This window comes from Camellia sinensis, chromosome 1 (assembly GCF_055761805.1).
Source record: "Camellia sinensis isolate YWXY chromosome 1, ASM5576180v1, whole genome shotgun sequence".
Taxonomy (NCBI): Eukaryota; Viridiplantae; Streptophyta; class Magnoliopsida; order Ericales; family Theaceae; genus Camellia; species Camellia sinensis.
In genome coordinates, this window is record NC_138961.1 from 150,732,779 (window position 1) to 150,876,957 (window position 144,179).

Below are 144,179 nucleotides of genomic sequence, written 5' to 3' on the forward strand. Positions count from 1 at the left end.
GTTGCTTGCCAACTCTGGATGGTGTGCTAGTAAGGGATTGGGCAGGCATATTGGTGCCAACCTAGTTAGAATTGGTTTGTCTCGCTATGATAATTTTTGCACCTATCATTTTTCCTTTCTTGGTGTGCTAGCAAGGGATTGGGCAGGCATATTGGTGCCAACCTAGTTAGGATTGGTTTGTCTTACTACGACAATTTTTGCACCTATCATTTTTCCTTTTTTGATGTAATGAGTTCTTTGTTCATCAATAAAGGTTTTTTTGCCGATCGAAAAAAAAAAACTAGCAAGTAACAGCAACAACATCAATCAAGGCCTGTGGGACCTCTTCTATCCACACAAGCTTGTGGTTCAAACCTCTAGCCATCCGAGTTAGGCCATGCACCAACATATTGCCCATTCTCCCTACATGGATAGCTTGAAAATGCCGAAGCAATCTACTAGCACCTATTACTTGTGACGCAATATGACAATATTCTGATAAGAGCTCGACACCCTCCCACAATGCTTTAACAATATTTAAGGAATTCCCTTCTAGAATAATATCAGAAAAACCCAAATCCCTAGCCAGCTCAATTGCCTTGGCTGCTGCAAATGCTTCGGCACAGTTGGCATCCACCCCAAATGGAAGTTGCTCTAACATTGCGGCCATCACTTCACCCATCAAATTTCGAATAACCACACTGTAACATGGGGGGGACCCGCGCGTGTTAAACAGTTCGGACTCCCAAGATCTCTTTGATCTAGTCTCACGAGTGCAATGTGAACGTAGATGAGAGTCCAGATTTGGTAACTTTTATTGAAAATCTATTTTATTGCAATTTTGTCAAAAATGAACTGCGTCATTAGATCTCAGAGTCACCACCTAATATTTTGGGAAATTAGAAAACTCATGACTCGTGCCAAGGCCACTGTTCATCGTAACCAAAGATGCTTGGCTCGGAACCTTAGGTCTAAGAGGGGAAGGTCAATAATGAGCACCCCCGCTCACTCGATCAAAGATCGGCCTCTACTAAACCATGATATGAATTTTATTTTCTTTATATGTTCATGTTCTGATTATTTAGTAAATCTTAAAATTTACTATGTGAAGCATACAAATATAGACTAGTTTGCTCAAATTGGAACAATTCAATTTCATGTTTGTTTGTCGAAAAGGGTTTAACTTTGCCACTTGACCAAGTGGGCTTAAAGTTTGTGAATTTACCACTACAAAGTGGGCGTAAAACGTACATTCATTGAATCATTCCAATTCAAGCAACAAGCCTTCATCCACAGGCATTCAAACAGTTTATCACTTAAACAATTAGCCACATGGTAGGATACTAAACATAATAAGAAAATTATGTACAAGTGGGATGTTAAAGCATAAAAACTCACATATTTACCGACGTCACTCAAACAGCTACAAAACAAAGTTAGAAAAATATGCATGATCTTATATACAAAATCCTAATGCAATTCACTCATGAGATACAACTAAAGATTCGACTTCTAAGATATGGCATGTGAATCATTGCAACACTTGCGATAGTACACAAAATCATATAAGAATTGATGAAATCCACTCACAAAGATGCAAACTTAGCCGAATCAATATGCATGAAAGATGAATGCAAAGCATGGATATGCATGGCATGTCAGATATATACATATAGTTAGGGAAAACAATTAAAGAATGGGATAGATAGAAGTGGGGTGGGGGATTATTACAATACTTGAATTATTACATATCCAAATGAGAGAGAAATAAAATAAAATCCTCACAAACACTCAAAATAAAAATAAAATGAAGCAGGGACACACCCTGTATAACTAAGCACCTGCTGATAAAACCCATATTAAACCCACAAATTGAGCCCACTTGAAGCCCATGTAAAACTAACTCAAGCCTTGACGCCCATACTGATAGTCCACGCGAAACTAACTCAAGTTTGGTAGTCCATACCTGTAATTCCAGTAACCACTAAATCAACTTCGGGAGCTCACGGCATCATCCGGAAATGGACGATGTGAAGTCCCAAGCAGCAAAAACAAACAGCACCTCTTTCTCACTCTCCACGGTTTGGTCTTCACTCTCTATATAGATATTCTCTCAGATCATCATGGATGGAAGGATGGTGTTCTTACATATGTTGGCCTGCATGTGATGGATGGAGAGAGAGATATATTGGTCTCGGCTAGAGAGAGAGATAGTACCCAGATCATCCAAGAGAGAGACCCATGTGAGTCGTCTCCTCTGTGTGTCTGTCTTCAGTGTATCTGTGTGTCGTGGGTGCAGGTGTATGAAGCTGTGTGTGTGTGCTGCGTGTGGGAGAGAAAGCTGTATGTGTGATGCATCTGCTGGGAGTCTCTCTTGGGTGTGTGCTCTTGGGTGTGTGAATGTGTATCAATATGTATGCATGTGTGTGTGCCGTGTGTGCAGCGTGTGTAGCTGTGTGTGTGGTGTGAGTGGTGTGTTGAGTGTGTGTGTTAGCAGATAGAGAGAGAGATGAGTGTTAATGGTGTGTGTAGGTGTGTGGATGTGTTAACCTGTGTAGCAGTCGTGTGTCTGTGTGGAGTGTGTGGGTATGCATGCCGAGAGGGAGGGAGGTGGAGCTTGTGGCAACAATGGCAGAGAGAGAGAGAGATGTAAACCGAAGGGAGAGAGAGATCATCAGTCCCCCCCCCCCCCTGTGTGTGTTGTCTTGAGTGTGTGTTGCGTGTTGTGTAGCTAATGTGTGTGGTGTGTTGTATTGCATGTGTGTGTCTCTTTTTCAAACCCAAAAACCTGCAGAGAGTGAGAGGGAGAGAGAGTTCATGTGTCTGGAATGCGTGGGTTCATGCACGAGAGAGAGAGCTTGGTGATCATTTTTTGGGTTTGTCAATGGAGGTTCTCATCTGAGTGGGAGAGAGGTGCCGAGAGAAAAGAGAGAGAGTCCGTGCATCGATCGAGAGAGAGAGGTTTTATCCATTGTCTCTCTTTTCTTGCCCAGATAAGTGCCTTCATCAGTGTATCCGTCAATCATTGAAGAGAGTGAGGTGCTTGTTGTGTGTGTGTCTCCTCTCCACCCACTCTCACCTGCCCTCCTCTTTTTTTTAATTTCCTCCACCACTTTTCAAACCCACTTCTCCGAATTGAGCCCCACTCCACCCAATTATTTTTCACCTAAATCTTATCATCACAATGTCCATTCAGCAAAAACAAAATCCTTTTCCATCCCAAAACCCATTATCGTCGTCTGACCTTCTCTTTTTTTTTTTCTTTACTTTCTTTTTCATTTTTTTATTTATTTTTTTGTTTTTTATTATTTTATATAAAAACACCTAAAACTGTGTACACATATAAAATTAGATAAAAATTATAAAATATTAGTGATATAAAGTAATTTGACCAAAGGATTAAAGTTTCAATTTGATTTTTCGGCTGAGAAATTCATAAAATGATATATTTCAATTTTTATCAACGGGTGGTCAAAAGAAAATGTCAAAGTCTTAAGGCTGGTCAAAATGAGATGTCTACACATACCAATCCTGATTGTTTGCAATTCTTTGAACCTCGCCCCATCAAAATTAATCTTCAACCAACCCTTCGCCAAAGTGCCATTACAAGAAAAAACACTTTTGGTGACCACCTATTTGTTTTTGTCGCAAATAGTTCACTTTCTGTGACTAAAATCTAACTTTTGGCGACCACAATTTTTTGATCACGAAAAATCACCTTTTGGCAACCAAAAAAAAAGTTAGTCGCGGAAAGTATACCTATTGACGACCAAAGGTTTTTTTGGTCGCGGAAAGTATACCTATTGGCGACCAAGGACTTTTTTGGTCGCGGAAGATTACCCTTTGGCGACCAAAGAAAAAAGTTGGTCGCGGAAAGTATACTATTGGGGACCAAAGGCTTTTTTGGTCGCGGAAGATTACCCTTTGGCGACCAAAGAAAAAGTTGGTCGCGGAAAGTATACTATTGGCGACCAAAGGCTTTTTTGGTCGCGAAAGATTATCCTTTGGCAACCAAAAATAAAAGTTGGTCGCAAAAAGTTATGGCGGGATAATTTTTTTAAAAAATGAATACTACTGTAATTACATGTTATTTTTCTGTTTAGGCATTAAAAGTTTTATAAAATAATATATAACCCAATTTTTATGGGTTATATATTTTCTCTACCAAATATAAACAAAAAGCATGCTATTGGCAGAGTGGATTGGGTGCATGGTGACTTCTTGATCAGGAGTTCAAGTCTTAGGCAGCACAAAAGAATTAATTTTTTTGGGTCAAGGCACTGACTTTTGGCGACCAACTTATCTTTGGTCGCTAAAAGTTCCCTATTGGCTAATATGAATTGGACTTTTCGTGACCAAAAAAGTTGGTCGCCAATGGTCACTTTTTTTGGTCGCTAAAAGTTCCCCTTTTGACTAATATGAATTGGATTTTTCGCGACCAAAAAAGTTGGTCGCGAATGGTCACTTTTAACGACCAAAGGTTTTTTTGGTCGCAGAAAACTATCTGTCACGAGGCTTTAGCGACCAACTCGCGACCAACGTATTTTGGTCGCGAAAAAGTTTTAGCGACTAAATATGATATTTTTCGTGACCAAACATGCTCGTCACGAAAAGTGTTTTTTCTAGAAATGTGCACCAACGAACATCTTTGTCCCTTCGCAATAGATCCTGAATTCTTTGCTCCACTTGACCAAAATCATTTACCAAATTCCAAACCATGGCCCTTGTTGCCTCAGACGAAGCATGGGAATCACAAAAGATTGCTTGGATGTGGAACACCGTTCAACCTTTTGTATTTTTATTTTTATTTTTTGACGAACATCGTTCAACCTTGATATGGGCATTTGTCACATTGATTTCAGCTGCCATAGATTCTATGAAAAATTTTATAATTAAAATGGGGGCATCATATTACGATTTTTTATAATCCTTGATTATGACTAAGTCTTGGTTTGGCATATGGGTTACGGATGGGTTGAGATTAAAACAGTTACAAAAAAATAAAATAGGCTTTTTAGTCCTAAGTTAAAAGTTATCATATCCAAATCATAATCATTTTAATTTTTTTCTCACAAAAGTTAAAAAAATAAAAAAGTCTATCACAAATAAAATAGCTAAAAAATCAATTTACATTCCAAACGAAACCTAATTATGGTATTTGTTATAATTTGATTACAACTCATTATAGTATTGTAACCAACAAGGGTTGGTCTAGTGGTGTAGGTTTGGGACTTAAAAATTTACTCCTCTTTAGGTCTCAGGTTTGACACATGTTAGATGCTATCAATCCTTGTGTTAAGGCAGTTCATACGGAACTCTGCTCTTACTTTAATGGGTAAATTATGCAAATAGTCCATGTACTTTACACAATGTGTCAATTTGATTCATATAGTTTCAATTTTCTCGATTTTGCCCCTTAATTTAACGGATTGTGTCATTTTAGTCAAATAAATAACGGTTGTTAAATAAATTTAACGGAATGTCAAATAATGTGTCAATTTGGTCAATGTACTTTACACGATGTGTCACCCTATAGTTTGTATTTTCTCGATTTTAACAAGGACTATATTGACATATTGTGAAAAATACGGGGACCAAATTGACACATTGCTTGACTTTCCGTTAAATTAGCTTAACAACCGTTATGTATTTGACTAAAATGACACATCGTGTAAAGTACAGAGACTATTTGCATAATTTTCCCTACTTTAATTGAGCCCCCCGCTATCTGGATTGGACACCCTGAGTTATCAAAAAAAAAAAAAAAATTCATTCTAGTGTTGTTTTTTTTTAATCAATATGGTGTTAGTTATAACTTAATTATCATCACCTATTGTGAATGTTATTTTGATTATGGCTTAAGTAGGGTGTGTTTGGTAACGTTTACGTTTTTAATTTATATTTACAAAAATTTTATAAACTGGTTTTTGTTTATTTTTAGAAAAACATAAACTACAAACGCGTTTGGTAATTGACAAAATGTTTTAAAAAAATTAAAAATATAAAAAAGAGTGAGAAATGGCAAGTGGTGGTAAGTGGCGACGGAAGACGATAGTGGAAAGCAGTGATGGTAGGTGGTGGCGGATGGGTGGTGGGTGGGTAGGTGACGGTGGCGGGTGGTAGGTGGCAGCGAGTGGGTGGTGGTGGCAGGTGGGTGGCGGATGGCAGGTGGTGGTGGGTGGTGGCGGGTGGGTGGTGATGGTAGGTGGGTGGGTGACGGTAGCGGGTGGTAGGTGGTAGCGAGTGGGTGGTGGTGGTGGTGGCGGGTGGTGGTGGTGGTGGTTGGTAGGTGGCGGATGGCGGGTGGTGGCAGGTGGTGGTGGTGGTAGGTAGGTGGCAGATGGCGGGTGGTGGCAGATGGTGACGGGTAGGTAGCGGGTGGTGGTGGTGGTGGGTGGGTGGTGGTGACAGTGGCAAGTGGTGGGCGGTAGGTGGTAGCAAGTGGGTGGTGGTGGTGGTGGGGGGGTGGTGGGTGGTGGCGGGTGGGTGGGTGACGGTGGCCGGTAGTGGGTGGTAGCGAGTGGGTGGTGGTGGTGGTGGCGGCGGCGGGTGGTGGGTGGTGGTGGCACGTAGGTGGCGGGTGGTAGGTGGTGACGGGAGGTGGGTGGCGGGTGGTGGTGGTAGGTGGGTGGCAGTGGCGAGTAGGTAGCGGGTGGTAGTGGCGGGTGGTGGGTGATAGTAGCGAGTGGGTGGTGGCGGCGGGTGGGTGGTGGTGGTGGCAGGTGGGTGGGTAGTGGCGGGTGGGTGATGAGTGGTGGCGGGTGGGTGGTGGCAAGTGGTGGTGGGGGTGGGTGGTGGCGGAAGACGATGGTGAAAAATGGTGGCGGGTGTTGGCTAGTGTTGGGTGGTAAAAAAAAAAAAAATTCAAAACTCAAAACTTAAAACGGAAACACATTTTTTGTGTTTTTATTTTTTGGCCAAATTTATAAACTGAGACCACTGATTTATAAATCAAAAATTTTACCAAACAAGTTTTTATTTGAGTTTCTAAAATTTTTGTAAATATAAACAGAAAACAGAAAATGTAAGTATTACCAAACGACACTGTATTGTTTGGTTATGACCCATTTTGGTATTAATTATTACTCATTGTAATGTTTATTATGACTTACTGTGATTATTATTTTAGTTATGATCGAACATGTTTTTAGTTATGTCTCAAGTAAGGTTTAGTTATGATCTATTATTTTTCTTTTAATTATCACTGAGAATAATTTAATCATGACATTTGTGATATCAATATTACAAATTATCATAAATTACATATGGTACACCTCCCAATGTGTATTGTAGAACAACTCATATTCTATTTTATAAATCAAATATTCTCAACCGTTAATCTTTTCAAATTCATAAAACATTTCGCTTACGTTTGGTTGTATTTTGTAATTTTGATTTAAGAGTATGAGTTATATTTTGAATTTGTGTGTTGTAGAATTATGATTTGAGTGTAGAAAATTTGTTTAGTAAAAAGTTTTGAAAATAGTTTTGGAAAAGAGGTTTGATTTGAGTGGGGAATTGTTGATGTGACATTTGATATATGATACAAAAATTTACAACTCATAACTAAACATACAACTCAAAATTATTTTAAAGCATATAAAAAATTTAAAAATTTTCAGAAAATATTTTTCCCGATTATATAAATCAATTGCAAAAAAAAAAAAAAATTTATTGTTTCGGACAGCCGGCCGATCAGCCGGCCGGTCAACCGGCCAGCCGACCGGCCGGACGTCCCGTTCCCCCAAACGCCCCCTCTGCAACAAACAGAATGCTTTGACATATAGACAGAGCTTCCGGGAGAGTTTTTGAAAATTAATTCCAAAACTCTTACCAAACATCATGCTCAAACTCAAGTGTTGAAAACTATTTTCAGAGCACAAACAAACTGAGCCTTCAATTTTTAAATTCTGAACTCAATCATACACTTGACAATTTTATTTCGCTAAAAGAAAATAATCATATGCACGTGTCACACCGCTTACGTATCATATACACTTCATTATAGGATGTTTTAAAAAGTTGGTAAAAATTTGATTTTTTGACTTTTTTAGTTTATTTTGTCTCTTTATAGGTAAGTTATGTGAGAGGTAATATGACATAAAATAGATAAAAAGCTGGAACTGACTTTTTACCAGCTTCCCAAAAGACACATATGTATGCCACGCCGCTTTTAGTATATTTATTTATTAATAATGCTAGGTATCATGAAAAGTCTTTCATGAAAATGATCATGAAAGATTTGTGACATTTGGATTACACCTAAAATAAAACACCACATACTAATCAAAGTAATTTAAGGGTCACAAATCTTTCATGATCATTTTTATAAAAAAAATTTCATGATTCCTACCATTTCTCTTTATTTATACTATGTATATGGACTTAATTCTAATTATATAGAGAGCCCAATGAGATTTGAAACCAAGAACTGAGACCTAATAAAGAAGGTTCTTTTCTATTATATATATATATATATATATTATATATAATATGGAAGAAAGGTTTTTGAAAATGTCCCAAATGTATCAGAGATACATTTGGTTTTAACGGTCAAGATCAATCTTCAATATATATCAACGATTCTGATACATTTACTTCTCGAATTGGGATCCTCCCCTTGAGCCCCTCCTTCATTTCCTCCTTGCAAGGGCCTTCGGGTCCACTTTGAGGCCCAGTTTTGATAATCCGAACCGTTCATATTTTTAGATTTATTCAGTATATTATACCTGTAAAAAATCAAGTTGATCGAATATCATAAAGTATGTGTTCGGAAAACTGTTTATTAAAAAATAGTTTGTAGTCCCAATTTTCTGAACGCATACTTTCTGATATCCGATCAACTTGATTTTTTACAGGTATAATATACTGAATAAATCTAAAAATATGAACGGTTCGGATTATCAAAACTGGGCCTCAAAGTGGACCCGAAGACCCCTGCAAGGAGGGAAGGAAGGAGGGGGCTCAAGGAGGGAATCTGGACTCTTACTTCTCACCCAAACCCTTCTCTTCCTTAAACTTTCCATCTACCCACGTCTCCTCATTCCCTCTTTATCTCTCTCTCCCTCTCTGTCCTCATCCACGTCTCTTCCTCCTTTATCTCTCTCTCCCCTTTGTTTCTTCTTCAACAGAACCCTCTCGACCACCTCTCATCTCCCTCGCCAGACCCTCTCTGTTTCTCCTTCTTCAACAGAACCCTCTTGACCACCGCCATCGCGACAGCCTCTCCCTCATCCCCCTTCATCACTTCAGTCCTTTCCGCCTCGCAACAGATCTCGCCGAAACCCTCTTTGCTACTGACGATTGGCAAGGTACGATTTTTGTTTGTTTGTTTTGATTTCGGTTGTTTTGGCTGGGTTCGGTTGTTATTTGCTAGGTTTGTCTTCGGCTACCATCGGAATCGGCTCACAAGGTAATAAATCGATTTCTGCCTCTCCCATTCTCTCTCTGTTTCGATTTCTGCTCTTGCTTTTTGTTTACATCTGTTCGACGTTTTGGTGCCTCATCTTTTGGGCATCACGCACATTTTTATCTCCCTAGATCGATTTATGCCTCTCACATTTTTATCTCCATGGTGTAGTGATCTGTAGCCCTCGCATTTGCAACCCTTCCTCCTGATGCTCTCGAACTCTCTCTCTGTCGGGCTGTGGCTGTTTTGGTATGTTGTGTCTGTTTTGGTAATTATTTTATGGTTTTGTTTATGGGTCATTTAGGTTGGATATCGTCTCCCAAACCCATAAATTTTAGGTTCTTTAATCAATCTAATACATTCTATTCTCAAACACACATTTTTTTTAATGTTTTTGAGAATCCTGAGGTTTTTTAATCTTTTAACTTATTTTCTGAAATTTTATTCCCAATAGTGGCTTCAAGACCCATCGTTCAACACCAAATCAGAGGTATTTTGCATTGTCTCTTTATTGGTTTTTCTTCAGTTCTTTAGTATTTTACATTGTCTCACACACACTCAATGGTTTATATTTTAGCAACGAATTTGATAAAACAGTAGGTATGGTTTATTTGATCAGAAAACTGGTTTGTCTATATGGTTTGTCTGAGATTCATCATATTGGTTTCCAATTTTGTGTAGAACACTCAATGGTTTATAGTTGGTTTTTGATTTATTGTAAAAAAATCAATTTTTACCAAATAGGTTTTTGTTTTCAAGCTCCTTTTTTTTTCTTCCTTGAAAGTTCAAACATTGAGTGAACTAAAACCTTAATTTCACTTAATTTTGAAGAACCCTTGACTGTTACCAAATGTTTGATTGCTAATGAATAGAGTGAGTGAACTAAAACCTTAATTTCACTCAATTTTGAAGAATCCTTGACTGCTACTAAATGTTTGATTGCTAATCAATAGACTTTGTTGATTCTAATTTCATGAGCTCTCAAATTATATTCTTATATTCTCAATTTTTTTTTAATGTTTTTGAGAATCTTGAGTTTTTTTTAATCTTTAACTTATTTTCTGAAATTTTATTCCCAACAGTGGCTTCAAGACCCCATCGTTCAATACCAAATTAGAGGTATTTTGCATTGTCTCTTTATTGGTTTTTCTTCAGTTCTTCAGTATTTTACATTGTGTCACACACACTCAATGGTTTATATTTTAGCAATGAATTTGATAAAACAATAGGTATGGTTTATTTGATCAGAAAACTGGTTTGTCTATATGGTTTGTCTGACATTCATCATATTGGTTTCCAATTTTGTGTAGAACACTCAATGGTTTATAGTTGGTTTTTGATTTATTGTAAAAAAATTAGTTTTTACCAAATAGGTTTTTGATTTCAAGCTCCTATTTTTTTCTTCCTTGAAAGTTCAAACATTGAGTGAACTAAAAGTGAGTGAATTAAAACTTTAATTTCACTTAATTTTGAAGAACCCTTGACTGCTACTAAATGTTTGATTGCTAATGAATACAGTGAGTGAACTAAAACCTTAATTTCACTCAATTTTGAAGAATCCTTGGTGATGGGTTTGATATGTTCTTTTTGGAAAATGAGTTTTAGAATTTTAGTGTTTCTTTATGAATTATTTTTCATATGGGTTATAGAATTGAGGGTTATAGGGAGGAACATTGATTGGAAGAGAATTGAGGGTTATAGAGAGGAACATTGATAATTATGTATGTTGATGAGTTTTGTGGTGTGAAAGATTGAATCTTGGGGTCCAAAATGAGCACTAAAAAGCCGATTGTGACGGTTCGGGACCTGGCTGAGGAAGCCAAGAAGCGGATTGTTTATCTGATCATATTCGTGGTTGGGTTGTCTTATCTCATGTCCTGTAAGTTCTAGGTTTTTTTGTTTCACTAAATTTTGTTGCAGATTCATCATACTTTTTATTGATTAATGGTGAAGATTTATCTTTTTTAATTGGTTCAATTGAGTTATTTATTCTGGATTTTGAATTTGATTGTTGTGTTCATTTGGTTGATGGTAATTTATTCATCATGCATGATATCTTGGCCATTCTTTCCAATTTTTGTAATTGATTATACATCTTTTTGTCAGTTCCTTGGAATTTAGGTATATTTTGATGCACAGATAGAAATGGAGAATGTCATATATGCAGGTTCAAAGAGAACTTGCATTGGTGGATGTAACTAAAATTTAAAGCACACATTCTTGAGTTTGAAATGGTAAAAACCATTAGGTTCCAGATGTAATAGTCTGTTGAAAATTTGGTATGCATATTTGAGACATTTGCATTGATCATTATGAGATCAACTCATGTCATGTTCAAGTCATGGATCTAGTGATATCTTAGATTGGCAATGAGCTTTTACTTTTTATTTTTCCACAAATTTAATATCCCAATACAACATCAAGGAACCGGTAAGGACTGCTAAATGTGTAGCTGCAGTCTTATTTGGGGTTAGACCCAAATGGTGCTTTGCTGAATGGAACCATTAAGAGCACTACAATACATTTCGTAATTTATATATAGAAAAATTAATGTGGTTTAAATTCATTATGGTTGTAGTCTTCACATTACCTAGAATCAATTTTCATATTGATTTTGTATGCATGTTTTTGTGATTTTTATGCGTACATGGAATTATTGTCGTATTTAATTTAGTTTTGGGATCTTCCCAATTATATAACTCTCCATAAGAAAGTGTTGTTTTACTTTTTATAGATTTAAATTTATTATTAGCAACACATTTAATTATCTATTTCTTGGCAAATTTTAATTGAAAGAACAAGAATTTTGTTTACGAAAAATAGAGGGTAACTCTTCCAGATTAATGTTAAAGACTTGCACATTGGAATTTACAATTCATTTGCAATGACATTGCAATGGAGTTGAGTTACATGATTGAATTTGTAATAAATCAAAAGTTAATATGTAATTTGTCATATCATTAGAAGAGATTTTTTTTATTGGTGTGAATTCTTTTTCCAATTATTATTATTATTATTATTTTTTTTTTGGGGGACGTATACGATTGACCACTTCCCACCATTTCTCCCCTTATTTATTAAGGGTAGCTCTAATTTAATGGATAAATAAAAAAAAAATTGGAAATAGCATATTAGTTGCTTTTTAAGAACAATAATTACGAAATTGAGGTAATTCACCTAGAAAGTGGCTTATCAAGTAATGTTAGCTACTTCATACATAAAAAAACACTAAGAAAAATAATATATAAATCAAGAATTCAAACGCAAAACAAATGTTAATAAAAGTAATGTATGCTTTAAATTCACTTCACATGTGAATTCGACTGTAACAGAGTTAAACCACACACTACTTGATTTTGGTTTTTTTTTTTTTTTTTTTTTGATATACTATTTAGGGCTATAGTTGTTTGGGTATACTACATAATTTCTTTTAAGTAGTTTTACGAAAAATCATCTAGCCTTTGTAGGTCGATTGATTGATCCTAAACATTTTTGGTTGTTTGATCACAACTTTGAGACACTTTTCATAAAACATTTTTATGGTCGTTAACATTTTTGTAACACACAGATTGTAATATAAGAATTTTATTAGATAGTGCCTTCAGGCACAGTCAATCTCTAGGTAATTTATTGATTTTTTGGTTTCAGATTCTAAGAATTTTTTGTCGGGCTGTATTCTAAGAATTTTTGCAAAGTCTGCTCTCCACTCTCAGCTCGCAAGGTAAGATGCTCACTCCCCTTCTCTTTATGTTCCCCTCCTCTCGCTGCTCAATTCTCTCTATCGAGTTGTATTGATTTTTTGTTGGTTTCATATTCTAAGAATTTTCTGTTGGGCTATATTCTAAGAATGTTTTCAAAGTTTAACTTTGGTTCATTATGGTGATTTGCTTGGGAAAAGAAATTGATATGCAATTCTATTTTCCCTTATTAATTTTCTGATCTCTATTTAATAAACTTATATTGAGTTTGTATCTCTCCATCTAAGATTCTAAGAATTTGTTGAGTTAAGATTCTGAGAATTTTTTGAACTTCTAATCGTTGTTGTTTGTTTATTGGGTTGTTTTTTATAACCACTTCCATGCTCTGTTTTTTTTTTTTTTTAAAAAAAAAATTTGTAATGGAATAGTATTTTATTCTAATGAAACTTAGAAACTGTTGGGTTCAAAACATTCCCTAAATCCAAAAATATATTTTCAGCTCCCCAAACTCATCTATCTCCCAAAACTCTCATTATGTTTTGTGTTCCATTGGGTTGTTTTCTTTAACTATTTTCATGCTCTGATTTTTTTTTTTTTTTTTTTTTGTGTGTGTGTGTGTGTGTGTGTGTGTGTGTGTGTGTGTAAATTTTGTATTCAAAGTTAGATATTTTGCAATAGAAAAAAAAAAAAAACATGTATGAATTTTGGGACAAACGGCAACATGGTAAGCCAAATCCCCACAGGCCTTAACGGGTGTTATTTCATCAAACATGTAGGACAGATCTTCTTCATTTTGGCTTACTCCATCCCAGAGGCATGGGGATAGGTTTGCTCACAAGAAAACAAACCCATTCAACATTAAAACTTTATACCCAAATATCTTGCATTACCAGTAAATTGAAAAGCAAAGGCTCACCAAGATTGGTTTCCGTCTGGAGACAGTAATCCTCTCCATGCCAGTCCCACATCTCACTGCTTCCATTTTAGAAGTAGTTTTAAGCATTAATCTCAGTTCTAAATGAATTTCCAAGGTAAACATGTAAATATAAAAATCACAAAGATTGAAGCTTAAGCCAAAGTGAATGTGGAAGGTTTACATAAACTAGAAAAAAAAAAAATTCTAGAAATAATTTTTTCTGCTTTAATGTTTATGAATTTCTGATGTATGGATGATTGTTATGGATTGGTGGAACCAAAACTATGGTTCAGACATATTTTAGAAGCATAACACATATATAGATCTGTAATGTGGTATGGTAATGGGATATTTTATAACACATTCGTTATGTCTCATTTATAATTTTTAATCTACTTTCCAATGTGAGATCATTAGATAATGCTCTTATGTTTTTGGTTGTTTACTTTGCTAGAACAGGTTTCTCTCTGTTAGTTTGAGTTTGATTTGCAAATGAATATTAAATATCACATGTTTTCTGCTATAGTGTTGGATGATTGGGAAGGAATGTATATCATTACTGATTTTCCTCGCTCAATCTTCGAGCTAGCAGTAGGTGTCATAATCTGGGTTTTACATTCCATTTTGCGTTTTTGTGTTCCATTGATAAACTTGCGTGTTTTTCACTGGTTTACCCTAGAAAAACTCTTAATCGGACTGTTAACTTCCGAAATAGTCCCTTATTCCATTTAAAAAAAATTTTAACTGCTAATCAAAAATTTTTTGGCTTGCTAATTGACTGTCAACTGCTAATTTTTTAGAACCTGTTTTTGAGGTTTGAGATCCTCATTGTGATCAGGCCCTCTTTCAACTGGATATGCTCCATGTTAGTAGTCATCTTGGGCATGTAAGAGGCTTGGTGGCGGGTTGTTGATTTTGCTAAGATCAGAGGCTTTCTTTCCATAATTTTAGCTTGCTAGATTTGTATCAAGGTTCTGCCTTACTAGATTCAGTGTTTAGAATATTGATGAACATTATAAATCTTATATGTTTATTTAAACTATTTTGGTTCGAGAATGATTAAGTTGCTAAACTTTGATATAGTTTTTGGTCTTATAGGTGATGAGAACGCTAATGTTTTTGGATAGAAACATTTGAACAATAATAGATTGTGGTGCTGCTGCTGTTTGCGGAACCTGTTAAAGGAACTCATTGTTGTCAATATGTAAGCATTGAAGCCCTATTTTGTTCATAGTCTATTACTTTCATTCGTTGTGTAAGCTAATAGTGGTGTTGCAATAATCATGACTTTAGTCTTGAAGAATAGCAGTATGAATTTTTATGTGTACTATTTTGGGCTACTGAGGCACTAAATGTTGATCTGCGTCTCTTCCCTACAGAAACACTTTCCAATATTTCTTCTTCTATTCAGTAAGGCACTAAATGTTGGCAATGGACCATATTTTCTTATTATTTTATTTTCTTAATCCATTAGAAATTATAGCAGTGTGCTTGTAGCTAGATATTGATAGTGGCATGCAACGAAGGACACCAATTTATGTTATGAATTACAGTACTTTTTATTGATTTTATTATTATTATTATTATTATTTCCATTTTAGTTTTGATGTTATGGTTATATCTTCAGAGATGCTTTATTAAATAGATTTGGGCTGCCATTCTCTCTCTCAATCTGGGTTTATTTCATGTTCTTCAACTGGTTTTCCGCTTGGGGTTTCAATTTGTTTCTGCGTTTTCTCTTCTCTCTTTGTTTTTTTCACCTTTGATGGTTGTGTTTGTTTCCCTAGCATTAAGCAATTGTGCTGCTGCTGCTGTTGGGAAAATTGTGGTGCTGCTGGTATTGGGAAAATTGTGGTGCTGCTGGTGGGAAAATTGTGGTGTTGTTGCTGTTGGGAAAGAGTCGAATTGTTTGAGGGATTTAACCCCTGTTAACCGGGTAATTTGATTTCTCTTTCTCTCCCTTCTCTCTCTATCTCTATTTCTTTTTGGCTTTCATTTCTGGAATAGCTATGCTCACATTTTTTGCAAAAAAAAAAAAGAAGAAGAGTAATTGAGTAATTGAGTAAAAAAAGAAGAGTAATGAAGTAATTGAGTAAAAAAAGAAGAGTAATTGAGCAATTGTATGTGAAGTCTGACTTCTTCTATGATTTTTTTTTAAAGTGTTGGTGTTGTGAAATGTTCTATTTTGGGGTTGGAATTGGATTGCTTTACTATGAAGCTTTTGTGTGGGGCTGTTGGCAAAATTGAGGGTTTAGTTGAAGTGTTGGTAAATTAGTGTTGCTGAATTTGGAGTTTGTTTGGGTTACTAATAAATTGGTGTTTCATTTGAGTTTCATAGAATTCTGCTTCTTCCTGTGAATTCACTCCCTACTCTTTCAAAAGAAAAAAAAAATTTGTGCTGTGTTGTGTGACTCTTTTGGGTGTCTGTGCACTTCAGATTTCTTTTGTTGTGTTTCTTTATATGTTTGTACCAACTGTTTTTTTTTTTTTAATATTATAAAACTTACAGCTTTCTTGCTATTTTGAGGTTATAAAAATATGTAAGCTTTTGGTTGGATTGTAAGGGGTGAGAAAAGAATGGAAATGACACAGCACATCACATTGGTTTACTGCATGTAAAGGCATTACTGTCATGGATATAAACTGTATGCTATGAGATTGAGGCCCTTGATCACCCATTTTGATTTATTTTAATTCATTTTGGACCATAATGCATCTTGCAGGTAGTCTGTAGTTTATGGAAAATTTTATTTTCCTGTATGATCCAAAGGTTTAGTCATGGAATTCTTGGGGTTTGTTTAGAATTTCTTGGGCTGCATTTGTTTGTTTTGCCTCTCCCCTTCTCTCTCTGTTTGATTGCTAACTATTAAACCTATTTTGCTATCAGTTTCTTCATTTTCATTTTGGTTGTTTTAGGATCCGTTTGAGAGTGGAATGAACAAGAGCCTAATTTCCTCATGCTATGAACAATTAATCAAGTTGTCATGTGCTTGAATGTTTTTGTTGTTTTATTTTATTTAAATTTTGTCCTTCACAAACTTCACAAATTTCAATTATATTTTGATCCTAACATTATTTACAATGTTGCTTCAGTTGCCTTAATTATTGCTTATAAAATGTTGTTGTCGGGTGTATTTTATTACTTTAGAATTGCCAATTACATTATTGCTTTACTTGCCTTCCCACCATCTGTCTCTTCCCAGTCCGACAAAGGCAAACGGAACTAAATATATTCTACTTAGCTTCCTTTGCCATTTTTTAAATAGAACTCTGCGGTGATCGTTCTTGAATATGTATGGGTCTATAAGTTGGATCAAATTGAGTTTTCTCAATTGTGTAGTTGTATAAATTAGAATTACAATTTGATCCTAACATTATTTACACCGTGCCTTCAGGCACGGGCATACGCTAGTATATATATATGTGAAAACAAGTTATCACAACTTGTGAGATAGTACAACTAGCTGACAAAAAAAAACATTTGATGGTTAGTTACAGGAATTACTAGTAGGCTTATGTCGCATTATAGTGAAATGAGATCATGATCAAGTTTTATTTTCATATTGGGTAAATTACACCTTGTCCCTTAAAATTTCACTCATTTTTTATTTTGGTCCTTTAAGTTTAATTTTCTCACTTTAACCCTCTATGTTTGCAATTCTTCTTACTTTGACCCTTTAAGTTTAATTTTTTTCAATTTAGCCCTTCATGTTTACAATCCATCCCACTTTGGCCCCTTCATATTTATAATCATTCCTACTTTATTTCTAGACTAACTTACATCCAAAAAACTAACAAAATCTGCCACATCATTAAATATAAGCTCCATGTGTGATATAAAAAATAAAAGGGCAAATGACAAACACCCCCCTCAAGATTTGATAAAAATACAGATTCTCCCCTGAGGTTTGAGAAATTACAAATTGCCCCTTGAAGGTCAAATTTGTATAACAAATTAGGGGGAAATCTGTATGAAAATAAAAACCTCAGGGGTAGGGGTGGGCAGCGGGTTATCCGACCCGCACAACCCGCCCGAACCGATCCGAACCGCACGTTTATGGGCGGTTTCGCAAATACATTAGGGTAGGGTGCGGTTTGGAAAATAAGAGAATTTCGGGTTGCGGGCGGGTTGCGGGTTTTACCCGTACCCGACACAACCCGCCCGCATTATATAATTTTTTTTTTTTTTTTTTTAAAGAAAAAACTGAGCCGTTCATCTAAATTTTTTTTGGCCCAAACAAATCTGGACCGTTTAAACAAACACTAACCTAATCTCTCAAAACATATCTCTCATTTCATTCCATTTCACTCTCTCACCTCACCACCGTTGTTCTTCTCTTCTCTTCCATCTCTGTGTTTGCGAGAAGCGACCACCGATCGGCGATCACACTCATCATCTCAGGCATCTATCTCTCTCAGCAAAGCAACCACTGACCACTCTTATCATCTCAGGTAAGCATCTCTCAAAAACATCTTCATTCTCACAGTTCTCTTCTCATCTCACTCTTGTTCTTCCATCTCTCTCAGCGAAGCGACCGATTCCATCTCTCTCTCTCAGCGAAGCACCGATCGACCTTCGGCAACTCTCAGGTAAGTCTCTGTCTCCGTCTCTCTCTCTCTCTCTCAGCGAAACAACGATTCCATTCCATCTGATTCTGATCTGTGTTGATATTTTTTTTTTTTTTTGATAAATAATGATCTGTCTGTGTTGATATTCAGAGTTGGATAGTTGGATGATCTGTGTTGATTTTTTTGATCTGTCTGTGTTGGATAGTTGGATGATCTGTGTTGATTTTTTTTTTTTGGATAGTTGGATGATCATTATTTATCTGCTTCAGAGTTGGAATGTTGGATAGTTGGATGATCTGTGTCCAACTCTAAATCGATCTGTCTGTGTTGGATGATCTGTGTTGATTTTTTTGATCTGTGTTGAACAGTAGACAATCTGATCTGATCGATTTAGATTTGATTTGTTTGTATCCATCTGATCTGTGTTGATTTTTTTTTTTTTTGATAAATAATTGATCTGTCATGAAGGGTTATTTTCTGTAAATATTTTTTTTGATAAATATTTTTTTCATCATTATTTTTTTTTTTCGATAAATAATGATCTGTCATGATAAATATTTTTTTTGATAAATATTTTTGATAAATATGCGAAATTACTGTAATATTCTCAGGCATTTTCTGTTATTTTCTTCCATCTCTTTCATACACATAATTTATAATTCCTAACATTGTTTCAATTAAATCAGAATTAATTGTAGATCCTTAATTATTTATTGCAATTCCTAACAACTTAATCTAATTTTAATTTAATTATATTTTAGATCAATTTTTAATTATATTTTATATTTTAGATCAATCCTTAATTATAATTTTATTTTAATTAATATCTTAATTTAATTTTAGGTTTGGAGAAGATGAGAATATAATTATATTTTTGTTGTGTTAATTTCACTTTATTTAAAAAAAAAAAAATCTAGCTTACTCTAAAATAAGGTGTGTGGGTGTGTGATACAACTTCCATTAGTTTAGATGGAAAAACAAACAATAACACTTTAATCCAAAATGACATGGGAGATTTTTTTGGCTATATTGAACCATGAGGGGATAAATCGACGAGCGATTGAAAAACGGTTGCCAAAATCTTCATTTTAAATCAAATTTTGATGAATTTTGTATCATTGAAAAACTCTTTGAAAATTATATAGAAAAGTTGGACGATTTTAAAAATCACTAAAAAATTCACATAAAATTCATAAGAAATCAATTAGTATACAAACATGGAAGTTAAATCAATTAGTATCCATCACATTAAGACTAGATTCTCAAATGAATATACAATTTGGAGTTTGTACTATTTGTCATGTGAATTAAATAAACACTTCCAATCTGTTTGTTCTATTTGTTTATTTAATGTCTGTAAAATTGATTCTGTGATTGTATTTTTGTAATCCAGTTTAAATGGAGGATAGTATTCAATCTCCCGCAATCAATCTTGTACCTCCGGAATCCACTAATTCTCAAATGAATCCTCTCTTAGTCGAACCCGAACCTGAACTTGAACCTAAGCCTCCTAGACCCCCAAAGAGAAAGAGTGAGAGTAGTGGAGGGGGGAGAGCACCATCCACAGTTTGGGATCATTTTGACAAAGTTGTAGGGACCGATGGGAAGCGTAGAGCCGTATGTAAATATTGTAAGAAAGAGTATATGGCTGACTCTAGAACTCATGGGACTAGTAATTTGAGGAGTCATACACCCAATTGTAAAGAATATCCAAATAGGGATACAGATGGTCAACAAACACTAAATCTTAAACCGAAGCAAAATGAAGAGGGTGTTGAGGTTGTAGCAACAATTTTTAATTTTGATACTTGTAAAAGGGCTCTTGCGGAGATGGTGGTCATTGATGAGTTGCCATTTAGATTTGTGGAGGGTGTTGGGTTTAGAAGATTTTGTAATGTCATGCAACCCAAATTCACACCAATTCCCTCTCGTCAAACCATATCTAGAGAAGTGCTCAATATATTCAAGAATGAAAGGGATAAGTTAAAGAAGGCCATGAAGGGTCGTAGAATTTGCTTTACTACGGACACTTGGACATCTATTCAGAATTTGTGTTACATGTGTTTGACTGCTCATTTCATTGATGATAACTGGAAACTTCAAAAAAGAATCATAAATTTTCAACAAGTTGAGGATCACAAAGGAGAAACATTGGGTCGAAAAATTGAGTCGTGTTTGATTGAGTGGAACATTGATAGCATATTCACCTTAACAGTTGATAATGCTAGTTCAAATAATCTTACCATTCAATATTTGAAAACGATAAAAGCCTTTAAACTTTTGCAAACAGTAAGTATGGGGCAACCAACCCCAAGTAATTCTCCAAATCCACGTAATAAATCTTGGTTGGCAAATGTAGTAGCAAAAATGAGTGAAGGGGAAAGGCAAAGGAAACCATAATCTTCCACGAATCTAAGGCTGATGTTGGCCAGGGTGAAGCAAATAAAACTCATAGTGTGTTAATCAGCCTACTCTTTGTATATATTTAGGAATGTTAATCAACCCAATCTTCATAATTTGAATACTCATAGCTTTTGAATACTCATTTTACAAATCACCTAAAAAATGGGTTTTAAAATTGGGCATGTTGAGCTAAGCTTGCTGGTTGGCCCGTGAACTCACTCCATTGGCCCATGAGACATGGGATGTCAGGCCTAAGGTTTTGGTCTACGGCCCACCTGATCCAAACTTCTAAAAAGATAAAAAAAAGCCTGTTGGGCTTACGATCAGACTTGTAATTCATATTTTTCTAGAGTGGGCCGGCCTGGCCAGGCCCAACAAACTTCCACATTGACGCTCTGTTATTGCGGGTGAAGAACACTTTCTTTCGTCTGGCTTTCTTTGTGGTGGATCACCATCATCGACCTCTGTGTTTTGTTGCTTCACACACAAAAAAAGCAGATGTAATTCTCAAACCTACCAGAAATTTGGAGGGAGATCCATTTTCATATTCTATTGATTCCTGGTGGGACAAGACAATCGCATTTCGAGAATACCCATTTCAAATATTCGTCAGATCTGTTTGGGAATCGGATCCTATTTTGATTTTTCTAGGGATGTCTCGGATTGGGTTCTGATATGGATTTTGGTTTGGTTTGATTTGATTTGCCCAAGACCCATATGGATGTCTCTTAATTTCATGGAGTTTTTGAGTGTGTTTGATGGAACTTGTTGATTTGATGTGCATATTATAGAGGAGGCTAGTTGGTTGGACATTCATTTGTGATTGTGGTTTTGCTGAGGCGTTGAATTTGGTGGTGTAGTGCTGCTCTTGAAGAAAACATGTTTTGGAGGGAACGCGAGAGGGAGAACAAAGAGCTGAACAGTGGACCGCCTTGCGGCCAGGTTCGAGTTCTTGTTGTTGGAGATTCAGGTATTTGATTCTTATGTGGAGTATGTTCTTCTTTTGCTCTCATGTTTATTGATTTTTTTGCTTTTCAATTTTGATTTGTTTTGATATTTTGTGTTACTGAACTCTATCAAATTTTATGAAATAACAAGTTTGTGAAAAAGGAGGGTTGAAAGTACTTTAATGGGCGAGCATGGCTCAGATTGGTTCGGTCTAAAAGTAAACCAAGGACCAAACCATTACTTAGGCTACTTAGGCTTCTATGAAATTTGAAACCAAATCAATGCACAAAAAACTTGGAATCAAACCAGATCGAACCAATATAACATAGTTGTTAAGTTTGGAACCATGATTTTTAAAAGCTTATCATCATTTACAACATAATCAAAAAGTATTATTGACAACTCAAGAATTGTTTAGATGATTGGTTTAAAAATAAATTCAACAGTATAAGAGGACACTTGCAAGAGTAGAGGGTTGTATATATATTTAATACTAGTAAGATATTTGAGTTTTTTAATATTTTTGGTTGATAATAAATTATGTATATATGTCTATGAAGCATAGGTATCTCACTGGGTAGTGGGTTGTGCATGGTACTTCTACATATATACTGGATACACGGAACAAAACACATTATCGTATTTTTTTCTTCTCAATTTTTGTTGTACTCTAGAGGTACCTATTATAAACCAATGTCGTACCTTAGTCAGAATAGTATTTTCTTCCAGATAAAATTAGTTTTATTGGACCTTTTTTTAATACTTGGGAAGATTTTAAAATTAAGTTTTGATTTGTAAGTTATTTAATATGATGACCTTTAATTTTGATTTTTAGCAATAAATGTGAATTGTTGGTTGGATCTTAACCAACTAAACCATTTAATTATTGCATTACACATTAAAAATAAATATTTTTATTACTTTTTAAAGATTTTATTGTATTGATGTACCCATATCATACCAATACCAATACCAGTGCCAGTACACATACATGTACTTTATAGATATATGTATATATTCTTAACAGTCTAGTTTGGCTCTAAACTGAATCTTTAACAATAAAATCATGGTCTGAATTGTGAAGTACAGTTCACCTGTTTTAAGAACCAAGACCGAATTGTGCATTGAGAAAATCAAACCAAACCTTGTAGTTTGGTTTGGATTAGATTGGTTTGCAGGTTTTTTTATTTATTTATTTATTTTATTTTTTTTGCTCAGCCCTAGTAAACAAAGTAGTGTCCTCCCATTTTTATTTTATTTTTTTTTCCTGGTCAGAGCCTATCAGAGTCTAGGATTTGATGTCAAAACATAACATGCTTAAAAACCTAATGAAAACAGTAAAGGAAAAAAGAAGAAGAAGAAGAAGAAGAAGAAGAAGAAAAATAAGCTATTATCGTTAACTTTATGGAGTTTCCATTTGTGGCTATGGAGGTTCCAAGTCAGTCATCTCTCTCAGTGTTTTAAAAGGCACGCGAGGCGCAATGAGGCACAACATTGTGCTTCAAACAGGGCGAGGCGCGGCGCAGCGCAATACACAAGGTGCAGCTTAGGCGCTGAGGCGAGGCTTTTTTTTGAGGTGCAAGGCGTGGGCTTCATGGGCTTTACCTATTTTTCTACTCTAATTGTTGATTAAGTTCTTTTTTTGTGGGCATACCCACAGGGATTCAAAACTCTTCAATATAAAATGACCAAATGTGGTCAAAAGAGAGCAGAAAGTGATAAAAGATTGAATGTTATGCTTTATATCTTTTGTTGGACATTAAATTTCTAATTTTTAGAAGATTGAATGTTATGTTTAGAGATTATCGAAAATGGTTATGATTTTTTAAATTATACATATATATATATATTTGTTATGTTGAAAATTTTGCCTATTTTATAATCTTGCTTTTCTTCTACTACTTGAGTTTCACTTTGGTGAGGCGCACGCTTCGCCTCGTGCCTCGCGCTTAGGCTATAGGAGACCTTATCGCCTCGGTGCGCTTAGAGTCTTTTAAAACACTGATCTCTCTCACTCTCACATGTTATATAGGAAAATAAGAAAGACCAGCTCATTGGTTCGAAAGAATATGGGAAATTTTTGCCTCCATGTTATGTTACCTTTTTAGTTTTGTAGTTTGCCCACTGAAAGTCCTTTATACGATCACGACATGACCAAGGCGTGTTTGGGTGCTGGACAAGCACGTCCTAGTTGCGTTGCTTATGTTTCCAAGCCTAAACAAAGTAAAAAAATTGTAGATGCAAAGTGGCGTGTCAGATATAAATCTTGGAGGAGCATTACATGGCAAAGGACTTTGGAAAGGTATCCATCAAATGGGATGATTTTTTCAATTTACTAGCTTCAAGGTAAAGACGTATTATAGGGTCAAAATTTGAAGAATAAGTGATTTGGAGATGATGTGATGGAAAGAGCCTTTCCTTCTAGTTTTCTTCTTGCCTCAAATGAAGAAGCTTTGGTGGAGATTATTTTTGGACTTAAGGCAATTGTATTTTTAGGATGTTAGGTTGAGAAGGAATGTGCAAATTGGAAAATGGAGCAATTGATTGATTTGTTCAACATGCTTTATTGGATCAAGGGTGTCGGAGAAGGTCAAGGCTTACCGTGGTGGGTTATTTATTTATTTTTTTCTACGAAAGGGAGGGTTGATGTGATGTCCTTTTATGGAGCTTGATAGGGAGTATGTTACATGGACTCTTCAAAATCAATCACATATTGGTGTTGGACACCTGACAACTTAGACAAGGGTGTGGGATATGTGTCCGATACTTTTCATCGGACACTTCTTACATACTCGTGTTGAACACTATCATTATATGTGTATATTGCTTTATAATTACTATAAAATGAGTAAAATACCTTTTTGACACTGTATGTTACATATAACATCATTTTATCTCACTTAATAAATTAAAAATATTAAAATATGACATTTTTCGGCAGAGTACACACACTCTTAAATTTGAGGTTTAATGGATTCGGCCTCTAGATACACATCCGCGCCCCACTTGTACCCAATTCCATGTAAGATTTGTGGGGATTGATTCTTGCTTTGTTTGGGATGGAGTGGTGTTTTATAGAGATGTGGCTAGAGTCGTGATTGGTGAGGAGGGTGGGTAGGGAAACACGTGCAAAAGCCTTGATGTCTTGCCCATTTGTGTTTGATGTGGCTTTTGTGGATGAAGCAGAATAAAAGGATTTTTTAAGGTGTAAAGGAGCTTTTGTAGGGGATTAAGAGTTTCTCTTGGGCTATTTTCTATAGTTGGATATTGAGAATAGTTTTTCCAAACATTAATTAAATTAGAGATTTTGTTGATTCTGTTCACTTTGTAAAAAAAATCACCCTGAAAAAGGATAAGTTGCGTGGGAAGTTCTGTAAGTTGTCATGGAAGTTAGCTGCATTGTTTTGGTTTGAAACAATTCAATTTCTTCCTTCCCCAAGATCTTCAAAGTCTCAAAAGTCCCCTTTAACTTTCATCAACCATTTAATGAGTCTAAATCATGGAAACCTTAGATGTCTCTAATAAGTGTTTGCAATGCCAACAAGTAAGAGCTCCCAATTCTATTTACATATTGCATTTTATTCACTTTGAAGAAAATGAGAAGGATGGTGCTATTGTGGTCTCGCAAAGTTGAGTTTTCATGTTTGCCAGGGGGTACATATGATCTCAAAGTGGTGAGCATAGAGGAGGAATATTTTACAACTTTCCATCTCTAGAAACATGATTATGGCAACTTCCTTAAAATATTTTTCTAAGTAGGTGCATGATCAACATACCAAACCAAACCAAATCAATCCTTAACTCCCATCAAATGGGGTCAGCTATATGAATCCTTTTTCTCCACGCGACTCTATCAAAGCTATTTCGTTAGTCAAATTAAGTAGATTCATATTTCTATTTATAATGCTAGCCAACGTTAATCTAAACCTATCCGGTCCCCTAACACTTACATCTACCATCACTACATCACATCTCTTCACTGTTGCTTCTATTGGTCTCCGTTGAATATAACCAAACCATCTCAATCAATTCTTTCTCAACTTATCTTCTATCGGTGTTACTCGTACCTATTTCTGAACATAGTCATTCCTAATTCTGTCTTGTTTAGTTTTGCCACACATTCACCTTAGCATCCTCATCGCAGCAACACTCATCTTATCGACATGTTGTTTCTTGATTGCTCAACACTCTGTCCCATACATCGCTGGTCTAATAGCCGTTCTATAGAGCCTACATTTTAGTCTAGTGGGTATTCCTTTATCACACAGTACCCCAAACGCACTTCTCCACTTAAGCCATCCCTCCTTAATCCTCTCCACCCATGAAATACTTTTTGGGGATAGAGAACATGGAAATCAATCCATTCTAGAAAAACCAAAAGGTCACAAAGTATTGTAATTCTTCATGAATATAATCCGGTAGAAAGGGAAGAACTCAAACAAAAAAGAGGTGTCTTTTAGACCATTCACTTATACCTATTAGGCTGAAAAATGATATCATTTCTCACTACTCTGTACATGTGGTGCTCACAAGTTGATGGTTATTTGATGTTAGATAAAAATTTATATTGTTATAAAATTGTATGCGCAATCTAAGCAGAAATTCAATGGTCTATGCTATAGAGTTAGTTAGACAGCTATGCTGAATCAATTCTATGGGATTGGAACTTGTTATCTGCCTTAATTGTGTAGCGTATGTATGTTTTGCACAAGCAAGGTGAAATGTTATAGATATGTCAGTGTGTCAATTTTTCAAAAAATAGGGACAAAAGCATGCAATTGTCTATTTACATAAGTATATATTTATATAAATAGCAACAAAAAATTCATTTTTACATAATAAAGTTATATTTATTGTTTGAAAATAATTACCAAATAACTCCTTTTTGTGTTTAAATGTTTGAAAAGAAATGGGTATAGAAAGGATTTTGTGTTTAAAAAAAACGACGCCCAAATAGTACACATTAATGTGTATGTGTTATGATTTTGTGTTTCAAAAATTGAAAATCATAGAGGGTTGGTAGGTACAAAAGTGTAACTTAATGATAAAATCTTTGGCTCTCCCATTTTTTTTCCTGTTTTAATTTGTATCATGACCCCAAAATCTGTCTTACATGTCCAAGGCCATGCCACATGTTCTCCATGTGTCCAAGGCACATCCGGTTTTAAAATTTTGAAAAATTTATTAAGACATGTAAGGACACATGTTGGGCACAGAGACAACACGATAGATTTGTGCGTCTTAGTGCATGTGGCTTTGCAATCTTTTGCTTTTGGTGCCTAAAAGTTTCTAAATAGGACTTTCTGAGATAGGACATGATGAATCTAAACTGAAGTTGCCTGCATGTGTTCTACCTTTACTATATGGATAGGGAATGGAGGAAGGCATCTGGTCCACCTTTTTTATTTGGATTTTAGTCTTAAAAAAAAAAAAAAAAAAAAAAAAAAAAAAAAAAACACCGAATTAGTATACATTAATGTGTGTTTGGGAGGGGAAAGATTGGATACACCCCTAACCATTGGCATAGTGCACATAGTGGTTGCCCCGTGACTTGAACCCATAGGGCCCGTTTGTTTTCAGAGGTAGAATGGAGGGATTCATAGTGAGGGGATCAATAGTGAGGGGATTGTTAATGAGGAGATTAATAGTGAGGGGATTAATAGTGAAGAATTGTTAAATTATTTTTATATAAAATAATAAAACAAATAAAAAAATATAAAAAATTAAACATTAATATTTAAAAAAGAATTCCCAATATATAAAAAATAAAAAAAATTCTAATCCCCTCACTATTTTTCTAATACCATCTCTACCTCCTCCTTTCCAATCCCCCTTCCAAGGCCTTTACTAATACCAAGGAATTAGGAGTCTCCTCCCCATCTCTCAAAACAAACACCCCATATAGTAGTCTTACCTTACTATCAATCCCAATCCCCTCCCTATAACCCTAAACAAACGGGGCCATAAGCTCAAGGTCATTTGGATTTTAGTCTTGCTAGACCAAAATAAAATTTCTTTTCTTCGGTGGTGTATCGTAACTTTTGTTACATCTCTTATCTTTCTTCACCATGTGATGCCAAACTTAATTTCTATTTTCATCTTCTGGTAGGAGTGGGGAAAACTTCTCTGGTTCATTTGATTGTGAATGGTTCTTCCATTGCTCATCCTCCTCAAACAATTGGCTGTACAGTTGGCGTGAAGGTAAGAATCAAATTTCCTTTTGTGTAAGTTTTTATGGCTGTATATTGAATCGTCCTTGAATGTATCCCTGTTTATTTATGTAGCACACAACTTATGGAAATTCAGGCAGCTCTTCAAATAGCATCAAAGGTGATGGTGAAAGGGATTTCTTTATTGAACTATGGGATGTGTCTGGACATGACCGATACAAAGATTGTAGGTCTCTCTTCTATTCACAAATAAATGGTGAGTGCTAAGCATCCTGGCTTCTTTGAGCATTCTTTGCTTCTAGCTGTGTATGTTGAGCTTAAAACACGGAAGGCCCAAAATTTGGAAACCTCCTATGAACAAACTCTCAGTAAATTAAATATATTTTGGCAAACCACAATCTAATTGGCACTTAACAATGTATGCATTTAAATTACCGACTGTTTGTGTGTGATTTATCAACAGTGTGCTATAATTGGCTTGACAATGAAGCGTACATCATTCAATAGTGTTGATACACACATCTTAATTTTTGTTTTTGATTTTATTTTTGTTTTTCCTTCTGCCAATTGAACTACTGAAGCCTTGTTACCTATTGTGAATTGTAAGCAAGCTATTATAATTTATACTCTTTTTTTTTCTTCCTCTTCTAGTTAACTATTTCTACTGAATGAAATATAAGACTAACTGCCACAATTATTTTTCCGGCCTGGAATTTATATGTAGGTGTTATCTTTGTTCATGATCTATGTCAAAGAAGGACAAAAACAAGCTTGCAGAAGTGGGCAGCAGATATTGCAACAACTGGGACATTCTCTGCTCCTCTAGGATCCGGAGGTCCCGGTGGCCTCCCTGTTCCTTACATTGTGATTGCTAATAAAGCAGATATTGCATCAAAAGAGGGCACGAGGGGAAGCAGTGGCAATCTTGTTGATGCTGCTCGCCAATGGGTTGAGAAGCAGGGTTTGCTTCCATCAAGCGAGGAACTACCATTGACAGAGAGTTTCCCTGGCAGTGGAGGCCTTATAGCGGTGAGAATTTAAAATTAAAATTATATAATAATTATTGGTCTTCCATATTATGTATCCTCAATGCATATGCTGGAAAATATGGATCCTTTGGATTCCCGAGGAAGTTGAATGAGTGCATTGTTTAAATGACATTTGAAAAAGAGCAGTCTATTTATTTTCCTTTTATAATTGGAAGTGACTGTATGTTATGTCGGCACCTTTTTAAAGGAAGGGCATTTGGGAATTTAATGAATGACTTGATTTTGGATTCTCTAGGTAATGGTTTCATATCACCTGACCAATTTTTATGTTTCATTGCCTTGTAAAAAGAGAATATTGTTTTTATGAGTTGTACGGACATCATTTTTTTAAACTATCTTTATGGAGAGTATTGTGATCATGAACCCATATGTTCAAATTCTTAGGAAATGACTTTCTTGTGTGTGTGTGTTTTCTTCTTTCCTTTTGTTGTCTTTATTATTTCTTGTAACCTTGGGTATGGAGGGATGCAAATATACAGTCTTTATTTCAAGTGATACTGCATTACTCATTTTTTGGGGACAATATCATGTTGGACTCCTTATATTTTCCAAGCTGATGGTTAGTGTAAGGACTAGCATTAGGTTGACAATTTCATGACTTGTATGTGCAACCCTAGGTGCCAATAAGGAGAGTGCATTGTTCTGTCTACATCACTTCAGAAGCTTGAAGTGCTATTAGAGATGTTCATCAATACCAAAAGAGTGCTATGAAAGAGCTTCATTGGCATAAAAAAGATTTTGAACAAGGTGAGGACCAAGGACCAAGTTAGGACAAGTGAAGGCTACGTATGCCAAAATTTGTTAGCTTGGTTGACCATGCACAAGAAGGTCCAGAGGGAAGTTCTAGAAGTGTCACAATATGGTCGACATTTGATGGATGTGGTTGACCATAGTGGAAGTCTATACCATGTTTGTTTAGAGGTTTGGAGAGGGGTGATTTGATTAATAATCCGTGGGTCTCACAAAATTCATGTTTCTTTGGGAAAAATGCCATTGGATTAATAGTCCCATCCTTGAGACTGAATAACCTCAATGAGAGGATTAGCAATCCCATGGGGGAGGTGGGATTGATAATCCAATGGGAAATTCAATTTGCACACCACAAGAAATTTTAGTACACACCATTTGTGCAACTTCTGAACAAAAGTCAAATGTTCTGACATAAACTTATGAACAAAAGTAAATTGTTCAAATAGACATTCCATTCAACTGTTTATGTTCGACAACTGCTTTATGTTCATAAGTTTATGTCCCAACATTTGACTTTTGTCTAGAAGTTTATATCTGAACAATATAAATGGTGTGTATTGAGATTTTCAACGGTGTGCAAATAGAATTGCCCGTATCCCATATTGTAGGTGAAAATATTATTTTTCCCCGCACTTTGCAAAAATAACAGTCTCCTTTTTTATATAATGAGGGTCTTTACCTAATTTCATAGATTTAATCACAACCGACTAATATCACTACACTAGTGAAAAACAAAGGCAAATGTTTATAGCATGAGTATCTTGCAAATTGGATTCACTTCCTAGTGAAAAACAAAATGGGCAAATTCCGAAAAATTTCACTAGTCCGCAAGCTTTTGTCATGGCTTTGTTTAACCTTTAATGATTCTGCTGGTCTTAATATTTATCTTGTTACGAGTGTTGGGATCTTTGAGGGGTGTTGAACTGCTGGTCTGATTGTCCACAAGGTGACAACTTGAGACTTTGGGATGCAGAACTGTTATGTATTTACCAATGGCCGAAAGAGTGACTAATAATAATTGCATGCATTCAAGTAAAACATCTCATATCCAGTGACTCATGGAGTAAACTTGTCATTTATTTAATATGCTTGTTCCTTATATGAGAAAAACGCTGGATATTTTTAGCTGTAAGGCATAATCAGTTTGTGCTCTTCTGTTCTTTCAATTGTGTATTATTGTTAGAAGGAAGTATCAATGTATCATGTTGTACACTAACATGTCCCTATCTTTTAGTTAGCATTCTTTTGATATGTTCATGATGTATGAGTGACCAATACCCCTACCCCTACCCCCTATTCCTGAAAAAAAATAAAAAGAATGGTTTTAAAACATTCATTTAAGGGTGTTAGTTTGCTATAAATAATAATAGTTAACTTATTATTGTCATTTCTCTATCAGTTGGAAAACTGTGTAAAGTTGCATTTCTGTTGAACATGTACAGGCTGCGAAAGAGGCAAGATATGACAAAGAAGCTGTGATGAAATTTTTTCGCATGGTCTGTATACTTGCTCTTTAATGCCTCCTTTAAGTTTGAATTTTTGTATGGGACCTATATTTACTTTTACAGACACCCCTTTTCTCAGTTGATCAGGAGGAGATATTTTTCAGATGGCTTACCTGCACCAAACCCATGGTCGTCTACACTTGTTCAAAGACCATTGCAGCGATCAAGTGAAAGTTTGAGTAATGAAGATCAACTATACAAGAGTACAGGGTACGATCTGCTCAAGACTACATTTTCATGAGTGTTGCATGAGAAGTTCCTTCTGCCTCAGATAAAGCTTGATTTTGTTTGATTATTACAAGTCAGGGAGGAACCGTAGTTTCTTCATCCTTGGCCAGATGAAATTACACTTCTATGCTAATTAGACCCCCCTTATTATTTGTTTTGTGGGGCTGGGGTTTTGCTGAGCTGGCCATTGGACTAAATGGCTGTCACATGCATGTCATGCATGCCAAGCATCACTCTTTGACAGCATATAAGTAACCATTTTTCTTATTTTTTAATAAATATATACATATACATAAAGGGCACCAAGGGGGTGTCACCAATATACAATCTAAGGACATCAACACAATAAACCAAAAACCCTTATAGATCTAATCTACTCAAAAGACTTGATAAAATCCAGAAATTGGTTTACAGATGGATCAACAATACCTAAAAACAAACTATACAAAAGGGACAAAAATATACTTTCCGACAAATAATCCACATCAAACACAAAGGCATTAACAACCATGCCTTTTTCTTCTCTTCCCCTGTCTGTGTCCTCTTCAAGATTGAATAAGGTCAACACATTCCTAGTGAACACCCACATCAACCCAAACACCTTAAGGTACCTCACAATGAGTGAGAAGATGAATACGACACCAATGATAGAAAGTTCTTAGTTGCATAACAAGGGGGCCGGAGAGCTGGGGCACATTGAAGACTGTAAGGTTGAGAGTGGCTAGGGGAACAAATATGTATATTATATAGATACTTGCTATTTGTAATACATGTTAAATGTCTACATTATACTACCACTTAACTATTAAACTTAATCATTGTAGATTCTTATTATAATCTTCACTACTCAATCAGAATCCAAACTAAAAGATCTATCAAAAACATCAACATCTTTCAATTTCTAAGGAAAGCCAAAATCTAAGATATTATTTACATATTTTATTTTGCATTGGTAGCTTTTCTTTTAATTATTTGAATTCATATGTTTTAGTAGTCCCATCTCAATTAGAGCCTTGATTCTGTCTCGACAGGAATGAGATTCTAACAAGATTCATGTTCTGAATTGCAGAACTGCAGTTCTAGAGAAGAAACTTCATCCTCGGTATGCGATTCATTCAAACAAGCAAAAAATTGCCACCATCTAATTAACTTATCAATAATAATGTTCTTTTCATGTGCCACCACCCAAGCAAAAGAGGCATCCTTGAATGGTGCCTTTGAAACCTAAATACCTTTCCATAGGAAGGATGAATTTATCTGTTTTATAGTACGATTTCACCTCAAAGTTTCTGGATCTTGACCTCTTCCATCTCAAATCTATGTGGGAAATTGCTTAAAGTCGAGAAGTCCATCAATTCCCACACCTTCGTCCCAATCATTCAACTCTCTTCAAAGGGCAATATTCCAAAAGACTTAACTACCTTGCTTCTCCCTTTCCTAGATTTGTTTCTACCCTTATAATTGGTTGAACATTCCAAATTTGGTAACTCTCCAATTGGTCCTGCCATTGACCCCCACTCTTCTAACCCCTATTATGAGCATTGCTACACCACCTAGTTTTAATAGCTTGAAACAGTTATGTAGCTTCCTTCTCAAAACCCTTGCAAGATACTAATGAAATATTTTAAATCCGTTCACACGCTTCAATACCCAATTTGATACCTCCAATTGGTCAAACACATCTCCCTCAAACTACTAATCCCTTGGCTAACCCCTTCTGGACCTAACATAGCGACAAGCTAAGAAGTATGGACACTCCTAAGAAGGTAGCATGTTCGTGTCAAAGACACTGTTTGACTCATGTCAAACATTTGCCCAATTGTTTCCTATTAATTATTAAATTTTTTAGACCCGGACATTCTTCAAACACTTAGGGGATACACGGGTCTATTGCTTCAACATATATGAAACATATTACAAACAAAATAACTTGAGATCCAATGATAAAAGAAAAACAATGTAGATTTATACTTGTTAATCCCACATCTTTGAAACTTTAGAAATTAGTGCTATGTTGATTTTTTTTTTTTTTATTTAAAAAATAAAAAAAAATATAAAAAATAATCTTTGAATGAAATATTCATATGTATGAGAAATAATAAATACATAAAACTATATATTTTACACGTGTCCTCCACATGTGTCATGCATTTTTTTGAAAATAGTCATGTCGGTGTATCCATGCTGTCTTGTGTGTTTGTGTCCATTCTTTTTAGGCGAGGTTCCAAAATCCCCTTAGATCCCACACTTTCTGCCACCTGCCACCAATTCCACCACAGGCCCTGTGATGTTCGAACCCAAATCATCCATTATTAACTCCAGCCAGAAGCCCCTTCTTGCATATGTGCCTCAACTATAGGTAAAACTGCCAGACAGCTCCCATGGCAGAACATCCCTTCACATTGCAAACGTAATGATGCCTAGCCACTTTACCTCCCTCAGCTTCAGGCCCTGTAGTTCAACTCACTGGAGGTGGGCAACTTTCTAGAAGAACTCCAAAATTTATCTTTTTTTTTATAGAAGAGAGCACCATTTTTTATGGTTGTGTCAACACCTCTGGCCATAATCCTTGATGTTTCCAGCCCAGACTCTGCCATTCCATTTTCATCCAATCCTTCTGATTCAATGCAATCTTGTCTTCTTTCATCGTATGAGCGATTGAGCTACAATACTCTTCTGTCTTTAAGTTTTTTGTTGCTGCTAACATGGCTGTAGGCAGGATTTTATCCCCCCTTCACACTTATCGTGGGCTGTTGAAATCCCATGCACATTACCTTTGGCAGTAGCATTGTTTAAATTTGAGGAGTGAACCCCTAGCCTTTATTGAGAGTCAACTACCAATGATGCCCACCTTCTCCCCTCAGGCCCCTGCATCCTTGTTTCATCACCATGGGAGCTCTTTCCTCTCCTTTGATAAACCTTAGTGGTTGATATCTGGTTGGGACACCGCTACTGCTTAAAGGACCTCAGTTTGGTCAACTTAAATTAGCTGGCCCTCGGGGTGCAAAAGGCCTCATACTGAGTCCACTTGACCCTTCACCACAAAAATAGTTGAATTGGGCTTTAACAAACCTGGGTCCTGAGCTGCCACCAACTCCAAATTTGTATCCGTCTCTGCTATTATAATCAGATCTAGACCCAGCAACCTACTTGCTTTTTCAACCCTATGACTAGCAACTAAACAGGATGTAAGTGCCCTTGGTTTGGGTTGCTCACAAATGATCGGGCATTCAGCTTAATGGTTATGACTTGCTCTGTCATGTTTATAAACCTATTCCTATACCCACAATCTAAAAAATACATTACAACAAAATCACGAAAGAAAATAAACTATTCATAGTCATCAATTATCTTTCTCTTCATAAATAACTATATTCATAAGTTGCAAGCAACAAACCACTGGTTTAATCCAATGGTTAGAGTGAAATCTTATAGATCCAATGATCATATTAGGTCATATTTATTATATGGCTGAGATTTAATTATAAATAAAGGTACAATAGTTAAAAGTTGCAGGTACAGCAACCATACAAAAAATCACTCTAGGATCACTTCAGGAAAAATCACTCTAAAGTATATCCTTGCTCATATATGTGTCCATGACATGGTTCCATACCTATGTCCAACTTTTGGATACCTATCCCTATATCCTAATATTTAGGTTTATGAAAGTCTTGTTAGGGATTTAAAGAGCCACGAACGCATAGAAATCACTAGGACCGCCCAATCGTTAGGGATAAATTCCAGAGTCCACACAATTAACGCTAGGGCCCAACATACATTGTTTGAAACTCATACCTGTTTAAAAACTTGAGCCCATAAGTGAAGAGGCCATCCAATGTATATTAAGATCCTAAGAAGCACGGACACTTCTAAGAAGATGATATATCTGTGTCGTGTTGTGTCGTGTCGTGTCGTGTCGGTGTTGGACATCGACACTCTTTGGACTCTCTTAGGACACGTGTCCGACACTCTTCAAAACGTGTTTTATTTTTTTAATTTTTTAAAGACTAGGACACTTTTTGGACACTTGGAAAACGCATGTGTCAATCGCTTAAACACACGTGTCTATCGATTAGACACAAGTAAAATTAATTATAAGTTTAAACAAACAACTTAAGATACAATAATAAAACAAAACCCATATAAATTTATAAGAATTAGTGTCATATTGTATTTTTTGTTATATTTGAATGATATATTTATATATATAAGATATAATAAATATATAAAATTATATATTTCATGCGTGTCCCCCACGTGTTGTGTTCTGTATTTTTTGACCCGTGCAGTGTCACATGTCGGTGTCCATGCTTCTTAGGTGACGCTTGAACCTTTTCTTTGCATAGAAACTAAGAAACACAGGCACAGACACAGACACATCATGACACAACAATAAAATAAATATTTTAATATAATTTTATTTGTTATGTAGATTAATATTATGTCTACAAACAACTAAAATTAACAAAAACTGACATTAATTCAATATTAAAAATAAAAATAAAAAATACCAATAAATTTAAATAATTAATAGATCATTCATAACAAAAATGATCAACATTGTCTTAATACTAAAAAGTTATTATCCAATGCATCATTAGTTAGTTCATTACAATTTAAGTGAAAAGTAATAAACATTCAACCTCCAACATCCATCATAAGCATCAAAGAAGAGGGGAAAAAACTAATTGTGTGCCCCTGTCATGTCCTCAGCGTGTCCTTCGAAAAAAAAAAAATTTAATTAAATAAAGAGACAGCGTGTCCACTGTGCTGTTGGTGTGTCCGACTCTACCATGACACCTGTCTTGGAGTGTCCATGTTTCATAGTCTTAGAAAATATACAATATAACCCTGATTAAAAGTATTGTTGGATTCAAGTTGGTATATGGCAACTGTGATGGGCATGGACGAAGCCTGCAACCCAGCTGTTGGTTTGCAAAATTTTGGTCTCATGAGAAGTAACTGAAGCTGAAAGAATAGCAAGTTTTGTGATACGGAATGGGCACCCAGCCAATTTTGGCATTACAATTTTATATTGCACGTTTTTAATATTTATGCTTTTTTATTATAATTAGGAGTTTAGTAATTGGCATCTTTTTTTATTAGTGATTAAGTTTCCAAATAATATTAGGATTAAATTTTCTATTTTGATTAGGCTTTTTAATGCAGCACGCTCAGGATTTGAAGCAATCTTATGCAGATTTTAGGGTTAGATTTAGTGAAATAATGTCGAGGGTTGTTTAGGGTTTGGTTGTGAAAGGTTTGGGCTTAAGGAGAAAGGAGATTGGTGGCAAAATAGAGACTGTTTATAGGTTATAAACAGTAATATGTGAACAATAACAGAACATAAAAGAAGAGGAAGAAAATTAAGAATCACTCCTAGAATCTCTTGAGAATCACACCTGGAGTCTGCATCATTATTGAATAAGAGGCAATACAAAGCTTTATATAGAACTAGTGGACTTACTTATCCAACTAGAACAAAAAAATAGAAACTACTAAAAAATTATGACTTCTAAAACTTATCTAATATCAAATAAAACTCATAAACATATTAAACTAATACCAAGACATATGGGCCATGACAACGACCTATTCTTGAGACTTGTTTCGGAAAATTTTCAAATTATAAAAATGCCCTTGACCCTAAAATGAATTAAACTCACATAAAACATAAATATAAACGAGGAACATCTCAAAAGTAATTTATTCTAGTTCCCAAGTGAGCCCGACATCATCCAACACATGCCAAATCAAAACTTGAGCCTTGGAAGCATATTTTCACGCTGTTTATAGATTTTACTATTATGCTGCCATTTGTCTCCATTAGTTTTAGGTTACAAATATTAGGGTTTTTCTTTTTATTATTCATCTTTGATTTAATGAGATATTGAGTAGGTTGTGTTGTGGCCTTTGAGATTAGAGTTGTGGCTTTTGTGCGTTTCCTACTCTTCTATTTCTTTTTCTCTACAATGTTCTACATCAATTTGGTATCAGAACATACCTCAATCCATCTCTATTTCAAAGCCTTTAAGAGCCCCTTGTCGGAACCCTAGCTTGGGAAACAACATCACACCCTTCCTTGCCACTGTGGCCATCGCAAGCCGAGATCCACCGTGATGATCTCAATCATACACAACACGGACATACTTGCTATCCATCTCCGACAACGTTGACTATCTCTCTCTCCCTTGCGATCTGTTCGCAACTTCTCCCTCTTCCTCTTATTAAGGCCAACCACCACCACAACCACCTTTGTCACATTCTTCGTCAACATGCCATTGTTTGGAGATAACCCTTTATTCGTGTCACTTTTTGCTCACCCATCATTGGGAACTTTGTTGACAGCCCATTGTCGTTGCAACCTTGGCATCACACTGTAACTCGGATTGTCAACCATCAATGGAGCTTCACCATCACACCATCTTCTCATTGTTGTTGTGAGAGGCCTCAACTGCAATGGTCATCTATAGGAGACAACTAGACTAGTAGACACTGTGTTGAGATAACCCAAGACCCGACCCAAACTCTAAAACCTTGATTCACCCAATCCTTACAACCCCTACTTGATCCATCAACGATCCATCAACCTCTACTTGAGATCTACCCAAATCACAGAGCTTTAACCCTATCCAAACCAAGCCGTATATACTTGGTCCAACAACTCACGAAATTAGGCTCAACCCACATTCAACCCAACTCCACACAACAACCGGTCCAACTCCACTAATCCAGAGGGGAAAAAAAATTCAAACCATGCTCAGTCCAACCACTAAACTATACCCATTGTATTTCAAGCCCTACCAGCCCACAATCAAAACTAAATTGAAATTGGCCCAGACCTAACCCAACCCAGTAACTAATATCAGTTCAAAAATATGAACATTTACCCAAACTATTTTTACTCTTGATTTGCTTTTGTTATCATCATGTTGACCTAAGAAGCACGGACACTTCTAAGAAGGTGACGTATCCGTGTCGTGTCCGTGTCGGACACCGACACTCTTTGGACGCTCTTAGGACACGTGTCCGACACTCTTCAAAACGTGTCCTATTTTTTAAATATTTTTAAAGACCCGGACACTCTATGGACACTTGGAGGACATACGTGTCAAATGTTTAAACACATGTGTCTATTGATTATAGATATGTAAAACTAATTATAAGTTTGAACAAAACAACTTAAGGTACAATAATAAAACAAAAACCATATAAATTTATAGGAAATAGTGCTATATTGCATTTTTTATTATCTTTGAATGATATATTCATATATATAACATATAATAAATATATAAAATTATATGCTTCATGCGTGTCCTCCACGTGTCGTGTCCTGCATTTTTTTAAAATTAACGTGTCGGCGTGTCCGTGTCGTATTCGTGTCGTGTCACGTGTCCGTGTCCATGCTTCTTAGATGTTGACCAATTTAGAGTTTGAGGTCATTATGTGTGGGTGACAAGTTTCAAGCAATTTATAGATCAAAATGAGCAAATTTTAGGTTGGTATGACCAAATGATAGAGCAGATGCATCAAATATAAACAATTTTGGATAAATTATTGGCTCATATTTTACGAGATACTTAAGAAAATCCTCAAAACATGAGAAAGTTGACTCTAAAGGTATTGAAATTCAAGAAGTTGTACTTAAAGGACAAGAAAATCCTATGTACAAAACAGTGAGAATAATATTAGTATATATATTATGTGAATATTGTTTCCTATTTAGGATTGGTTTAGGTTTATTCTTGTTTTCTATTTAGGATTAGTGTTCTATATCTATTAGAATTCTATATCAGTGATGTATTCGTTTAGGATTAGGATTTAGTGTTCTATATAAGTAATGTATTCTTTGTTCAGTAAAAACAATTAGATATACAGAAATTCTTCAGAATTCTTATATGGTATCAGAGCTGTGTTCGAAACCCTAATCTCTTATTTATGGTTCACGATCGATTGAAGCTCCTTGCTTCGTGGGTCGTATGGGTCTCTCTTGCCGAAGGACTCCCCTCTGACATGGTTCGCCTCTTCTTTCTGGTCAACCCATCTGTTCGACATGGTAGTTGTGCTTCGATTCCTCATCTGTTCGTGACTTCTTCTCTCTGACTCGCGGTTGTCTCTGATCCTGGTTTTTTCTAGTTCGGTGATTCGTCTTCTCTAGTTCGCGACTCGCATCACTCTTTGCTCGTCGCATCTGCTAGTTGCCTCGGTGCTTCTTGTTCTGAATCTGGTGGACCTGGGTGTTTTTCTTTGGCTGACCACTGTTCTCTTTTATTCTTGTTTGGACCAAACAAGTTTCTTGATATTACATAGTTGCCCCATCAACTTTCAATTTATTACGGTTCTTTATTGTTTTTTTGGGTCATTATGATGATGACGGGTTTAACTTTTGTAAAGCCCAAGAATGGGCTCCTTGTTTCAGATGAGTGTGCCTTCTGCCATCAGAGGGGCTATTAGAAGTATTATTGTCCCAAGACGGGATTGAGATGTCTGTCTGGCTCGTATTCTCAACAGTCTCAGATCCAGTTCTGCCCTTCTTCTTCGAGTATTTTTCAGGCTTCCACCTATTCTACTGCATCTGCTCCAACTCCTGATCTTGGCTTGGCTTCTTTGAGTGCTCAGATTAGTCAACTTCAGCATACACTGTCTACCTCCCGGCCATCTTCGTCTGCCTCCATTGTTTCCTCTCTTCATTCAGGTTTGCTTAGGTCTTCTTCAGGTATCTCTTCGTATGTCTGGTTTTTTGACTCTGGTATCTCTCATCATATAACTCTTCATCTCTCCTTACTTTAGAATTGTACTCCCCCTCCCTTTCCTATTACTGTCAATGCTGCTAATGGGTCTGGTATGTTAGTTATATCTGTTGGGTCTGTCTTACTGTCTGCTATGTCTGTAGCCTCTATTCCATCTGTCTTATATGTTTCTTAGTTATCTGTCAGTTTATTATCTATTAGTCAACTTGATGCCTTTGATTTTGATGTTATCTTTTCTTCTTCTATCTGTTCTGTGCAGGATCGGATGTCCAAGCAGCAAATTGGGATTAGTCGTAGAGTTGGAGACTTCTATGTGGTGGAGAGCTTGCATCTGCCTATAACTACCTCTCCAACTGCCTTTTCTTCTTTTCAGTTAGATTCTCTGTCAAATCCTTTTTATTTGTGCCATTCCAAATTAGGGCATTTGTTTGCTGACCGCTTATGGTCTTTAGCTCAGTCAGGTATATTGGGTAAAATTTCTCCTAGTCAACTTACCGAGTGTCAAGGGTGTAAACTTGCCAAAATGACAACCTTACCTTTCCGTAAAAGTACTTCTATATCTGCTACACTGTTTTCTTTAGTTCATACTGATGTCTGGGGCCGTTCTCCTGTTCTCACCAAAGGGAGTTCTGCATGCTATGTGTCATTTGTTGATAACTACACCCGTTACACTTGGATTTATCTTATGACACATAAGTCTGATTTCTATCAGATATACCATACCTTTCAGTCTATGATTACTACTTAGTTTGGGCCTACAATTAAAGTGTTACGGTCTGACTTGGATGGGGAATATTTTTAAAATGAGTTCTGTGAGTATTTGGCTAATTTGGGTACCATTCACCAAACTTCCTACAAAGATACACCTGCCCAAAATGGTCAAGCCGAGCATAAACACCGTCATCTCCTTGAGATAGCTAGGTCTCTTTTTCTCTCTGCCTCAATTCCGGCTCCATTCTGGGGAGAGGCAGTTCTTACTGCTGTTTTTTTTCTCAACTGCATGCCTACTCCCCTTCTTTCTGGTCAGTCTCCTTATGGGGCTTTGTTCTCCCAAATTCCTAACTACTTCCTTCTTCGTGTGTTTGGGTTTGCCTGTTTTGTCCTCCTTCCCTGTAAAAATAGGACCAAACTTAGTGCCCGGTCTGCCCTTTGTGTCTTTTTGGATTATAGTCCTATTCAGAAAGGCTATCGATGTTACGACCCTGTTTCCCATTGTCTTTATGTCTCTCGTCATGTTTCTTTTCTCGAACGTCTACCTTACTTTCAGCTTCCTACTCTCACCGCGCCAGTTTCCAAAGAGAAGTTGGTTTATATTGATCCATTTCCTTCTGAGGTCCCGTCTGACGATTACATCTCCACAGTTCCTCCTGAATTTGTTCCATCTTCTCCTCCTGCTTCACCTCTGGCTACTATTCCTCCTTCGGTGTGTTCTCTTCCTCCGTTGTTAGTTTATTCTCATCGCAAGGCTCCTTCTCCACCGGTTGTCTCTGCCTCTGCTACTGATCCTTTTGCTTCTGATGATTCTGATCCTACTGTACACCGATATCTTACTCGAACACGTTATCCTCCAAATAGGTTGGGTTGGTTTAATACATGTTTTTCTACTTCCTATTATACTTTTTTGTCTGTTATTCACTCTTTTTCAGAACCTTAATCTTACAAGCAAGCCTGTCAGGATCCTCATTGGGTTCAAGCTATGGAAGATGAGTTGTCTGCTCGATAGAAAATTAGTACTTGGGAGTTTGTTCCTTTGCCTGTTGGTAAGAATCTAGTTGGTTGCAAATGAGTTTACAAAGTCAAGACTCATTCTAATGGTTTTCTTGAGCGCTACAAAGCTCGTCTGGTTGCCAAAGGTTTCTCACAGGAGTATGGTATTGATTATGAGGAGACCTTTGCTCCTGTTGCCAAGATGACTACTGTCCGTACTTTGATCTCTGTCGCTGCTGTTCGTGCTTGGCCTTTTTATCAGATGGATGTTAAGAATGCTTTTCTTAACGGTCATATTACTAAGAAGGTTTACATGCGTCCTCCTCCTGGCCCTCACCATTCCTCTGGACAGGTTTGTCGCCTTCGGCGTGCTCTGTATGGTCTAAAGCAGTCTCCTCATGCTTGGTATGATCGCTTTTAGACTGCTGTTACTGAGCTTGGGTTTCATCTTTGTGCCTAGGACTCTGCTTTATTTCTTCTCCATACCTTTGCTGGATTTGTTGCGTTATTACTGCATGTGGATGATATGATCATCACTGGTTCTGACTCTTCTGCTATATCTGAGGTCAAGCAGTATCTTTTTCGCACTTTTGAAATTAAGGATCTGGGCCCATTGCGGTATGTTCTTGGTATTGAGGTAGCTTCTTCTTCCAAGGGCTACTTTCTCTCTCAGGCCAAGTATGCTAATGAGGTTATTCATCGTGCCGGTCTTACTGACACTAAGATTTCTGATACCCCTATTGAGCTTAATGTAAAGCTCAACACTACTAATGGGGTTCTTTTGGATGATCCTACTCTATATCACGAGCTCGTGGGTTGCTTAGTCTATTTGACAGTTACTCGTCTTGATCTTGCTTATGTTGTTCATGCGGTTAGCCAGTTTGTCTCTGCTCCTCGCTCCACACATTGGGCTGCCTTGGTTTAGATTCTTTGCTATCTCTAAGATGCTATCTTTCAGGGTTTACTATTGTCCTCTACTTCTTCTCTGAATTTGGTGGCCTATGCTGATTCTGATTAGGCTGGTGATGTTACTGATCGCAAGTCCACGTCTGGTTTCTGTATATTTCTTGGCAATTCCTTGATCTCTTGGAAAAGCAAGAAACAAACTGTTGTTGCTCGCTCTACTGTCAAAGCTGAATATCGTGCTACGGCTCATGCTACCGTTAAGTTGTCTGGCTTCGTTGTCTTCTTTCTAACGTGGGCGTCTCTCAGTCTTCTCTGACTTCCCTCTATTGTGACAACCGCAGTGCTATTTAGATTGCACATAACACTGTCTTTCATGAGCGGACCAAGCACATTGAGATTGTTTGTCACTTTATTCGCTAGCATCTTCAGTTTGACTCTATCTCACTTTCTTTCGTCTCTTCAGCTCTGTAGCTTGCTGTCTTCTCTACCAAGACTCACACCACTGTTCAGTTTCAATTTCTTCTTGGCAAACTATCAATGTTTTCTGCCCAAACACCTTGAGTTTGAACGGGGGTGTGAAAATAATATTAGTATATATATTATGTGAATATTGTTTCTTATTTAGGATTGATTTAGGTTTATTCTTATTGTTTCCTATTTAGGATTGCTTTAGGTTTATTCTTGTTTCCTATTTAGGATTTGTGTTCTATATCTATTAGAATTCTATATCAGTGATGTATTTGTTTCGAATTAGGATTTAGTGTTCTATATAAGTGATGTATTCTTTGTTCAGTAAAAACAATTGAATATATAGAAATTCTTCAGAATTCTTACAAAAACAAGTTCACCAAAATCAGAGCATTCTATTGACTTGCCACCTACCGATTTACTTGATCAAGTTAGACATGGTTGACTTTATTGATGTTGAAGATTTTATTTGTGTTCAACCGACATTGGGTGGATCTCGTTAAAAGCCTGACCACAGGGAATGGTTGAAACGAGAAGAAAATAAAACAATGGGCCTACTCTAAGTTGATTTGTTAGCATGGACGAGTTTTTAGTATTTAAACAAAAACTCGATGACAAGTTCTTTTTCTCAGAAGGGCGGGCCTAGTGTAGCAATAAAGCTACCCCTTAGTGTCCAAGTGGTCATGGGCTTGAATCGCGGAAATAGCCCCTCCATTTGCAGGGGTAAGGCTGAGTGCATTAACCTTTCCCCAGACCCTGCTTAAGCGGGAGCTTCATGCACTGGGTGCGCCTTTTTTTTTTTAATGGAGAATGGTGTGGAACGAGCATGAACCAATTTTGACATTATAATTTTATTGTTTTATATTTTTTAAAATTTTATTTTATTTATTTTAATTATAATTATGAGTTTAATATTCGATTTCTTATTTGATTAAGGGTTTAGTTTTCAAATAATATTAGGATTTAGTTTCCTATTTTAATTGAGGATTTTAGCGTATAAATATTAATGTTTTGCTTTGTATTATTCAACTTCGATTTAATGAGATATTGAGTAGGCTGTGGGCTTGTGGCCTGTGAGATTAAAGTTGTGGCTCTTACATTTTTCGTCCCCGTCTTCTTCTCTTTCTCTCTTCTGCAGTGTTTTTTATCGTTTTGCATTCTGTCCTTTGATCTCCATATACACACCCATACTTGCACTTGTTCTGTCTGCTACTGAGAAGACAGGAAAATAAATAGAATTTGTGAAATCATAGTGTGTGTAATACTGCTACTATTTGTAAGATTCCAAATTTTCTTTTCTTTGCCTACATTCTCTTGGATTGGGAAGGTTGCTTATTGATGTTACTAATCATTTCATGATGGGCTAGTATGAATATCCCCTCTGATTATTGTCAGGTTATGATTAAGAAATTCCTAAATATAGTGTGACCTACACATTATTCGGGGGAGGGTGGAGGACACAACCATTATGGCTGTGGATTTAGTATTTTCCTAGAGTCACCATGAAGGTAGTTGATTCTCTCTTAATAAACTTAGGTGCAAATTCATTTTCTTTTCCTTTTCCTTTTCCTTTTTTTGCTTGTTGAAGTTGAGTTGTAATATGTGAATTGACTTACTAGTAAAAAAATCATGTTTAAAAGGTGAACGTAAATGTGAGAAAATAGTATGGATGGATATTCTCGGAAGCTTTTAGGCTCTTCAATGATTTTGTGACCGAAGTGTTATCAAAGAAAGCCAAGTACCAAGTGTATGATATGTTCTCATCAAAACAAAAACAAAAAAAGAGCAACAAGAATCTCTAATATTGGGGTTAGTTAGAGTGGTTGTCAGGAATATTGATTCGCGGAAGAGGGTTGGGGTTTTCTCCTTTGTTGAATTGGGAACATATTGGCTTATCTCACTGATACAGGTCTATGTTTCGATGGGCATTTGATGTGGGTGTTTGTCTGCGCATTTGCAGAAACACAAACTACTAACAAGATTTTGAACAATAGTTTGTAAGAACTAGTGCAAACGCAAGTCATTGTATATCTATTGTGTCTCCTTTGTTTGCTAATCTAATGTCATTCTTGTTTCCAACCTCGTCTGTTACTGACTTTTTCTGTTATTTGCAGTTCGATTGGAGACCCATACAAGTACAACATTCTCCCTCCCCTTCCAGCTCAACACAATCTGACGCCACCTCCCACTCTTTATCCTCAGCAGCCAATGTCAACTCCTGACAACAACTATAACACCATTCCAAGATTTGCCTTGTCAAGCTCCCACGATATCAGCAGCAGCAGCAGCGCCAGATCAAAGCGCACTGATATTAATGTCTGAGGCTGAGGCTGAGGCGGATGATTTCAATCTTTGCTTATTGCTGCTAAAAAGAACAAAGAGGGAGCACATTACTGGCCATGTAAAATCCCTATCTTTTTGTTTGCACTTGTGATATTGGTCGATTCATTCTTTGATTCATTGGGAGGCCTCTTTGTTTATGTGCATCTTGTATTTGAAATTTATAATGGTTTGTTGTTCTACATCCAGCTATTCTTTTTCCATGATACTTCACACCATTCTCTTTTTTTCTATGAGATAAAATTGTGAAAATGTAAAAACCATTCCATTGGGAATTAGATGGGTGTATTGAATTGCGGCTTTATCACATCAGTAATGCAATCTTATTTGTATGATTAATTTTTCAAATTATTTGGGTGCCATGGAACGCTTTTGATTCTAGTAGACCTGACTACTTAACATTAAAAAAATTGAAACTACATAACCCTTGAAGAGTACCAACATATTGAGCTGAACCTAGTTGAATCCATTTAGTTATGGTGAAAGATTTAAGGCAATCTTTGTATTTGGTTAGCTGATCGAGTGTTTCGATATCCATGCCAAATCCCATTTTAATTAACGAGTTTTAAAAATGTGTTTACAGAATGAGATAATTTCAAATGAATTATTAATATGTTAAATATGAGTTGAGTTTGATAATTGGTTTCTCATAATGTATATAAGGTTACTCAATTATAGATGAGTAATCTGATATGAACAATCTGTCAACTTGTATTGAAATGATTTTTGTTTTTTTGGGAATGCTACAATCATAAGAGATGCAACAAATTGATAGCACTTGAAACTTGGAAGCCCACACAAATAATAGTTAGATGCTTTGTAGAGCAATCCATCTGTCTCTCCCAATCCAATTCCCTTCCTCTCCTTTGCCCCGTCGGCTCTCCCTCACAATCGACATCCCTTTGTCTTTCGCCATCCCACCCTAGCCACAACCTCCCTGCTGCCACTGCCTCGGTACTCCTCATCTCTATTGGGATTTTTCAAAATAAAAATGGGTTTCTTTTTAAGTAGTTTTCAAAATCGTCCTTGTTCCTAGAAAGCTCCTTTAAACCATATTGCAAATATGAGTGAAATATGAACACTTCATAAAGCTCCACATGAAATATTTCCTTTAATAAATAATTGCAGAGAAGGATGTTAGTGTGTATACACATGTACCGTAAGATAGGATGGGGCACCATCCGCACACATGGCATGGGGTATGTGTGGTGCTTTGAAGGTGCGTTTTGCTTATACGTATTTCCTAGTTCTTTTTCTTTCATTTCTATGAAAGTATTCTGATCTATCTTCATTGGTGCAAACGCAAACTCAAAATGTTTTCATCAAGCTATTTTTATCAAAAGTACAGTGTATCGTGATCCCAAAACATGAGTCCAGTAATAAGTTATTCATACTTGGTTTGATAGTTTAACGAGTTTAAAATTGTGTTCAATCTTGACTTTATTTATATAATGAAGAACTTCTAACCAGCCAAACCCCAGTCAAACTTAAATAGTTTGATTTTTTTATAATGCATATAAGCTTATTGAGCCTAGAAGTAGATTGTTCAGCATGACTGAAAAACTTAATGAGTTTAAAATTATGTTCAAACTTGACTTATTTACCTAATGAGTCTATCTCAAATGAGCTTTTTTAATGAGTTAAATATGAGTCGAATTTGAGTAGTTTGATTCATTTAACAATACTACTGCCACTGCTACATCACCGACACCCTTTCACAACAAATGCTCTCAACAACTTTCACTGCACAATAAATCATTTTTTTTTTCAATTTCTGATCAATGGTGCTTACTTGCCATATTGTAAGAGAGTGTATGATATCTTTCATTTTTGTTTTAAACTGCGTTATATTATAAAGAGTCTATGCATGCATGTGAGTTTGTGTGTTACACAGTCTTCTTTTATTTTTTTAATCAATTTGTGTTCCTAAAAATTTAATTTGTGTTTGTTTATGATTATTGTTTGATTTTAAAGAAAGTAGGAAAAATTTAACATAATCACTTGATTAAATTATATTTGAAGGGGGGAGGGGGGAATTTTTTTGTTCCAAAATCTCTTTATATCTTTATCCCAACTATTAAACCATGTAAGAATGTCAAGACACATTAATATCAAGACATGTTACCACTGGTGGAGCAGAGGTTTTAATAACTAGGCTAGCCAATATATGGATAAAGATACTTTGGCTTGGCTATATTTCCACTGAACATCCCATCCCACAAAGTGCTTTTCTATGACTGAACAAAATCCTTAAAATTAGTGTGTAATTATAAACCAAGAGAATCCTCCATCCCCAAATCCCTAGAGATATTAAAGCTGAGTATAAACCATGTCTAGAAACCATAAGATACTATCAGAAGCGGCCTAATCATTAGGCCACTCAAGTTGCCGCATGAGGTTTACAAGAAAATTTCAAAAAAAAAAGTTATACGGAAAACCCTAACTTTTCAAAGACTTAGTTAGATAAGGTCTCATTTTGACCTCTAAGAATCTTGAGCCGCTATTGGAGACTACAATTCCTTTCTGAGTGAAGAAACATAATATAAACTCACGACACGTTTCACGATTAACTGAAAAACCAAAAATACTAGTATGAAATTATGAAACTTTTTCTACCACCTCCTACTCATTTTTGTCACCTACATATATAAATCTATTTATGAGGACATGTACTATATATCTTTTCAAAAACTGGCAATCTGTGCATTTTCCTTGGACCGTAAAGGGCATCATTTATGTGTTCATCGACAAAATTCTTCAACTTTTCTTGCATTGCATTAGACCAATTGGCCTCTGCAGCCAAAGAGGGTGGAAGGGGTATTATCCCATCCATGACTGGCGACCAAGTTTCGTGGCTGCTGTTTTTTGGCTGAGTATCGGTTGTTGTTAGTTTCGTTGGAACGAAGACCGAGCTAGTTTTACTCAGGCTATTGCAGTTATTGGTGTTGCAATTGCTGTTCCTGCCTTTGCTTTGCTGCTTTTCTGTTGCCATTGTTGTCATGCCCTTCTGTGGTGTGAACATACATCCCTTGACCAAGCAAATCTATTCATCCCAAAAAAAAAAACAAAGAGAATGAAACATAACACTTCATAGAAATGCATGATTTTCCAGTTGAAACAAACAACATAAGTGGGAGAAGTTATTCATTAATAATGAATAATTATTGGTCTATGTAGTGGTAGTCATTAATTTTTTGTTGGTGTTTCAGTTCTTTCTATTTATTTTATAAGGTTACAATAAAATATTAAAGAAATTTAAAATGAATGATTTATAATTATTAATTGATGTGTCAATTTAAAAATTTTCTTCAATTATATTTTAATTAAAAATAAAGATTTGTTTGTAATGATTTTTTACATTCATTATGTTTAAAATGAAGATCTCTAAAATATATATGTAAAGTGTCAATAATTAGTAATAAATGTGCGTTGGAGCCTTGAATGGGAAGTCTTTAACAAATTTCTTATACGAATACAAAAATTGATTATAAAATCGCATATAATCAGTTTTGTATTCCTCAAAAATTGTAATTAAAATTTCAGTCATAATTCATCATTTTTATTATTTAGTGTCATAACAAAAACACCACAAATTCATTAGTCACGATTGATAATTTCATTCATAACATGTCACAAATTAGATCTTGTTTAGGTGGAAGGAACTAGAGGGTCTGTTATTGTGGTTGGAATCTCTCTAACTCCTTTTGGGGTCTTGGGATTGCACATGATTAGTCTTGCTTTGGGTGCCAAGCTAGTTGGGATGCTTAGCTAAGATAATGATGTACTTTCCTCCCAAACTTTTGTATCTTTTTCTCTCTTTTATCTAATATAATATTTCTTGCTTGCCACTCAAAAAAAACAAAAACAAAAACAAAGCACCACAAAAATTTATAATCAAAGCCACTTCAATTTAGAACAAAATACTAAAGATTTCAACTTAGGTCACTTCTGATACATAATCAAACACTAGAAAGTTTTGAAAACCTAATAAAAGAAAAAAGTGTTCATAATCAATCACCACAAAACATCATAACTAAACACTAACATGAATCATATAACATTTATATGATGGTCTAATTTAATAATTATTGATCTAAACAGTAAATTTGCATGCATGCATAAATTGGAGACCCATAAAAAAGAAAGAAAATAACAAAGAGAGAAGAGAACCTGGTTTAGTGGTAGGGTAGAAGAGCAGTCATTTACAGGACGTTTTGGTTTTTTACCTCAGAAAAAAAAAACAACACCACTAGGGAGGGAGAGAGAGGGATTATGGAGGGTTTCTATTCTATATAGAGAAAAAAAAACAAAACAAAACAAAACAAATCAAATCAAATCAAAGATTTGCATCTTAAAACTTGCCTTTCCAAGTTCAATCAAGACTTTCTATACATAGATATAGGAATATAAATAGTATTATTTATATAGCAGAGATAGGATAGAGAGAAACCATAATTAAGGGAACTATTATGGAAACTTTTAAGACTCTGATTTCGACTTTTTGGGTATAGAAATGAAAATATATATTTTCCTCACTTTAATGGAATGAAGAGAGATATCATATTTTTTAATAACAGTGATATTAATAAATAAAAAATAATTACAAATACATGGTAAATATTATAAATATATAATTAAAATTATAAAAAAAAAAATTGTAATAATTTTTAGAAATTACCACTGAATGGTAATATTCCCTATTTTTTATTATACTCTAGGAATTTTTAATCATAAATCCCATTTGAATCTCAAAAAAAAAAAAAGAAACCCTAACCAGGGTGGAAAGACCAAAAAATAATATCACATAAAACACCCTTCACTTCAGCAATTCATTCTGGAGGATCTCAACGCTATTATCAAACTTTGCTCGATTTTTAAATCATTGTCGACTTTATATTCTCTACTCTTGTTTATTTAGTGAAGTTTTGTGTTGAACACTACGAACATGCTCGCTTACTAATTATGATACAAAAAATTTCAGTGTGAAATTTTGCACTTTCAATTAATAAAATAGTATGAATTAATTACTGACTGAATTTTTGAAAAGTAGGAAAACTATATATATGAATATTCACATAATTGCAAAACTGGTATGCTTACCTCCGCTGTACCTAAAATTTTTAAGAAAATAAAACCTTACAATTCTCTTTTCTTAATCCAGGTTTTGTATGAAGTATGGAACCGCTATCGCTTTCAAGTATAGCTTGAGTGTTAAGCACAGATTTATGGTCCCCAAGCTTTCGCTCTCACGAAATTTTGATGCTAACATCATCTTCCTAATGTCTCCCCTTCAATTCTTTAGGACAACCAATGCATTATTGTCTCCAAGCTTGCGTACACACAATGAAGATGCAATCTTCGAGTTTGTAACCATCATCCTAGTTTCGATAAGACGATGTTGGTACACACAATGAAGATGCAATCTTCGAGTTTGTAACCATCATCCTAGTTTCGATAAGACGATGTTGGAGGTTCATTGGTCACTTACATCGTTGCGATAACCTTGAAAAGAAAATCTCCTTTCAGGCCTTTTCAACTTATAACAAGAATAGCAGTCAGTTTGGGGGCGGAAATAAAGACACTGTAAATTGTGTGAACTTACTTAAACATTGTGATAGCTTTTTAAAATCATTCAATAAAATATGTGAACACTTTTTTATTATTATTAAAATTACAAAAATCATTCAATAAAATGTGTGACCAAAACAATAAACCCGAAGCTTAACACCGCAATCCACATGTAATGACGCAGATAACATTCATTATACATTTAATGATTTTTATGAGCTTTATTTGTATTTAACTACGTACATGTCAACTGAATTTTATATATTTTTTTTCTAATGAAACACAATTAAAATAGACAAAATCCACATGTAGGTGGTACACAACACAGGTAGCTGCTGAAGATGGTGAGGAATAGATTGATGAACAAGAGGAGGGAATCAAGTGAGCAAGAGCAGAGAGGAATAGTAAAGGAGATTTTATTTTTAATTTTTTTGAATATTTTATTTTAGTATTTTTGCTTTGAAAAATAGTCATCTCAATATGAGCACATGTAATACATTTCATGTTAATTTGTATTTGAAACAATGATGGTGTGATTATTTTCGTATGACAAGATATATGAAGAGAGAGGATAAAGAGAGTCATATATATTTTAATTTTTTTTTTCTCCACTAATTTAAGATCCAAAAATAACATCAAGAAATATTTAATGGAACATAACTCGAAATAAACATTAATTTAATTTCCATGTATCAGAAAACAAAATAAGAGGAAGTTAACATGGCAATTCTATTTTCACAAGAAATGTACAACTGATCTCAGAAGTGCATTTGTATTCGTCAGACATATAAACACACTACTACTCGCATGCACAGACAATCACAAAGGCCCTCTACCAGTACAATGGCGGCCACGGCCGCAGCGCCTACCGCAATCACAACTGCCTTGGCCACTGCCGCCACCTAATAGGATTGTCAAGCAACCACCCACTCACTGGCAACGGAACTTGGGCCTCACTGTGATTAGCCCTGGCCTCGCCTCATCATAATGGTATCTGCAGAAATAATATCGAAAGCAAACATTTTATATATATATATATATATATATTTAAAAAAATAATTGAGGGAAGAAGAAGATGCGTACCCATTCTCATTGAGAAAACTTCTGACAAAAGTTGGAATTACAGGTTGCCCCTTGCTATGATTACCTCTGCCTGTCAGACAACAGAACAAATCAGTGTAAGGATTTAGTCCTTAGCAAATCCACAATTTTCAGCAAGAATAATCCTCACAAAGAAGCTCCACATTCCTGGATGCCACCCCAAGACCCCATGTCCCAAGTTACTCCATGCACAGTAGTAGTTGCATCATTGCACCAAGCTTGTCACGACGAGGCATTCGCCCAACTGAGGTTCACGTCATCAAGGCACCAAGCCACACAACCTAGCACAATCGTATCTATCAAGAGTGTTGATCCCAACCAAGTAACTCATGCAAGCCATAGCACCCCAGAGAAGCATGCAAGTGCCACAACCACATACACCATCCAATCTTGGGCTAGTTGACAAGGTAGAGAGTGCCTCGATAGTCCAATTGGCCCGAGGACACAATCCTAACAGGATAGGAAGCGGGGCATAACAGATGCGTGTCCCAAGCCTCCATGGCAAGAAGTTCACATAGTGCTGACACTCATGCCCTTGATGGCAGCATCCATGGGGCTCCTAATCCCCAATGGAACCGTAGACACCTGTTGATCACCTAAAACCCACCCCCAAGTTGCCTTGGGGTAGCTCACTCATGCATAAGTGGCACAAGGGAGGCTAGTAGCACATACCACTGCCCCCTAATTTAGCATTCTGAGCCATATATACAAAGTGACATGAGCAAACATGTCCTATGTCTGCGGAGTACCAATGAATTTTCAAAAAATACATAAAACTTGAAAAATCACAGTATTCAAGAACCAGAATCCTCATCCCTTAGCATACCATGAAAGGAATGTTCTGTAGCCTTCTTGGTTTGACCTTATATGATTCCTCAATCAAGTGTGTCCTCTCTTGTCCTCATCCTCTCAAGACTAAGGCACGCTCACTCCGCGGCCTCACTTGCCCTCTCCGTAACATTTGCTCAGGTCCCACCTTGGTTGGTCAACTAGCTTCTAGTGATCTTCATCAAGCATCTTATTTTGTGCAATCTCGTCCATGTACTTTAGCCTGCAAAAGGCACACAATGTTACCAATGCCTACCTAGGTCAGAAGTAGGGCCATGGTCATATGGGGCACTCAAGCAACCCCATTACCCCCCTCAGGATCACTATAGGATTTGCGGCTTGGAGGCCAGTACCCTTCGAATTTTCTTTATTTTTTTCATGTCTAGCAAGAAATTGTTATATTTGGCTATTTCCTAAGGGTATTGGGTTTGTCAATTGCACGCCTTGGGGCTCTTCAGTTGATGAATAACACAGAATTTCTTTAAGGTTATTCTCAACTCATATTCCTTTTTTCTTGGCACTCTTAGGAATCAACAGAATTATAGAAGAGTCATAGTGATCTTGTTGCTATAGATTCTGATCCTACACACTTCTGCTACATCAAACTCCTTGCAAATGAAATTTATCTAAGAATCACAAACAGCTTGCCAAGTAGTTGGGGCAAGTTAAATGCTAATGAAAAAAAGAAAAAAAACAGAGCTTCCAAACAATAAATAAGTAAAACTCAATCATCCACCATGAAGTCACTCCTAAGCAGGAACCATAACCCTAAATGACTCTGCAAGATCACTTTAAAATCGCAGCAAACGAAGCTTACTCGATTCTAGGAATGCATTCGATAAATGATCCATTCCTTCAGAACAGCCCATTATAGTAGATAGACAGATACATGCATATTCATATGTAGTTATTTAGGTATGCAAGTGAAACAAGCAAAAGCAACTACAATGGTGGCATAGGTAGAGGATCACATACGTATGTATATAGGGATATGTGCAAGATGAAGCATGATACCTGTTATGACATGCAATGATGTTGGTCTCTGCTGAGATGATGCTCGTTGTTCATCCAACTTCTCCATCTCCATACAACCTAATGATTCGAGAGATGCACAACGCACAATGCCTGATCCTTTTCTGTTTCTATCTGGAGATACTGATTGCTCCAATAGAACCAGGGATTCAAGACTGTGCAAGCGCTCCTGCAAGGCTTGAACTGCTTCCACTGCATGAAGACCATGTAAATCCAATTCCCATAGACTGTTTTTTCTATTCCTGATACTTAAAATTTCCTTTGCTGCCTTAGCATTAAGACCTTCAGCAGCCATCCATTCCTCCCTAGCTTTCACTGAGAGCTGTTGGGCAGATAAGTGATCGCCCCTTGAATAGGCATCAGTGGCTGCCCGTGAATGCTGAGACGCTAACCTGTTCAATGTATGGAATCAGATATTCACATACCAATTATAAGGTGAACTTCAGTTCAAAGCAATTGAAACCATACATTGCACATATGTCATTTTGAGGGCATATATACAAGTAAAAGTTAAAAGTTTATACACATAATTTCCGGCAACAACAGACATAAGGTTGTCAAATGCTATCTATCTTGAGTGAGCAAAGAAATCCATACCAAATCCATGCTTTTATCCACTCCATATAGGTTAGAGCTGGCTCATTGATTATAATATATATGTGTGTGTATATGTACCTTTCTAATTAATAGGTCTAAAGATAGGGTACTCTTTGTCAGCTTTAATGCCTAGCCCCATCCAACGTTAACCATTTTCTAGCAGCCTAGCACTAATATCTGGTTACCATGATTCTAATTTTCCTCATCAAGCCAATTACTTCGCTCAACAAATGTTTTAATACCCAGTCCTATCCAAATGCAGCCAATTTGTAGCAGCCTAGCACTAACATGTCGTACCATCCATGATTATAGTCTTCCACCATCTAGCCAGTTGCTTTGTTCAATAATATAAACCAAACCAAGCCTTAAGTCCCATTAAATGGGGTCGACTACATGAATCCTTCTTCTCCACACGGCCCTATCAAAGGCCATTTCGTTAGTCAAATTAAGTAGATCCATATCTCTATTTACAACGTTAGCCAATGTTAATCTAGCCCTACCCCGTCTCCTAACACTCCCCTCTACCATTACAGCATCGCATCTCTTCACTACTGCCTCTATTGGTCTCCGTAGAATGTGACCAAACCATCTCAATCGATTCTCTCACAACTTATCTTTTATCGGTGCTACTCCTACTCATTCCCGAATACACTCATTCCTAATTCTGTCTTATCTAGTCTTGCCACACATCCACCTTAGCATCCTCATCTCAGCCACACTCATCTTATCTACATGTTGTTTCTTTGTTGCCCAACACTCCGTCCCATACAACATCGCTGATCTAATAGTTATTCTATAAAACTTACTTTTTAGTCTAGTGGGTATTCGTTTATCGCACAGTACCCTAAACGCACTTCTCAACTTACACTATCCCGCCTTAATCCTATGGGCCACATCCGTATCAATCTCCACCGCTGTTGTGATAATCGACTCTAAATAACGAAAATGTTCACTCTTAGAAAATTCTTGATTCTCAATCTTCACTTCTCCTCTGCTTTCATTGTTACTGTTACTAAATTTACACTCCATGTATTATGTCTTATTTCTACTTATCCGAAAATCTTTAGATTCAAGAACTTTTCTCCAAATCTCCAACTTTGTATTAACTCCTTCTCTAGTCCCATCTACTAGCACGATATCGTCTGCAAAAAACATACACCATGGCACGTCATCCTGAATATTTCTCATCAACTCATCCATAACTAAAGCAAAAAGATAAGGGTTTAAGGTAAATCCGTGGTGTAACCCAACAGTGATAGGAAATTCATTTGTCTCTCCAACAGGCGATCTAATAGTGGTCACCACCCCTTCATACATGTCCCTAATCACATCAATGTAACCTTTTGTCACCCCTTTCTTCTCTTATTCCTACCATATTGTATCTCAGGACATTCTAGCATATGCTTTCTCAAGATCGATAAACACCATATGAATGTCTCTTCTATGTTCTCTATACTTTTCTATTACTCTATTCAAAAGATAAATCGCTTCCATTGTTGACCTGCCGGGCATAAACCCAAATTGATTCTCTGACACCTCTATTATATCTCGCAATCGGCGTTCCATCACCCTCTCCCACACCTTCATTATATGGCACATTAGCTTGATTCCTCTATAGTAGTTGCAATTCTGGACATCTCCTTTATTCTTATATATTGACACTAAAATACTCTTCCTCCACTCATCTGGCATGTTCCTAGTCAACAAAATTTTGCTAAACAACCTAGTCAACTAAGCAACTCCATTTTTACCCAAGCACTTCCAAGCTTCAATAGGGATATCATCAGGTTCTAAAACCTTATTTGATTTCATCTTCTTAAGTGCAATCTCCACTTCAAAGTTCCTAATCCTGCGATAAAACCTATAGTCTTGGTTTATCGTATTACTAGCCATTTCTTCCCCTATTGCCGTACCTCCATGTTCTTCATTTAATAGTTCCTCAAAATAGTTCTTCCATCTTTTCTTAATCTCTTCATCCTTCACCAACACCTTAGAATTCTCACTTTTGATGTACTTAATTTGATTAAAATCTCTTATTTTCCTCTCTCGTATCTTAGCAAGTTTGTAAACCCTCTTCTCTCCTTCTTTACTATCTAGTCTAGTTTATAGGCCATCATAAACTTTCAACTTAGCCTCTCTCACTACTTTTTTGACCTCCTTATTAGTCAATCTATAACTCTTAAGGTTTTCCTCAGTTCTATCATTCTGCCACTTTTTAAAGCACTCTTTCTTTGCCTTAACTACCACTTGAACCTCTTCCCTCCACCACCAAGTTTCCCTAGCGCAGGGTCTCATCCCTTTCGACTCTCCAAGCACTTCCCTTGAGATTCTCCTCATACAATTGGCCATCGAGTTCCACATAATGTTAGCATCATCTTCCAAATCCCAAGTACCTTCCTTATCCATTTTATTCTTAAATATTTCTAATTTATCCCCTTTTAGGTCCCACCATCTCATCCTACGATGCCCACCATCCTTCCTACCTTGGTATTGCCCTCTAAAACATAAATTTAGTACCAAAATCCTATGTTGAGAGGTCAAGCTCTCTCCACGAATCACCTTACAATCATTGCATTTTAGGCGGTCCACTTTTCTCACTAAAATGTAATCTATTTGGCTCTTAACTGACTCACTCTTAAAACTTATCAAATGTTCCTCCCTCTTCTTATACATAGTATTGGCCACCACCAGGTCAGAAGCTAATGCAAAATCTAAGATACTCTCTCCAGCCTCATTTCTGTCACCAAAACCGTATCCACCATGCACCCTATCATAGCCTAGTTTATCTATGCCTACATGGCCATTAAAATCTCCACCTATAACCAGGTTCTCTCCTACAAGCATCTCCTATAAGATCTCATCCATTTGCTCTCAAAAATCCCTGTTAGTCTGATCATCTAATCCTACTTGAAGGACATATGCACTAATAACGTTCACTATATTCCCTCCAATAACTACTTTAACTAACATAATCCTATCCCCTTTCCTAATAACCGCCACTACATTCTCCACCAGACCCTTGGCAATTATGATTCCTACCACATTCCTGCATCTGTCCTTACCACTATAATACAGTTTAAAACCGGTATCCTCAATTTCCCTAGCTTTCTCACCCGTCCACTTAATTTCTTGTATGCAAGCTATACTAACTCTCCTCCTAATCATAACATCTACCAATTCCATCATCTTACCAATTAAGGTTCCTATATTCTAAGGATCAACATAAATTCTAAGGATCTTTACCTTATGAAATTAAGTCTATCAATAAGAAGAAAAAATCCCACTTGCGTACTAACACCATGGTTGAGACAGGATATTAAAATGAGTTCTATATAAAAGCATGAAAAGACAATGCTTAGCACAAACAAAGCAAGATGTAATGTCTGATGTTAGGAACCTCATGATTACAGATGAGATATGGAAGAAAACAGATAAATTTTCTATGATAAAAAGAATGATATAACTTATTATAGAAGAAAAAGGCAAGGCAAGTGCATAAATGCAATTGATGCTGCGAATGATCATCTCGGTATGCAAAGTAGGTGGATATAATTGTGGCATCTTAGGAACTTACATGGACTACATCTCACAACTTTGCTTTCTTCTTATGGGCTAGATAACTTGTTCACATAAGTTCTTTATTAATCAAGGCCCATCTAAAGCTAGAAGGGAATTATAACTGCCCAAACTTGATAAAATTCAATTACTTATCCATCCAGTACCACTCTTATTTGGGCAGACTATAAGAATCCCCATTTTTCTGGACAAATTAAATTACAACTGGTATAAAACCCAAGCGTGTCAAAGATACAACTCAAGACCCACCTCCATGACGAGTAAATGTTGTGTATAACAGTAATACAACATGCAGTATCACCAACGTGAAATCTCACATTGTTGTAGTAGGGACTACATGATTGGATTAGTGTGAAGATAAAGGGTATCTATCTAATCTCATTTGCAGTTTTCTATTTGTTGGTGACACTGTTGCACTTAATATTTGTTCCTCCATGACCACCATGACTTTAGTAGAGAGTAGAGACCCTTAAGAATGAAAGAAAAAACAAAACAAAAACAAGACAAAACAAAAATACGTTCACTCCAGAATTGTATTCAAAGAATCGATCAAACATCATAAATCAAAAATCACTTAAAAAGGCCGACATTGGTACGTCCAAATCCACATGTTACTCTAATTCCCTAGGGTGGTTCACACTCATCATCATGACATGACTACATAACAATGATAGTCATGTTGATAGGTCCATAGTTATTTGTATATTTTTATGGGGGCAAAGTTCTGCTGAAATTCACTTTTAGAATGTCCATGCTATACACGTTGTGAGGTCTATGGAGAATTAGTTTTTTAACCTAGGATTAACATAGCATAGAAATTTTAAATTCATTATATACACAAGCATTTCTTATGTTCTTCAAAAGGACAGCTTCATTTAACTAAAATTTATTTTGCTTGTATTAATCTTCAGTTCATTAGATGTTGCAATTCAGAATTAAATTGCATAATGCAGTATGATTGTAGTTTTCTATGCAAAATTGCGGTGTCAAATTTCTTAATAGATACATAGAGTAAACAACCTAACCATGGTGGTAAGATTGTTATAATAATTATTATTACTATTATTTTGCTCTTGTAGTATACGACCATTATCACTGCTGGTTTTTAGCACATAATAGGCAAACAATAGTGTATCAGTGTTGTCTATTTGAATACCCCTGCAAAATATCTGACCATAAATGTAGAAGAGCTATAAAGTGCAGTCTTAGAAAGCATTAGGAATAGTCAAATACATGCCTAATCATCCTTATTGCGTCCTTTCGATGGATTAAATAGATATCGTCCTCTTCCCACTCAGGCTCAATGGGTACAGGCCTCAAGTTCCCCAAAATCAGCTTCATATGTGCAGCAGCAGCATCAGACTTGTTATTTTCACCAGAAACATTGTCATTGGTCAGTTCTTCATTCTTGCAATTAAGACTATCCTCAAGAACATAGCTCAATTCTGAAAAGTCTATGGCCTCTCCAAAAAAATCACTTTTCCTTGCTAATGATTTTTTATGGTCCAAGCGAAAATGCTCAGAATTAGATTTTGATTGTCCGACATTTTTATCCTTGTTCTGCTTGAAGCTGTCAGCGGAAACCATCGGTATCAATAAAGTTGAGGCCTTGTTAACATCATTATCTGCAGCTGTCATAATATCCTCAATCAAGCTTTCGTCAACCCAGGAATGAAGCTCTTTGAACTTTGCATAGGCTTCTACAATATCAGTTTCATCAGTGAACTTGTTGCTCTGGGTTGCAATAGATATGTGAAAATGCTCGGAATTAGACTTTGATTGTCCGATATTTTTATCCTTATTCTGCTTAAAGTTCTCAGGGGAAACCATTGATATCAATACAGCTGAGGCCTTGTTAACATCGTTATCAACGGCTGCCATAATATCCTCAATCAACCTTTCATCAGCCCAGGAGTGAAGCTCTTTAAGCTTCGCAAAGGCCTGTACAATATCAGTTTCATCAGTGAACTTGTTGCTCCAGATTGCACTAGAATTGCCGACTACTAGTGGTTTTTCATCATCTTCATCCTCTGTCAAAGTTGGAAATTTCACATCAGGTAAGAGCACTGATGAGATAGACCTCACTGGAAGATTATTCTTCTGCCGAGTGTTCTGGCAGGGAGGCAGAGAGGTGATGGCACTTGACATGGGTGGGTAAGGCTCATTGTCAACCATCGATATCAATACAGCTGAGGCCTTGTTAACATCGTTATCAACGGCTGCCATAATATCCTCAATCAACCTTTCATCAGCCCAGGAGTGAAGCTCTTTGAGCTTCGCAAAGGCCTGTACAATATCAGTTTCATCAGTGAACTTGTTGCTCCAGATTGCACTAGAATTGCCGACTACTAGTGGTTTTTCATCATCTTCATCCTCTGTCAAAGTTGGAAATTTCACATCAGGTAAGAGCACTGATGAGATAGACCTCACTGGAAGATTATTCTTCTGCTGAGTGTTCTGGCAGGGAGGCAGAGAGGTGATGGCACTTGAAATGGGTGGGTAAGGCTCATTGTCAACCATCGATATCAATACAGCTGAGGCCTTGTTAACATCGTTATCAACGGCTGCCATAATATCCTCAATCAACCTTTCATCAGCCCAGGAGTGAAGCTCTTTAAGCTTCGCAAAGGCCTGTACAATATCAGTTTCATCAGTGAACTTGTTGCTCCAGATTGCACTAGAATTGCCGACTACTAGTGGTTTTTCATCATCTTCATCCTCTGTCAAAGTTGGAAATTTCACATCAGGTAAGAGCACTGATGAGATAGACCTCACTGGAAGATTATTCTTCTGCCGAGTGTTCTGGCAGGGAGGCAGAGAGGTGATGGCACTTGACATGGGTGGGTAAGGCTCATTGTCAACCATCGATATCAATACAGCTGAGGCCTTGTTAACATCGTTATCAACGGCTGCCATAATATCCTCAATCAACCTTTCATCAGCCCAGGAGTGAAGCTCTTTGAGCTTCGCAAAGGCCTGTACAATATCAGTTTCATCAGTGAACTTGTTGCTCCAGATTGCACTAGAATTGCCGACTACTAGTGGTTTTTCATCATCTTCATCCTCTGTCAAAGTTGGAAATTTCACATCAGGTAAGAGCACTGATGAGATAGACCTCACTGGAAGATTATTCTTCTGCTGAGTGTTCTGGCAGGGAGGCAGAGAGGTGATGGCACTTGAAATGGGTGGGTAAGGCTCATTGTCAACCATCGATATCAATACAGCTGAGGCCTTGTTAACATCGTTATCAACGGCTGCCATAATATCCTCAATCAACCTTTCATCAGCCCAGGAGTGAAGCTCTTTAAGCTTCGCAAAGGCCTGTACAATATCAGTTTCATCAGTGAACTTGTTGCTCCAGATTGCACTAGAATTGCCGACTACTAGTGGTTTTTCATCATCTTCATCCTCTGTCAAAGTTGGAAATTTCACATCAGGTAAGAGCACTGATGAGATAGACCTCACTGGAAGATTATTCTTCTGCCGAGTGTTCTGGCAGGGAGGCAGAGAGGTGATGGCACTTGACATGGGTGGGTAAGGCTCATTGTCAACCATCGATATCAATACAGCTGAGGCCTTGTTAACATCGTTATCAACGGCTGCCATAATATCCTCAATCAACCTTTCATCAGCCCAGGAGTGAAGCTCTTTGAGCTTCGCAAAGGCCTGTACAATATCAGTTTCATCAGTGAACTTGTTGCTCCAGATTGCACTAGAATTGCCGACTACTAGTGGTTTTTCATCATCTTCATCCTCTGTCAAAGTTGGAAATTTCACATCAGGTAAGAGCACTGATGAGATAGACCTCACTGGAAGATTATTCTTCTGCCGAGTGTTCTGGCAGGGAGGCAGAGAGGTGATGGCACTTGACATGGGTGGGTAAGGCTCATTGTCAACTTCAAGTTCAAAACATTCTTTCTGACCCTGCTTGAGGTCAAATGCAGCCCAACCAGGTGATTTAGCCCTCTTCAATGACATCTTCACATTTGAAGAACTAGCAGAAGTCATATTTTTAATGTCACGTGCAAGACTAGAACACAAGATTCACCAAGCTTCTGTCCCCCTGCTGTGTATTTACTTGATAAATATATAACTCCTTAACTTACCACAAATCAAGAAATTGACAGACCTGACAAATGATATTATCAAGACAAACTATATAAGTAAGACATCATACAAACTAATTTGTAAATGAAAAAAAATGATATTAAGAATACAAGGATAGAAAACTACTGCATTCCCAGTATAGAACACTAAGGTGTGTGCAACTCCACATATTTTTATTCATAAACTATGTTATATGGACTCTTCTAAATACATCAAAGACCTTGAACACTTCACTAGTTGGATAAGGGTTTGGGATGTGTGCGACATGTATAATAGCACATTCACCTAACAAACATATTTAGTAATTCAAGTTTACCATAAACATATGCATAAAACTCTCATTATATTGACCTGCAATTGGTTTAGTTTTGAAATCAGTTTTGGAAAATAAGTTTTTTAAAAGAGTTTTGAAAATTGAAAACTTGTTTGGCTATGAGTTTTCAAACTAGTTTTTGCATTGTATATTTTGAAAATAGTTTTTAAAAATTTGAAAATTCAAAAATTGTTTGGTTATGAGTTTTCAAAACTAGTTTTCCCAAAGAGTTTTTTTAGGTCTTGTGTTTTTTTTGTCTTGTAGTTAAAACTTTTTTACAATATTATAATCAATGTTGTTTACTTCTTTTACATACCTAATCTAAATATACTTTCTAGATGCATCTAAGCTAATGTATAAGGCAGAGTTTCACTCCGTATATATTACTTATGAATGTTTTTAAAATTCTAACACTACTTTTTCTGATTTATATCCACTCAATCTACATACATTTAAAACATTTCACATTTATGAAAAAAATGTATAAAATTATTGAATAATGAGAAATAAGAAAAAAATTTAAAAAACAATGTTTGACCTGGTTTAAAAGACAATACATTGTTAATGTTGTATGTATTTATTAAATTTGTTTTTCATTTCTTCACCTTTTGTTTACTGTTTGAGTATATGTAGATCATATATATCTAAAACACAACAAGTTATTTGGCCAATACTTACAAAACCAAACTAAAATTCCACAATGGTCTATCGAATTCAAATGTAGCTGATTTAGCCCACTAATTTGAAAATTAATTTTCTATTAATTCAAAATAACAATTGATGTTGTTTCAATTTTTTATATGAATTGGCAAAAACATACATTACAAAGTTTCATCAAAAAAAAAACATCAGAAATAATTGTTAAATAAAATTTTATAACATCAAGTAGTACAAAATGGGTAGATTTCGTCAACATAAACATCGGCGACAGGTTTTGGGTTTTTGGCTTTGAAATCAAATGGATTTTGAAATGTATTTTTGAAAACCCAAAACCAAACTGGTTTTGGGCTTTCAAATTTGAATTCAAAAAGTAAACCAAACGATACTATAATTTCCCATCTCCCGCATTCTTTTCCTCCTCGTTGGCAACCACTACCATCTACAGCGACCAAACCACCTCTTCCTTCTCTCTTACAATACAATTCGTCCATAAATTTTCCTTCTCCCACATTTTTTTACCTTGAAACTAGTAGTATGTGATAAACATAAACTCGAAAAATCTTCTCACCTCAAGGGTTTTACCATCTAGAGAAATATACCCATCATTGAGGCAACCAAAAAGTATACTCCAAGCTTGTCTATGAACTCAAAATTCGCACTCATTATATCATCAACAATAAGAAAGGACTTAGTTCCAGATAAATAACATTTGGTAATTAATTAATGAAGAATCTCCACCTAAGTATTATACTTAATGCAGGTGGATTCTCACACACTCCCACAACCTCCATCAACACCCATACCCATCATCTTCCACTGCTGGTGGTATCGACATGTAGTTATCACCTCGACCAGCAACAACCACATCATCCCCGTCATAGCCCATACCATTCTTCAAACCTTCACCCACATATATGTATATCTATACAACAAAGATAGAGAAGGAAACTTCTACACGCACACCACCAAAATTCTCATATCACACCATGTTACCTTTCAGATATCAACTTCCGAACAAAAATCAATTGTTTGGAATCAACTTCTGAACAAAACCTTGTTCGATAGTTGATATCCAAACAATTGATTTTGTTCAAAGGTTAATATCCTAAGTGTCGGGCGTAGCTAGAAGCGAGAGAGAGAGAGAGAGAGAGAGAGAGAGAGAGAGAGAGAGATTGTCTACAGAGAATGGATAGTTCCCATTGATATATGTTATATATTTATAGTTCTATACTAGTATACAAGGCAAACACCTCAGTTTGGTGTGAACAAAGATTTGAAACTCTTGTCACATCCATCCATCTAACTAATGAACCTCTAATGGTGGGGGTAAATTGTTATGTAGCTTTACAATTCATGGGAGCGTGATGTTATTTCATCAAACTAATGGTGTCGGTTGTAATAAACTTATTTGTCAAGGGAGTCTGTGTAATTTATCAAAAAATATATATTATGAAATATGAATATTTTGTCATCTCCTTGTGTCTTTGGATATGGAAATTAGATGAATCAAACACATAGACATATACTGGCACCCAAACACCCATACCTGAGTCCATGTAACATAGGTGTGGTTCACAAGAGATACAAAGCTACAACCTAGATATTCTACATTAAGCAAATTTGACTCATACAGCAACGGAGATTGCACATGGGTTTCTGAACTATTAGATAGTCATATTGAAATACAATTGCAAATAAGCAAGGCAGTATGGAAACTCTTTATTGTACTGGTGAATAATATAAGTCTACAAAATACAAATAATACAACCTAAGTTTGCCCCCACAAGTCCAAATAATATATATGTGCAATGTAGGAGATTAGGGATGGTCATTTTCTCCTACCTGCTCCAGCCACGCATCCCTTGCCCTATTGAGGAAGTGGGGCGGAGAAGGGTTTTGCTTCCCTAGCTCCGTTCTACCCGACCCCCACCCCGACTGTATTTACTAAATATATTTATATGTATATAATATATAATTAAATTTTTTTCACCATAATAAAATTAAAACACTAAAATATTATACTTAGGCCAAGTTTGGCAACTCTTAAAAAATTCAAAAAGTCAAAAAGCCACTATCCTATTTAAATCACATCATCTTATTTAAGTCACATCACCTTTCTAACACATCACTTCAAACCCAACCCAAACCCAACCCATATTTCATAAAAAGTCAAAAAGTGCACTTATTTAGTCTTCCCAAACTTGGCCTATATTAATTTTTACTCATTTATTTTTTATCTTATATCTTATAATTCTCATTAAGTATAAATCATTATCCATAACATAATATATTATCTATAATTTTTATTAATATTTTCATTATTCAACTTACAAAATTAACCTGTCTCCCACCTTGCCACTGCCACCCCTGATTTTCCCCACCTCTAATACAATACGGGGCGGGGGGGCGGATTACTACAAACCCGCCCCAAACCCGACCTGCGACCATCCCTATAGGAGATTGTTCAATAATATAAATCCATACAAATAGTGCAACCCGAATTACGCTCCCGATGGCCCTTTTAGGCTGCATCAATTGTACCCTCTTGCAACAAAAACACACACCCCTAAATGATGCGGATTTAGTAATCTCCTACGTGTGAATAAAACTGTGAGAGAGCCAGCATATCTTGTCATGTCAACAAATATTACGAGTCATATGCATTAGCTGGTCCAGCAGAAAATAGATAAATTTTGAAACCTTTCGAATTATCAATCAAAAACTCTAATGGAAATAAGGACAATAAGAAGTTTGGCACAACCCAAATCTCATAAAATTAAATTTTTTCACAAGTGAATACCCATTGGAGAGGATGTGTGCTTTAGTCCTACTCTCATATTGAAATTAAACAAAAGTAGCACTTAGGGATGGCTCTAGGTCGGGTTTGTAATCCCCTGCCTCCTGCCCCCCGCCCCATATCGTATTGGAAAGGGGTAAATCAAGTTGGTGGTGGGGACAGCACAGGATGGGGTGGGGCAGGGACAGGATAATTTTATAACTTAAAAAAGGCAAATACTAAAAAAAATATAGATAATTTAGAATATTGTGGACAGTGATTTATAATTAATAAAAGTTAAAAGTTGTAACATGAGAAATAAATGAGCAAAAATAAGTACTAAGAGTAATATATTGGGTTTTAATTTTACAATATTGAAAATATCAAATGATATATGTATTATATATATATATATATTTAGTAAATATAAAGGGGGATGGAAGAAGCAAAACTCATCCCCGCCCACTTCCTCATCGAGGGTGGGAAAATCCATGCAGAGCGGCTTCCCTACTAGCACTGCTTTAATGTACTTGTGTTTTTTTATTTATTTATTCCATTTCAGTAGTTAAGAGAGTAATTACACATACAAGAGTCTTACACAACAATTGAAGTCCAACAATAACTAGAAAGCCAAACCCAACAACCATACCCCCAACTTTGGGAAAAAATAAACAACTACATAAAACCATTATGTGGGAGGAAAATAATCCACAGGGAATATCAAACTACTCTCCATAGAAGTTGAACCCGCAAAGGCCTCGTGTTTACTAATAATCCAAATTACTTTACTTACAAGTTCAACAACATTTCATGTTTCATTCATATAAAGCATAATCAAACTGCAAAAATACATTAAAAAAATAATAATAACTAATCTTGAATTCAACCAAAATGATTGTTTAGCAAATAATAAAGAAACAAATGGGTAAAGTTGAATACCTTTTTATTTTTGAAAATGATATATAAATATTATTTGGGAAAACTAAAGCGGAGGTCTGGAAACCATGGCGTGAATCGAATGGAGCGGTGGGGGGGCTGAGCAATAGAGAGAGTTGCAACAACAACGATGATGGAGAATTCGTAATTGTGAAGAGAATAATTCGAAGAAGAAGAAGAAGAAGAAGAATACGAAGAACAAGGTCTGCATCTGAAATCCATATACACGTCCTGTCTGTGTTAGATTGAGATTGAGACTGAGATACAGAAACAAAAGAAAAACGAGGGTTTCTCTAGATGAAGGAGAGGCTCTTTGACATGAGATAGCGAAACAAAACAAAAAGGGCAAATTACATATACACCCCTCGAGGTTTGGCTAAATTACAGATACTCTTGAGGTTTCAGAAATTACATCCCGCCCCCTGAGGTTTGTATTTTCATAACAATTTACCCCCTGAGGTTTATATTTCATAACAAATTACCCCCTAATTTCTTATGCAAATATAGCATTCAGTGGGAAAATTCGTAATTTCTGAAACCTCAGGGATATCTGTAATTTAGCCAAACCTCGAGAGGTGTATATGTAATTTGCCCAAACAAAAATAAGGGTTTCCCTAAATGAAAGAGAGGCTCTTTGACTTGGGGCTCGTTTGGCAAATCCTCTTTTAATACTGCAAATTTAATATATATATATATATATATATATAATAAAATAAAAAGATATGTTTAATAAATATTTTTAAAAGGTATTTGTATTTTCTGTTATTGGGAAAGTTGGAAGATGCCTTCTTTTTTTTTTTTTCTTTTTCTTTTTAAGTTTTTTGTTAACTTCTTATATTGAACTTTTAAAAATTCAAGAAACTTTTCAATTTTAGATCTTACTAAACTAGAAATTTTAAAAAAATTAAAAAAAAAATTAAAAATCAGAAAAAAGGCAGACTAAAGATTAAAAAAAAATATCCTTTTTTGTTTTTACTAAACTCTTTTATATATTTTTTTAAATATATTTTTAGATCCTTCTAAATTAAAAAGTTATGAAAATAAATATTAAAAAAAAAATTGATCTGAACTTCTTTTAAAAAAATTACTACGTAAAAAAAATTTAGCATTTGCCAAACATGATTGATCCTACTTTCTCTTTTGTAACCTAAATTAGTAACAGTCAAACAAACAACATTTTTTAACTTACATAGTTAAAAAGTAGTTATTTAAGCCATTTCCAAACAATCCTTTAAATTATTTTTTTTTAAAAATAGTACAATATAATTTTTAAAATCACATATTGAAAATTTGTTTTCACAGAAGATCACAACTCTAAGATGCAATTTCATGTTGAGGTGGCATGCTTCCATATTGACTTATATGCTAGCTCTATCACCCTACCTACTTGGACAACATAGTATTTTAATTTTTAAAGAAAATTCATAATATTGGTGATTTTTAGAATAAATTCATACATTTTCTATCAATTTCAAATTTGTGACGGTAGATTAATTTTTTTACTAATGTGTCTTAATGTGGTAAAACCACAACAAAATCATTGTAGTTCTAATTCAATGCGTTACAAAATGCCTTGTAGAAACACACTTGAACATGTACTCCTCTAAAGAACAAACTTTCAAAGGAGGAAATTGAACATGTGTGTCTCTAAAGCGGTCAGCTGCTTGCACATGTGTGAATGGTGCTCCATAGTTGGGGACATATAGATACACACTAGCATGGCCTTTAATTCTCTTTGAATTTAGAGAAATTTTTATGACTTCATTTATTAAGGCGTCATTTTTATTTTTTCTTTTCTACGTAGGATAAGATTTCATAAAGGCAAGTAAAGAAACAATAAAAAAATTTATAAAAAAACTCGAAACAACTTTTAAATATTTTGAAAATATTTTAGCACTTCTTTCCTTAGCATTATACTCTTTTTCACCACGCCTCGTTGCTTCGGCGATGAAACCAAGATTGCAACTTTACAAGGCCAAAAAATGATTAATGGTTTTTTTTTATCAATTGATATGAACTACCAAATTCCAATTCAAGAATAAAAATAATTAAGATTAAATACTAATTTATACATAAAAATAAAATGATTTATACATGAAAGTAAAGACAAATTAGTAAATTTACACAATCAAAAGCTACACCTGCATCCAACAAAGTACAATCAATCAATAATAACGTGAGTGGCGTGAGTGGTGGGCTAGCAGTGGCCCATATCCATTCAATTGGAAGGTTTATACTACTGTAGCATACACACACAAATATTGCACCATCTTTCACACGGATTAGGGGCCATGCCCCTAGATGGTCTGAACATGGTTCCATCTCTTGTTGCTCCTCTCTCCACCCAACAACCGCATCCCTCCAAACCCTAGCCGCCCTTGTTTGGTACAAGTGCACTTGTAATTGGTGAAAGTCCAATATTTGCACGATGCAAGTGCAATATGTTTACAATGCAAATTAAATCAGTGTAAGGTTACACTTGTCACTTGCATCGAATACAAATTAAACTCAAATCTAGAATAAGTAGAATTTACACTAAGAATGAGGTAGATTCCACCTCTTTTTAATTATTTTCTTTCTTTCCACTCTATTTTGATTAAAATCAATTTCCTACTTAAATGTAATTGTGCGGGGAGCAAATATTCAGGCAAGCCCGCACTCCTTTCTTCCAAACTCCGTTTCTATCCGATCACCTGCGTGCACAACAGCAGTGAGCTACCCGGCGGTGTGTGGCCGGAAAACCCCTCCGACGATCAAGTTAGTACACACCTAAGAATAGAGAGAGCAAGGAGAGAGTCGAGTGTAATTATTTCTCTTAGCAAATGTTCGTGTATCAAGCATGGGGGGCGCAGACTTGCTTATATACCTTCTGCGCTCCAAATCTACTCCCAGTGATCTCTCGACACGTGGTTTTGCTACCCCATCTGTCAGCACAAATCTTGCTGAACATCACCTAACCCGACTGCCAGCCCACTCTTCTGGGAGCTCGGCAGTCGGGCTGCAGTATCTCGGTTGTCAACGGCCATGCTGCAATTCATGCCCAGGTGCCGCCCACAACCGAGCTCCTTTCCAGCCATGCTCTACTGCGTTCCGGCGAAGCCAAGCTTGAGATTAGTCATACCGGTCAACCAAAGTCCTTCCTGCCGAGCTTCAGGCATGAGCCTTCACGCCGAGCTATGGACACGTGCTCTCCAACCGCGCAACGAATAAACCGTGGAACCCTCACTTGACCGGCCTCCGCGTCGACAAGGTGAAGTAGCTCGGTTCCACATGCCCTTGCCATTGCCAAGCAAAAATCACTTCTGGGTGGACCTGGGATACCACGGCCCAAATGTGTTCAGCCCACAATTTGCCTGGTATTACCATGGCCTAATCCAGACCATATTTTTCCCTCTCAATTGTCCCTTAATTTCGTCCACGCCAGCGTGACCGGGATTACCTGTTCTGACCGGGATAAACTCTTCCTCGGTCGATAATTAGCAAGAGGCAAACCGGGCTAATTCCCGTACTCGGTTCCTTGTCTTGCTCAGTCGACGCTTCATCTGACCTTCCTGTCTCTTCAACTCTGACGCTACCATTAATGGGGTCACGTGTCAATCTCCTATTGGTCCTCGAGCAGCCAACCCAGCCGTCCCCTGAAATTCGAATTTGGGCGATTTTTCTTCCTCAATAAACATGCCCCCTCCCTCTTTGATTCATTCTCGCTGACATTCCTCTGTTTCAAGCGTCTCTGAGCTCTTGCCCTTTCTCTCCCGCCATCCCTGAACTCTGGTTCGAAGAAGGAGCCTCTGCCTTTCACTGGTAAGTTCCCCAGCCCTTGTTATTACTACTTTCATTTCATATTTTTCTTCTTTATAGCACCAAATCCGTAGGTGTTAGGGCCTCCCCCACCCAAAACCTTCAATGCCCCTTAGTTTCTTCACTGTTCTTCAATTTCCCTGATGAACAATGAAGATCTGGGGCGGACCGGGCTCCAGATCTTCATCCGATCCAAAAAATCACTCAGACCGAGCAAATCTTTAGTTTGTCTCAACCTTAGGAGAAACCGGGGTAGCAAAAAGGACTTGGCCACTCAACTGGGCTAATCTCTGGTTCTCTTGGGCGACCGAGCTCCTTGGCTAACCTTTACGACCGAGGTGGTTTGGCACAATCCACGACCGAGCTCAAGTCTAGCTCGTTTTGCGCGACCACACTCCCATTTATAATTACCCTCCATTTTCCTGCAGAGTCCAAGGGGACCAAAGACCAATTCTGAGGCTCTCAAGGACCGAGTAGCCATTAATTCCCAGCCTGTGCCAAACCACCTTAGCCGAGCTAAATTAGTCGGTCACACATGGGGAAATTCCGCTTCCTTGTGGACACACCTGCTGCCTTGGCCGCCTTCAGGGAAGAATACGGTATCCCGGTAGATGTCCATTTAGAGCTCGCTGAGATGGAAACAACCCCTTGGGGCAGGCTTAACCAATTCCCCTTCACCGTGCTGTCAGTAATTGAAGGAGGCCTCCACTTCCCGGTCAACCCTTTGATGACCGAATTCCTGCGCCACACCAGGCTAGCACCCACCCAAGTTTCGACCAACACTTATCGAATAATCAATGGCGTGCACGAGCTAAACAACCGGCTAGGAACAAACTTAGGTTTAGCCGAGATACTACGAAAATACACCCTTGGGCACACTAGCGACGGCCTGGCCTATTATTTAAAAATAAGACCGGGCAAAGAGAAAATAGTGACCGGCACCCCGGACAAGGACTTACATGATGACGACTTCTTCTGGGTGTCTGGCAATTATGAAACAGCCAATATACCGAGCTGGTTCATCAGTGTACGGGGAGCAAATATTTCAGCAAGCCCGTACTCCTTTCTTCCAAGCTCTGTTTCTGTCCGATCACCTGAAAGCACAATGAGGGTGAGCTACCCGGCGGTGTGTGGCCAGAAAATCCCTCCGACGATCTAATTAGCACACATCTTAGGGAGAGGAGAGAGAGAGTTTGGGTGTAGGAGTTCCTTACAAAGTGTTCGTCCCCTCTCGTATGGGGGGCGCAGACATGCTTATATACCCTTCTGCGTCCCAAACCTGCTCCCAATGGTCCCTCGACACGTGGTTCTGCTATCCCATCTGTCAGCATAAATCCTGCTGAGCGTCACCTAATCTCAACTGCTCGCTCACTCTATTGGGAGCTCGGCAGCCGAGCTGCACCATCTTGTCCGCCAACAGTCGTGCTGTGCTTCATATCCAAGCACTCCATTAGCTAAGCTTAATAAGGACCGGGCTAGGCAACATCTCGACAAAGCCGAGCAAACAGGTACCTCGGCTGACCACGCCTTTCCGGGCACCGGTCACTTAACTTGACTGGCTTCGCCTCCGTCAAACATGTAGCTCGGTCCAACCAAGCGTTGCCTTAACCGAGCAACTTCTTTCCAAACTGGGCCACACATCCTCGGCCCAGCACTTGCCCGATCCAAATCTGTCCGGCATAACTCTATCCGGTCCAAATCTGTCCGGCTCAACTCTATATCATTAATCTCCTTCTCAATCAGCAAGAACTTTGGTTCCACATGTAAGCCGCGCTAATTTGCTCAGTTAATTTCCTGCCTTCAACATTCTGTACTTAACAATTTTTCCTGTTTCTTTTGCAGCAATTCAAGTCTTGCAATCCAACTACCAATATCCCAACGTAGAAGCCATCCGGACTGTGCTCCGTTACAGCCACCGGGATTATAACGAGTTGCTCGGCTACACTCCAACCTACAGATACTCAGCTCCACGCCGGAGCAAAGTTACAGACTTTCTCTGTGCTCCAACACCTCCTCCGGACCTAACTCTACCGGACGTGCCGCTAATCCGGCTGACCGAAGAACAAGAGATGGAAAAACGAAGCCACATCAAGAACCTCCTCACAGCAACCTCAGTCGAGATATCGAGCATCACCACCCACTCTCAAGCAACTGGCCAATCCAGCAGCCTCGTGGTCACCTTGGCATCTCCAAGTGTCGGACAACCCAGACAAGAAGCTCGCCGGGCTGGCAAAAGGCCTTGCGCAGACCCATCCGTCGAGCTGGTTGCCGAGCTAACCACCGAGCAACCCACTGTCACTGTCGACCCAACACCACCGTGGCAACCGCAGCTAAAGCTCCGGGGAAAGGACATACCGGCTACCGCTTCCATCAAGGGCGACAAAGAGCACCTGCTCGCCTTTGACCTTTCTAAAGCCCTTCTCCTACCAAGCGACGTGGTAGGCAGCGACCACGTTCCTGACACCCGGTTGGTGAAATCGTCTGTTAAGTCCATGGCCAGGGTAAGTCTCAATCTTTCAATGAAATTTTTTACCAAGTGTTTGCACGGTTTCCTCTTTGATCAAACTTTCTTCTTGCAAGCCATCTAGAAGCAACATTTGGTCATGGAGCGAATCCATCGACTGCGGCAGAAGGCGAATGACACTGCCGGCCAAGTCTAGAGTCTTCAAACCGAGCTCGGCTGAGCAAAATCTTCATTGTAAATTGCCAATGCTGACAACAACAGGTTGCTCAGCCAGCTTGACGAAGCCGAGAAGAAGAGGGATGAGCTCCAGGCCGAGCTAGATGCAATAAAGAAGTCAAGGGAAAAAGAACTTGAGGATGCCAATAACGCCGGCTTTAAGGAGGCCGAAGACAGCTACAAAAAGCAAGTCTTTGCCACCCAAGACATCTACTTTAAAGCTGGTTGGAAGTCTGCCTGTGCTCAGCTCGGTCAAGGCCCCGAGACCAACGTATTTACCTCTCCGCCGACTGCCTTCCTGCCGGTGTACCTTGTGCCCTATGCCAACAACGTCTTCAGCGCGTTACAAGCTAGGGCCGAGGAAGAGCTCGCCAAAGAAACCGAGGCCAATGCCGCGGAGGGAAGCAGCCAAGAGCAGCACGGAGAAACTGAGACCGGTGTCCAAGAGCAAACAACGGTCAACCTGGAGGCAGCTGATGACGAATTCACTAATCTTTCCCCCCTTGTGTAGTTTTCAGTTTTCTTTCATTTTTTGCTTTGCACATGTAACCGGGCTCTCTACCCCTCCTTTTATACTTTTTTTTTTCATTAATGAAAAAGATCTAGTTTCACCAAGTGTTTACGCGGTCCTAGAGTTGAGTAACTTCAACCGGACAAAATATCTCGGCAAGACAAATTTCATTAATTAACTCATATAACCGGAATAAATCATCTCGGTAGTACACCCAGAGTTGAGCAAACCATCAAGTCTTTCAACCGGAATAAACATCTCGGTTGAAAATACCTAAGTTGAACAAAACATCAACTCCTTCAACCGGAGTAGACATCTCGATTGAGAATACCTAAGTTGAACAAAACATCAACTCCTTCAACCGGAATAAACATCTCGGTCGAGAGTACCTAAGTTAAACAAAACATTAACTCCTTCAACCGGAATAAACATCTCGATCGAGAATACCTTAGTTGAATAAAACATCAACTCCTTCAACCGGAATAAACATCTCGGTTGAAAGTACCTAAGTTGAACAAAACATCAACTCATTCAACCGGAATAAACATCTCAGTTGAGAGTGCCTAAGTTGAACAAAACATCAACTCTTTCAACCGGAATAAACATCTCGGTTTTGTGTACGCAAAACTCAAAGCAACAAAAAATGCTAAGGCAAAGATAAGCCACTTCTATATATTGACAAAAATGAATATTATATGAAGTGTAAGGCAAAAAATTTCTTTGCACAAAAAAGAGAGCAAAAACTAGAAATAATACAACTTGAGGTTGGCTGCATTCCATGGCCAGGGTATTCCTCTACCATCCAAGTCCTCCAAGTGATATGCCCCCTTGCCCGCCAGACCGGTTATCTTGTAGGGTCCTTCCCAATTTTCCCATAGTTTGCCTTCGCCTGGCACCAAGGTATTACCCATGACCTTCCGCAAGACCCAATCACCCACTTTGAACGGTTTGGGGTGCACGGTTTTGTTGTATTTCCTTGAAAGCTCTTGTTGGTAGGCGGCCACATGGATAAGAGCCTTTTCCCGGCGTTCTTCCACTAGGTCCAATTCCAAGGCAATGGCTTCGGCGTTCAGCTCGGGCTCAAAACTTTCACTTCTGAGGGTGGGCATACCAACTTCCAACGGGATGACTGCCTCCATGCCATATGCCAAAGCAAAAGCAGTTTCCCCGGTAGAACGCCGCGGGGTTGTTCGGTATGCCCAAAGGACACTGGGGAGTTCCTCAGCCCACTTTCCTTTGGCTTTCTCAAGCCTCTTCTTCAGTCCATCAAGAATGGTCTTGTTCAAAGCCTTGGCTTGACCGTTGGACTGCGGGTAAGCCGGAGTAGAGTTGTAGAATTCGATCTTCAAATCTTCACAGAACCCCCTAAACAGGCGGCCGTCAAATTGGGTGCCGTTATCAGAGATCAAAATTTTGGGGACGCCAAACCGCGTGACCACATTCTGCCAGACAAACCGCTTCACGTCTTTCTCCTTGATTGATGCCAAAGGCTCCGCTTCAACCCATTTGGTGAAGTAGTCTGTGGCCGTGATGAAGAACTTCCGGTTGCCTGGTGCGGTTGGTAGCGGCCCCACTATATCTAACCCCCACATCGCGAAGGGCCAAGGGCTGGTGAGGAGAAGAAGTTCCCTGGCCGGCTGGTGAATTTGGTGGGCAAACTTCTGGCATTTCTCACATTTGCGAACATATTTCTGGGCGTCGGCTTGCATGCACGGCCACCAATAGCCTTGCGAAATAGCTCGGTAGGCCAAGGACCTACCCCCTATATGACTGCCGCAGATGCCTTCGTGAATTTCGTAAAGGAAGGTTTCCACACTGCTCGGGTGCACACACTTCAGGTAGGGACCGGTGAAAGACTTCTTGTATAAAGCGCCTGATGGAAAGAGCCAAAACCGCTCGGACTTCACCCGCACTTTATGTGCTTCCTTCTTGTCAGCTGAATGGGTCCATTCTCAGAGAAAGAGAATTATGGGGTCCATCCAAGAAGGACCTAGCTCGGCGCAGAGTACTTCTGTCTGCCCGACTTCCTCAATGCTGGGCCGTGAAAGGAATTCAATCAAAAGAGGGTTGGGAGATGTGCTATCGACCATAGAAGCTAGGTCGGCCAACTCATCTGCTCGGCCGTTTTCATCTCGGCCAATCTGTTAGACTCTGATCACCTGAAATCGCTTGATGTGGTCTTTGACCAGAGCTTGGTACTTCATCATTCTTTCATCATTTGCCTCGTAAACCCCAGAAACTTGGTTAACCACAAGCTGGGAATCACTGTAAACCATTAGCTCGGATACTTGCATCTGAAGCGCGCTCTTGAGACCGGCCAATAGCGCCTCGTACTCGGCCTCATTATTGGATACTGGTAAGCCAAGGGTGATAGAATGTTCAATAGTCAGTTCGTCTGGCGAAATCAGAACTATACCCAGCCTGGCACCATGACAGTTCGAGGCTCCATCAACAAAAAGTTTCCACATTTCGCCGACAAAGAGCTTCCAACACTCTAAGGGGTCTTGAGAAGCTTGAAGGTTGATGGGATCACAGTTGCTCGGCTGTTTGGCTTCCAGTCCCGTGCTGAGCGGTTCCACTTCAGCCCCCCATGGTGATTCGGCGCCGGATTCAGCAAGTTGATCCATAATGCTTAAGTCCGTAGGCGAATCACCAGGTTGCAGTATTACGCCGGCCGCAGGCTCTGTGCTAAGCGGTTCCATTTCTTCCCTCCTCGGTGATGTGGCATCGGACAAAGCAGGTTGGTCAGTGATAGCCAACTCCGTCATCGCATCACCGAGCTGTAGTACCATATGAACTGAAGGGGATTCGGCGAGGCACGCAAGTTCCACGTCGCCAATGCCGCCAAGCTGTGGTATTTCGGTCGAGCTTGCATTCATCTCTTCATCTACCACGACAACATCGACTGGGCACACCGGATGTGTTCCAGGTAAGAATTCATCAACGAAGTCGGCCAGAGTCTGGGCTTTTATGGTTGTGCGCGACTGGAACTTCACATCAAACTGTCCCAATTCAACCGCCCACTTAAGAATCCGACTGGAGAAGTCTGCCCGTTCAAACAAAGCTTTGAAAGGGAACTCGGTCAAGACGATAATGGTATGGGCATGGAAATAGTGTGCCAACTTCCTTGAAGCCATCATCAAAGCTAACGCAAGTTTTTCCAGCGGCAAGTACCTCGACTCTGCCGGTAGCAAGGTTTTGCTGACATAGAAGACGGGTAGATGTTTGATTCTTTCTGACTGGACAAGCACTGCACTGATTGCATGTTGCGATACGACCAAATAAAGGTGAAGTTCTTCTCCCGGCTCCAGTGTGACCAACAACGGCACTGAAGACAAATACTCCTTGAGCTCGGCCAAAGCCCGGTCACACTCTTCATCTCAGGAGAACTTTGATTTCAAGGCTTGAAAAAAAGGGCGGCAGCGATCTGATGACCGACATATAAATCGGTTAAGCGCGGCAGCCATTCCGGCCAGATGCTGTGCATCCTTAGCCGAGCTAGGCTGTTTTAACTCTTGCACGGCTCGAATTTGCGTAGGGTCTGCTTCGATACCTCGGTTCGTGACTAGGAAACCCAAAAAAATTTCGGATCCCACGCCGAAGGCACACTTAGACGCATTCAGGGGTAGCTTGTGCTTTTTGAGAATGGCGAATATCTCGGCCAAATCGGATAAATGGTCTGCTTGATGCCGGCTCTTAACCACCATATCATCAATATAAGCCTCCATTGTCCGGCCTAACAGATGAGCGAACATCTTGGTCACCATCCTTTGAAAAGTTGCCCCGGCGTTCTTCAAACCAAAAGGCATGACTCGGTAGCAGAAGAGTCCCCTTGGTGTAGTAAACGAGGTAATCTCTCGGTCGGGCCCATGCATGGCAATCTGATGGTAGCCGCGGTAGGCGTCCAAGAAACTGAGCCTGCTATGTCCAGCCGTTAAGTCCACAAGCTAGTCTATTCTAGGCAGAGGGAAGCTGTCTTTCGGACAAGCTCGGTTGACGGTCTTGTAGTCAACGCAAACTCGCCACTTCTCATTCTTCTTGGGCACCACGACCGTGTTGGAAATCCACCGAGGGTAGTGCACTTCCTGAATTACTCGCGCCTCAATCAAGTTCTTCACTTCCTCCGCAACTACCTCGGCATGATGCAACGCCGATCTCCTTGTGCGCTGAATGACCGCCTTTGCTCTGGAGAAGACATTGAGATAATGGCATATAAAACTCGGATCGAGACCGGGCATGTCGTAAGGTGACCATGCGAAGACTTCAATTTTGGCCATAAAAAATTCAACCATGTCGGTCCTTTCTTGGGCTGTAAGGCTTGAGCTGAGCAAGAAGAACTTGTCCGGATGCTTTGTATCAATGCGCACTTCCACCAATTCCTTAACAGCTTTGTCCTCGGCCTTGGTGCCCACATCGTCAAGGACTCCCTGGTCTTCCGGTCCCTCAATCATTTGGATGAAGCCTTTGGCAGCTCGGCTCCCGTTGACCACCATGAAGCATTGCTTCGACATGACTAGATCGCCCCAAATCTCCTTGATTGCCCCCATAACCGAGGGGAATCTCATGACCTGATGATAGATGGATGCTACGGCTTGCATAGCGTGAAGCCATCCCCTTCCAAGGATCAAATTATAAGTAGATGGCACCTGTAGCACCCAGAACTCCACTTGTTTGACCACGGATCCCGCTTTGACCAGCAGGATAATCTTTCCCAAAGGCCACTCCGGCTGTGAGTTGAAACCAACCAGTGGCGAAGCTGCCGGGGCCAAATCTCTATCCCGGAGCTTGAGCTGTTTGAAAGCGTCGTAGTACATGATCTTGACCGAGCTTCCCTGATCGATCAAGATCCGTTTGACATCAAATTCTTTGACGCGGAGTGTTACCACTAGGGCATCGTTGTGCGGCGTCTGAATGCGCTCTAGGTCTCTTGAGGAGAAACTGATCACGTCTTTCTCTTCGGTCTTCCCCCTTTTGATCGCAAACTGAACCAACAAATCTTCTCTCATGTGCTCTGCCTTCTTGATCATTCCTCGGAGCTCACATACACGCGCCGGTTCCACTATGCCGTGGATGACATTAATAACCCCTTGGGGAGGCGCATCTCGGTCATCCGATCCCCGCGGGTCAACCGAAGCTTGATTGGCCTTCACACCGCCATCAATGTAAATGTCCAAGTGTCCGGCTGCAACTAGCTCTTCCAAGTGTTGCCTTAAAGGCAAACAATCCTCTGTCTGACGGCCTCGCTCTCGGTGAAACGTACAACGGTACCGCGGATTGAAGCCCTTCTGTCCATCGCCTAACTTAGCAGGAAACCGGACATACTCCTCGTCACGGATTTCACTAAGTATGCGATATATTGGAATCTTAAAGACCGTGGAGATGCTTGTCCTTGCTTTCAACCTTCTGTTTGCATCGGCTACGTCATCCCGGTCATTCCGACGTCCCCTACTCCGATTTTTGCAATTAGTGCCACGGTCCGATTCCTCAGCGCGGTCGCTGGATCGGCCGGACTCCTGCCTGACCGCGTGCACTTTGCTAGTGGACCGCTTGTCTGTTGCTACCGGAGTTGCCTTCGCGGTAGATGCTGACGCATCATCCTCCACTCGGATGTGCTCATTGATGCGCTGCATTAGCTGGCCCATGGATGTCGGCTGGTGCATGGTAAGCGAGTCCCGCAATCTATGTCCGACCGGGAGACCTCGCTTGTATTAAGTGATTGCAAGGTTGACTGGGCAATCCAAAATCTCGTTGAAGGTCTCCCAATATCTGGAGTTGTATGCCTTCAATGTGTCGCACGGCTCCAATTTGACACTCAGTAGGTGGTTAACTTCCTTTGGTGTTTTCGTGTTGGTTTTGAAGCGTGTCAGAAAGGCCTCGGCCAACTGATGCCACCTTTCTATGCTCACCTCCGGTAACCTCTCGAACCATTTCAAGCCCAGTTCGCCTAAACTTGACGGGAAGATGAGGCACATAAGTGCGTCATTCCGCCTATGCCCGGCCATGACCTGTCGGAAGTGACTCACGTGCATGTAGGGATCGGTCTTCCTGTCGTAGAGTGTGAATTTAGGCTGGTGGAAGCCTGCCGGAAGCGGTGTCGTTTCTATCTCCAAGAAGAAAGGGGTGGCGCTCAGCCTTGCCAAGTCTGTATCTAGAAAGAGTGGCGCTGCTTGGCGGGATGGAGGCATTCCGACCCCCTCGCTGGCGTGAACCCTATAGGATAGCCGCTGGAACGCCGACACCCTCTGAGCCTCCCGCCGGCAGGCTCGTTCCTTTAAGACTGCCCGCAAATCCTCTGAATGAGCGAAATAAGAATACCTCGACGTCGTCGCCGGACGTGAGGGTCGATAGGTGCTGTCTTGGGCGCTGGACTTCTCTTCGTGCAGGTCGGAATCTCCAACTTTGTAACTTCTGGTGGTGGAAATGGACGCAGTGTGTCGCTGACTCTGACTGCCTGAACGGCGAGGTTGGGTGTGCTCACTGTGGTCTCCCACTCCAGCTACACCCTTCCCTTTAACATGCCGCTTTAGCTTCCTCCATCTCCACTGCCATTCGCCGGATAACGGCGTCCTGGTCCCTTAACTTGTGTTCCAGACGTCTGGCATGTGATTCTCTCCACCACCGATGACCGTCTGGACTCCGTGAATGACTATAACTTCTTCCTCGCTTATCCCGCGCATCTCGTAAATGTCCTCCTGGAGAAGCCAGGTCCACCATCGGGGGAGCGATGGTGGGATGCCCTTCTCTCCGTCTGCCTGACTCTGGGATAACTCCGTCGATGGCGGACAGCGGAATCTCTTCGTTGTGTGCCATGGACGGCGATCAGACGAGCCTAGAAGACAAGGTTTTGTCTGCAAAGATTCCCACAGATGGCGCCAATTGTGCGGGAAACAAATATTCAGGCAAGCCCGCACTTTTTTCTTCCAAACTCCGTTTCTATCCGATCACCTGCGTGCACAACAGTAGTGAGCTACCCAGCGGTGTGTGGCCAGAAAACCCCTCCGACGATCAAGTTAGCACACACCTGAGGATAGAGAGAGTGAGGAGAGAGTCGAGTGTAAGTATTTCTCTTAGCAAATGTTCATGTGTCAAGCATGGGGGGCGCAGACTTGCTTATATACCTTCTGCGCCCCAAATCTACTCCCAGTGATCTCTCGATACGTGGTTCTGCTACCCTATCTGTCAGCACAAATCTTGCTGAACATCACCTAACCCGACTGCCAGCCCACTTTTCTGGAAGCTCGGCAGCCGGACTGCAGCATCTCGGCTGTCAACGGCCATGCTGCGATTCATGCCCAGGTGCCGCCCACAACCGAGCTCCTTTCCAACCAACCAAAGTCCTTCCTGCCGAGCTTCAGGCATGAGCCTTCACGCCGAGCTATGGACGCGTGCTCTCCAACTGCGCAACGAATAAACCGTGGAACCCTCACTTGACCGGCCTCCGCGCCGACAAGGTGAAGTAGCTCGGTTCCACATGCCCTTGCCATTGCCGCGCAAAAATCACTTCTGGGTGGACCTAGGATACCACGGCCCAAATGTGTTCGGCCCACAATTTACCTGGTATTACCATGGCCCAATCCAGACCATATTTTCCCTCTCAGTAATTATTTTTTAATTTTCCATTGTTTTGTAATTCACCATCATAGAAACGCTAACAACAATTTATTTTGTTGTTATATATTTGTAATCATTGGCTTCGTAAAGTGAATGTAATAGTAACAAATACAGTACAATAAAAGTTCAAATCTTGCATATCTATGCATAGAACGAACCCAATGCATCTTTGTATGAGGAGGCTTTTTCTAAATTAAGCCAAATTAGCAACTTAATTCCCAAACTAGGCCTAATTTTGACGGAATTCCCAAACTAGACTAAAACGTGGTTATGAACCACGTTTTCACCGTTTTTGTACCTATCGCGCGGAAATTTTGTGAAATCATAAAAGCGTGTTTCCAAACCATACTTTTAATTAAGAAAGCATGGTTACAAACCACGCTTTTAATTAAAAAAAAAATTCCTGAAAAACGTGGTTGTGAACCATGCTTTTAATTGATTTTTTTTTTCCTGAAAACGTGGTTGTGAACCACGCTTTTAACTAAAAAAAAATTTCTTCTGAAAATGTGGTTGTGAACCACGCTTTTACTGTTCACCAAAGAAAGCGTGGTTATCATCCACGCTTTTAACCAAAATCCATTTTTAAGTGAAAGCGTGGTTCGTAACCACGTTTTTAAAACTTATATAAAAACTCCCCCAGCCCCATCATTTGCAAACACATTTTTTACACTTAGGTTTTTCGACTTCAGGCTCTCTCTCACTCTCTGCTCTCGCTCTCGGTCTCTCTCTGTTGTCGCTCTCTCTGCTCTCGCTTCCTCTGCTCTCAGTCTCTCTCTCTGCTCTCTCTCCGTCCGTGGGTTGCTCTCTCTCGCTGGTATGGCGTCTGTCTCTCTCTATCTCATTTGAATTTTATGTGTTTATTGTGTTTGTGAAAATGTGAATGTGGGTACAATGTGGGTAGAATAGGGTTCATGAATGTGAAAATGTTGTGAATTGATGAAAATGTTTGTAGAATAGGGTTTGTGAATGTGAAAATGTTGTGAATTGAAATTGATATCAATATGGGTAGAATAGGTTTTGTGAATTGAAATTATGGTTTTGAATTTGTAAAATGTTGTGGTTTTGAATTGTGAAAATTTTCTAGAGTTTTCAATTGAATGTGAAATCATAAATTAGGGTTAGGGTTTTGAATTGTGAAATCAGAAATTAGGGTTATGGTTTTAGAAATTAGGGTTTTAAATTGTGAATCCTGTCTATATTTTTTGCATTGTGAATTGTGAATCATGTCTATATTTTTAAAAATTAGGGTTTTGAATTTTGAATTGTAAATCCTGTCTATATTTTTTGAATTGAAAATCTTATTTTTTGCTTGTTAATCCTGTCTATATGGTTAAATCTTCTTATTCTTTCGCTTATCTCTTAAGCTACATCATTAGGCCACTATAACTAGTACAAACAATTTTTTTGGGTTGTTTTAGGAAATATGTTAAAAGCTAATTTTTCATTTTTTTAAAATTTTTTTTTTGGAAAAACGTGTAAAAAAAGTAGAGAAATGATATGACCAAAAAAAAAATTAGAAGTCAAAAAATGACTTTTAACCTCTTTGCCAAAAAAGGCCTTTGAAGTCATCCTGAAAAATGCTATCACCAAAACATTTTATATAAATAAAAAAATTTTGTTTAAAAATTATGTTTGAAAAAATTAAAATTTTTGATTTATAAAATGACTCATTCTCGATAATTTTTACCCACTTGAACTATCCAATTGACTTATTCCCTATGCGTTTGGATTATGTTTATTCAATTAAGTTTTATATTTTTATGATAATCGGATGTCTGAATCAGTTTACGTATTTCTCGATTAATCATAGAATCCACACCAAACGTCCATTCCACGTAGATTGGACAAATCTCAAATAATACCTATAAACATGACCTCAAGAAATTGATAACACATACTGAGAGTTCAACTTGAGACCTGAAATGAGCATACCTAATTTTTAACACATAATGAAAGCTCATTAATATTAATGAAACTCAAGTTTGACACGGTTCAGCTCGATAATTTTTTTTAATGTTATTTATATTGTTAAAATAAAAATAAAAGAATCGAGCTTGACGAACCGAGCCGAGCCCTTGACAAGCTTAGTCGAGCTTGTTTATGAAAAGTTCGGCTCATTTGCAGCCCTATTTGAAACGCCTCATGATTGGAAATTTGGGAGAAGTATTTCAAATATCACCATACTTTACTAGAAATAATATAAAATTACAACTCATAATTATTAACTTTCAAATTTTTTATTTTTATCTTTTATAACTGAGTATCTAAGTCAATTTATACACACCTCGACTAAATTTAAAATTATAATATATGCATCAAAAGAGAGTCTTAAAACATTCTAATTAATAGTCCATAGAAATTTCCCAGGTAAGAAGAAAAGAAAAAAAAAATGACACTTTGATGGCTAAGCCTGTGTTTCATAATACCAAATAATTGCTACGGATGGCCCAAAAGATTGACATGGATTAGTATCCAAAATTTACTACATAGATTTAACCACCAACATAAGCCCATAAGCCAAGGCACAAGCCTCTTTTGAGAACACAAAAAAAATTAATTTGTTGGTTTATTTTGATTATATTATCTCTCTATTTTTTTTTGTATGTTTAAAAAAAAAGAGTAAATAAATTAATTTTTTTTCTTACTTTTCAAAACAAGCCAAAATGAGTTTTTTGTTTGAATTTCATAACAAAGCCTCTATGGCCCCTAAAAAGTGGACGAGGGTTACCATTTCACATAGGAAATGACTTTGTCATTAAGGTTCCTAATGACACAAGTTTGAGCAAATAAAAGAAACTTCTCTTTAATTGTCCATAAATCTCAAGAATTGGATCACCAGTTTTAAAAAATTAAGAACAATGTTTGAAATAAAAATTAAGAACAAGTCATACAAAATCAGTCGAGTTATTTCAGCTCAATGAAAAAAATAATAATTTCATACAAAATTTACACTATGATTTAAGATTTTTGTATGACTTGTCCAATTTTGTCCAATCTCACTAAATAAATACAATACTTGATATAAATTATACTATAAAATTATATGAAGAGAAAAATAAAACAAGAATCTTCATAATGTCTTGAGATTCAAAATCAGTGATATATCTGTCTACTTTATCGAAATACTAAAAAAAGAGATCAAGATTTATCAAAATAAAACAAAATAAGTGTTTTTTAAATTGCCCCCATTTACATGCGTACGATTAAATCATTGCCCAAATTAAGGGTTGTGTAGAGTTATTATTATTTATTTATTTATTTGGAGCCAATGCCTTTTAGAAATTGATCATATTGAGGGAGGGAGGCCCTTGCCGCAATGGTAAGGTTTTTTATTATGCTGATAAAAATATAAAATAAAATAATTCTATTATAATTCGAGTGTTATGGATTCAAAATTTTATAGAGTTTGCTAGTATTTTGAAAAATTTTATCCATCTATATACATTTTGTATACAGTTCTATAACCATTTTTGTGTTCTTAGACTTATTCAAAATATGAGGTTATTTCCTCTATGTGATTCAAAATTTCTTTTTGTTTCAAATTCAATAAACATTTTTGTATTGGACATCTATACATGTGTATGAATTCAAAAAGGATCATTGCAACAAAGCATATCCAACCTCAAAAAGAAATGTTTTAATCATATACAAAAGTTACCATATTATAAAATTAATTAGGGATTTTTTAAAATAAAAAAAAATTAAATTAATGGTAGTGCTTGGATGGTTCCACTCGTTTGATGCATCTTACGCATTTTAATAAATTTATATTATTACAAGGATGCTTAATCCAATGGGAAAGGTTATTACCCATGAAATTGACTATCTTATTGAAGATAATTGATGATTATTCCCAAGTTTTCATGTGAAGAGAAATACACTATCTAGATGAGCAGTCTTACATGAAAGAAACTTTCCCAAAGTTATTTTTTGAGTGAAGTATTTTTACCAAAAGAAATGGAACCAGGTTTTCAAAATGTAACAGTGCATTTAGAGGGTGGTGATGGGTTACGGGGCAAGGGGGAGGGGAGGATGATTGTAGAGGCAGCGTGGGTTTTGATGGCGTTAGGCTGTAGCAGGAAACAAGGCCTTTTTCCAAATTAAGGCAAAATAGCAACTTATGTCCCAAACTAGGCCTAGTTTGGACAGAATTCCCTAACTAGGCTAAAACGTGGTTGTGAACCACGCTTTCACCGTTTATCTGACCCTCCCGCGGAAAATTTGTAAAATTATAAAAGCGTGGTTACAAACCACGCTTTTAATTAAGAAGACATGTTTACAAACCACTCTTTTAAGTTTTTTTTTTTTTCTTCATAAAATGTGGTTTCAAACCACGCTTTTAAATAATTTTTTTTTTGTTGAGAAAACGTGGTTTTGAACCACGCTTTCAATATCATCACGCACTCACTCCACGTGCTCACTCTTCTCTCTCTCTCTCTCTCTGACACACAAACACTCATCGCTCACACACACATCAAACCAATATAATTTTTAATATATATAAATTTTATTTTATAAAATTGAGACCAATATTAAATATATATAATAATAATTTATAATAGCAAATAATAATCAACTATATAAAATGATTACTTTTTTTATTTTAATTCTTAAATTTTTTTTATTTTTTTATTTTAAGGTTTAATTCTTAATTTTTTTTTTTAGTTTATGTTTTTAAATTTTTTTAAACATTTTTTTCAAACCAAACGCATTTGTAATTTATGTTTTTCTAAAAATAAACAAAAATCAGTTTATAAAAATTTTGTAAACATAAACAAAAAACGTAAACGTTACCAAACGCTACCTTAGTGTTTAGGGATAAAATTTATTTTTTTTTATTTTAGGGTTTAGGGTTTAATTCTTAAAATTTATTTATTTTTATTTTAGGGTTTAGGATTAATTGAAAAAAAATAATTGAAAAAAAAATTATTTGAAAAAAAATTGAAAACTGAAAACGTAAACTCATTTTTTGAGTTTACTTTTTTTCATCAAATTTATAAACTGAGACAACCGTTTATAAACCAAAAAAATTATCAAATAAATTTTTATGACAGTTTTTAAAATTTTTGTAAATATGAACTGAAAACTGAAAACGGTATGGTTACCAAACAGGAAATAAAAAAAAAATTAAGAATTAAACCCTAAATCTTAAACCTTAAAATAAAAAAAATAAAAAAATTTTAAGAATTAAAATAAAAAAGTAATCATTTTATATAGTTGATTATTATTTGCTATTATAAATTATTATTATATATATTTAATATTGGTCGCAATTTTATAAAATAAAATTTATATATATTAAAAATTATATTGGTTTGATGTGTGTGTATGTGAGTGATGAGTGTTTGTGTGTCAGATAGATAGATAGATAGAGAGAGAGAGAGAGAGAGAGAGAGAGAAAAGAGTAACTGTGTGGAGTGAGTGCGTGATGATATTGAAAGCGTGGTTCGAAACCACGTCTTCTCAAAACAAAATTTTACTTAAAAGCGTGGTTTGAAACCACGTTTTATAAAGAAAAAAAAAACTTAAAAGCGTGGTTTGTAAACACGTCTTCTTAATTAAAAGCGTAGTTTGTAACCACGCTTTTACAATTTTACAAATTTTTCGCGGGAGGTTCAAATAAATGGTGAAAGTATGGTTCACAGCCACGTTTTAGCCTAATTTGGGAAATAGGTTGCTATTTTGCCTTAATTTGGGAAAAGGCCCCAGGAAACAGGTAGGTTTCAATGGCGAAAGAGATGGGGAAGGAAAGGGAGTTTATCCACTGTGTGAGGTGCATGATAATATTTAAATGGATGGTTAGGATAGTTTGTGATCTAGTATGGTCAAGTTTAAAAGTGGTTTTAGAAGAAGTTAAAAGAGTAAATAATTTATTGCCACATGTATTTTAAAAAAAAAATAAAGTTGTTAAACATAGTAACTGAGATGGACATGAGTGTAGGTTGTGACACAGAATGAAGTTCAAAATTTAAATTGATGAAATTAAAACTTTTGAGTTTAAATTAAAAAATACGTAAAACTCTGGAGTTTTTTTTGTAATTTGTCCAATATTTTAAACATGTTTGTGTTCATTTGTCGGCAAAAATCAAAATAAAAATATATTTAGTATGCAACTTTGTGCAACAATGCAGTGATGCATGTGACTTTTTTCCTCAGATGCAGTGATGCATATGATGCATGTGACTTTGTGCAGTAATACAGTGATGCATGTGACTTTGTGTAGTGATGCAGTGATGCATGTGACTTTCTGACTTTGTCAGTTATATACGTTGTGACTTTTTTTGTCACATGCAGTGATGCATATGACTTTGTGCAGCGTGAGTTAGATGCTTTGTTTTTTCCTCACATTTCAGAATCCATCTTAAGTCACATTAATACGACCACATGGCAATAGTGTTGACAAACAACTATATAAATGACTGAAGGAGTGATGGTAAACATACAACCTTTCCACTCAGTTCGCCCTAGGAAACTATCGTTCTTCTATTGAGAAAAAGTCAAATGGAGTATAGATTCACGGCAGGGGGTAGGAATCGCAGGGGTGAGAGTTCACAACGAGAAAGAGGAACGGGAAGGGGACTCGCAGGGGATAGGAACTTCGAAAGAGGTGAGAGTTCATGCCGAGGAACAAGAACGAGAAGGGGAAATGGCGATGCTGAAGATGAAACACCATTTACTTTGTTAGATGCCTCTTGTGCTTATCATGATAGGTTTGAGAAACGACATTTTGTCATGCCGAAGTACTATCGAGATCCATGTGGTTTCGTGGAGGATCCATCTGATAATCAAACAGGATATGGTTTAGCAAACGCTAGACTTCTGAAGTGACCCGCACTATTTATAGAGCGAGTGCAAATAGAAAGATTATTTCGGGAAAATCGATTGAAGGTGCCGAAAGCACGTTTAGTTCAAATCCAAAAGGAAGATCCAGATAATGTTGATCGACTATGTGAAAGACTTCGACGTGAGATTTCTCAAATGCGCCGTAGGTTAGCCCGCGATATGGAACTATCTATACTTAAGTCGGATGCCAAGAAGCACGGAACAACACCAAATGTTGCGGCTATCAAGGACGATCTTGCACTTCTCTCTGACCCTGAGCTCTCTGATTGTTCGGACTCTGAGATTGCCGATTTGAGTGAGGATTAGGCGTTTATTCGTCTGCTAAATTATATTAGCTTATCCATAATTATATGCTGTGTATGTTAAAATAACTCTTTTGACATGAGTTTGTGAAATGTTTGTCTAATATTTGTCTATGTAATTGTTAAGTATCGTCGCTTTATTTTATGTTCTGTGTTATGTTGAATGTTTTCACAAATTATTTTTGTGGGATACTTATGTTTGAACTAGCTAAGGTGTTCTAAAATGTTATAAGTGTTATAGTCATACCTTTATTTTGTTTTCCTATTCGTAGTAGTAATTAGCAAATTAGATACTTTATATATGCTATGTGAAGTTTTATGTAAATATTTCGTGGCAACAAATATTTAGATTCGAAAAATCTGCAAAAGTAGGCTTAGTTTGGGAAATAAATTCGTATAGGGGCTTAGTTTGGGAAAACCCCCGTGTAGACACCCCATTTTTGACCGACCTTAAGACTCAGGTGTCACCAATTGAGCGCTCGGTGATGATGCATATTGTGCTCGTTCTGAGGTTTCAGAGTCTCGGCTGCGAGCCTTGCCTCCGGACTTCAGGGCTCTTTTGTGCTTTGCCTCGGTTTGCGAATCAAGTCCTATTTTCTTTATTTTCTCTTGCCGAAGGGAGGGAGAGGTCTCGTAGAACATCTTTCCGAGGCCGTAGGCTACGCTTCGTGGTCGTAGGCCATTTTTCCCGTTTGGAGCCCAGTTTCTGGTTTTCGGAGCCGTCGGCCGTTTGTCTTGGTTCGGGACCGCTTAACTACCTCCGTTTGCTCCAATTTTTGGCACACACCTTGTTTCCTCCCTTTAGAGGGACACTGTGGCCCGGGAGACCACCTTCTTGGTCATACGCCGCTTCCGGTGCCTAACAGACTATTTTCGGGGCCCCGGACTGCGCGTTTTGGCCCCCGAACCTTCGTTTTGCATCCGTCTTGGTCCATTTTTGGTAGGGACCCTATTTTCATTGTTAGGGAGGTGGTAGTACGGTAGAAGGCCACCTTTTCCCCTTGGAAACTAGTTTTCTCTTTTTCTCTCTCCGAATGTCGATTTTTCTGATAGAAAGCTGGTTTTTCTCACTTTTGAGCCACAATTTCTGGCTTTTCATACCACCATTGTGTTGTGCTCATCTGGGAGGCCACCAATATGGGTAGGCCGACCAGTAATTCATCTCGACCCTTTTGAACCTTGCTAAAAAGCTGGTTTTTCTCTCTCCTAGGTCACATTTTCTGGTTTTTCACTATACAGCTGTGTTGCACTCATCTGGGAGGCCATCTTTTTGGGGTGGCCGGCCAGAAATTCTTCTTGAACCTTTTGACCCCTGGTCGGTCGACCAGGGGGAGTGGCCGGCCGGCCACTTGAACTGGCCGGCCTGCTTCTTGCTTTTTGCCCTCTCTAAATGCATCACAGCTGTGCCAGCTGTGTGGCAATTAGACCATCCTCCACACACGTGTATGGAGGATATGTGAAGCCCTTTTGGGATATTTTAGAGCCTCTCCTCTATAAAGGGGAGGCTGATCTTCTTTGGCAAGGGTTGAACCTTTTGGTTAGAGCTTATACACCTCTCTCTCTATATCTCTACACTTGAGCCTCCAAACCCTAATTTTCTTGCATCATTTGCACTACTACCCTTAGCACCACACCTCCTCCATCCATTCCAGCACTTTGGGATTGATTTGCAAGGGTTGAAGGTTCACCAACTTGGTCCAAAAGCTCCAACTTTGCTGCTCTTCAAGGGTAAGCACCTATTTCCCTTAAACTTGCATTTTTTTGCTCCATTGATTAACCTTATTTGAAAGTATTTTTGGGCTTTTTCATAAACTAAAAAGTGTCATATTTTGAGCTCCTCTTGAATATTGATTAAGGACACTTTTATTTTTGAGGTCCCCTACACCCTTGTATGCTTTATCCCTCTTTGTAGGCTTATTTTGCATCATATCTTAGCCCTACTTGTGAACATTTTCGAGATTTATCATAAACTGAAAAAGATCTTTTTTTAATCTCCTCTTCAAATTTGGTTAAGGTTTCTTTTCTGTTTGGGGTCATCTTCCTCCTATGCATGCTTCATCTCTTCATGATTAGGGCTATGCATTAGAGCACTTGCATTGGCCTTGGTTTGGCCTCTTAGCCACTGAAATCCAGTGAATTTTCAGTGGCTTAGATGCATTTTTGAGGGCCAAAATCAGAGGGGAGTGACCCCCTCTCTCCTTGTCTTGTTTGGTGGTCTTGTTGGCCTTCCAAAGGGACCCCTTTTGGCATGCTTTGAAGTCATGTTCCAGGCCTCATTCTGAGGGTTTTGAGGTCTGCCTTAGCTCTACCCAAGCCCCATTTGGCCATATTTTATGTCCCTCATGCATGTGTGGAACTACCCTCCTCAAGGCCTTTTAAGAGGATCTTTCATTGTATGCTTTATTGATCAATTTCAGGCCCCTTTTTGGTGAGTTTTAGGGCTGTCATATTTGATTTCCAGAGTTGGTTTTGCTATGCTAAGTGTCCATCATATATATGTTGAGTAACCCCTTGCATGCCCTTTCAAAGGAGCATATCATTTTCGCATATGTTGGCTGCATTTCAGTGGTTATTTTGGCATATTTTGTCATGTTTTATTCACTGTTTTTGGCTGGTTTGATGAGTTCTCATACGCTTCATATACATGCCATGTAAACCATGCTTGCTAGCCAAATTTGCATGCTATTTTAGTTCATCATGTTAGCACTTTTTGGCCATGCTTTAAACTAGAAATGTGCATGTTTTGGGACTGCCTTGGCTCTGTCTTTGTACTTCATGGCCAAATAATGCTTGCTTTGCATAGTTATAATTCAATACATGTGCCTAGCTTTGAGTTTCGGGGCTTATTTCATGCATCGGGTGCCATATTTCCACGTTTCGGGACCATTTAGCATCATGTTTCAGTGTTGGAAATTACATGTTTGTATGCCATCTTTCATCCCTTGCCATGCTTTGGTAGAGTGACATTTTATGCCTTAGGTTCGGTCCTCGATATGCGTGCACGTGTGCACGCATTTCGGTTATCTCTTTTCCATCTCATGGCCACTGATGTGAGTGTGGCTAAGGTCCACTCATGTTGGTGTAAGTCCATCGTGCATTGTGTATGCCATTTCGTTCCATAGCATTGCGTATGCTAGGTCGCATGTTAGAGCATTGTGTATGCCATTTTATAGCATTGCGTATGCTAGGTTGTATGTTAGTCACATTGTGTATGCCATCTCATTTGCATTGTGTTTGGGATAGGAGTTAGCCTAAGCACGGGAAACGAGGGACATTTCGTACTCCGAGTGACGAAACGTGTCTCAATTTCCGGTCGCCGACACTCCGGATTACCCATAATGGAGTTTAGGTCTTGTTGTGTTTATATGTGCATTCATTTCACATCAAGTCGTGCAATTCGACTCCGCAGCCATCATGCATTGAGATGCGTGATTGGTGGCACGAGGATCGAGGACTACACTCCCTGAAGAGTAGTCATGCATACATATGTGAAAATACTTTGCTGTGCCCCTTTCTTACTCTCTGTTGCAGCAAATCAGAAATCAGCAGCTTTCTAAAGCCTTGCACAGCATTCCAGCATTAATTGCAAACAGAGGCAAATCGGGGCATCGCAATAGATTTCCGCGCAAGGCAACTCGAACATGCATCATTCATCATTCGGAACAGAGCTGAGGCGGTCCATAGCTTGCATGCTAATTTATCCGCTTTCCTAGTTAAGTTGTTAATTAATTAAGATTTTGTACTTATTCGGACTGTAATTATTTATTTGGACTGTAATTTTTCATTCGGACTGTATTATTTATTCGGACCCTCCGAGCGAGGGCACAATTGTAATAAGTGTGCGTGCGTGTGATGCATGTCTTCCAACCCCACGTCTTTCTCCCTTTTATTTACCAGCTTATGATGGTTAGATTAGGGCATGTTTTAATTAGCATACTTATGCTCGCATGTTTGCATCCATTTATCTGTCTTGCATGCACCAGGCTCGGCGCATTATACTAACTGCATTTGTATTTCAATTCTGAATTGAATACTTGTTAGCTGTAGCATTTCACATGTCATTTTAGAATAGTCGAGCCTATTGTAGTTGCATTTTTGCATGTGTTGCATTAGGCACTTCTGTATAGTTAGGATCATGCATTGATTTCTAACTAGTTTCTGTTTTGGCTTAGAATACTTGGTAAGTGTTTATGCTTTAGCATCCCCACATGTGTGTGAGTAACTGCCATGATAGCATGCTTACCATGAGGCTAATTGCTTATGTGCTATACCTGCCTGAATGCCTGTGGGTGAAAGTTGGGTTATTTGGATTAGAACAATTCATCAATTGTGAGTTTTAAGTCCACTTGAGAGTGGCAAATCATCTTGCTTTTCTAAGCCCACCTGAGGGTGGCAAAATCTGTATTTTAAGCCTACTTGCGAGTAGCAAACCATTTTCAAAACAAACACGAGATGTGTTGTTCCAATTTAGGCGATCCGGTCTATACTTGTATGCTGTGCGCATCACATAGTAAATCTAGGCTAATAACCGGAATAAGAACGCATAATGTTTTCAAAACTAGATATCATGGTTAGTAGAGGCCGATCTTTGATCGGGCGAGTGAGGGTGCTTACGAAGTGACCTTCCTCAATCGTACCCAAGTTCTCGTGCCGAGGCAACTTTGGTGATGACGGACACGTGGCCTTAGGCAACGAGTCAAGGTTTCCTAAATTTCCCCCGAAATAAAATATTTAGGTGGCGACTCTGTATCTGGCAAAGCAGTCCATGTTTGGCATTTCTTTCAAAAAAATCTATTTTTAAAAACGATTTGCCAGATTTGGACTCTTTGATGATTCATCGGTCTTGCATTGCACTCTGCGAGATTAGATACAGGACCGTGACTTTTGAGTCCGAACTGTAGTGAGCCGATATGAACAAAACGGGAGATTTCCTCCCGGGACGGTGGGGACGTCTACAGTTTCTGGCGACTCTGCTGGAGAGTTAGAGAACTTGGCTCGAACTCATGATTTTTTGTTTTGATTACACTTACGTGTTTCTTTGCATTGCATGTGCATTGGTGCGCTTAGGACACCGTGTTTGCTGTATGCTATTCCTGAACGGTTTGCCGGAGGCTCGCTTCGAGAAACGTGCCATAAGGCTGACCGGTTGCGGGCTCTGCCACGATGGGAACACAAACCCCGGTTTTACCAGGGCACCCTTTTTGACCATTCGACCTAGTGCATATTCGGAATCCATAGTGACCATTCCAAACTAGGACAGGTTGCTTACCCGATCATAGGTTGTTTGAAACCGCTGCGTGCGTAGTGAAACCCTAGCTCCTGACAAAATAGGACAGGGAAACCCTACAGCAACGTAGGGGTGTTTTGGCTCTCACTTGCTTGTTATGTGGTTTTAGAGTGCGTCTCTACAGGAATGCATGTATCAGTTTGCAAGTCTGGATATCAGGCCTGAGGGCATTAGTATTTGGGAAATCAGTTTTACTTGAGGGTAGCAGTTTATAGGCAGAATTTTGGGACAGAATTCAGTAGAGGGCACAGTCATCCTGTTATGCTCATATCTGTTTTGGCGAAATTGGGCTGAGATACTGCATGTTTTCTCTTTTGCTAGGGTAGTCAGGGAACCATAACTTCAGAGGGCTCCAATATCCCCCAAGGTTCATCGGACTTGTGCTGATAGACTTTGTCAGGTCAGAGATTCAGTTCAAGGGCAATCTGTATTCCTTTGCTAGAGGCAGGGTAAAAGGCCAATCAGGCACAGATCACCAGTTCAACAGTCCTCAGATCAGCAGTCATTATCCATCTCACCTGTGCGCAGTTGGGTTGAGATATCTGTTTTTATAGAGACAAATATACCGATAGATCAGTTAGATCGGGGCGGTATGGCAGGAATGGAGGAGATGATGCGTCAAATCCAAGAAAGTATAAAAATCATGCAGCAGGACGCTGTTCGTCAAGCCGAATTTGCCAAACAACAGGTCGAGGTCATGGCTCAACAAGCAGAGTTGATCGCCAGGTTACAGCAGCAAACTGGAGCATCTGCCTCGCACCAAGCCCCTCCTCCACTAGGAGTTCCAGCACCCGAGGAGGCACTAAATATCCAAGGAGATACAGACATTCCGACAGGATCGGCTCCGCCCCTAATCCTACCCCAATTATCCAAAACACCCACCAACCTGCCAGATTCTCCTTTTGAGTCCGAGGTGGACCCCACAGCATTGAAGGTGAGCAAGCTTGAAAAGCTGTTCAAGAAATCTCAGGGCGTCAAGTCCATCTCGGACATTGAGGATGGATATACCGATGCGGCCGTGACGCTGCCAGACCGCCTTAAAATGCCACATATCGACCGCTTTGACGGGTCCGGGGATCCCATGGTGCACTTACGGCTGTTTTCAGACATATTAAGGCCGATGGGCCTCACCAGACTACAAAAGCTTTCTTTATTCGGCCGGACCCTGTCGGGTGTGGCGGCCATCTGGTACGCAAAACTGGAAGACGATGTTAAGAGGAATTGGGATGAGATGGCCGAGCCTTTCGTCGCTCAGTACTCCTATAATACGCAGATCGAGATCACAACCCGTGATCTTGAGACAAAAAGGCAGGAGCCTAAGGAGAGCTTTTCGGATTTTGTGGCCCGGTGGAGGGCGAAGGCCTCAATGATGACCCTAAGGCCTACAGATAAAGATCAGATTCGGATGGTTGTGCGCAACCTCCAACCCAAACTGATGCAGAAGATGATCGTTCTCCCATTCCCTACCTTTTTATATTTACATGAGATGGGGGTACAAATTGAGGATGCTATGAAGCAGGGCCTCATTGACCAGGAGAAAGAGCAGCCCAGGAGGGCATTTTCCCGCAGCTCGAATGCGACCACCAATGGTGATGCAGCTGCAAGATCTTCTGAAGTGGGCATGGTCACCACCACCGCATCAAAAATAGCTTCCCCGTTCACCGGTGCGTCTGGAAGTAGCTCACAAAAAACCAAATATCCACCTCGAGTCAAGAGGGTTTTTACCCCACTTTATATGCCTTTGTCAAAGGCTCTAGAGGTCTTACTTCGGAAAGGATATCTAAAACCGTTGGAACAACAGCCTCTACCCGATCCTATCCCCCAAAGCATGACCAGACTAAATACTGTGCCTACCATCAACAAACCGGCCATGACACTGACAGTTGCTTTCGTCTGCGCCATGATGTACAGGATCTGTTTGACAACAAGGTCATCGCCGTACTAGCTCAGCAAAGTCTATCGCCACTGGATCAGTGAACTTGGGGGATAGTGCGACTATGTGAGCAGGGGATGAACCACCTGCGGGCGGCACTCAGTTTACTCCAGATGTGGCGTGTGGCACGCACTGTTTTGAGCATTTGCGAATGCTGGTTTTTGTAGGTTCTGACTTGGGTGTTGAGTCAGTTCTGTGGTTTTGTTTTGAGTCTGTCTCTTTGTTTTGAGTCAGTTTTTTTGATTAAGGGTCTGTCTTGCTGTATCGAGTCAGTCCTGTTGTACAGAAGTCGGGTGATTCCGGGGGTGTTACTTCGGATATCACTATTTTATTTTGTGTTTGTCCTTTTGTTTTCTTTTGAGTCTGTTTCTGCCGGGGAGCCAATTGTGCCAACAGATCTGAATGAAACAACAGTGATTTTCACACCCTCGTGTTTGCTTCTGCCGGGGAGCCAGTTGTGCCAAAAAATTTGAATGAAACGGCAGTACTTTTTGCCTGCTTTTCTGTGCCTTGAAATCATTGTATTGACCTAAGTTTTTTAAAACTTTTTTAACACTGTGGTGATGAAAATGAAGAGGAAGGAATTCCTCGGGATTTGTAAAACTTTGACCAATTGAGAGAAAGAGAGGCGTGCTAAGCCTTTAATGATTGAGATCATGCTTGTTAATGTGAGTACTGAGAAGGATCCTGGCTTGATCCAGATTGGTCCCACATTGTCTTCAGCGCGAGCGACTAGTCGCTTTCTTAAAATTTTCAAAAAAATATTTTACGCGGTCCTGTGAAGACTTGTGCGGAATCGCTTTTGAGATTGTGCAGCCTAGGATCTCTCTCAGCCTCAAGATTCAACCCCTTTGCTCTCAAAACCTTGAACTTGGGATCAGAATGATCAATGGTCAACCATCAATGTAAGGCCTGTGTGGCTAGATTTAAAGCAGCCCTCGAACAAGAGGCACCAATGTCAGATCAAGAAGATCAGTTGTGATCAAAGGAAGCTTGCAAAGCTCAATCAAAAGCACCCCTCGAACTAGGGGCAAAAGAATTTCAAATGTGCTCGAAGAGTCAAAGATGAAGAACGTCGAGAATGCCAAATCCCAGAAGGGAGGAAAGAAGAAAGCATTGCTGAAGAACAACTGAGTTCCTATCCATAACACTAGGGGTAAATTCACCCCCCAGATGGACGTCTACATCATCAGCGAACAGCGGCCACTCTCCTAGATTCAGATGATTTCGAGATCTCAAAACCATTTGACATGGACAAAGCTACACTTTTACCCTTGAGAGGCTCGCTGGGCCGAAAACTCGGAAAGGCGACCCAGGCAAAAGTTAGAGCGAGAAAAAAAAAATAAGAAAAAAAGAAAAGAAAAATGCAAAAAATGAAGAAAAAGAAATAAAAATCTTGAAAAGATTGAAGAAAAGAAAATGAAAAGAATTGAAAAGAAAAAAAGAACATAGCTCGCAAGGTTGAAAACCCGGAAGGGCGGCCTTGGCAAAAGTTAGAGCGCAAAAGGAGAGATTAATACCCGAGTGTACCTTAACCCCGAACTACGTAAGGCTTGATTCCCATCTTTGGGATACGTAGGCAACTTTACTCTGAAGTCCAGCCGTAAAACATTCCAAATCTGACTGTGTCCATGTGATGATTCTGGTCATCTTTGTCTTCTCTGTATCCGAGAATTTGGTTGTAATTGTCACTGTGAGGACTGGTTGCCATGTGCTGCAGCGCTATTCAGACTAGGGGCAACTTTCCGTTGCCATACAATGTGCAGCGGTGCTATTCAAACAAGAGGCAACTTTCCGTTGCCATGCAGTGTCCTTCAAGCAAGGGGCAATTTTCTTTCGGATCTGAGCTTGTGCATCTCGAGGGTAGGTTCCGTGCTCGTTGAGCAGTGGCCGTTTGCAAAAACAGTTTTTGAGAATTTTTACTAAGGTTGATTAATTTTCTCGAAAAGTATTCCATTTTTCAAAACTGGACCATTTCTTGGACCCAAAAAGAAAAATTTTCCGTGCTTATAACCTAACTTGCATGATTTTAAATCAGAAAATCGAACAAGCATGTTAATCTAACTCTCATGTTGGCCAAAATTGTTTTAGCAGAACGTCAAAAATAAAAAATGGTCAAAAGAATGAACTAGGGGCACAGTTGAGTAAGGCTTCCTGTCTTTCCCCCGTTGTCAGTGCGTTTGCCAGAAAGGGCACCATACTTGCTAGGAAGGGCACTCTCCCTGCCAAAAAAGGGCACAACTGAAACTATCAACAAAAGAGCTGAAAGCTCTCTCATCCTCCAAGTAGCGAAGTATCATATCAAGTGCGAAGCACGAACTGGAATGGATCAAGATATTCCACTCCCTCATCCAGACAGATCTGACACGTCCAAACTCCCCAACGGAGCATCGTCAACCGATGTCAATTGCAGATCTACTGCGCGTCTGGTCGCATTGCAACCCCTCTGTGGGAGAAACTCACTGTTGTGAACAAGAAAGAGAATCTAGCATAATGCTAGGGGCAAGAGCCCGCAACTTCTTGTTTATCCATCAACCACCCAGGGGAGGGATAAAAAAATGAGAGATTGAAGAATAGAGAGATGTGCGCTGAGAGAAAAAGTGAGAAAAATGGCTTTTTCAGAGAAAAAAAAAGAGAGAGCCTGAGGGCCGAGTGATGGGAGAATCACAAATGAGAGAGGGTGGGAAACAATACCCAGAGAAACAGGCTCCCTGTGTACGTCTGAGTGTCGTGTCTTTTTGTTTTATCTCGATTCTTGTCTTGAGTCGTTTTTTGAGTGTTTATGTTTGTGTTTAGGTTGTTTTGCCTTTGTTGTCCGTTATTGAGTCCTTTTTCACTGTGTTCAATTGTAGGCTCAATACCTAGTTGAAAACCCTCTCCTCAAATCGTTTTATGCTCAGGGTGCTGTGCCATTCTCCACGTTTGTGCAAAACAGAATTTGTTCTTTCATAAAACCGCAGGGTTCAACCTAGGTCATGTCAGAACAGTAAAACCAGGACCTATCTGAAGCTATGAAAGTTCTAGACTACAAAGCAAAAGAAAAGAGGAAAAATGTCGGGTATCTGAGTTTGTTTCAACTTCAGTAAGTTCCGAGACTGCATTCCGTGTGTACCTCTTCAGGTCTTGCCAATGCTCCAAAGTATGAGTGTGCCTCTACCTCAAGCTCAAGATCAAGTCTGTTTCAAGTCAGAATGGCGATCAGAAGTGCTCTCTTCGAGTACCGTTTCGTGCCAGAGGCATCTTGGCTGTGTTCGCGATGAGTTCCTAGGAGACCAACTGCGACGGTGGAAACTAGAGTTCGAATGGCTTATGCCTAGAACGCAAAGGTTCAGGATTTCCGAGACTAAAGTCTGGTTTAAATACCCAGAGACGTGTCCTCAGCTTGAAATCTGTATGGAAGCCCCATAGGTTGAGATAGCGTGTATGCACCTCAATTCTGGATACCGAACCAACCTAGTCTGTCACCTTGTTGGAGAATAGGGAAAGTTATGAATATGATCAGAAAGAAAGGCAGCATCCAAAGTGTTCTACGTGAAGAACCCTTGTCAGTATTTCAGAGCCTTTGTACTGTGAGTTGAAGGTAAGTATTCGAAGAGCACAAGGGAAGATCCCCGTCAGAGTAGAGCGGTTCATCGCCACTTACCCCATCAGGTGCTTTCTAAAGCGCCGCTAGGTTTGTTTATTGCATTCCTTAAACATTATGCATTGTATTGCATTGTACCTATCAAGTTTCTTTCTCATTCATGCACGATATTATATGTACGGTTCATTCAAAGAAGTTCTATTTGAGATCATTTATTTAGTGTATCAATCACACTTCATTTATTTAGTGTATCGATCACACCTCATTCACCCTTAGTGTATCTATCACACTTTCTTCAATCACACTTCATTTATTTAGCGTATCAATCACACTCTCTTCACTTAGTGTGTCAACCACACTTCTTTCATTTTGTGTATCTATCACACACATTCTCATTTTCTGTATCTATCACACACATTCTCATTTTCTGTATCTATCACACATATTCTCATTTCCTGTATCTATCACACACACCCACCTTTATTGTATCCATCACATTTGTTCACATAGTGCATCTATCACACTTTGTGTTTACTTTAGTGTATCCATCACACTTGTTTACTAAGTGCATCTATCACACTTTGTGTTCACCTTTAGTGTATCCATCACACTTGTTTACTAAGTGCATCTATCACACTTTGTGTCCACCGTTTGTGTATCTATCACACTTGTTCACTTAGTGCATCTATCACACTTCGTGTTCACCTTTTGTGTATCCATCACACTTGTTCACTTAGTGCATCTATCACACTTCGCGTTCACCCTTTGTGTATCTAGCACAAGCTCGCTTTGTGTATCCATCACATGTTTACTTTGTGTATCCATCACACGCTCACTTTGTGTATCCATCACACGTTTACTTTGTGTATCCATCACACGCACGCTTTGTGTATCCATCACATGTTCACTTTAGTATATCTATCACCACACTCACTTTGAGTACCTATCGCACATACTTACTCACTCTGTATATCTATCACACCTCGTCCACTTTTGTGTGTCTATCGCACATGCTCGTTAAGATTGCATAATCTTTTTATATCTTTTCTGCATGTAATGCAGTTTGGTTTTTATTCTTGCTTAAAATTGTTGCATTTATTGTGAATATTTGCTTCATTACAGCTCGCTGCTTTGCATTGTCATGAGTTGCGTTCAGCTTTGTGCATATCATTTTTGCATTTTGCCCCTTGCCTGCGGGCACATCTTTGTTTATCTCGCCTGTTTGTCTAAGTCTTCGGCTTTGTCAAAAATGGGTCGTCTCTGGGCTTTAACATTCACTCCCGTCACTTATGACTTCCGAGTTCTGTCAAAGAGGGGCAACTGTAGACACCCCATTTTTGATCGACCTTAAGACTTAGACGTCACCAATTGAGCGCTCGGTGATGATGCATATTGTGTTCATTCTGAGGTTTCGGAGTCTCGGCTGCGAGCCTTGCCTCCGGACTTCGGGGCTCTTTTGTGCTTTGCCTCGGTTTGCGAACCAAGTCCTGTTTTCTTTGTTTTCTCTTCCCGAAGGAAGGGAGAGGTCTCGTAGACCATCTCTCAGTGGCCGTAGGCTACGCTTCGTGGTCATAGGCCATTTTTCCCGTTTGGAGCCCAGTTTTCGATTTTCGGAGCCGTCGGTAGTTTGTCTCGGTTCGGGACCGCTTAACTACCTCCGTTTGCTCCAGTTTTTGGCACACACCTTGTTTCCTCCCTTTAGAGGGACACTGTGGCCCGAGAGACCACCTTCGTGGTCATACGCTACTTCCGATGCCTAACAGCCTGTTTTCGGGGGCCCGGACTGCGCGTTTTGGCCCCCGAACCTTCGTTTTGCATCCGTCTTGGTCCATTTTTGGTAGGGACCCTATTTTCATTGTTAGGGAGGTGGTAGTATGGTGGGAGACCACCTTTTCCCCTTGGAAATCAGTTTCCTCTTTTCTCTCTTCGAAAGCCGATTTTTCTGACAGAAAGTTGGTTTTTCTCACTTTTGAGCCACAATTTCTGGCTTTTCATACCACCATTGTGTTGTGCTTATCTAGGAGGCCACCAATACGGGTAGGCCGACCAGTAATTCATCTTGACCCTTTTGAACTTTGCTAAAAAACTGGTTTGTCTTTCTCCGAGGTCACATTTTCTGATTTTTCACTATACAGTTGTGTTGCACTCATCTGGGAGGCCACCTTTTTGGGGTGGCCGGCCAGAAATTCTTCTTGAACCTTTTGACCCCTGGTCGGCCTACCAGGGGGAGTGGCCGGCCGGCCGGCCACTCCCCTTGAACTGGCCGGCCTACTTCTTGCTTTTTGCCCTCTCTGAATGCATCACAGCTGTGCCAGCTGTGAGGCAATTGGACCATCCTCCATACACGTGTATGAAGGATATGTGAAGCCCTTTTGGGATATTTTAGAGCCTCTCCTCTATAAAGGGGAGGCTGATCTTCTTTGGCAAGCGTTGAACCTTTTGGTCAGAGCTTATACACCTCTTTCTCTATATCTCTACACTTGAGCCTCCAAACCCTAATTTTCTTGCATCATTTGCACTACAACCCTTGGCACCACACCTCCTCCATCCATTCCAGCACTTTGGGACTGATTTGCAAGGGTTGAAGGTTCACCAACTTGGTCCAAAAGCTCTAGCTTTGCTGCTCTTCAAGGGTAAGCACCTATTTCTCTTAAACTTGCATTTTTTTGCTCCATTGATTAGCCTAATTTGCAAACATTTCTGGGCTTTGTCATAAACTAAAAAGTGTCATATTTTGAGCTCCTCTTGAATATTGATTAAGGACACTTTTCTGTTTGAGGTCCCCTACACCCTTGTATGCTTTATCCCTCTTTGTAGGCTTATTTTGCATCATATCTTAGCCCTACTTGTGAACATTTTCGAGATTTGTCATAAACTGAAAAAGATCTTGTTTTAATCTCCTCTTCAAGTTTGGTTAAGGTCTCTTTTCTTTTTGGGGTCATCTTCCCCCTATGTATGCTTTATCTCTTCATGATTAGGGCTATGCATTAGAGCACTTGCGTTGGCCTTGGTTTGGACTCTTAGAGCCAAAATCAGAGGGGAGTGACCCCCTCTCTCCTTGTCTTGTTTGGTGGTCTTGTTGGCCTTCCAAAGGGACCCCTTTTGGCATGCTTTGAAGTCATGTTTCAGGCCTCATTCTGAGGGTTTTGAGGTCTGCCTTAGCTCTGCCCAAGCCCCTTTTGGCCATATTTTATGTCCCTCATGCATGTGTGGAACAACCCTCCTCAAGGCTTTTCAAGAGGATCTTTCATTGTATGCTTTATTGATCAATTTCAGGCCCTTTTTGGTGAGTTTTAGGGCCGTCATATTTGATTTCCAAAGTTGGTTTTGCTATGCTAAGTGTCCATCATATATGTGTTGAGTAACCCCTTGCATGCCCTTTCAAAGGAGCTCATCATTTTCGCACATGTTGGCTGCATTTCAGTGGTTATTTGGGCATATTTTGTCATGTTTTATTCACTGTTTTTGGCTGGTTTGATGAGTTCTCATACGCTTCATATACATGCCATGTAAACCATGCTTGCTAGTCAAATTTGCATGCTATTTTAGTCCATCATGTTAGCACTTTTTGGCCATGCTTTAAACTAGAAATGTGCATGTTTTGGGACTGCCTTAGCTCTGTCTTTGTACTTCATGGCCAAATAATGCTTGCTTTGCATAGTTATAATTCAATACATGTGCCTAGCTTTGAGTTTTGGGGCATATTTCATGCATCGGGTGCCATATTTCCACGTTTCGAGACCATTTAGCATCATGTTTCAGTGTTGGAAATTACATGTTTGTATGCCACCTTTCATCCCTTGCCATGCTTTGGTAGAGTGACATTTTATGCCTTAGGTTCGGTCCTCGGTCTGCGTGCACGTGTGCACGCATTTCGGTTGTCTCTTTTCCATCTCATGGCCACTGATGTGAGTGTGGCTGAGGTCCACTCATGTTGGTGTAAGTCCATCGTGCATTGTGTATGCCATTTCGTTCCATAGCATTGCGTATGCTAGGTTGCATGTTAGAGCATCGTGTATGCCATTTCATAGCATTGCGTATGCTAGGTTGTATGTTAGTCGCATTGTGTATGCCATCTCATTTGCATTGTGTTTGGGATAGGAGTTAGTCCAAGCACGGGAAACGAGGGACGTTTCGTACTCCGAGTGACGGAACGTGTCTCAATTCCCGGTCGCCGACACTCCGGATTATCCATGATGGAGTTTAGGTCTTGTTGTGTTTATATGTGCATTCATTTCACATCGAGTCGTGCAATTCGACTCCTCGGCCATCATGCATTGAGATGCGTGATTGGTGGCACGAGGATCGAGGACTACACTCCCTGAAGAGTAGTCATGCATACATATGTGAAAATACTTTGCTGTGCCCCTTTCTTGCTCTCTGTTGCAGCAAATCAGAAATCAACAGCTTTCTAAAGCCTTGCACAGCATTCCGACATTAATTGCAAACAGAGGCGAATCGGGGCATCGCAATGTATTTCCGCGCAAGGCAACTCGAACATGCATCATTCATCATTCGGACCAGAGCTGAGGCGGTCCATAGCTTGCATGCTAATTTATCCGCTTTCTTAGTTAAGTTGTTAATTAATTAAGATTTTGTACTTATTCGGACTGTAATTATTTATTCGGACTGTAATTATTCATTCGAACTGTATTATTTATTCGGACCCTCCGAGCGAGGGCACAATTGTAATAAGTGTGCGTACGTGTAATGTATGTCTTCTAACCCCACGTCTTTCTCCTTTTTATTTACCAGCTTATGATGGTTAGATTAGGACATGTTTCAATTAGCATACTTATGCTCACATGTTTGCATCCATTCATCTGTCTTGCATGCACCGGACTCGGCGCATCATACTAACTGCATTTGTATTTCAATTCCGAGTTGAATACTTGTTAGCTGTAGCATTTCACATGTCATTTTAGAATAGTCGAGTCTATTGTAGTTGCATTTTTGCATGTGTTGCATTAGGCACTTCTGTATAGTTAGGATCATGCATTGATTTCTAACTAGTTTCTGTTTTGGCTTAGAATACTTGGTAAGTGTTTATGCTTTAGCATCCCCACATGTGTGTGAGTAACTACCATGATAGCATGCTTATCATGAGGCTAATTGCTTATGTGCTATACCTGCCTGAATGCCTGTGGGTGAAGGTTGGGTTATTTGAATTGGAACAATTCATCAATTGTGAGTTTTAAGTCCACTTGAGAGTGACAAATCATCTTGCTTTTCTAAGCCCACCTGAGGGTGGCAAAATCTGCATTTTAAGCCTACTTGCGAGTAGCAAACCATTTTCAAAACAAACACGAGATGTGTTGTTCCAATTTAGGCGATCCGGTCTATACTTGTATGCTGTGCGCATCATATAGTAAATCTAGGCTAATAACCGGAATAAGAACGCATAATTTTTTCAAAACTAGATATCATAGTTAGTAGAGGCCGATCTTTGATCGGGCGAGCAGGGGTGCTCACGAAGTGACCTTCTCCAATCGTACTCAAGTTCCCAAGCCGTGGCAACTTTGGTGATGACGGACACGTGGCCTTAGGCAACGAGTCAGGGTTTCCTAAATTTTTCCAAAAATAAAATATTTAGGTGGCGATTCTGTATCTGGCAAAGCATTCCATGTTTGGCACTTCTTTCAAAAAAATCTGTTTTTAAAAACGATTTACCAGATTTGGACTCTTTGATGATTCATCGGTCTTGCATTGCACTCTGCGATATTAGATACAGGACCGTGACTTTTGAGTCTGAACCGTAGTGAGCCCATATGAACAAAACGGGGGATTTCCTCCCGGGACGTTTGGGGACGTTTGGGGACGTCTACACCCCGACAAAATTTCTCCGAAACTACGCAAAATGTTCTCTGAGAGGGTGCGTGTCTCGAGACTATTATTTTCTTCTTCTTTTTTAATTTTTAATTTTTAATTTGTTGTTTTTACTTTTGTCCATCATCGATCTTTTTAAATCATATTTGAATTATATAACAAAATAAAAATTTATTTAAAATCTTATATTTAAATAACAATTTAAAAAATATCAAGTAAATTAAGCAAATATTTAATGTACATTTTTTACACAATTCACTACTCTTTAGACAATGCATGCTGTTTATTTTTTAAAAATTTAATGTACAAATTATTTATGTAAATATCAAATTGATCTGATAATCGTACATATAATTTTATCATTTAAAAAAAAAATAATGGATGTGAAACATAATTTCCAAATTATATAATTGATTTTTAAATATTAAAATAATAAAATTTGGTAGTTAAGATTACAAATTTAATACGATATTTTATATAAATAATTTATATATAGAGATCTACAAGATGATTGAGCGAATTATAAAATATGGATTGAATAATAATAATAATAATAATAATAATAATAATAATAATAATAATAATAATCAACAGAGAGTGGTCACGCTTTCCTTAAAAATTGTATTTCGGTAGTAAAAGCGTGATTGTGAACAAGATGATATTTTATATGAATAATTTAAAAACTGTATTGAACTAGATTTTCTGAAGAAAAAAAAAATTTATTTAAAAGCACAGTAAAAGCGTGGTTGTAAACCACGTTTTATGAAAAAAAAAATTTACACAGTAAAAGCATGGTTCACAACCACATTTTCAGAAGAAATTTTTTTTTAGTTAAAAGCGTGGTCCACAACTACGTTTTCAGGAAAAAAAAAATTTCACTTAAAAGCATGGTTCACAACTACGTTTTCAAGAAAAAAAAAATTTAATTAAAAACGTGATTTGTAACCTCGCTTTCTTAATTAAAAGCGTGATTTGAAAACACGCTTTTACGATTTCACAAAATTTCCGCGCGATAAGTACAAAAACGGTGAAAGCGTGGTTTACAACCACGTTTTAGCCTAATTTAGGAATTCCGTCCAAACTAGGCCTAGTTTGAAAAATAAGTTGCTAATTTGGCTTAATTTGGGAAAAGGCCCTTGTATGAGAGCTTCTAAGTAGACTCAATTTCTTTACACTCCATTACATAATCATAAATATTGTACCTGTTGAAAAAAGTGATTTTATAGGCTTATTTTGGATCAACTTGGAACGTAAATTCAAGTGGGACTCACACATCTTTGAGGTAGGTCTGAATGGTGACGTGTTACCACATGGTAAGTCACAAATTGAAGTCAATTTGTCAAAATCATTTATAGATGAATGATAAATTGATGTCATTTTCAACTTCGAGAAGTTGAAAGTTGAAGAAACAAATGTAAATTGTTATATTTTGAATTGTTCCATATTGAAACAAAGAGAGAGTTTATATATAAACTCTAAGTTGACACATTTGGGATGGGTCTCAAAAGGCACCCAAGTTTTGTGGAGGAGAGAGTTATGGACCAAGCGCATGACGTGGGTTGGGTCCTACCTTTACTTTTTTCAAATTCTTGAGGGAAATTTAATTTTCTAAAATGAAATAATTCAAAATTTTGTGAGAAATTTTTAACTCAAATTTGGAAATTCAAACCCAACAATGTCCCTTTGGTTACCTCTATTCTTCCTCTTCGACAATTCAAACTTGCATTCATTTAGAGGGTTTTTCTACCTTTCCGAACAGGCACCACTATGTTTATAAATACAAGCCTTTCCAGCAAATTCATTCATTCAATTGATACCCATTTTTCTTCTGCCTTGCATTTATTCTTCATATTGGTTTTAGAGAGATTTAAGAGTTGCAGAACATAAGTTTTGATTCGCAGACAAATTTTGATTGCACTGCTTGCTTCAATCTTGCATTTGATCATTGTATTTTGAGAGATAGACATCATTCGTCTGTAAACACCTGTGCGGCGGCGAATCTGTCTCAAGAACAGAGTGCCACACACTTGACTTGATCTTTAGAGTTCCTATTGTTCTCCGATAAATAAATTTTGTAAGTTAATTTATTTATTTGTTTGATTTGTTTCATGTATTCTACATTACAAAGATTGTTCCAACAATACCTTAGGAAGAAACACTCTTACATGTGAGTCTAAGGTCTCGTTTGGGAAGCAACCGGTTTAGCCAAAAAACTAGAAAGTTACTAAAAAACCTAAAAAACCAACAACCCATACCAAAAAGTCAAAGATTATTTTTTCTCTCTACTTTTTGCAAATCTTTTCATAAAAAGTCAAAAAGTCATCCCAAACATACTAGTTTTTTTTATATCACATTTTAGTTAAAAAATCAAAAAGTTACTAAAAAAGCCTGTTCCCAAACGAGGCCTAAGCGTAGAAGAAAATTTTGGAGGAATGTCTTTAGCAGCAGCCAAAGATGACAGCTTTACAAAATTCAAGGAGACTAAAAAAAGGACCAACTTATATATTCAAATAACAACTTTGACCTGAAATAAAAAGAGAGAGATCGTGAAATAAGGAGATAAGCAAGACAACTACATTTTTAACACAGAAGCATTTCAAGGTATAGTGAAGACACCAACCTGCAATTACGAAACAAAAATGAGAATGATACCAAATAATATATACCAAACATTAATTTACTTGATATTCTGCATATGAAATAGTGAAAAGACAAAAAATTGGGATCATACATCTGTAACTATAAATTTGTCCAATATACTTAGTGATGGCAACAACCACTCTGACCAATATATTGGGTAATTTTGATGCTTGCTGCTGTCATCTGCAACACATTAAAAACAACATAAATCCACATTCAGTGAAGAAAAGAGTCCGAAACCAGTTTTTTTTTATATCATTATTTTTTTTGTGTGTGCGCTTGCGTGTGTGTGAGAGAGAGAGAGAACAATTGGGAGCATGACGTAAGCCACAGTTGCCTGCTGCCAAACCTGAAGGTCGTACAAGTACTCGATGCGTGACAAAAGACTGCAGCAATCAAAACACATACAATTGTGAGGATATAATTATCAAATTTTCAGCAGTTGGCGGTAAATACAATTCAGACAAATGGGAAACCCTGATTCAATATCAATGCAATCAGTAGAAGTGGCTAATGAGTATTTATAATTGAGCCTAATTTCCCTTCATGCTGAAAAGTAGATCAGTTGCAAACAATAATTTAACAAGCCTAGCCACTTCTCTCTGTTTTTTACTTTTTTATTTTTTTCCTTTCAATAAACATCAGTAGTAACCAAGCAGGCTGACATTAATTACTAAATTTCTTCACGAGGTTCATAAAATACAGATGGATCAAAAAATTTAATTGCATGTTGAATAACAAACAGCATGAGATCCAAAATTGACTAACATATTTATTTCAGACATACTAAAATTGCTTTGTTTTCTGTCATCAGTAAAATATGGAAAAGTAAAATGATATCTAGTCATCTAAGTTATCAAGATATAAGCTTATAACTTGCTGAAACAAAGGTAGGCAATCGACAGTCTAACAGAATAATACCTGCCAGATTGAAGGCATATATTCACGACATAAAAGATTTTGAGGACCACTATCTGAAGCATTTGCTGAACACCATTTTCTTGAATTCCTGTTACAAAGATTTGATGGGCAATAAATCCACAACTTCAATTGAAATACAGATCCACATATTGCCACATTAGACCACAAATAGAAATTACTTTATGATGTCAAGTGAAATGGCATGCTTTTGAGGAATGATATTGAAGATTGATGGTGTTAGGATTTCCAAACTGATAGTGAACACACAATTAAAAAAGCCATGTACCAAAATTTCCAATATGTAAAAGCATCAATCCATAAAACATGTAAATTGGGGAGACAGCCCAATCAAGTAAAATATACTCGGTTCATACCAGGCACCAAATTACTGACCAAAGAGATATGGTTGCCTCCAATGTACTCTCGCATCAAGATCTTAAACTATCAACCTCAAAAGAACTTCCCTTAGAAAAAGGAAACTACCCAACAGAATCACAGACACAAACCAGGAAAAAAGGCAAAACCAAAAATAGTGGAAGCAAACTTGTGTGTGTTGAAAAAGTGATCTATTGCTAGAGAGAACAACAAAAGGGTTGCAGACAACCACTGCAAGTCCTCCTGTCCAAAATGCACCCATCGATTTCTACTTCAACCCCTCTCTCAGGGAGAAGAGTTCTTCTTCATCATCCTCTTTTGACAACTTGATCATCAACCACCCCACGTAGACAGTTCTCTCTCTCTCTCTCTCTCTCTCACACACACACACACATTGTTACTTGTGCCAGTATACTTACTTTCCGTGCATGCTTCCCACAAAATGTTCTATACTTTTAGCCATTTAAATTTATGCAAATATCTTGCATGCTTTGCACAAATCTTTTTAAGAAGAGAAAAGAAAAAAATCCCACATATGTGGCATTAGAGAATGGTCAATTGTAGGTTAGTTGTGAAAGAAAGTAAACGGAAATTACCAACCCATCAAATCTTTCAGGAATTACCTTTTTGCTTCACTTGTTGAATATTTATCCCCTAAACTTGCTGCTTTTGTAGCTAAAACAAGCATGGGATACACCTGCAAAAGTTTTCTGATCTCCAGAACTACAGTTTCTGACACAGTTTGAAGGGAGTGGCTTTTCCTACGCACCAAACAATTAATTCTTGATTATGAGATTGCTATAGATGATGGCGGAAGAACATGCAATTCTTGATGATTAATTATATGCATCAGCATAAAAGGACCAAAATGGTGCGTATGCTAGACCGTAGGAAGAATGAAATTGAACGACAATGAATGTGTGATATAAATCAAACAGTAGGGATAAACATGTCAATTCACGGCTGCAAACGGAGCAAATCTGGACTGGATCAGTGTATAATACAATTTAATCCATTACAAATCCATTAGATTTTAAAGGATCCAAACTGAGGGAGAAATTTTAATAAACATTGAAGTCTGAAAGTGCTATTCAATCCAAGAATCTAACTCCATCAATGTAAAGTGTTTTAAAAGGCTCTAGGCGCACCGAGGCGATAAGGTCTCCTATAGCCTAAGAGCGAGGCGCGAGGCGAAGCGCGTGCCTCACCAAAGCAAAACTCAAGTAGTAGAAGAAAAGCAAAATTATAAAATAGGCAAAATTTTCAACATAACAAATATATATATATATATATATAATTTAACAAATAATAACCATTTTTGATAGCAACAATGCTAGAGGGCCACAATTTTTGTAGCCACAATAGCTCAAAACTGTCAAAACGATGTGGCCCCAATGGCTCAAAACTGTCAAAACGACGTCAGACGTCGTTTTGACAGTTTTGAGCCATTGTAGCCACAAAAATTGTGGCCCTCAAACATTTTCCTTTCGATAGTCTCTAAGTGCGGGCCTCACCAAAGCGAAGCTCAAGTAGTAGAAGAAAAGCAAAATTATAAAATACGCAAAATTTTCAACATAACAAATATATATGTATATATATAATTAAAAAAACTTAACCATTTTTGATAATCTCTAAACATAACATTCAATCTTCTAAAAATTAGAAATATAATATCCAACAAAAGATATAAAGCATACCATTCAATCTTTTATCACTTTCTGCTCTCTTTTAACCACATTTGGTCATTTTATATTGAAGAGTTTTGAATCCTGTGGGTATGCCCACAAAAAAAGCACTTAATCAACAATTGAAGTAGAAAAATAGGTAAAGCACATGAAGCCCACGCCTTGCGCCTCGAAAAAAAGCCCTCGCCTCAGCGCCTAAGCTGTGCCTTGCATATTGTGCCTCGCCTCGACCTGTTCGAAGCGCAAGGCTGCGCCTCACGCTTAGGCGTGCGCCTAAGCGCACCTTTTAAAACACTACGTAACCAAAATAATATAAAATCACAGGTTCATCTTTTGAGGTTAATTAATTGTTAGGACCTTTAGGGAACACAAAAAAAAATGGATTAGACAAATTCTATAGGTTTATGTGATTCAGATCACATCCAGTCTACTAGCAGCAGTTTATGCACTGACCAATGGCAGCAGCAACAAGAAATGCAGTGAGTAAAAAGTTCAATGTCTTGCAAAGTAATTGAAAAGTGACAGAATGTAAGGGTGATAAAAGTGAGATGCATAATTCAGAGATCCTGATGAAGAATGTACTTTTGTTTTACCATCTTTTGAATGCTGCAATGTACAGTGATTGCCAAGAGCCTCCCTCCCCACAAAAAAAAGAATATATATATTAATAATTGTGGGCTTTTGTGTTTTTGTGTGTGTGTCTGTGTGAGTAAGCTAACCAAAAAAAGGCAGGTTTCAGTTAATCAGTAAGCTTTTCAGAAAAACATGTGCGTTCTTGTAATTTTAACAAATCAAATATTCTACAATAGGTAACAATATTTCAGAGAGAAGCCTAATTGCTCTCTCCTCGCATCAAGCATTCAAACTCCTCTCTCCACCTTAATATTTGATTTTTCTTGTTATTTGTTCCCTTCTTTCTAAGCAGACAAACATATTTTCAGTTAAAGGTGACACTTGACAAAGATTAGAAGATGGGAAATTGTCAATGATGGTTGGACCAGTTCAAAGTCAGAAAACACTTATAAATTATCAATTTAAGTTTTGGTATGTACGTTCCAAAACATGGTACACTTAGATTCTAAAACAGTGAATTTAGCAATTCAAAACGATCAAAAAAATTTCAATAATTTCCCTTAAGGTTTCTTTAAGAGGAAAGAAATTAAATATAATGAAAGTCTAAGGAGAGTGTAGTTTTGGCATAACAAAATGTAAAAAAATGGGCCATAATAATCACAGAAATGTCCTTTTCAATAATAATCTGAAAAAATAAATAAATAAACAACATTTTATTGAATGTCTAAGTGGTAAAAGAAAATTTTTCTAGGAGTAGCTTAAATTCTAATAGTATAATCTAGACAAGTCTATCCTCATCGTATCACATTATAGAGCATGTGCATACCACGCTTCCGTTCTGGTTCCATATAACGGAACGACCCACCAAGGAGTGAATTCATTCAAGTTGGAGAAGCCAAACTGGAGAGGAGCTAAAAGGATTATAAGTGATGAAATGCAAAAGACAAGATATCAATGAATTTGAGACTGACAGTGCACATAGCTCTCGATGTAGTTATGTTAGCGGACCAGAGATGACAGATCTCATCTAATCCACCACAAACACGGACACACCTCCTGGAGTACCATGTCCATGTCTAACACTTGAAATACCAACACTCCACGAGCTTCTTTATTGAACAAATGTTTTTAAAAAACTCAATTATTTCATCTGGGTTGGCTTTAACTTATTTGCGAAACCCAAGTACAATGTGATTGTCAAGCACGCTATGTAAAGGCATGATTGCTAACCACACTTGGAAGCCTACTAATGTTAGAAGTCTTCTAAATTTTTGAAGTATTAAAGAAAAAAAATTATTATTAATCATTTTTTCTTCAAACTTCAAATATTTTTAGACTTCTAACATTAGTTGACTACAGCCAAGAAGCTATTAAAATTACGCTTTCAAAAAATGTGTTTGTCAATCACGTTTTACCCTGGTTAGGAAATAAGTTAAAATTGGCTTTGGTTATTTAAATAGGTTTTTTAAACATGTGTAAAGTTAAGAAACCCACTCCACAGACACACGTGTCAAACATATTTCAACTCGGAGAAAGACATCATAGTAGGAAACTAAGACATTTTTGCGCTGTAGCAGATCTAGACCCAAGACAAACACATGAATAGAAAAGACCAATCCATAGACACATACATGACAAAAATATATTAGCGTCTCCTATGATTTTTTACGAGGAAAAAAACTGTTTTGAAACCAAATAGACTTTGCTTACATGCACAAGACACCTATCCATGGCTAGACATTTGCGGGAGACATTCTTGAAAAATTTGCAAAAATAAAATGGGAATCAAGGTTTAAAATAAAATATATCAATTATATATAGGGATGGCAATGGATAATCTACCCTGTCGATATCCATGGAGACCCAACCCAAATACATGACTTTTTTCCTTTTTTTCTTATCCATTGGGTAGGGTAAGTGATATTTTTTAAATATCCACAGGGGATGGGTACCCACTAAATATCCACAAGGATTCACAACCAAAACTAAATATACATTCAATCTTTTTTCTTTTATTTATTTATTCAGGTTCACAACCAACTTTTTTTTTTTTTTTTTTTAAAATCCACAACCAAAGCTAAATATACATCCAATCTTTTTTTTTATTATTTTTTTTATTTTTAAGGTTCACAACCATTTTTTTTTTTTTAATTTTTAAGATTCACAACCAAAGCTAAATATACATTCAATCTTTTTTCTTTTGATTTTTTTTTTTTTTAATTTTTTTAATTTTTTTTTTTAAGGTTCACAACCATTTTTTTTTTTTTTTTTTTTTTGTTTAAGGATTCACAACCAAAGCTAAATATACATTCAATCTTATTTTATTTTATTTGGCTCAACAATAAAATCAAATACACATTAATTAACATTGTCACATTATTCTTGTCAAATTTTAGACATATCTAGAATTTTTTAAATTTATTTAAAAAAATTAAGGACACTGTCTAGTGCAAGTTTCGATTTGCTTTTCTATGTTATTTTATTTTGTTATGTATTGTAATTTTCAGAATGGTTTGCTTGTTCTGAAATTTCAAGTAACGAGTATGAATCTATTTGTTTTATATTATCACACAATTTATACAACATATATATATATATATATATATATGTATATATATGAATGTATTTGAAAATAAGAAAATTGTAGAGAATCGAAACAAGCATGAGTCGTGATTGGTTAGAAAGCATGGGTACAAAAGATTTATTTGCTGGAAAAACAAAAAGGGAATACAAAGTCTTACTAAATAATTTTTTTAAAAATAAAAGAATTGTTCTTAGTTATGAACAGATTTAACTGAAATCAGCTTGTTTCCCAATGTTATGCTTCATTTATTTAGATAGAAAATATTTTTTAATGAAAAATATTTTTTATAAAAAAATTAAAAATATATTTTTTTATATTTGGTGGTGGTGGTGATGGAACGAAAGTGAAAGTAGAGATTGTGATATGGGGTGATGGCGGCAGTGATGATGGTAGTCGCTATGGTGATGGTAGTGTGATAGTGAAGGTGAGAATAGTGGTGATGCTGTTGTGAAATTAGTAAAAATTTAATTGAAAAAAACATTTTTTGTTTTTTAAAAGTAACAAACAACAAAATTCGTGGGGGACTAAAGGAAGAAGATGGAGGATGGATTGGGTGTGGTAAGGCATAGATATCTTAAAATGAGTGGTTTAGATTGTTAAAAGGTATAATTAGATTTTGGATAAATTAAAATGAATGGTTCAAATTTGCTAAGAAAAAGATGGTTTAATGTCTAAAATGTTCGTGGCTAAGAGATCAACAAGCAATTCCTAGTTTATGCCCTGATGCAATTTAATATGGGTCTTATAACACTTTCTTCTGACAGGTTCTTTCACATTTTATTTCTTCAAATAGGCTCTTATAACATTGTAAATAGGTTCTTATAACATGTAAGGGAGAGAGTGAGAGTGAGAGTGAGAGAGAGAGAGATGGTTGTAATTTTTTTTTTAATCTTCCACGTTCTTTCACATTTTTTTTTCAATTACTAAAACTTATTTGATTGTCTCAAAATTATATATTTGATTATTATAAAACAAACTTTTTAATTAATTAATTAATGTTTATTTGATTTTGTTGTTGAACCAAATAAAATAAAATAAAATAAGATTGAACGTATATTGCTTTTGTTGTGAACCTTAAAAAAAATAAAAATAAAATAAAATAAAATAAATAAGTTGTTAACATTAAATATATTAAAAAAGAAAGAAAAAAGATTGAAGGTATATTTAGCTAAAACCTTAAAAAAAAGAAAAAAAGAAAAAAAAATTGTTAACATTAAATATATTAAAAAAGAAAGAAAAAAGATTGAAGGTATATTTAACTTTTGTTGTGAACCTTAAAAAAAAAAAAAAAAAAAAAAAAAAGTTGTTAACATTAAATATACTAGTGGGTGGCACACACGATATGTGTGCAATTTAAATAAGTAGGAATAAAAAAAAATAATAATGAAATTAATATTATAATGTGTACTTAGCTTAAGTGGTGTGAGTCCTCGTACTTAAACCCATGGTCATGGGTTCAAGCCTTTCCCATCTCTTTGTTTAACTTTTTTTAAAAAAATAAAAAATACTGCCACATGGCATGAGGAGAGTAAAGCTTCAAGACACCAAAGTTCCTGCTCACTTTATAATAGTATAGATTAAAAAAGAAAGAAAAATTATTAAAGGTATATTTAGCTTTTGTTGTGAACCTTGAAAAAAAAAAAAAAAAAAAAAGTGGTTGTTAACATTAAATATAAAAAATAAAAATAAAATAAAAATGGGGATTAAAGTGGGTTGGGGAAAATCCAAACTCATTAAGAAATGGGGAGGGTGGTACCCATGGGAATGGAGAAAATTTATTATAAGGGAATGGGGATGGGGAATTAATATCCACCTCATTAACCTCCATTGCCATCCCTAATTATATATGTAAATCTAATGTTAGACAGCATTAAGTACTAAAGATATGGCTATCCACATATGGTTTTATGGTGGAAAAAAGGTTTCCAAAAGTTCAAAAACTTGGGGATTTAATTGATAAGAAGGAACAGTGTAGAGATTTGTAAATGAAGAACAATTAAAAAAACAAGTCCGACAGTTTATGAACTTGGATTTCTAAATGATGGAGAGAAAAATGTCGGGTTTGTAAACGAACAACTAAGCAAGGCTTGGTTTTTAAAAAGAGCCACAACATACAAACTTGGAATAAATGTAGTTGAGAAAATAACAAACCATCAAATGTAAGGATAACTTTAGCAAACTTGGATCAGTGCTGCTAATATTAGCTGTGTGGCGGGTCTAGGTCAACAGAAGCTTGTGCATTTGACATTCTAGAAGGCAAAAGAAAGGTAGTATAACCAATGAATCAAAAGAGGCTACAATTGGCTTGGTCTTCAAAAGGTAGGCAGCTGGATTTTAAAATTCCTAATCCAAGAAGCACTGGATAGCCACTAACCTAAAGACGATAAATTGAAAGTGATGATCAAAAGGCAGAGGAAGGGGTTAAGGTTTATTAAGAATTGATAGGCTAGGGTTTGGAGGCTGCCAGCAGGAACGTTAACTTGATTGCTTTGTGAAAAGAAGAAGACAATACAAAGAAAACAAAACGAAGAAAAAGAGTTCAACCTTGCAAGGATTAAGCAAACTTACAAAAATATACCATCTCATAACTCAAAACTCCATTGAATAGAAAAATTATATATGTATTTTTTTTGTACTTCTCCCAGTTCTACAAAGACTAGGTCCTCAAAAGGGGAACTTTAAATTTTTTAACTCTTTAGAATAACTGGACCCAATAATAAACCCATGAATAGAAAACTCACCCTAACATTTGAACCATGTACCCAGGCCCATGTGCAGCAAATTAATTATGGGGACTATTACCTGTTGTTGCCCATTACCGCTAAAGATGTTGAAGCACGATCAATCCAGTAAAAAGCCCCAATGCTGGTACAAAATGAAATTGTAGATTCAGACCCACTGGTTCATCAAATTAGTTTCCCAATTCAAGAACAATAAAACTTCCACAAGTTCACAATGCAAAATTTGTAGGTTGAGAGACATAAAATAATGTCATTTCTTATCATGGTGAACAGTAATTTTCTTATAAATGAGGTAAAAGGAAGAAACCCAAATAACATAACACCTAAAGAAAGATATTTAAACATATATTATCCTGTCATGTTATTACTTGAAATTAAACAAATATCATATTACTCCATAATGGGTGTCAATCATGCAAGCAACATGAAACAAAAATAGGAAAGAAAGATAGCAGGGAAGAATCAAGGAGCTGAAAATTATCACTAATAATCCATTTTATAATTATAAGTACAGGGATTTTATGATAATAAAAATTTATTGGAGTTTACATGCTTTAATGTATATACCAAACATATGAAATATTCTAAATAACATGCACAATCAATAGCCATCTGCGTGTCTAGTTCTATCACTACACAAAATAAGTTCCACAAAAACTTCACATTATCAGGGTGAGTAACAGCAAACTCTTTTTAACTTACGGAATTCATTGCTGCTCTCATCTTACATTCAAATTAGTGTTGGTTTAAATGATTTACAGAATAGATATTAACATCAAGCCAGACAAACTAACATATAATCAAATTATACGCATACCTATCAATCATAAGGAAATGAACATCAACTCCATGTTTTTCTCTTTCCTTTCGAAGCTGATAATGCAATGTCTGTAATTCAATAAGATGAAAGAAGATAAAAGAACCAAACAAAATCAATAACATTCAATAGATTCTAAAGCTTAAACAACAAAAAAGTACCAAAGAAAGTATGCAAGGGAAAAAATTCAAGAAGCCTGCTTCAGCAAGGCATTCTTTTTAATAAGTTTGCTTTTGATGATTTTGTTACAAATTAATTTTGTGGCAAATAACACCTAATTCTGTAGACTTCATGAAGTTAAATTGACCACTCCTCTGGTGAACCAACACCATCACAACCTCCCATAAATTGACCATCTAGTTACTATGTATAGTAGGAGGTGACATGGCTGGATGGGACCTTCTAGGAAGATGACGGCCATTGAGATGCTTTGGAGGTCACTACAAGAATAGGAAGAAAGCACTAAAGAAATATCAGGAGAACGAGAGGTAATGAAGTAAAATCTTCATGTCTTGCTGGAAATGTAGAAGATGATGGAGAAGATGAATCACTCTTTACATATGCATCAAGCCCTGATATAGGAGGATCAAGCTACAGGGGGCAGCTCAACCTTGGACAGGTGGCTCAACCCCATTGGTTTGACATTTTAAAGGTTTCTCCACTACCTTTCGTACCACAATCAAACCTCAGGGGTCATATGACAGGATCTTAGATGGTAGATATGTTAAACCTCAGGGACTATATAAGAAGCGTTAGTATGAGACAACTTCTAAGGTGTGGACCTTGGTCAATAGTTTATCTTCTTGTGGTTGTCCCTCTCACCAAGACTGATCAAGGTTGGGATACCCCAAGGGGGCAAGCTAAGCAATCCTAATGATCCCTTAATTCTAGTCTCCAAGCCACAAGTCCTCTAGTGATCCCGAGCAAGTTACCTAGGCCCTGCTCCCACACTAGGAAGTTGATATTAGGGTAGCCTTTCTAGGAATTTACTATGGAGAAGATCATGTTGCCACTCGGCAGGGTTGTCTAAGTAAGCCAAGCAAACCGAGTGAGCATCATGGATAGAGGAGCTCGGCTAAGGGACAAGTGCACACTTCTGGCATTGGGTACACGTTGGGTTAGGCTACTCTGTTAGACCGATGGGACTTTGACCATGTCAACCATGAAGGAGAGATAATGTGCTCATGCGATGAACCCTCAACCGAGTGAGGCGTGTTGGAAGCAATCTGAGGCATCTCTCTTCTCGAGCCTAGAGATAAGGCACTGTGTGCTAGCCTTTGTTGATGTGACTCGACCGCGGAGGGAAGCATGTGGAGGTGTTTCCTCATTAGCATGTGTCCCACCTCATGAGGCTGCCACATAACACCATATTTGCAAAAGATATTGATGAGATGTCTTGGCAATGTGTCACACACCGGCTGTGCGGAAGCTTTGTTAAGAGATATGCAAGTGTGTGTGGCACTAGTTGACTCTCCTCACTAGCCCACCAATAAAGCTCAAAGGGTTTGCAAAGACAAGCAAACACGATATTAGTTAGTTTAAGAGCCACCAGGTTGGAAACAAGCCACAAATTAGCAAGCAACAAGCTATAATTAAAGCAAGCAACACTAGAAAAGCTTTGTACAATGTAAAGGCGAAATGAGCTTTTGCATTGATCAAAAGTAGGCATTACATGAGTTGAACAATGCACCAAAAGTGCTACAAAAGTTGCCTTACCATTGGCTAGGTTGGGGTACTTTAAAGGCACAAGTGGTCTGGTTCAACACTTGGGTGCCCCCTCCTTAATATAGCTTGTTAAGCCTTTTCCTAGCTAGCAAGAGGAAACATCCTCTATGTTTGAGGAGTCCTAATGAATTTCTAAAAATTCTACAAAAAGAGAAAAATTACAAAACTTGGTCCCAAAACACCTTTAATACTAAGGTATTTGAGCCTCTAAAATGTGGCCTAAAGTTGCTGCTGCACAGGCAAGGCTGCGGCCTGTTGTGGCTGGGGCCGCGGCCTGCTACGGCCGGGGCCACAGCCTGCTGTGGCCTGGCGTTGCCGTTAGGCTGCTGGCAAAGCTGCGGCCTGGGCTGCTGTTGGTTGTTGCTGGCCACGGCCTGGACTGCTACTGGCTACAACCTAGGCTACTGCTGGCTGTTGCTGGCTGCGACCTGGGCTGCTGCTGGCTGCAGCCTAACATGTGCTGTCTCATTGCATGCCATAAGCTGTCTTGCACTATGCCTTGGGCTTTTACTTGCACTTGCACCAACAACTTCTTGGGCATGTCTTTAGCTCTCCAAAGGGCACAAATGTGTGGCATCAAGGTGTTGACCCTTGGAGGGGCGCACCCTAACACAATGCCACATTGTGTCAAACTCATGTATCTACATTAAAGCCCTTGAGAGTACACTTTCATGCCCAAAAGAGCAATCGTGCATATCACTGATAAGTGGAGAACTTTGTAGCCATTGCCTGTCAGGTGAGTGACATCCACCAACACACAGTTGGTTAGCAGGTGACGTCATTATGTTTATGCCTTAATCATTTGGTGTTTTTTACATTTGAAACCTCCAATTGGTACAAACTTTTGACAATGTTAACACCATGTTATTGCTTCTTAAATAAAACAGTGGCTATTTATGTATTTTTATGGATGATAAAGTTATTATAGAACTTAAATGATTTTGACGTTTGTGATGACTGTTTATGATTGATGAAATAGTACTTATTATGTTGAACTGTGTTTAAATTATAGATTTTTTTTTAGATAATATGTTTACATTATAGATTGAGTAGTCTTTTCATGTGAATTAGTATTAGTTTGTCTGCTATTGTTTTGGTTGTTTGTGGATAAATATTAGCCAAAAAAAATATGGGTTATAAATTTATAATAATTACACCAGACCCCCTTAACTATTAGCAAATGCTATCTTACCCCCCCTCCCTTCATCTATGAACAAACACATATTGACTCCATCAACTATAAAGACCATACATACAAATGTCGCCCACCCCCTTTCTCCGGAGGAGGCCTAGAGGGGGAGAAAGTGATACAATTTTATAATTGAAGTCAAAATGTCCAAGTTCATAGATGAAGGAGGTAATGTGATAATCGATAATAGGTGAGAGGGTCTTGGTGTAATTTACCTTAAAAATGCATACTTTTGTTGTATCCACACTGTGTTCGTATCGTAATCTTTTGAAAATTGTCGTGTCCCATTCCGTGCTTCTTAGGATGACACTAACTCTTCTTGAAATTTTGGTTTGCTAATCTAGCTACCCCCAGGTTGGCTGCAGAGCAAAAGGCCATTGTTGACACTCTGCAAGCTTCCATCACTAACACCAACAAGCGACTAAGCAAATGGAACAACACCAGGGAGATCTAACAAGCTTGGCGCGCCAATCAAAGAACACTTTCAAGGGATGGATCCAGAATTTGTACTGCGATCTCTATGGAGTTCAAGTAGACAACCATCGTCATGGATTCAAGAGGCTAGGCCTTCACAACTTTACCAATTGTGCACATTTATTGTGTGCTGGATATCTGGGTATATCTTCAAAGGTCACCTCAGTTAGCCTTGGTGTCTTCCCTATCACCACCATCCTAGCCTTGAGAGACTGGCTTTACTTGCCCCCTAATCCTCAACACACCCTATCATCGTTTCAACTATCAATAGAGCCAACTTGATCCTCTTCCCAACCCTAGGAGAATAGCATACTCCAACTACTGTCCATGTACGATCCATACTAGATCTTACCAATTACCCATCCAACCTCCTCTACGTTCAATGGCAAGTTTGCAACAACCCAATAGCAAGAGCAAAGTTGTACCAACTGAGCTTGCTTAGGCAGGCAAGCAAGTGAGCGAGCGATACTTGGGACACTGTGACATGCCAGCTATATTTGCAAGTTGTTCTTGCATATGTTCTTTTACCAGTGGTTCCTAGGCACAACAAGAAGACCAGGGGAAAAAGATTGGTCCATATATATTATTTTACAGAAATCATTGACATAGATAACCAAGTATACACATTTACCCCACATCAAATATACAAAACTAGCTTTGTTTACACAATAAGTTGGATGCAAATCAAGACTAAGTTCCTTCAAACTCTATGAATATGAAATAGCACTACTTAAGTTGGTCCATAATGCAGTCAAAGACTCAAAAGGCCAATAACACAAATCTCCAAACATACATATTTGAATATTTGCACCAAATAGCATACAGAAAACTTGATTACATCAGACAAAAAGTATCAACTATGTCTCAAGGGGAACTTGCACATGACATGGTTAACACCACCATGAATGACGGTTTGATCAGGTAAAACTCTTATTCAGTGAAGCAATAACCAATTATAATTAGAGGAGCTTCTAACCTTAAGAGTTGCAAGAAATTCTGAACTATCATAACAACGAACATATAAGAATCGTCTCATGCATGCATCAAACAATTCTTTGTCGTATTCAATACAGGGACCCTCCTTTGAGTTATTAAAAAAATCAGCATCCTTTTGCTCCCACATAGCACCAACCCTTGATCCTAAACATGATTGAATTGAAATTTAACACAGTAGACATATATACATACCAGGTATGTAGTTTACTAGCAAACTAACAAATCATGCATTGGCCAGCACATTATGGTTAAAATTGCAAAGCAGACAAGATATATGAGGCTCAAGTCAATGTAGTAGGATTTCATGACAAAATTTTGAAGAACAATCTTAGCCCAATGCCCCAAAAACAAAAGGGAAGCCAGACAAGACAGGTGGTACCAATGTTAATTACTTCAATGCAATATGATTGCATGACGTAACAAAGAAAGATTTATTGCAATAAACCAAGGGACCTTAGATAAAATTATATTTTCATTAGCTTAAGTTATGGCCCAGCTAGAGAGAAGAAAAGAAAAGTAAGCGATTCAATTAGCATGGACCTGAGTCTACATACTAGTGAAACATTAAAAAGAATGAAAAACACAATGCTATAATATCAGATAATACACATCTTGCATAGCTACAATGAAACATTTAACTATTATTGACAAAAATAAGTGGACGCACCCGAAGGTTGCAAAAGGCATGGAAGAGATGCTTGCTTGGCCTAGGCCTTAATTTAACAGAAGTTATAGGTCCTAGTTGGGAACTTAAAAAATTATGTTTTGAGTCAATAAGAACTTTTGCTTTATGGTGTACCTAAGTCTGATTACAGTTGTTTTTATATGGTTTTCCTATTTTTAGGACCGAGGGACATTTTGACAATTTCAAGATTTTGCAAGAAATGGACTGTAGTGGAAACCCATGGGTCAAAGTTTTGGTCAAGTATGATCTAGGTCAATTCTGAATAACTTCTAGAACGATTATATGGACTTCACTTGCCAAAATCTTTGGTTTTTGTTTTAAAATAATGGTCCTAGTTAGCATTGGAGTTGTCCTAAGAGCCATATGTAGACGTGATTATTCCAATTCAATAGAGAACAAGTTTGACAGAATTTTCCATCCAGACAGGCTCTTTGAAGATAGGGCCACACAAGTCTAACCAACCACAAACTTGATACCTTAGGGATTCTAGGAGTAATTCCTAGAATTGTCTTCTTCACAGACACTTGCATATATATTCACTTTAAGAAGCTCAGGAAAAGATATCTTTCACCCTTTCCAAATATCAAAAATTATATTTGGCAATCCCACACATTCCCTCTTCTACCAATCAACCCTTCACACAAAGGTCACAAAAGAGATGTTAACATGGTTCATGAACATTTTCAAAGAGGAAGTCACAGACCCCAAAAACTCTATGCGTTCCTCATTTAGTAAAAACCTCCACATCCTGAACATTTTGTAACAACTTTTAAAAACCCTAAAACCCAAAAGTTTCAGCAACTTTTAGCCACAAAATAACGAATCAAACCAGCCCTGAAATTTATTCTCCATGCTTAAAGTAGTCTTGCTTGTAAAACAGTTGACTAAGGTATAATCCAAATGACGAGTGCTGCCTTTGTGATTCTACTCAGCTATGACCACAGTAATACCACCAAAATGAAATATTTGGTTGCATTGGTGGGTATAAAATAAGATCTGAACATACTCAGAGGAGGAAATTCTCTTATTGTAATTGACTGAACACATGCAACACCTCATGACTCCTTGAGACAGTCCCGCTAATAGGAATCATGCAAAACTCTAGTTGCTTCTTTAAACTTTTTATATTTCAATATTTCTAATTTCTCACCTTTAGATTCTACCATCTAATTTGTGGGTTTCAATATATTTCTGGTTTAACTTTACCCGTTAATAAATATATCTAGTATTGTTAGCCTATACTGTGACAATAAACTCTTTCCAAGGACAACCTTGCAATCTTTACATACAAAGCAGTCCGTATTTTCTTCTATTTATTTGACGCACTCTTAAAAGTTATTCAGTGTCATGTCTGGCCTCATTTCGGTCCAAAAAATCATATCCACCATGTACCCTCTTGTATCCTTGCTTTCCTTTTCCTTCATGGTTGTTGACATCTTCACTTGTAATTATCTTCTCTCCTACAAGTATGTTGCATAAACTCATCCAATTGATCCCAAAATTATCTTTTAATATATTCTACCAATCCTACTGTGGTGCATGGACGCTAATTACATTAATTATACTTTCTCCAATTACAAGTTTAATTAGCATTATTTTGTCTCCTATTCTCGTATCATAACTGCTACTGCCTTATCTTTAAGATATTTAGCTATAATTATTCCTACACCATTTCTGTCTCTATCTTTTCCAGTATAATAAATTTTAGGGAAATTTGGCTATAAACCCCTTTTACCTTCCTTTCATTGTTAAAAGGACTAAGAAAAAAATTATACTATCTAAACCCGTTCATAATTATAAAGTCTTGCATAAAGGACAAAATTTGTTATTTAAATATTTTATCAGACTATTATACCCTCAATTAAATCTTCCCACCTTCTCCACCCACTCTCTCTCTGGTCCCGTCGCTGCTCTGCTCTTCCTCTGTCGTTGATGGCGCTGAACAATCGTCGCACAAGATAAATACGTACATACACAGACATACAGATCTGGCTCTCTTTCTCTATTCTCTCTTCTTTCTCATCTTCATCTTCTTCTCCAATCTGTCATCGACCACTGCTCAGTTAGTTGTCGATCCCAACACCACTGCTACTGTAGATAAAGAGGCCGAAGATCGCAAATGCCATGCTCGCAACCTCAAAGTTGGTCCCGACGGTCAAAGATCTGGTCAAGGTTAGGTTCGCCAAGGATCGAGGCTTGAGGTTCAAGGAATTGACATATATATATATATTCACATATCAATCTCTTACCTGATTGATTATGCACATAAATATATAGAAATCTAAATAGATTTTGAACCAGAGGTGGTGTTGTTGGATCGTTGGTCTCTCTATCTGTACAGGCTTTGTACAAGCTTTTATTGAAAGTAATAGAAGAAACAAACGCAAAACGCCTCGAATATTCACCATTGAAATTATCTATGTTTTGTGAAAATGTATTTTGAGATTAAATTTTTATTATTATTATTATTATTATTATACTGAGAAATGGGTTGTGTTGATTTGAACATTGAATCATAGTAATTTTTTTTTCTTTTTTCAGAGTAAAATTTATTTAAAATCATAGTGAATTTTACTTTGATTCAGAGTGAAATTGTACTTTCAGAGTAAAATTTCAGAGTAAAATTTTACTCTGACTCAAAGTAAAATTATACTTTCAGAGTAAAGTTTTACTCTGATTCAGAGTAAACATATTGATTTGCTTAACAATAAAAAATTTTACTTTGAATCATAGTAAATTTTACTCTGATTTAGAGTAAAGTTTACTATGATTCAAAGTAAAATTTTACTCTGAAATATACTGTGAAGATGGCTTAATATGAAAGCTGATAGATATGAGGATAATATAGTAAACGAAATAAGTTTTAAAATATTAGGAGGTTTTGAAAGTACCTATATAATTCTTATCCTTTTGAAAGACAAATTAGACAGTGAGGGGTTTATCACCAAATCTCCCTAAATTTTATACATAATATTTTCTACTTTCTATTTTTGTTTCTCGTAAGCATGTTATATTGACGTCCTTCTACTAATTTCATAATGTAAATTACACTTTGCCCCCTTTATGTTTGGCCATTTTCCCACTTTAGCCCTTGAAGTTCCCCCTCTCCCCGCCCCCCAAAAATTTGGGCCTTCCATGTTCCAAGTTTTTCTCAATTTACTCCTAGAGCTAACTTCTGTTAAAAATTAGACAGAAAATGCCATGTTAGTTGCCACATGACATAGAAAATATATTATTATATTAGGGTTTAGGTTTGTGTAAAATGATGAAAGGAATGATTTGGCTTACCAATGAATGAGGTAGAGGCCACGTATATATAATAGATTCATGATACAATTTAGGAAACGATATAAATAAGGAAACAATATAAATAAAACACTAAATCGGTGATTGACACAATCACAGATTATATACATAATACTAAAAATAAAAAAATTCTATGTACTTTAATTTCTATATTTAACACTCTCCCTCAAGCTAGTGTGAAGATATTCAACAATCACAGCTTGCCAATGGATGGCTGGAGTAATGTTGGTCCTATAAACTTTAGGAACATATCTGCTAATTGCTGAGAGAAAGAGACAAAGAAAGGACTCACAATACCAGTCCAAACCTTTTTTCGAATGAAATGAATATCAACCTCTATATGCTTAGTACGTTCATGAAAGACAAAACCAGAGGATAGCATAATAGCAGACTTGTTGTCACAAAATAAGGAGGCAGGACCAATCTCCTCAACACCCAACTTTGCTAGGATGGAACAAAGCCATAGAAACTCACATGTTCCCTGTGCCATAACTCGATACTTAGCTTCTGCAGAAGACCTAGAAACAACTACCCACTTCTTACTCTTCCATGATATAAGATGATCACCATAGAAAATACAAAAGCCAGAAGTAGAATGCCAATCAGTTTTAGATCCTGCATAGTCAGCATCAGTAAAACAAGAGAACCTAGATTGAGGAGCAACTATAAAAAATAATCCCAAGCCAGGAGAAGTCTTCAAATATCTCAAAATGTGATGAACCGCATCAAGATGTTATGTATGAGGTGCATGCATGAATTGACTAACAACACTGATTGCAAATATCAAGTCAGGTCTAGTGTTGGTCAAATAAATTAGATGTCCAACAAGACATTGATACATGCTTGGGTTCTCTAACAACTCGCTAAACTCTGATGTGAGCTTGACATTGGGATCCATAGGAGTAGAAGCAAGTTTATACCCTAACATGCCAGTATCCTGAAGTAAGTCAAGAGTGTACTTTCTCTGAGATAAGGAAATTTCCTGCCATGAGCGAGCCACCTCAATCCTAAGAAAATATTTGAGACTCCCCAAATCCTTAATATCAAAGGTGTGCCCCAAATCCCTTTTTACTTGATCAATGCGTACAGAATCATCACCTATGAGAATAATATCATCTACATAAACCAACAAGACTATACACTAACCGGTTGAATTACGACAGATGAAGCAAGCACTGTCAGAACACTGAACAAACCCCATGGAGATGATGACAGAACTAAAACAACCAGACCAAGCTCATGGAGACTATTTCAAGCCATACAAAGACTTGCGCAATCGACACACTTTTCCTGAATACTCTCCCTCAGTCTGAAAAGCAGGAGGATGTGCCATATAAATCGTCTCAAAAAGATCCCCATAAAGAAAGGCATTCTTGACATCAAGCATACTCATTTGCAACCCACAGCAATCACGCCAGAAGGTAAAGGAACCAGATCCCAAGTATGATTTTGTTCTAAAGCTATCATCTCAACCTGCATAGCCTCCACTCATTTTGGATTTTGAAGGGCCTTTGACACAGAGTGAGGAATGGCCTCGAATTGAAGCTTGCCACGAAAAGAGCGATAGGTAAGGGAGACCCTATCATATGAAAGATACTAGGAAATAGGATGATTAGTACTACTCAAATAACTCCAATGGTTTGGAGGATGTCGATCTCGAGGGGGATTACGACGAGGAAGTGGAGGGGATGTATGTAAAGGAGAAGTGTGGGATGAGCTTTTTAATTTGGTATTAGAACCAATAGAACCCTGGGAACCAGAGTTTATGGCAAGGGCCATCTGGTCAAATAAGGCAGGAGTCACTGGAGTAGTGGTGTGCGGAACCAGACACCGACGACGCTCATCACTATCAATGGTGACAAAGGCCTCATAAAGGCATGGGCGATGTGTTTAAAATCTGAGTTCGAAGAGATGCAAATTCAAATTTTAAACCCATCAAAAACTGGTAAGTGTGCTGGCAGGCAAGACGGTTGGACACAAGAGCAACGGCATCTGTTGGTAACTCAGTCAAGGGCTCATATTGAGTCAATTCCTCCCAACGAGCCCGAAGGTATCCAAAGAACTCTAACACAGAGAGACCCAAAGCAAACTGGGAGGCACGAGCAATGTCTTGATTAAGCTCAAAGATGGGAGCATCATTATGAACATAGGCATACATCTAAGACAAGGCACGCCAAAGACTCGAAACCGTGTTGCAATAAAGAAACATGTGGTAAATATGGTCCTCCATGCAGTTGAACATCCATTCTAAAATAGTGCAATTATCTATATCCCACTGGGCATGTGTAGGATCAATCGTTGTAGGCCGAATAGAAGATGAGAGCCAATGAGCCTTTCCCTTTCCCCCTAAATAGAGTTTAAGGGAGCGGCCCCAAGCAGCAAAATTTTTCCTATTCAACACCATACTCGTAATGCTATGAACAGGAGTGTGATGAGAAAGAGAAAAATCAAAACTCACTAGCATGGTTGTCAAATCGCGAAACGAATCGTGGATCGCATTTCTAAAAAATTGAATCGTGAATCGAATCGAATCGTGAATCGAATCGAATCGTGAATCGTAAGATTCACAACACTATATATATATATATATATATTTTTAAAAATATATATATATATACATATAAAATCACAAATATAGTGCTTAAAATGAAAAAAATAACAATCTAATATAAATTTCATGCATCATTGTTTCATTGATTTAAGAGGAAGCTCCAAAAGTTTATAAAAAAGTAACAATAATTGTTCTGTAACTTTTGTACAGTGTTCCCATGTTAGGTCAGCCACTTTTTTTGACTTTTTCATCACTGTTGATTCACAAGAATATCTACAAAATTTAAAATAAAAAATAAATTCACACAAGAAAATAATAAACAACTAGAAAATAATAACAAGTGAGAACCATTAATAGTGAATAAAGAATCAAACCAAACCAAAACAAGCCTTAAGTCCTATCAAATGGGATCGGCTACATGAATCCTTCTTCTCCACACGGCCCTATCAAAGGCCACTGCGTTAGTCAAATTAAGTAGATCCAAATCTCTATTTACAACACTAGCCAATGTTAATCTAGGCCTAACCCGTCCCCTAACACTCCCATCTACCGTTATAGCATCGCATCTCTTCACTTTTGCCTCTATTGGTCTCCGTTGAATGTGACCAAACCATCTCAATTGATTCTCTCTTAACTTATCTTCTATCGGTGCTACTCCTACCTATTCCTGAATACACTCATTTCTAATTTTGTCTTGTCTAGTCTTGCCACACATCCACCTGAGCATCCTCATCTCAGCCACACTCATCTTATCTACATGTTGTTTCTTGGTTGCCCAACACTCCATCTCATACAACATCGCTGGTCTAATAACCGTTCTATAGAACTTACCTTTTAGCCTAGTGGGTATTCGTTTATCGCGCAGTACCTCAGATGCACTTCTCCACTTACACCATCCCGCCTTAATCCTATAGGCCACATCTACATCAATGTCCCACGCTGTTGTGATAATCGACCATAAATAACAAAAATGTTCACTCTTAGACAGTTCTTGGTTCTCAATCTTCACTTCTCCTCTGCTTTTATTGTTACTATTACTAAATTTACATGCCATGTACTCTGTCTTAGTGCTGCTTATCCGGAATCCTTTAGATTCAAAAGCTTTCTCCAAATCTCCAACTTTGTGTTAACTCCTTCTCTAATCTCATCCACTAGCACAATATCATCTGCAAAAAGCATACACCATGACACGTCATCCTGAATATTTCTTGTCAACTCATCTATAACTAAAGCAACAAGATAAGGACTTAAGGTAGATCTTTGGTGTAACCCTACAGTGATAGGGAATTCATTTGTCTCTCCAGTAGGCGATCTAATAGTGGTCACCACCTCTTCATACATATCCCTAATCACATCAATGTAATCTTTTGTCACCCATTTCTTCTCTAACATTCACCATATTATATCTCGGGGCACTCTATCATATACTTTCTCAAGGTCGATGAACACCATATGAATGTCTCTTTTCTTTTTTCTATACTTTTCTATTACTCTCCTCAAAAGATAAATTGCTTCCATTGTTGACTTGCCAGGCATAAACCCAAATTGATTCTTTGACATCTCTGTTATATCTCACAATCGGCGTTTCATCACCCTCTCCCACACTTTCATTATATGACACATTAGCTTGATTCCTCTATAGCTGACGCAATTCTAGACATCTCCTTTATTCTTATAGATTGGTACTAAAATACTCTTCCTCCACTCATCTGGCATGTTCCTAGTCAACAAAATTTTGCTAAACAACCTAATCAACCAAGCAACCCCATTTTTACCCAAACACTTCAACGCTTCAACAGGGATATCATCGGGTCCTAAAGCCTTATTTGATTTCATTTTTTTAAGTGCAATCTCCACTTCAAAGTTCCTAATCCTGCGATAAAACATATAGTCTTGGTTTATCGTATTATTAACTATTTCTTCCCTTATTGCCGTACCGCCATGTTCCTCATTTAATAGTTTCTCAAAATAGTTCTTCCATCTTTTCTTAATCTCTTCATCCTTCACCAATACCTTAGAATCCTCACTTTTAATGCACTTAACTTGATTAAAATCTCTCGTTTTCCTCTCCCGCATCTTAGCAAGTTTATATACTCTCTTCTCTCCTTCCTTACTATCTATTCTAGTGCAGTCTATAGGTCATCTAAATAAAGAATCAAATAAGGACAAATATGTAACTTATATAAAATATTATATATTAAAGGAGGATAATGGTGTGGAGCCTTACAGCAACATTAAACAAATACCTATTACTTTAATGTTTTCTCACCCACAAGAAAACCCCACAAGGAGACTTTATGGTAAAGAAAAGCTAACCCACAGATTAATTTTTTGAGTACCGAGAGAGAGAAGACTGAGCAGTGAGACCGACAATAGGTAGAAGAAGACAATTCCTGGTTATTTCTTTACATACCTTCAGATTTCTCACTGGCAGATTCGAAAATCCTCTTCTTCGAACAGTTTTGTCTCCTTTCTTTGATTCATTTCTCTCTCAATCAAATCATAGCTTGAGTTTTTCATCTGTTCTTCAAATGATTTCTTCTATTTATCATTCTTTTTTTCTTTTTTTTTTTTTGAATTAAAGAGATCAGACGACGTCGTTTAACAAATCTGGGCAGGAGAAAAAAAAATGAAATTTGAATTGTGAGTATCGTACGTATCGGCGATTCACATCGATTCCTACGATTCTTACTTCAAATCACACGATTCCTTTAAATTTACGATTTAAGTACTCCATTCAAATCGTTCTATGAAAAAATCATACCCAATCATATCGCGAATCGTACGATTCAAACAACCATGGTCACTAGTATAGGTTTGGTGCGCATATTGAAATCAACATGGGACGGGTCAGTCATGGTGGATTAATAAGGGCTAGAAAGCACAAAATCAAAGCAACACAATCTAGAAAAATACAATAAGTCGAAAAAAAAAAGAACCCAAAAAAAAAAAAAAAAACTCAACAGCTAGTCCAAATAAATGCTACTTAACAAATTTGGTAGCCCACTAAATAAAAAAAAAAAGGCCAAAAAGTGCTTAATACATCAGTACCACACCCTAAAAAGAGAAAAAAATAAGGACTGAACTGCCCTAGAAGAGCTGCGGAAGCATCTGTGGCCAGGAAACACCTAGTCAGCAGCCAACAAGACCCTTGGCAACACTAGGGCAGCCTGCCAAGGGGTGTAGAGGGTTGGGTAGGTGGTTTCGGGGGGTCTAGGCTGGCTGGGTGGGGCTATCAGGTGAAATAAAGGGCTAGAAGGGGACTGTCGGCACTCAAGGAGGAAGCAAGAAGATGAAACAGTGGCTGGGCAGTGGAATAGAGGTGCCAACAGTGGCTACACAAAGAACTAGGGTCACTGTGCTCTGGCTCTAATACCAAAAAGGATGAAAAGAATGATTTAGCTTACCCATGAATGAGGTAGAGGCCATGTATATACAATATATATATGATACAATTTAGGAAATGATATAAACAAGGAAACAATATGAATAAGGTACTAAATCAATAATTAACACAATCACAGATTATATACATAATACTAACAATAAAAAGATTCTATGTACTCTAATTTCTATATTCAACGTGTGTTAGAGGTGTAATTTATATATAAAAAAATATTTTTGTCACATGACTATCAATGTGTCATTTTCTATCTAATTTTGGACATAAGTTAGCTTCTAGAGTAAATTAGGAAAAACTTAAAACATGAAAGGCCAAAGTAGAAAAATGGCCAAACATAAAGCGGGCAAAGTGTAATTTATCCTAGTTTTACGTATTAGTATTCCTATATTCCAAGTTCTTAATCTAAACCTGCAGCCCTGGTCTAACTTCTTTACTCACTCGCCTAGGAAAGGGCAAAGACCATTGCCTATTTTGCACCGTGCCTAGGCACTTTCAAATGCCCAAAGGCAGACGCAACATGCTGCTTACAAGTAACACCCTAGTCTCACTCGCATATTCATATTACAATTCATGTTCATAAGGAATCTGACAATAATTTTAACAATTTTAACGCATTGGTTGTCAAGCTCATTGTTGTCAAATCATGAATCGAATCGTGAATCATTTTGCTAAAATAGTAAATTTTGAATCATAAGATTTGCTTTATTTATCATAATATATAATTTATTATATGTATATACAAATAAACATACACACATAGTGTTTAAAATGAAATAAATATCAATATAACTAAATTACATATGTACATGCATAGAAAACCACAAATATCAATATAATTAATGATCTCTTTTTATTTTGTGAAAACGATGCCATTTCATGCATTATGGAAGAGAAGAAAAAAAAATCACAGTGAATCGTAGTGAGAAAAGGAAAATGCAGGAAGAAATAACCACTGGCAACATCCAGGTAGCAACAGCTTGACCGCCAGCGAACTTGTCAGCAGTCTATCCTTCTACCTTTCCCTGTAGCTGCGAACATTCTCTCATTCCCTTCTCATTCAAGTTAAGCATTTCTCTAATCATATTCACCCACAAAACTTAAAACCCACCAACCCACCCCAACCACACAAAAAAAGGTGTTATTTTATCCACTAGAAAGAAAATATTAAACCCACATCGGATTCTTTACTCCAATCCTTCAGCACACCCCAGCACTGGATAAACAGCAGACAAGAATCCTATGCCCGAGCTGGCTGTCTCCTTAGGGTTTAAAAGGGATAAACAAGAATAACCAAAGATAGAATTAAGAGTTTAAGCAGCAAGAACTAGAGTGCAGCTTCAAAAACCAGTTCTTCTCTAAAATTTGTACATAAAGCAGGAATATCTTCTAGAAATTCAAGGGAGTTTAGTGCCAAAATATCTTGAATTTAGGAGTAACAACCAGAGGAACATCCTTCTAATGAGTACCCTACAAAATCACTTCAAACAATTTTAAATATGCTTAAAACAAAATACACCTGAAGAAGGCTTGATCCAAACAATTATCGGCTTATATACTTATCTAAGATTTGGGGAAGGGGAAAAAAAAGAAAAAAGAACCAAAAAACAAAAAAAAGAAAAAGAAGCATAATAGATGTATATTTTATAACAAAGTGAAGGTATACTGCTTACCATTAGCTTCCATTATTCGATGCCTAAGAGATTGTGAAAGGCGTAAAACGTCAAAGCGACAATCCAAGTCAATGAACATTACTAAATGCTCCAAGCCTCCATAGGTCACACCGTTCCACTCCTTAGGAAGAATGCAGCTGACAGCAGCCTAATATTACAGCACAAGCTATGTGTTTGTATCTTAAAAAATGATTATCAAAAACATCAATAGAGATCCTTGTGGGAGCCTCCATACAACTGTACATATTTTATAATGAAAGTAGTATAAATCTTCCAACAAAATACAATTTTCTTAGCATGACAACTAATGCTTTAGAAAAATATGTACAATGAATCTAGGCACAAGTATCAGGCAATCCACGTACACATAGTAGCAAAACTGAGCAACATCAAAGCATTCTAGACAAAATATCACAGGAGTTTCAGGCACATCCAAACCGATACGTATCCAGTAGTGCTTTATCGGACTTCCATATAAAGCCACATAGGCATCCAAAGTTATTTTGTCTCCAATAAGAACTTGTTCATAAATCTCATTTGAAAATATTTGCATTCTTTCAACTTGTATAAATTTAACAGCTAATGGAGAAAAATTCAGGGAAATTGACATATCAGTAGCTATTCCAACCCCAGTAGTACAGTTTGCTAGGCTCATGTAAAAACTGTTTGATGGAAATTGCGGTCAGATGTAATTCAAGGAGACCGTTTTGTCTCCAATAAGAGTATTATTTCACAAAACCTCTGTTATTGAACTGCTGAGTTTGATTTAAAAAGAAGCCCTGATGACTAAATATAGCATAAGTACAAAAGTAACCCTAAACCAACTATGAAATAGCAAAAACAACCACGGAAGAGAAATTACATTTATTCAGAGTCACTGTCATATGTATCTGAGGCTCTGGCCATAGGATATTTGTTTATGGTAGGATATTTGTTTATGGTAGGATATTTGGTAGTTTGGATTATTTTGGTAAGTAGATTTCTCTCAACCTTCAATATGAAATTATTAGATAGCTTGATAAACATTGTTGGGCCCATTCCTAATAACTTAGGCTTTTGGAAAAATTGGTAACTTAGCATGGTATTAGAGCTCAAGTTGAAAGAGGTCTCTTGGGTTCAAGTCTCTCTGTTGGCATTTCGTATTCTTTCCCCATTTGGTTTCTTCTTCTCTATTTAGTTATTTGCTACTCCTGTTTGTCTCTCTACATGCAAGATGGGATTGCACGTGAGGGAGGGTGTTAGATAGCTTGACATACATTGTTGAGCTCATTTCCTAATAACTTAGGTTTTTGGGAAAACTGGTAACTAAACAGAAACAATGGTTTCATGATATCCTTGTCAATGTAATAGATTTAATAAGAAGAAAGCATATTTAGGCCAAGTTTGGCATACTTGAAAAAAGACAAAAAGTTAAAAAGTTACTATTCTATTTAAGTCACATCATCTTATTTAAGTCACATCACCTCTCTAACACATCACTTCAAACCCAACCCAAACCCAACCCATATTTCATAAAAAGTCAAAAAGTGCACTTATTTTGATCATCCCAAGCAACCCCTTAATGATCATTCCACCAACCTATTATTTACCACTGACCATGATACCAACCACTTCTACTGGCTGCTTCTATATGCCAATCAAATCACAATGCGTTAAACATGTCATCAGTCACATTTTTTTCAGCTTAACAAAAAGTCATATTCAAATCTAGAGCTTATTTGAGAAAACTTACTTTGTTGAACTTTTCAGTTGCCCATAGTTCCACAAAAATGATTGACATTTCCAATGGTGCAATCATGTCACCACCAGTATCATGAAGATTGTAATTTTGACATTGTTCCATAATCATAAAACTAAAGTGATTCTAATCAAAGCGAAAAAGATGCATAAAACAATGCTTTTGAACAACATCTCTTTTAACTTCCACCAAGGCAAGAGGCAAGAGTTCTTTGGCTCCAAAAGCTCAACGAAATTTCACGATGTTTTTAACCCCCTTTTGTTTCCTTTAAATCATTAATGTCAGAGGCACCGACCAAACATGCAATATCAAAAATTCCTTTTATCTGTTTGGTTAGAGGGAGGATTTGATCAGGGAAATTGAAAGGAAAGGGAAATAAGAAGAAAATGAGAAAAATTGGTAGGATTCAAATTCCCAACTATGTAGTTGAGTTGGGAAATGGAGAAATAAAAGAGCCTAAGGCCGTGTTTGGTTTATGCATTTGGAGAGGGATTTAAAAAAGGAAAGGGAAAATGAAGGTAAAATGTGAATAAAATATACATTTCACCTACATTTCGCACACCTTTTCCCTTTCCATTTCCAAATTGCTCACCAAATCATGAACCAAACACTGAACCAAAAGACAAAAAGTGGGATTGCATATCCCTCTCACATTCTTTTTCCAGACAAAAGTGGGATTGTATTTTCTTTTCCCTTTCCATTTCTCTTACCAAATCCTGCAACCAATCACAGCCTAATACTCAACTATATGTTTTTCAGAGAGCATTGTACCCTTGAAGATTACCATTCTAATTTGGCCAGACCTCATAGCACAATATTACTTCACAATGGCTCAGTCTCAGGTGTCCAGTATGATATTTTACAGGATGATACACATAGGGCCTGTTTGATTCATGGAATCAGATGGGGAATTCGAGGGATAGAGGGGTTACACCTAGGGCCTGTTTGGGACATGGGATTGAGATACTATTGCTAAACCCACAAAAAAAAAAAAGAAACCAAGTAATTACTGAGGTTATTTGAGTAGTAGGAGTAGTAGTAGTAGTAAGTACCTGAATTAAAATGTGGGTTTTGGCAGAAGGGGACGGGCCGAGGAGCTCAACAACGTTGCCAAAGCGGAGAGGGACTCTGTGAAGAGGAGGAAGGAGAAGCAACAATGGCCGCTCCCTCAAAACCCTCTCCAGCATTGCTTTTGCGCTTTCCTCTCCTTCTATCCATACTTCCTCCACTTCCTCTTCCATACCCTCCTACCACTGTTAGACACTGTTCATACTGGTCATATTTATAAAGGGACCTAGACTAAACCATTTTCAACACTATTACTAGGCTGACCGAGAAATTCGTATAATTCATAACATCATCTGATTAATGAGTTTGGATTAGTTTTTTAAGTTGGTGGTTTGGTTTCGGATTAAAAATTTTTAAAATTGTACGTCAGTTTCGGATTGAACTCTCACAATTTTAAATTACAACCAATTCAATTGTATACAAACAATCTATATTATTATTTTTTATTTCATATAAAAGTTAAACATTATTCTATACTGCTACTACTGTGTTGTTGCTATGCTTTTGTTTGTTTATTGTTTTTGTTCATAATTTTGTTATTTTTATTTGTCTAAAACCAATTTTCTTGTTATTTTTATTTGATGCTATGTGTAATTTCTCTACTTTGTGTAATGTGTATCTAATTTTATTGCTTTTGTTTGTTGCTTTTGTTTATTACTTTTATTTATTGATTTTGTTTGATACTATGTTTATATTTTTTGAAATTAAAATTTTTTATATTTTTTTGTTATTTAATTACGTGAATCCGTGGTCTTAAACCGATTAAATTCGTATTTAAACGGATTGGTTCCACGATTTAAACGGATTGGATTTATTTCAATTTTTCAGGAACTGTAAATAACGGAAAATTCTATTTCCACACACTTAATTATTTTAATAAACACACTTAATAAAATATTATTTTAATGACAATTATATCCTAAATTCAAATGACCATAATGGACATCTACCAACACTAATAATATTATATGAAAACATTCTCTATACACATCTTTTAAAAATAAGAAAGTCTTAGTGTAGACCTTTTGAGTAAAAAAAAAAACTAATCCTAGTTTTTTTTCTCATTGTTATCACTTTGCATACTACACACTCTATACTCCTTTATTGCTTGAAAATAAATCAATACTCTCATAACAACTCATATGTTGCTTTAATCTGTACGTTTATACTATATTATTTATATTGTTTCTTATTAGTTCCATAATTTTTACTTAATTTTGTTATGAAAGAGTTGTAAAACAATAAAAATTCAAACTCAAGCAAAATAATTTATGGGAAAAGACGATTGTAGAGACTGTTTGTTAATACTCTAAGAGAACATCAAAAAAGGGGGCTGTTGGAACATGAGTAGTTTATAATTCAACCTTGGAGGCGAGAAGAGAAGTAAACTACCCATTCAACAAACTCTCTTTCTCTCTCTAAAACAATCCTTCCCTTCATGGTCTCTCTCTCCTTTATATATTCCCTCTATATATTCCCTCTATCCACCTCTCACTTTTTCATCACAACAACAACTTATTCACCGACTATTTCCATATTTTACATGCCTTTTCTCGCAATCCAAACACTCATTTTTCTTTTCATGCCCATATTCACAGATCTCTTACCTAGTCTTCATGTAACAAGAACATTTATAATTACCATTTTGAAAATAAAAGTAGAGTTACTAAAATGACCATTGTGATTCTTAAATAAAAAAAAAAGAATAACCCAAAAAATCTCTCAACAAAATAATATTTTTTTAAAATATTAATTTAAAATGGAGTGCGCAAAATGGTAAATGAAATAACAAAATGAAAAGAATGCCTTACCTTTAACAATATTTTGGGATGGAGGTTGAATATGATCTTCAATGGAGAAAAAGCGTCTCACTGCATACCAAAGTCTTTAACAGGTGTTCATGTGGGTGGGTCTACATTTGTGGACATAGGGTCAACGAACAAGTGTGTAGAAAGAAATGTTTGGTGGGTGTACAATGGTTATAGGTGAAGGATGTAATTGTAACTTTCAATGTGTAGATTGAAAATATTAATTAATTATCAAATTAATGGGTGTATGTACTGAGAAAAGATGTGCACTGAGATAATTGAGTGTATAGAAATAGAATTTTCCGTAAATAACGATTTGGTCATGATTTTATCCCAATTCGGACCATAATCACCTCTACTCATTACACATGTTCTTTCTGAATTATTCTAGTGTTATATTACCGAATAAATCATATTTTTTCAGTTATCTATTGTCACACGTTTATAAATTCATTTTTTTTTTAAAATATCATTTTTTTTCTAAATTTATAATAAACCTGTTCGATTATACATTGCATAACAATTTAAATTATTTTAGTGTCATGTTGTCGAATAACCAAAATTTGTCTAGCCATCAGTTGCCACACGTTTATAGATTCACTGCGTTAAAATATCAAGTATCCATAAAAACATAAAAGGTACAAACATCCATATATCATTCATAAAATTTGTCAATACAAATATTTTCAAATTTGTCAATATAAATATCTATAAAAACACATTGAGCTATTATCACAATCCATCTATGTTGATAGTTTCGATAATTACTACATCAGAGTTGACAATCACACGAAATTGATGAATATAAGTAGTATATGCTTTCTTCCATCCGTTAACATATGCGTGATGAAAATTAATCTAATTACTTACTTTCGAAAATACTGGATGACCAGGAAGAAGATAAATCTAACAAACTTTGTCTGTAATAAATTTATGCCTGTAGTCCATTAACAATGCACTACTAACCCTACAACAATGAATAGAAGCATAATCTTTCAAAGCAAAAAAAAATAAAAATGTCACATGTACATTTTGTTCAGCAGTAGGTTATTGAACAAGTTTTTTTTTGTTCGACAATGGATTACTCGATATGTATTTTTTGTTTGGCAATGTTATTTCGAGCTATTTGATTTTGTTCAGTTATGATATAATGAACAAAAGTTGAACAACCCTCTTAAAAAACGAAACGGAAACATATAAAATAAAGAAAAAAAAAACTCACCATTTTACTTTTTTGCTAGTCCTTCATCACTATTTATTCATCCATTATTTTATTTTATGATCAAAATACTCTGATTCTCATTTTTTGAAAGTAAATGCATAGTAGAGAAGAATAAATGAGAAAGGAAGAAAATAAGTACAAATTAAAATGTAATGGGTGTAAAGAGATAATTAAATCTATTTAATTTTTACCTTTTTTCCTTAAAGATAATTTTATATATAAGTAAAATTGGGAGAAGAAAAAAAATCTCAAATAGAGAGTGTAAATAGATAAATTTGTTGTGTAAATAGAATTTCCCCATTTTATAAATTTCAATAGAATTTACTAAGCACAACATAACCCAAATTTGTATGAAATTAAAATTTTACCCAAATTAAAATATATTTAAATATTTACTCAAAGGATAGTTTTATTTACACACCAAAAATCTGAGGCTAATTCTATTTACACATCGCAAAAATTCGCATTACACATCGTTTGTTTTGTTCAAGTATAAATCTCAGTACATACCATTTGTTTTGAGAAATTATGTTCACATGCAATAAGAAATCTCAATACACATCATTTGTTTTTGGCATCGGTGGGCCCATAGAAGCTTTTGGCCCACCACTTAGAGCCTAATTCACGGTTCAAACACTAAAGCCCAACACCATTGAGAACCCAATGTTGCACTAGGAACCAATGACATCTAAACACTTGTCAAGAAGGGAACCAGCCACGTAAGCAGACAAAGATCCTACAGAGTTATTGCACCACACATCAGCCATTAATGAGGCTCCGCAGCATTAAATGCGATAACCCCTTTCATGTCGGAACGGGCAGCCTCACCGTGAACAAAGCAAGTTAAAGTATAGACTTTCGGCCAACACGATAGGTCGAAGTAGACAAGGAAATGATGGACAAAGGATATAAGGAGGCTTCCAAGACACATCAAAGGTTAAGTTCTCTATTCTTATTCTCTCCTTATCTCCACACCATCAATCTCATTTTTTCTAACTTGATTGTCAGAGGGTTCGCTGGAGGACTCCCGTTTCCCATTGGATATTTTTGCAGGTACACCAGCGAGCTCAGTGACTGGTGAGAGGTGCAGGAAGCGTGGGTCAACCCGACTCGCCCTCATTTGGATCGGCAACATCATCAGTGGCGTCGTCTGTGGGAACGCCGCTCCGGGTAGCACTTGTGTTCATTGTTGCAAGAGACTCGTTCCCGATAATTTCTCCCCGCCTGCCATCGAGGCAGATGGTTACAACGAGATCCATAGCTTTCTAACACAACGTCGTGACCCCCAAGCCGACCCTCCTAACCCAAACAACCCAAACGACCCAAATAACCCACCTCAGTACTTCATAAAGCTCACCAACAGCATCAACCGCTTGGCCGAGCAAAACTCGGCCTTAATCAACGCTTTGCTCCAACGAAACCTCCCTATACCTCATTCACCACCCCAAGATATCTCTCTTAATCGAGAACGGACCCCAAACGGACCCCAAGCCATCCTTTCTAACAAGCCCACATCTCCAACTTAGAGGGTCTGCAAGCCCCACCTTAAGACATGAACCCGCCACCTCGGGTTTACATCCATCAATTCAAGCACCTGTCCCTGAAGGAGAGACTAGTAGTGTTCAGCCCCCACTACACTCTGGAACGGACAATGTTCCTATTTGGGATGCAGAACTCCGAGCCATGAAACTCCAGCTTTAAGGAGTCATGCAGAATAAACCCTCCACAACAGCTAACTCCCTGTTTGTCGCCTCAATCAGGGACAAACCCTACCCCCCAAGTTCAAAATGCCCTCGATCGACTCCTTCGACGACACAACGGATCTAGTCGACCATTTGGAGACCTACAGGACCCTCATGATCCTCCATGCTTTTCCTGACGAGATCATCTGTCGGGCTTTTCTTGTGACGCTTAAGGGGTCGGCTCGATTATGGTTTAGTCAGCTACCGTCGGATTCTATCTATACTTTCCAACACCTAAACGATTCCTTCTTGAGCCATTTCATTGGTGCACAGCGCCAGCGGTGCCCAGCAACTCAATTACTTAATATTTAACAGACAAAAGAGGAGTCACTACGTAGTTTTGTCACCCGTTTCAACACCAAGGCCCTACAGGTGGCGGAAAACAATGACAAGGTCATCCTCACAGCCTTTATGGTCGGCTTATAACCATCTGATTTCCTCTTCTCCCTTTCTAAAAACCCTCCGACCACCATAGCCACCCTCCTTTTCAAAACCTAAAAATATATAAACGCCGAAGACTCTTTGGCAGCCCGCCAAGAGACTACACCTAAAAATCCAACCCCTAAGGACAAAAGAAAGGAATCCGAAACTAGATCCCCTCAATATACTGACGGACTCACTTACGCCGACCGACCGGCCCCTACCAGGCCCTCGGTCAGTTCGAGCGATACACCCCCCTCAATTCCCCCATGGGACAAGTCTTGAACCAGATCCAACAAGATTACAACCTGAAATGACCCCAACCATCACAGTCTCCCTTCAACTGGCAAGATCAATCCAAGTACTGCCATTTTCATCAAGACCACGGCCACAACACAGAGGAATGTGTTAACCTTAAAGACCAGGTAGAGGATTTGATACGCCAGGGGTGTCTCAGTTCGTTCACAACAGCTCGTCCCCAACAATAACCAAAGACTGCCCTGCTGGGGGACCATCGCCGACATACCTCCCCCTGACAACTCGCACAACCTAAGCGAGACAATGATCGACCCTCACTACAACCTCGAGCACAAGGCAACCTTGCCCTCCGGTCGGAGAGATCAGAGTCATAGCTGGCGGGCTCGCATGCGGAGGCCCATCCTATTCGGCCCAGCGAGCCAAGCTTAGAAAAATCAGACAACGCTCCAATAAAAAAGTCACGACATTGGATTGCCCCTTCAAACAATCCAACCAATGGTCTGAACCCATCATCTTTACGGAGGCCAATTGCACAGGCATTCGTTACCCCCACGATGACCCCTCTCATCATCTCCGCTCTCTTATCTAATTACAAAGTCAGACGGGTGCTTGTCGACAACGGCAGCTCTTCAGACATCTTCTTCCTGAATGCCTATCGTTAACTCAAGGTTAGAGAAGAAAAGTTGTCCCCTCTCCAAACCCCGCTAGTCGGCTTCACTGGCGATCGAGTGACCTCTATAGGCTTCATCGATCTTCCCATCACCATCGGAGAATATCCACGACAGACCACCAAGCTACTCACTTTCCTCGTCGTCGACTGTCCTTCAACTTATAACATAATCCTTGGACGCACGGCTCTCAATGCTTTCTAAGCTGTCATCTCCACATACCATCTAGCCATGAAATTCCCGACCGACCTCGGGGTTGGCACCGTGAGGGGCGAGCAGACGATGGCCAGAGAATGCTACGTCGCATCACTAAAGGAGGTCAAGCTGAAGGAAGCTTTGATCATCGAAGGTCTCAATGTCAGAGACGAGGAAGAGTTAGTCAGAGGGGAACCAGTGGAAGAACTTGTTGAAGTACCTATCGATCCTACCAACTCAGCCAAAACAGTGAAGATTGGCAGCCAACTATCCTCTCAGGCCAAGGCCGACCTTATAGCTCTCTTAGCCTAGCACAACGATGTCTTTGCCTAGATCCATTCAGATATGTCTAGCATTGATCCCCCTTTCATCACTCATCATCTCAGCAAGGATGTAATTTTGGCCTGGCCCGGCCCATTCGGGCTTCGGACGGGCCGGGCCGGGCCCATGTCGGGCCATGCGGGCTTCTGTCAAAAAATTGGGCTGGGCTGGGCCGGCCCACAGGCCAGAAAAACTAGGGTCAGGCCTTAGCCCAAGCCCAGAGGTATTCGGGCTTTTAGGCGGGCCAGTGGGCCGGGCCCAAACAATTTATTTTAATTTTTTCCACCAAAATTTTATTATTTTCCATTAAAAAAAAATGGGCATCGGGTGGGCCGGGCTTTTAGGCGGGCCTTGAGCGGACCAATGGGCCGGGCCAAGGGTCGGGCTTCAAAACGATGGCCCAGGCCCTAGCCCAAGGCATCCGGCTGGGCTTGGCTGTCCAATGTAGTCTTGGTCCACAAAAACAATGGTAAATGGCGACTCTGCGTCGACTATTCTGACTTCAATTGGGCCTGCCCCAAAGATAGTTATCCCCTTCCCCGGATAAATCTACTGGTCGATGCAACTGCTGGACATCAGATGCTTAGCTTTATGGATGCCTTCTTTGGTTACAATCAAATCCTGATGCACCTAGCCGACCAGGAACACACCTCATTCATCACAGACAGAGGAACTTATCATTATCGTGTTATGTCATTCGACTTGAAAAATGCCATAGCAACTTACCAACACCTG

The 144,179-nt window shown here is 37.8% G+C and overlaps 3 protein-coding genes and 2 long non-coding RNA genes across 15 annotated transcripts; 2 read left to right on the forward strand and 3 right to left on the reverse strand.

Moving 5' to 3' along the window:
- Positions 1-1,556: 1,556 nt before the first annotated feature.
- LOC145798652 (uncharacterized) lies at positions 1,557-3,210 on the reverse strand. Its single transcript, XR_014339951.1, has 2 exons — positions 2,768-3,210; positions 1,557-2,137 (listed from the first exon to the last, which is right to left on the reverse strand). It is a non-coding gene; the product is annotated as an uncharacterized LOC145798652 (long non-coding RNA).
- Positions 3,211-9,014: 5,804 nt separating this feature from the next.
- On the forward strand, positions 9,015-15,076 carry LOC145798655 (uncharacterized). Its single transcript, XR_014339959.1, has 6 exons — positions 9,015-9,391; positions 9,560-9,637; positions 9,843-9,878; positions 10,471-10,507; positions 13,037-13,109; positions 14,841-15,076. It is a non-coding gene; the product is annotated as an uncharacterized LOC145798655 (long non-coding RNA).
- A 2,322-nt stretch (positions 15,077-17,398) lies between these two features.
- On the forward strand, positions 17,399-46,149 carry LOC114322005 (Ras-related small GTP-binding family protein). 7 transcript variants are annotated; one of them, XR_014339957.1, is made up of 11 exons: positions 17,399-18,454; positions 18,530-18,592; positions 21,835-21,944; positions 28,032-28,123; positions 28,207-28,348; positions 28,817-29,121; positions 31,334-31,387; positions 31,476-31,606; positions 32,694-32,726; positions 40,640-44,969; positions 45,576-46,149. XR_014339957.1 is itself a non-coding variant. In XM_082887073.1 (11 exons), exons 3-10 carry the CDS (start codon positions 21,854-21,856, stop codon positions 40,719-40,721), a joined length of 930 nt encoding a protein of 309 aa, XP_082743199.1. In that variant the 5' UTR covers positions 17,399-18,454; positions 18,530-18,592; positions 21,835-21,853; the 3' UTR covers positions 40,722-40,752; positions 45,576-46,149. The 7 variants fall into 7 exon arrangements, 5 of the variants coding, with proteins under 5 accessions (XP_082743199.1, XP_082743190.1, XP_082743205.1 ...); XM_082887073.1 differs by having other exon boundaries at positions 40,640-40,752; XR_014339958.1 differs by lacking the exon at positions 32,694-32,726.
- A 5,865-nt stretch (positions 46,150-52,014) lies between these two features.
- Positions 52,015-67,610, reverse strand: LOC114322004 (smr (Small MutS Related) domain-containing protein). 2 transcript variants are annotated; one of them, XR_003650512.2, is made up of 5 exons: positions 67,299-67,610; positions 59,741-62,632; positions 54,313-54,722; positions 52,453-53,521; positions 52,015-52,363 (listed from the first exon to the last, which is right to left on the reverse strand). XR_003650512.2 is itself a non-coding variant. In XM_028269266.2 (5 exons), the coding sequence occupies exons 2-5, from the start codon at positions 62,509-62,511 to the stop codon at positions 52,300-52,302; spliced, it is 3,315 nt and encodes a 1,104-aa protein (XP_028125067.2). In that variant the 5' UTR covers positions 62,512-62,632; positions 67,299-67,610; the 3' UTR covers positions 52,015-52,299. The 2 variants fall into 2 exon arrangements, 1 of the variants encoding a protein (XP_028125067.2); XM_028269266.2 differs by having other exon boundaries at positions 52,453-52,522.
- Positions 67,611-107,720: 40,110 nt separating this feature from the next.
- Positions 107,721-137,096, reverse strand: XRCC2 (homolog of X-ray repair cross complementing 2 (XRCC2)). Of its 4 annotated transcripts, none has more exons than XM_028269260.2 (11): positions 136,795-137,096; positions 134,005-134,152; positions 122,370-122,533; positions 118,006-118,076; positions 117,250-117,312; positions 111,873-111,923; positions 110,229-110,366; positions 109,231-109,318; positions 108,659-108,695; positions 108,401-108,492; positions 107,989-108,289 (listed from the first exon to the last, which is right to left on the reverse strand). In XM_028269260.2, exons 1-11 carry the CDS (start codon positions 136,981-136,983, stop codon positions 108,266-108,268), a joined length of 1,065 nt encoding a protein of 354 aa, XP_028125061.1. In that variant the 5' UTR covers positions 136,984-137,096; the 3' UTR covers positions 107,989-108,265. The 4 variants fall into 4 exon arrangements, with proteins under 4 accessions (XP_082743247.1, XP_028125061.1, XP_028125060.1 ...); XM_028269259.2 differs by having other exon boundaries at positions 108,617-108,695; XM_082887121.1 differs by lacking the exon at positions 111,873-111,923 and having other exon boundaries at positions 107,721-108,289.
- Positions 137,097-144,179: the final 7,083 nt, after the last annotated feature.

Bases quoted from the DNA above. Each gene is read 5' to 3' on its own strand.
- LOC114322005 (XM_082887064.1), top strand. From the start codon at position 21,854: ATGTTTTGGAGGGAACGCGAGAGGGAGAACAAAGAGCTGAACAGTGGA. The intron at 28,124-28,206 runs GTAAGAATCAAA...TTATTTATGTAG, and splicing joins GCTGTACAGTTGGCGTGAAG to CACACAACTTATGGAAATTC. The intron at 31,607-32,693 runs GTACGATCTGCT...TCTGAATTGCAG, and splicing joins CAACTATACAAGAGTACAGG to AACTGCAGTTCTAGAGAAGA.
- LOC114322004 (XM_028269266.2), bottom strand. From the start codon at position 62,511: ATGACTTCTGCTAGTTCTTCAAATGTGAAGATGTCATTGAAGAGGGCT. The intron at 52,523-54,312 runs GTATCATGCTTC...GTTGTCTGACAG, and splicing joins ATCATTGCATGTCATAACAG to GCAGAGGTAATCATAGCAAG. The intron at 52,364-52,452 runs GTACGCATCTTC...TTATTTCTGCAG, and splicing joins AGTTTTCTCAATGAGAATGG to ATACCATTATGATGAGGCGA.
- XRCC2 (XM_028269259.2), bottom strand. From the start codon at position 136,983: ATGGAAGAGGAAGTGGAGGAAGTATGGATAGAAGGAGAGGAAAGCGCA. The intron at 111,924-117,249 runs GTAATAGTCCCC...GTGGGGAGGGAG, and splicing joins GCGGTAATGGGCAACAACAG to GCTCTTGGCAATCACTGTAC. The intron at 109,319-110,228 runs GTAATTCCTGAA...TCTTTGTAACAG, and splicing joins TCAACAAGTGAAGCAAAAAG to GAATTCAAGAAAATGGTGTT.